Source organism: Tiliqua scincoides, chromosome 2 (genome assembly GCF_035046505.1).
Source record: "Tiliqua scincoides isolate rTilSci1 chromosome 2, rTilSci1.hap2, whole genome shotgun sequence".
Lineage (NCBI taxonomy): Eukaryota > Metazoa > Chordata > Lepidosauria > Squamata > Scincidae > Tiliqua > Tiliqua scincoides.
Genome location: NC_089822.1, coordinates 131,188,477 through 131,332,655, shown reverse-complemented (window position 1 = coordinate 131,332,655; position 144,179 = coordinate 131,188,477). Strand labels below are relative to the sequence as shown.

Genomic DNA, 144,179 nt, shown 5'->3' with positions numbered 1-144,179 from the left:
TCAGTGTGCCGTGAGTTGAAAAAGGTTGAAAATCACTGCCCTAGACCTCTCACCCCCAACTGTGAACCCGTGAGTTCCTTACTGATAGAACCCTCAATACTGCCGCGATGCCTGCAGGCCACAGTATACCACAATGTCTTCTGTGAGGAGGAGAGAGTCAGAGAGAGAAACCTGACACAACCATGTGCGCCACATAGAGGGGGAGAAGCAAGCACGAGTTCCTCCTCCCCCACAAGTGACCAACTGCTGGCCAGTCAACTGCAGGGGAGGCGGCTGCAGCCCTTTGTCTGCCAGGAGCTACCCAAAACAGGTACACAGCTTGTGAGCTGCAGGTTGCCTACCCCCACCCTAGATATACCACTGCAGCTCCCCCCCCCATGTGTGCTCCCCGATGGTGCTGGGTCCACAGGTTGTGGAAGGCCGCCTTGACAACCATCGGAGCCCTGATTCACCCAGACATTCACAGAAGGGATTGCCCCTCCTACAACATATCGTTTATGCCTTTTTGGTGCAGCTGCATCAGTGCTGATGGTGGGGGATAGGGTTGGGGCCTAAGTGAGGGTTATCACAATAGCACTAATTTTGGGGACCCCAAAATTTAGGAAGACTGTGCTCTTGAATGTCTTTTCTCTACTTTTCTGTAACCCTTTGAACATAGACAACATTAATGAAAGGCAAGTGAAATTTTTAATATATAGTTAAAGCACTGAACTGGATATTGAGTTAAAATTGGGCCAAAGACAGGTGAGCTCACATTCGCACTTGGACCTGATGTCTCCAGAGTCAATGTCCCTCTGTTTTTATCTCAAACTGCAGTGATCGCTTATGCCCCAACACTATCTAAGATCAAGACTTGGCTGTGCTGCTCAGTGGCTGGGCATTGGTAAAAGGATGCTAACCGCAGGCTTGCACCTGTTCACCCACGCCACCCTCTGCACCAGTGCAGGAGCTCAACTGGTTTTAAGTACAGCATACCTGTGCAACAACACAGGTGCCTCAGCTGTGCACAAAGCCTTGGAATTATCCTTGACCTAATAACTCCCTTTTCCAGGGGTGATGTCAAGGATCAGCCAGATTGGGCAGTAGTCAAGGGCCCACATCAGGTAACCAGGTAACGCCCTGCTTTCTGTGCAATCCTATGCATGTTAAACTCAGAACCATTGTGTTCAATGGGACACACTCCTAGGTGTGTGTAGGATGGCAGCGTAAGATTGATGGGCTTGGACTTACTTCATATATCTGGCCAGGGTGGACTATCTCATGAACGTGGGCTCTTGACCACTGCACAATCTGGCTGATCCTTGACATCACCCCTGGAAAGGAGAGTTAGCAAGTCCTGATGAAAAACACTTCTCCATTTCCCTCTCCTGCTTACTGGGGGGAAATAACAGTTTGGGAGGAATTTTCATTTAAAGGGTTAAATGTCTTCTTTCCCCGCCCCCTAGTAATTCCAATCTAGTCATCCAGATTGAGCCCCCAAATGGTAATTTTAAAGAAAAAGAGAAAAGTACAATGACACTCTCTGTAGCTAATGTACTTTGGCTCTCCGAGCAAACCTCTTCAATTCAATCCACAGCAAAACAGGAAAATGGATCTTCAACCAACTGAAAGTATATACTCTAGAGAGGATGTGCTCCAATAACAAGTACACATCACCATCTTGGACACAGACTGCAAAAACAGGTGCTGTGTACTTATTAAATGAGGACAATTGAAGGTTTGTTTGCAAAGGTATGAGTACAGATCAGGACAGGATGAAGCCAAACCACTAATTGGAAATACATATGATGCAGTTTGGTTGTCATGCGTTAAAGCCCCAAGTTTTTATCCAGCAGTGGAGAGCTGGGAATGGAGAAGCGAAAAGATGTGCTACCATCTGTTTGTTGATACTGTGAAGCAGAAACATATTTCTCAACCACTCCTCATTCTCAGAAAGATCCTTGAATGTGGCTAGGGTTAGGGTTTCATACAGTATGCAGTGAAACAAACTGCGCTGAAATATCTATATTCTATCAAAACCTATAGCCAAAAACTCGCAGGGCCTTGGTGATGATGGAGCACAATGCCCCAATGCCTGGGGCATTGCCCCGCTCATTGCATGAGAGGAGGTCCATCATGGGGGTAATGTGCTACCCTCCAGCACTGGGTGACACAAATCCTAATGATGCCACTGTGTATACACACACACCCACATGTTACAGCAAGACTATATAAATCAACATCAAAAGAAAAAGTTATGCCAGTATAAATTTATATCAATGTACATTATAAACCTAAACCCAAAGGCAGTAAATATACTGTGGATATATATCTAGAAATGGCTTCCACATCTGGGCTAAGAATGCTAAAATATTTTTCAAACCTGATAATAGGGACAGTGTAATAGCTAGTCTAATTAATTTACAAGAATGAAGTTAAGAGGGAGTAGAACTGGGGAACAAACAAGGTCTTCGTGCTTAGCTAATGAGCTTCTTGACTGCATCTTGATGAGCTTATTGTTGGCATCTTGCCTCGAAATCTTTAAGAGGAAATTGGACAAATTTCTGGAGGAAAAGTTCATCATGGTTTACAAGTCATGGTAGGTATGTACAAGCTCCTGGTTGTAGAGGTAGGCTGCCTCTGATCGCCAGATGCAAGGGAGGGCACCAGGATGCAAGTTGTGTCTGTTGTCTTGTGTCCTCCTGGGGCATTTGGTGGGCCACTGTGAAATACAGGAAGCTGGACTAGATGGGCCTTTGGCCTGATCCAGCGGGACTCTTCTTATGTTCTTCCCCAAAGCACCTAGCTGGCTTCTGCAGAAGACAGGTGGTGAACTAGCTGTATCTGTGGTGCACTATCACAGAACTCATTTCATGTCCTTATCGACAGCACAATCCACAAGTTAAACCAGAGCATCTGGGTTGAACCACATTGTTATGCTTATCCTCGTGAGATTCCTCATGCTTAATTCCACAAATTTCATCAGAACATTGTGCTTGATGCGGCTGTTTTGGTACATACTCAACTGTAAAATTCCGCAGTACAAACTCAAAACTATGGGCTATGTAATGTGTTAGAGGTGTGAAGCACAATGTTGTTCTGTGTTCGCTCCTGCTGCTCAGAGTACAGTTCACCATCACCCAATAGCCAAAGTCTGGGAGCGCCCATCCCCAGGAGCCCAGCCTGTGGCACTCTTAACCATGCAGCATGGAGAACCTGACAAGTGTGCACAATTAAATCCACAAACCCACACACAGCACACCTCTCTGTAGGGGCACAGCACACCTCTTCATTGTGTCAAGGAATCCATCCACATGCTGGGAGGTAGGTTAAGTGGTAAGCTACATCAAAAGATTTAAACCCAGGAAAGTGAGGAAGCAAAGAGCAGTCTGTGCATGTTGAGAGAAGGAAGAAAGTCCAGCAAGATCAGAACTGGTGCAGAAGTGTCCAGGTAGTTAGGAGCACATTTGTTCCCAGTTCAGACATGTCGCAGGATGAGGTGGATGAGTTGAGGTCACAAACGTGGCTTGTTGCATTCCAGGTGAACCTTAGCATGTTTTCATTCTCCTTCACATGATGAAGTCTCGGCAAAAAGACAACTCACCTTTCAACAGTGACAAAGGTTTCAGGCCATACTTCTCCATCTTATTTATTTATTTATTTATAAGCATGGATATACTGCCTTTCTCCTTACATTGAAGGCACCCTAGGCAGTTAACCACACAAAAGGGTAAAACAAGGAGACGTTGAGTGACATAACTAAGTGGCACAAGTTAGACGAAGTAAAAATGCTTTTCGCCCCCACTGGAAAGTTAATGGGGAGGGGGCAGCTCTTAGTGCAAGAGGGAGGGCGTTCCATAACTGTGGCACTGCCATAGAAAAGTCCCCCCCCCCTTCATTGTCACCAGCCTAGCTTCAGCTAAGGGTGGCACATCAGGAGGGCCCCTTCAGGCAATGGGTTCTCTTACATGGAAGGTGGTAGTCCCTCAAATATCCCAGTCCTAAGTCATCAAAGGCTTTAAAAGTCAACGTCAGCACCTTGAACTGTACCCAGTTACAAACCGGCAGACGGTGCAGGAGCAGTGATCTGAGTCAAATTGCCAAGCTCCCATGACCACTCAGGCTGCTGCATTCTGCACTAAATGCAATTTCTGGAGCACCTTCATTCACATGGTATGAATGAAGCAGCAGAGGTACTAATGCACTGCAGCAGAGTTACCAATGGCCCTCGGTGGCATCCCAGTTCACACTGAGGCAGAATATGATGGGTCAGGGTGAGGGCCAGGGCCAGGAGGGAAGTTAGCCGGCCAGGGGCAAAGCCAAAGCAGAACTTAATACATGAATAGATCCTGGCAGAATCCAGCTTTTTATCACATGGAAACTCCCAAGTTTCTGTCAGATTATCTAGCATAGAGGTTTGAATCTAACTTCATTGCTAGAGGTGCTTGAAAACAGTGTTGTTTATTTTACTCAGAAGTAAGCTCATTGTGTTCAGTAAGACTTGGGCTTACCTACTAGTCCTATCTTACTCACTGAAAGCAAACACCTTTATTCACTACATGTCAAGTAATGGATGCAGCGTTAGCCGCCAAGTGCCAGCATTTGGAAACCAACTAAAATTTCTCTTCTGATTTGAAAAGCCCACTTTGCTTGCCATGAAAACAAAGCCAAGAAGATCATATTAATATTGGCCTTCATTCATTATCCAAAGTGTGCGCTGAGAGCAAAATAATTAAAGTAACTTCCATCGCCACACCATGACTTGATGAATGTCATTTTAGAACTGAAAAACAACTGGGGCATCTCATCTTTTCCTTGTATGCAAAAGAGCTAAGGTCTTGAAAGATCTTCTTGCCAGTTCATAGATGAGGCAGTTCTGGTTTAGTAAGGCTTATTTGTAATTCAAATTTTGAATACACTTAAAGGCTCTGCAAAGAGCTCTGCCTTGATCTAGCAGTTCAAGTTTTGCAAGGCTTCTTTCAGTAGCAGAGTAGATCAGATTTGTAAGTAGGTTTCCCCTGATGCAATGCACTCACCTCTTGGAAAACTTATATTAATTCCCATAAGTAGGAATCCTCCATGAAGGTGAATCAGAAAAGAACAAAAGCAAAGTCTGAAGATCAACATTCAAGCAAGACAAAATATAAGCCTTAACATTAGGACCGGCTTTAAGCTTGGGAGCGAATTGGGAACAATTGGTCCACGTTCCTAAGGGGGCCTAGGACTAGAGTAATCCACTCTAGTCAGAAACACAGCAACACACTGCAACTGACACCTAACACCACATTGCAGGTTTGATAGAGAACAGCAATGGTTTTCGTTTTCTTCTCCAAGGACACCATAAGAAAATGTGCAGAGATCTGGAAGTGGCATTGATAAATGTTCTTTTTCCTGTGCCAGCTTGACAAGTCAAAACCACAAAACCGGCTGATAGAGATGGTTACATGTTTTGTGAGGTAACTGAGGCACTGGAGCTAGTTCTGCCACCAGCGATTCAAAACCCCTTGAAAATGCTTGAATTCCTTGCTGGCAACAACACGTCTCATGCATTTCCAAGTGTATTTATGGCTCTTTCGATTTCCTTGACAATCCCAGTGACAATGGCATCAAGACAAAGGAGATTTTTCTATGCCGAAACTGATCAAATTGTACATGAGATCAACAATTCAACAGGAACATTTGAACAGTTTGGCAGTTGTGTCCATTTAACCTGAAATTAGCAAGAGTTTAAACTTAGACAAAATCCTAAAAGACTTTGCAAAGGAAAAAGCAAGTCTATTGCTTTTTTCATAATAAAAGGCAATAATATGACTTATTTATTTTTTATCATGTGATTTTTAAAATCCAAAATAAGATTCCCATTTTAAATATTTTTTCTAAACAAAAAAAAAATTTTTAATGAATAATTTCACAGTCAGTAAAACAAGTGGTTTTGTAACTATTTACTTTTCAAAAATAATCTACACATTTTGCTTGTAGGCTGCCTAATATAGTGGGCCCTCAGTATTTGGGGGGGGGGCAGTGGCATACCTAATGATCGTGTAGCCTGGTGCCAAGCTCAAAATGTTGCCCCGGAAGTGATGTCACAACCAGAAATTACATCACTCCTGGGCTTTTAAAAAAGTGAAAATTGGGAGGAATCCACCTCCTCCCCCCAGCAGCTTGCTACCCACTTGCTCTGCTGCCTCCCCCTGTCAGTGGCATAGCTAAGGCATCTATCTATTTGACCTGGGGTCAAAGAGGATTTGTAACCCAACCCCCCCCCCTGCAGACAAAATCAAATTTAATTAAGTAAATAAATAAAATGTGTGCCCCTGATTGGTTCAAGGCAAGATGCTGGGGTGAAGAGGGATCCTTCTTCTCCCCCTGCTAAATATAAGAAAGGCACCACTTGAAAAAGTGCCTTTTTACCCAGTTAAGCAGGAGTAACTGTATTATGATAAATGGAAATGAAAGCTGACCCATATTAACACCTTATTGGTTTCATGCTATATCATGTCATTGCAACAGGTCAATAACATAATAAAATGTCATTGGCTCTCAGAACAATCAGTCTCATAGGTCAGCACTGAGTTAAGAAATTCACTTTTTGTTCTATAAGGTAGTTATGTTTTCATGTTCTAGTTAATTGGCCATAACTTTTGATAGAATACCGATATTCCAATGCAGTTTGCTTCATTGCATTCAGCATTAAACTACCTTTCCAATTATATATAACATGATGGAATTACACCAGGGATGATGGAATTACACCATGTCCCTGGTGTGAATTATATATAATATGATGGAATTATTCATACATATCAAGATTTTCACAATTTTGGTCACTAGTGTCAACTTCAGCTTGTTGCCCCCCTAAAGCTTGATGCCCGGTGCAACTGCTACCCCCTGCACCCCCTTAATTACGCCACTGCTTGGGGGATCTGTTCTAGGACCTCTCACTGATATTGATTTCTGCAGCTAATCAAACCCATGGTTAGCCCTTCCAAAAACTGGAAGTGCCTCTGGGAGGCCTTCTGAGATGTGTCATGGACTCCCTGCACCTCAGAACACCTCCTGGACATGACCAAAGACACTTCTGGTCACATTCAGGAGGTCCTTGAGGCTTGCCACCCATGATGTCAGCACCTGCATTGAGTCAAATCCATGGATGCTGAACCCATGCATAAGGAGGGCCCACTGCAGATGCTGCAAGTGTAAATATTGCCACTCCACCAACAATGGCAGCTATTAGCCTCAAAAATGAGAGGAACTCTTGATCTTGAATAATTAGTTGATCCAGAATAAAAATTGCCTGATCACTCTGGATCTTCCACAGTTCTAAAGATGACATCTTGCAGACCTCAAGGGACATCTACAGCCTGCCTGCCTGCAGTGACCAGCCTGAGCCCAGCTGCTGCCCAGGGATGCTGGCCTCCTCATACCTGCCAGGCTCCTATGGCTTTGCGAACTCCATGTCAGACATGAACCAGCCAGTGCAGCCAGACCTCATTGGCATCTGTTACTTGACTCTCTGTTGGATAACTTGAAATGACAGAATCACCCTGCTGGGAGCAGATGGGTGGCAACCCCATTAGTGTGCTTCTCTATCAAATGCTGCTTTATCATTGTTATAGACTTTGACTTGTTCACACTTGTTGCTGCTTTGTTGGCAGATATGGACCCCTTCTGCCCACCCTAGTTTCTTATCTCAACAGTCTTCAGGGTAAGATTATGTGGGGATGGGGACTCTCTGCTCCCAGGGTCTGCAGCATCCTCACTTGGGTTTCAATTGCATGGGGGGAGGGGGGGAACTTACCATCCAATATTGCTTCTCTTTATAGCTATACAGAGAGACAGAATTTCCTGGTGGAAGCTGAAGTCAACACTAGATAGGTTCCCCCTCTGATGACATCCCTCTTGCAATGTGCCACCAGGCACTTCAGGATCCTTCTTAGAGTTGTCAGATCATACTGGCATGGGATCGTACTGAGCATGGGATCAGGTAGACAAGGTGAAACACCTTGAGAAAACACTTGAGAGGAAAACATACGTGATAGATCAACTTGGCAGGCCTATTGAGTCCACCACAATTAAGGCACCATCTAGTTGCAAAAGGCCTCACCATAGAGGAATGCAGTGTGCACTAATGAGATTGGTTGAACTATCTAGTCACCCCAGCTGGTAAAAACATAGCCAAGCAGAGATACTCAAAATTGTTTAGCTCTTTCTGCAGACCTTTTTTTTGATGTCCTCATCTCATCCTCCTCTATTCTGCTGCTGAAACGATTTGCTCTTTTACAATAGTGCTTGAAATTTGGGTGACATGAAAAAGCTGAAAATGTGTCTGTTTTCCTAACACCAGAGAAAACTTTGCAGGAGAGAACAAATTAAAGCAAGGCCAGACCAATAGCATTGACACGGCTTCACTTTATTCATTTTTAAAGCCTTTCCAGTTTCTGGATTTACGTCAACTATCGATGGAGTCCGTTGTTTAAAGTGGTTGACCAACATCAGTGGTGTCTCATTCCAAAGTGGAGAGAAATCATGTTCTAGAATTAAATGGAAAAATGAACAAAGAACTTAGCTAGATACAAGTCAGGCTGAAGTGGATCATTTCTTTAGCCACTCCTTCCCCTTGGTAGGGAGGCCCTTGTCAAAATTTCAGAAAAGCAATTTGTAGCTACAGCCTTTCCCCTCATTTCACCTGAAGCCAGTGTTGCTGTTCACTCAAAGAACAAAATGTTGTGCCCTGGAAAATGCCACCCCTCGCTCAAGCAACACAGCTGTTGACACTGTCCTTGCAATGGGGAATGTGGCTGCGTGAGGCCTCTGTATGTGCATGTGCCCCCACCATACTGTTTCCTTGAGAGAAAGCCCTTTCAAATAGAACTCTTCACCAAATGGGTCTGTATCCAGAAGTGGGTTGTGACCCAAGCTCAGGTGGATCATGGGAGTACTGCTCCTGCCGTGTTGTTCTGTGGCTCCAACCTGCAAAGCTGGAACAGTATCTACGGCTTGGGTTCCTGGCCGAGGTAACCCCTACTGGAGACATTGGTGGGATTGGTTTTGCTGAGTCCTCCAGTCTTCAAAGGGCCCCCCTCAGGTTCCAAATGGTGGGGACGGGACTGTGCTGAACTTTACAGTATGAAGAACTAGGGGCCCTTGGCCCAGGACTGAACGTGGATGGGTTGAAGAAAAGCAGTGCCTTAGGGAAGGATGCTTTCCCCCTCAGGAATTGCCTCCACCCTCCTCTGAAATCCAGTTCCTTGAACTGGAATCCAGTTCCTTGGTTCCTCGCCCAGCTCAGTGCATGCTGCAGGGTCTTGGTGCCCCTCAGGCTAAGCCAGATTCTTGCTCGCCCAGCTCTTGTGCATGTCTTCTCTCCCACTCCCCATTCAAGGAGTCTTTGTCGGTGCCTCTCTATTCTTGGAGACGAAAAGGAGTGAGCTCAGAGGAGGACCTCTCTCCCTCAGTATTCCTGGAGTCTCGATGGAGAAATGTCCCAAGATCTCTCTTCTTCCTTTCCCTGACTGGGAAGGTCAGGTGGGTGGGTCGGCAGAATGAAGAGGAAGAATTGGGGGGAACCCTTTCCTCTGCACTCCTGTGGTGCTGAGGGCATGTGCTCAAGCAGCCTCCCCCAAATCCTCTGGCTGCCTCACTGCAGGGCCCTCTGAGGAAGCCCAACTGCAGGTGTGCAGGCTGGGGTAAGGCAGGGATGCTGCAAATTGCCCTGTTGAATGACTCCTACTGCTGTATGCACTGAGGGATTTCAGATGTTGGCAGGTTTGGCCACTGGGAGTCCATGCGCCCTCAGCCAGTGCCTGACCTGACACATCCCCTGCTGTCAGAACAATACATAGGTTTCTTCTTCAACAAATCCAGAGAATCTAGAGGACCATATTATTTCACATCCAATTTCTGGTCCCATGACTTTGGCTTTCTTTTGCTCCACTCTTTTTATTAGACACACCTCATTAGACACACAGGAAGATCACAAGAAAAGCTAGTCTTTTACCTGGGAGCTTGACCATTTTTCAGCTGATTAAGAAATCTTTCTATTGCCAACTGTTCCTGATTGTTAGCCACGTCACTGGTATATGACCCCTCACCATGTCGTTTAATCCTGTTGTGAACTTCCAAGTCATTTGTGTAGTCATCCAAATGCGATCTGTTGGGGAAGTTAGGGATGAACAGAGTTAAGACCTTCACCAGATGGGATTCATGATCCACCAAGACCCACGTAAATTCATATTATTATTAAAATTCATATCACTGTCATATTTCCGACACCGATTACTATTTTCCTCAGAGGAAGGAATACAAAATGTCATCAAGAAGACCCTGGCCACGAGTCACCAAAATGCAGCACCCGGTCCTGGAAAATGCAACAAGTTGTTTATTTCAGATAGTTTTAAGTCACTTTTCCAGTTCAAAAAAGCACAACATGGTGTACAAAACTGACCACATTCAGTCAAATACTATAGTTAAATGAAGAGATGCATCATAAGAATCCATATAACAAAAAGGTCTTTGAGTGGTATCTGAATGACAAGAGCACAGGTAGCAGGTGGGCACTCCTTAGGAGAGACAAGGCCCTCTCCTCAATCATTACCTACCTCACCTTTGCAGGCAAGTAGTGGCCACAGCTGGCCTACCAAACTCATCTGGCCAAAGGTGCTATGTGCCACAGAGGTATGTTGTATGTGCTAGGAAGGCGCTATGTGGCACTTGGATCTCCCTTGACAGGGTAGCAGTAGCCTTCCAACTGCCCACCTGATCTTCTAGGGAACCTGCAACCTTAGCTAGAACTGGCTGAGCACCCTCTCACTGAAAAAGACAAACCACCAACCTACAGCACTTTCTCTTGTGCATACTGAGCTTCAGCTTATTCACTTTGATCAGCAGCCCAATCCTATCTCAAACTCTCAGTGGATGCAGCTGTGCCTCTGAAGTGCATACTGACAGAACACAAGTCCAGCTGGTGCACCAGGCCCATTGGATCAGGCTCCAAGTCCATTACCAAATTGACAACAGTTCAGCACTCCCACTGCCACAACTGACTGATGTAAATGGCACACTGAACAGAGTATCATCAGTGTAATGATGACGCTGAATCCAAATCCCCCAATAACCTCTTCCAGGGGTTTCATGTAACTAGTGGAAAGTGTGGGTGTTAAACTGGAACATTACAGTCACCTGTAGAATAAGTGCCTTGGGGTAGAGTGGTAATCCCCCAACCAAACCTTCTGCAGATTACCTCCTGAGACAGAGGCAGAATCACTGTGAAACTGTGCCCCAGATTCCCAGTCCACTGAGCATTTCTTTCTTTTTTTTCTTTTCCAAAATAAAAACAAAACAAACACATAAACACAAACTCAATACACAACATACACACACTCAAAAAACACACTGTTGGATGGTGCAAGCAATCATACATCAATATATCTAATCAATCAATCCATAACTTCTAATCTTGTTCCTCTTCTAGTTTAGCCTATTAATATCATTTATCTATCATATCATATCCTGTATAATATATCATGTATACAATACATTCATCTAAATGCCTTTTCTTATACATCTACTTTTTCACCCAAGCATAGAATGGTCTCCATTGCTCTGTGTCGGTTTGTGCTATTGATCCAAAATTTCTGTAAGCCTATCCATTTCCGCCACATTCATTATTTTCTTTATTAATTCATCTTTCATTGGAATTTTAATATCTTTCCAGTATCTAATATATAAAATCCTTGCAGCAGTTAATATCATAACTAAATACACATCATTTTCTTTATCTATAATATCTAAGGTAATTTTAAGCAAAAGTAACTAGTTTCAGCGATATCGTAAATCCAACAATCTCTTATATTGGATTCCTTACCTTTTTCCAATATACTTGCATTTTTAATATGTCCACCACATATAATAAAATGTCCCTTCTACACATTTACACTTCCAAAATTTTTTTGATATGTTCTGATTCATTTTTACCAGTTTTACTGGTGTTATGTACCATCTATAAAACATTTTATATACATTTTCTTTAAAATTTGTTGCTCTAGTAAATTTTATATTTCCAAATCTATTCCCATTTTTCTAATGTAATATTATGATCTATCCATATTTAACTTTTACAATTGAAGGAAGACTTTCTTTTGTTTTTGAGGTGAATTTAAGCCATTTATGTTGACAGAGTAAATACTCCATCCTCCCTTAACCATCATGTTTCTTTTTACTATTCACCTTCTCTTTTTGTCTTCTTCTTGTTGCTATCAGGGAATGCCTCCTTGCCCCTCTAGTTTCTTAATAATAATTAATAATTAATAACTAGGTATTTATATACCGCCTTTCTGGTCATCAGATTACTCCTCTGACTTTATTCAAGGTGGTTTACATACGTAGGCGTTTCTAAATCCCTCAAGGGGATTTCTCTCTTTCAGGAACCAATAACATTTCAGATCTTCCTGGTTTGGTCTCACTTCTGGCCTCCAGTTCTCCCACGCAGGCTGACAAGCGGATCCATCTCTCACATGGAGAGCAGCCAAGACGCTTCTTGCTCACACCAAGAGCAGGCGGAATCACTCAGCTCGGCTTGTCAGCTGCTTCAAGGTCTTGCCATTCTCAGCTGTTCAGGGAGCTGCCGGTGTCCTCAAACTGGCGACCTTCTGATGTTATCTTCGGGCTAATGGAGGTTCTACCCTCTAGACCAGACCTCCTCCCCTGTTCCTTCCTTTTCTGATTCCTCAGTTATCTCTGAATCATCTGATTTCTTTTCTTCCAGCTCCATTTCTACACTTTCTAGTTCTTTTCTTCTCAGTTCCTCTTTCTCAGTTTCTTCATTTCTCGTCTCATCTTTCATCACTGTACTCAAAAAATTTTCTGCTTTCATTGTTGAATGTATATTATATCTCTGTGAATGGAATTGAAAAAACATATCTTCCGGGAAAAGCTATCTGTATGGTATTTGCTTTCCTCTTAAGAATTTTGCTAGCTCTTCATATTCTTTTCTCTTCTTTCTCACTCTCCATGGGACATGTCTCAGAATTTTCACTTTGCTACCCTCCACCATCCATTCCTTTTCCTGTGAGATCTTCAATATTTTATCTCTGTAAAAAGTTCTGATGAATTTCACATGGATTTCTCTTGGTAGTTCATGTTTTCTTAGATAAAAAGTGCTCACTCTTCTAGCTGAATCCAGATCCATGAGTATCTCCTCTGTTGGCGTGTCGATCCACTCTGATATTAAATCACCAATCAGACGTTGTGTATCTTCCCCCTTCTGTTCTGGTACATTTTGTATTTTCACCACTCGAGCTGCACTCTCCATCTGAATTTCCAATAAAGTTGCCTCTCCATCATATTGGTTCTGTTCTGTCTCCAGTATTCTAGATTGATCTTTTGTTGTCTTTTCTTCTAATTTTCTAATCTTTTGTATATTCTCGTCTGCTTGACCTTTAACAGCTTTCAGTTACGCACTGAGATCATTTAGTTGTGTAGTTAAAACATCCAGACTAGCTTGAACCTGCAGAAATTCATTTGTGTGCTGCTGTCCCATCGACACTAATTTTTCCATATTATCTTGTATTGTCTGCTTCCAATCTTTCCCTTTTGGTTCCTCTTGTGTTAGTTTCCCCAAGTTTCACTCCAGGGCAGGAGAGCCCCTAACTTTTGCTCCTTTTCCTGTCATCCTTTTTCTTCCTTCTTATGTCTTCTTTCCTGTAAATCTCAAATATCTGTTATCACATATATCACTATCAGTTACCCATATATCACATCACATCATCAAGAAATCAACTGCTCACCCATAAAAATTTGGAATTTTTATGGAATTCCAAACAATAAACCACTTTTGCAAAACAAAGAAATGCAGATCTCCAGCCCTCTCCACAGGCACTCCAAGATCTCTGCAGAAAAACGAAACTGAGCGTTCCAAAGCAGAGTTTATATTCCAAAATGATTAATTTGTAATCCAATGAGTTTTAGATTTCTAAAGTTCGAGTTATGCTCTCATATTTCCATAACAAGCTCAGCAAATCTCCTCCAAAGCTTCTTCTCACACAAGCAAACAAGAGAAAGCCTCCCCTCTCTTTCCTCTTCCCAGAGGGGGAAAATCTGCCCCTCCTTCTTCTTCCCTCCAGCAAAAGCTTAATCAGGCAGTCAATTAATCAATCAATGCCAGACACACACAGCAGAATAACACTCACTTCCTTCTTCCAACTTCTTTCCCTGCCTGGGGCCTTCAGCTTAGCTTCAAGATGAATCCTCACCAACACAACATTGATGGTTGGGTTCCCTTGGAGAAAAATAGCCCAGCTGGACCCTTCTCCAAAACCCTACACCATCTGTAGGATCGAATCTCTCCTGATCTCAGATCTCCTCAGACACACAGTTTTGGGGAGGAAATAGCATGCTTTCCCAAGAGCTTTCAAGAGCTCAGAAAAACACAGCCATTCAGTTGCCTCTGGTCCTCCCCCCCCCCCCCTACTGAGCATTTCTAGAAGGATGTGAGGGCCAAATCATACTGAAAGCTACTGAGTTCCAAGAAAAACGAAGAGGGTTGTATTTTTTCATCTCTCTTCCACCATAAGTTATCCATCAGGGCAACCAAAACAGTTTCCATGCTAGAGGTGAACAGTGGCGTCACTAGGGGTGGGAGGCCAGCATGTCACCCCATGCAGTGGGCAGGGCAACGCCCCAGGTGGTGAGCGTGGTGATCTACCAGCACCCCACCCCCACTGGTTTTTTGCCTGTACCTTTTGATAGAATAAAGATATTTCAATACTGTTTGTTTCATCGCATTCTGCATGAAATTACACATTGATTGATATGTAACATGATGGTATTATTTTTACAAACTGATTTTAGTAACTAGTAGTGCCACGTCCCCCCAGAGTGTCAACTTATTAACACTTTATTGGAGCAGTTCTCAAACTTTTAGCACTGGGACCACTTTTTAGAATGACAATCTGTCCAGGACCCATCATAAAGCAAATTAAAACAAACAATTATAAATAAAGTAAAATAAATAAGGGAAAGCCAGCCCTGTTCCACCAAGTGAATTTTCTCTGTAGCCTGCCTGCAATTACACCCCCCCCCTCCAAAAAAAAGAATCAGTAAGATTTTCACCCCTACACAGTTCAATTTATGTTCTTATATTTCAAGCATATCACTATCAGGACCCACCTGGCTTTACAAGTCTGAGAGCCCAATCCTATGCCTGTCTACTCAGAAGTAAGTCCCATTATAGTCAGTGGGACTTACTTCCAGGAAAGTGTGTATAGGATTGCAGCCCAAAACAGAAAAAAATTCACCTTACCCTGTCAAGCCTCTGTTTCATTCTTTTTAGGGGGGGGGGCTGCCATCTAGAGCATTTGTTGAGCTCCAGTTGCATCAAATCAGGACCATTCTGGTGGCCTCACATTTCCCTTTGCCTGACCTGCCCAGTAGCCAAGGCACGTTTGCTTACTCACGAGTAAATGCAACCATGTGGCTTAATTTAGCTTTCCATAGGGCTCAATACATTCGCAAGCTTGGAGGGAGGGACATCCTTCTCAGGTGTTTTTGGGGGGCTACATTCATTGGCTTAGGACCATTCTGGTGTCATTGGATTCCTCTCAGCCTGCCCTTTCAGATGGACTAAGGCCATTCACCTACTCACGAGTAAACACGCGATACAGCTTGGTATCACTTCCATTGGGCTCCATGCATTTTTTATTTTCCAGTTCTTTGGCCATAACTTTTGATAGAAAGGAGATATTTCACTCCCGTTTTTTTGCCTTGCATTCCATTGAAATTCCACATCCAATGGTATATAACATGATGGGGTTACTCCTAACCACCGTGATTTTAGCGTGTCACCCTCCCAGTGCGTATGACCCCCCTTGCGTGCCACCCAGTGCGGCCCGCACCCCCCAGCGACCCCACTGAAGGTGAAGCCAGACTGAAATGGGTCAAGACAATAACTTTCATCATGAGAACCCAGAGTGGACCAGCCACCTTTTGCCTAAGCAGAACTCTCTTTGGCTGAGAATTGCATCATTCTTGGGACCCAAGAAGAACAGTTCAAGGAGTGGTCTTTCCTTCAAGGCACCTGGGACCTTCCAATCTTGCAAAGAATCTTGAAGGACCTCCTGGACCCAGGTGGCCAATCCTCCTTTGCTGACTGTTGGAGAATTTGTATCTTCAGGCTGCAATGACTGGAATTCATTCTATAAAACATTACTGGGTATTGTGCAGGACACCTCACTTGGCTGCAGTGGTGGCATCCAGATCAAGATGGATGTGAGCAGTTTCAACCTCAAACAGCTCTGCAAGCCTACCAGTGCAGTCCAGATGGAGCTTCCCATAGAAGGCTGCTTGGAAAGCTGCCTTTGCCCCAGCTGCTCATGACCATTCCGGCAGAGTCTTTTCCTACAGCCCCTGATTCAGTTATAATGATGTGCCTGTCCTGTTCTTACTCACCTCCCTCAGCTCTGGTGTTATTCCTGAACAAGCTTCTGACACATAGATGGGTGCCTTTCCATAATGGATGGGTGTGCCAGTCTCTGACTGCCACAGGCCCCCGGGTAGGTGGATTTAATTTGGGGTGTTTGTCAGGCGCTTCACACCATGTGGCTACCTGTATTGCAGGACAGACTGCAGGTGGCAATTTCCAGCCACTAAGAGATGGGCGATGGCAAATGAGACATCAACAATGGAGGGACCGCAGACACAGCACTTCATACCTAACTCACTGGCTCTTATCATCAGATTGTCATAGCCCAGATTCAAATGCATACAACATAGGTAAAGTGGCAGGAACGATAGGAAGACGTTCTTTGGTTAGAGAGAGTGGTCCCAGTGGAGGAATGATCCAGCTGACATTCCAGAAGCTCTGGTTTAACCAGGTTGTGCGTTGTGTTGTGTGTTGTGCTGTCCATCTAACGAATGATCACACGCAAGGAGAGACCTGCTGAACCAGACCATCTTGTGCAAAATCTCGTTTCCAACAGCAATCAATTGGACACCCACAAAATGAGAAGCCCACAGCCGGGATACCTGAAGGCCATAGTTTGCTGCTGGTCTTGAGCCCCATTACCTGATAGGCTTCCTGTCCACTTCCTGTCCACTTTTGCCACCTGTCCACTTCCTGTCCATATCCTGTCCAGGATATGCTTCCTGTCCACTTTTGCCACTGAACTCGTCAGAGTGACTATTATAGCCTCTCTGTTTTCAGGTTAGAACAATATTTCAAACATTTCAGGGTTCAAACACACTGTCAGACAGAAAAATGACTAAGGCTGCAATTGATACACACTTTCCAAGGAGTAAGTCCCACTGAACACAACGGGACTTACTTCTGAGTACACACACACAGAATGGGGGGTCCAATTTCTATATGCCAGGATCACATCTATAGGTGCCTTCAGCGTTTTTTCAGCCCAGCTCTGTTCCATCTAGGAATGGGAACTTGGCACAGTGGCGAGACTCAAGTCCTGAGTCTCCACCCCATGCAACTCGACTCGTGCACAGGACCTAGCAGGCGTACTTTGCCCCCTGAAATCCCCGAGTCATTGCGACTAGAGTTAGAGTCTTTTGTTTCCTGCACGCCAGGGCACAGACCAAAGGGACTGTGAGGCATCCTAGCTAGGCAAGGTGGGAGGGAGCAGGGTGGACAGCAGGAGGGACAGAAGCGGCAAGCAAGGCTTATGTTAAGAGAACAACCCAATCCTTTGCAGCTCTACTCAGAAGTAGTCCCATTGCCTGTCATTCTGTGAGAAAGCATCTTCCTCCCAGGAAACAATAAGGAAAAGGTTGGAGCCATGAGGAACTGCTTCCTTCCCCCCCCCCCATCAATCCTAAGGCAAGAACCCCCTCTGCCCTCCCTCATCCAGAGGGGAAAAAAAGACCACCCATCCTTTGTCCAATGATCATTGGTTCTTTCAGAGAAGGACAAAAGAGCCCGCTCCCGCCTTCCCCAATAGGCAAAACATTAACCCTTCCCTGCCTCCAGGCTGGAACTTTCCTGCTGCTGCTCACCTGGTCTGAATTATGGCCCCTTAAGGTGTTTCAAGAACCAAAAAAGTAAGCAAGCACACCCAAACACAGGCAGACTCAAATCTGCACATGTGGGGACTCATTTCCAAGTCAGTGGCTTCAGACTCAAGTCAGTGGCATGCCTGACTTGAGTGTACACGAGTCAGCCAAAAAAAACACATGTTTTTTGCAACTCAGACTCAAGTCACCTGACTTGAGTTCCCAGCCCTGGTTTCAACATTATAATTATATCAAACAGTTATAAATCCTCCTTACCCAGATTCAACAGCCATTTGCCAACTACCAGGGAGTAAAGTTACAACAAGCAGTCCCATAACACAGAGCCACGTAAGGTTTCTCATCTTCTCTTCTGTATGTACACTCTCTTTGCAACTCAAAACCTCTGGAAAAGTAGTACACCCACTTGTGTAGAAAAGGAGCTTCTGTGGGTGCTCTTAAATAGAGCTCACAGCCCCACCCACACAGGAGCACAAGCCCCTCCCCTTTGCTTTGCCCCAGTTGTTGTCCTGCCCTTATGTCAAATCCTCATACTCTGGACAAGCGTTAGGGGGACCTCCATGTGCACCAGAAGAACTGATTTCTAACCTTTAGTAACAGACTGGAAAGTGCTACAGATCAGAGGTTTGGTCAGCTACGTTCTTCAGCCTTTCTTCCAACTGTTGGCATGAGATAGGCATTCTAATGTTGGTACAGATAACACAGAGAGAAAGAAGGTCGGTGTAAGGGAAGCTGGAATACTTGGGCCCTGACTAAGTTTGTGGCCCCACCTCTTCTCCCAGGTGTTTCAGCTGCTGGCGTGGGATGGAGCAAAGGCTGGAGTGAGGGAAGTTGGAACACCTGGGCTGTGACTAAGGTTGTGGCTCCACCTCCTCTTCTAAGTATTTCAGCTTCTGGCGTGGGAGAGGAAGAAGGTGGGCGTGGGGAAAGTTGGAACACCTGGGCCCTGACTAAGTTTGTGACTCCACCTCCTCATCCAGGTATTTCAGCTTCTCATGTGGGCGAACGGGAAGTCTGGAGTGAGGGAAGTTGGAACACCTGACTAAATACGTCAGGGTACTTCCCCAGGTTGGCCTGTGGTCTTTTGGAAGTGGCAGGAACAGTAGAACCTTGTGAAGAATCCCCATTCTGATTACTCATAACATTTGGCCACTTTGTTGACCATTTCTGGGGTTGGGAGTGTTTCAAGAACAGCCAATAGCAATTGGTTGCAATCAAAGGGACAACACCAAAGAGTTTTGGCCATTGAGTCACCAGTTCATGGTGTTATGAAGCTGAGGCACCTGATTTTGTGAAATGGAAACTGGGGAAACAAGGGGGGAGTTGGGTGTGTATAATTGGGCAGAATTATTTCGGGTAGAAGTATCAGGACCAATTAATCATATAGTGCTGGCAACATGCTATTTCCCTCTGACCAAAATACTGAACTTGGCTTGGAGAAAGAAATCAGGGATACATACAGAGGAAAAGTATTGTAGTAATGGATAACTTCTATTATCAGCATATAGACTGGTAAATCATGTTCTCTTTACCACGATTAGACCATGAGAAACACATTTCTAAATACACAACAGAGGGCGCAACCATAACCCCTTATGATTATGCACTTTCCAGCACTGACACAAGGGCAATGCAGCTCTGAGGTAAGGGAACAAACATTTCCTTACTTTGAGGAAGCCTCTGTGAGTAACACGCAACTGCAGGAGGCAGCACACGTTCCATTGGCACCGCTATGCCAGTGCTGGAAGGCACTGACATAAGGGGTTAGGATTGCACCCAGAGACTGTGACCTAGAACAATGAGAAGCAACCCTGGAATTAATCTAACATGATGCTTAGAACCCACAGCCCAATCATTAACTGCTGGAATGCTTCAGGGGACCAAAAGTGTAAGGCCTATTGTGGCTGTTGCAAAAGGCTACAAGCCTTTCGCACAGCTTAGCCGCTGCCACAAGCAGCAGGTTGCCTGATCTGGGTGCCAATTGACTAGGGATCTCACTAGTGCCCGTAAGTTAGCACAGAGGGTTGGAGGGAGGCAGAGAGGGGCTCGAATGGGGAGGGGGAGAAATGGGAAGGAGATGGGGCAAGGAGGAGGGTGAATCAGGGCTGGGAAGGCAGTGGTATCAGTGCCAACAGTGCATGCTGATATCCAGTCCCCCATGTTGGGTCCACATGAACTTGCGCCATTTAAAGAGCTGATGCAGGTCTGTGTAGAACTACTGGGTCAGCATGGATGTAACAGACATCATCTCTGGGAATCATTATCTCTGAAATTTAAACAATTCCTCCAGGAAGTCGAAGGGCAAAACTTCCCCCAAAGATCCATTATTTAGTAAAGTCCCAACTTCCTTCCATTGGCCAATCCCCCTTCACTCCTCCTAGGTTCCCTCCACTTCCTCTACTTTTCCTACTAAGTGCATTCACCTGCAAATTGATAGTATTGCCACCCGCCCTGTGAAAGCCTTTTACTTCCTCAGTCCCAGGATCTTAACTGAAGGGCTTATCTCATCCTGTCTTTAACTTTCAATGTAGCCAAATGGGTCTGAGACATTAGATTTGCTAGGCCTTATCAGTAGTGGACCTCCCATTTATGGAATGGGGTAAATCCCCCCCCCCCGGTGTGGAGCCTCACATGCCTTTCAGACCACGCGGGAAACCTTTTGAGGCTCCCAACACAGTTGGAAGCTGTGCTTCTGGTTTCCCGAACACACAGTTTAAGAGCCCATGGAAGCTTCAGTAGGCTTCCCTGGTGCGTCCTAGAGTTGTGCAAGGCTCCGTGCATTTCAGATAAGGTGGGGGGGGGAGAATTCGCACGGGGGTGGCAGCATTCCACAGGGAGCCATCATGAACCTTTACCCCAGGGTGCGGAGCTGGGGAGGTCCAGGAATTACACGAGACCAAATTGTTTAAAACTATGGTTTTTACACATTTAGCACTGGGACCCACTTATTAGAATGAGAATCTGTCAGGACCCAGTGGATGTGATGTCATGACTGGAAGCGACATCATCAAGCAGGAAAATTTTCAACAATCCTAGGCTGCAATCCTACACTTATCCAGGAGTAAGTCCCATTTACTAACATTGTTAAAATATATATAGTAGCTTGTTCAAAGTGTAGGTCTGTAACATTTCCCCAAATGCAGTTACACGCCATGGTAGCATCAAGTCTAATATATTAAAAATAAAATATTGAAATGAACGGGAACCCACCTGAAATTGGTTTGTGACCCACCTAATGGATCCTGACCCGCAGTTTGAGAAACACTGCTTTAAAAGGTTTTTTTGGCTATGGTAACAATAAGAAAAAACTGACATTTTTTTCTGTCAACTGTCAAAACTGTCAACATAAAACATACACAGAATAAAATTTCTAGCTAGGCTTCTCTCCCTATGTACTTATCTTCTATAGTTGAATCCAGAGAGTCCCTTATCTCAAGCCCAGAGAAGGTTCAGGCTCCTCTGCGCTTGAACTGCCAACCTACGGCAGCTCCCATAGAAGATAAAGAGCAGAGATAGTTTGCCAAAATGGTCCCCAACTCCCTTATTATACCTTTTCTAACACTAACCAAAAAAAAGGATATTACGTGAGGTAGCCATAGCCAGTGTGCAAGATCACGCATAAGCTTCAGATGTTCAACATTTAAAAAGATAGTCACCTCAAGACTATGGTCAGGCAGCCAGGTTTTATAATTCTGCCCTCACTGCTCCTGATAGACCACAGCTGCTTCCTTGTCTGCATAGAGTCCACTGGCACCAAAGGCAGCTTCTCCCAGATAGGAGCTGTCCTCCTACCTTACACCTCAGGCATGATTGATGTATAATAAGCCAAGTATGTAGTTCAAACCGTAAATTGCAACCCTACTCTGGTAAGGGAGATTCCATCCAGGATCCCTTTTGGCCCCTTCCAAGCAGAGTCAAGGCAGCTACATTGCTCCCATTCCTTTAACACTGGTCCTTTTGTCTGGATAACTTCCAGTTCTATATTTCCTATTCCACCAATCTTAAACTATCTCTAGCTCCTCATACCTTTACAATGGGCTTACCAGTGCTAGACAGCTATCTGTTTCAGAAAAGGGGCTGTATAGAAAGTGCTTCTAAACTCTCCAAAGCCAGAGACAGGTGCTTCTCGGTCCATCTATCTCCATATTTTCTACACCAGTGATTTTCATCCTTTTTCATCTCATGGCACACTGACAGGGTACTAAAATGGTCAAAGCACACCATCAGTTTTTGGACAACTGATAAGGCACACCTTGCTGTTGGTGGGGGGCTCAAATCCCCAGTGGTCCTATTAATAAATGACCCTCCACCAAACTCCCACAGTACACCTGGGGATCATTCATGGCACACCAGGGTGCCATGGCACAGTGGTTGAAAATGGCTGATCTACACCAGGGGTGCCCAAACCCCGGCCCGGGGGCCACTTGCGGCCCTTGAGACCTCTCAATGCGGCCCTCAGGGAGCCCCCAGTCTCCAATGAACCTCTGGCCCTCTGGAGATTTGTTGAAGTCCGCACTGGCCCGACGCAACTTCTCTCAACGTGAGGGCGACTGTTTGACCTCTCCCATGAGCTGTGGGATGAGAGCTCCCTCCACTGCTTGCTCTTTCACATCTGTGATGCAGCAGAGGCAGCAAAGGAAAGGCCAGCCTTGATTTGTGCAAGGCCTTTTATAGGCCTTGAGCTATTGCAAGACCTTCATTCATTCATATAAGTTCATCTTTAATATATTCATTTATGTAAACTCATGTAAATTTATTCAAATTATAAATGTAAATTAATTCTTCCCCCCCCGGCCCCCGACACAGTGTCAGAGAGCTGATGTGGCCCTCCTGCCAAAAACTTTGGACACCCCTGATCTACACTGACTGGCAGTGGCTCTCCAGGGCTCCAGGGGTGGAGGGTTTCTTAGCCTTCCAGGGAGTGGTGGGGCCTTCTGCATGTGAAGTAGGTTCACTAGCACTGGGCTATAGCCCCTCCATTGTCGATTATAAATCCTCATACTCGCTATTTCATAGGTCAGTTGTGGGCAGGCTGTGCCACAGCTGGTGATGTGTGCTTCATTTCCACTTCCTATTGGAACATTTTAAGGCCACTGGGTCAAAATTCAAATCATAGCAACAGGGATGGATAAGAACCCTGTTGAAGAAATGGCTAATTTTCCCAGGTAGGAGTAGGATTAGAGACCCCCTACAGGATCAGTAGCAAGCAGGAGCCTGGGTGGTGGGATGAGAACACCTTTGATACCATCTTTATATAAGAAAACTTGAACATAATCTCAGTTATTGCCAGTTCCCTGTTTCAAGGGAAAGAGATTAAACAGGAAAGCAGCTGTAGGTCAAGGCAGCTAAGGCTGTCATGACAGATCTGGGCTCTGAGGCAGGCTGCTGCTGGGTGGATCTAATGATGGAAGATGGATGAAGGTCAAAGAGCCCAAGACAGCCGTTGTGATCAAGACAGGCTGATGTAGAGCATGGAATCAGGTAGACAAGGTGCCGAAACTCCCAAAGCAGGAGTCACCGAAGGCAACAGACTTCCTGAGCGTGCCTGCATTTGACTACTCACTTTTACTGCTTCTGCTTCCCATTCAAGGATTTGGAGAATGAGCTGAATGGGAGATCAAGATCAAACAGGGGCTCTGGGCAAAGGAAAGGAAAACACTAGAGAGGAAAACATACGTGATAGATCAACTTGGCAGGCCTATTGAGTCCACCACAATTAAGGCACCATCTAGTTGCAAAAGGCCTCACCATAGAGGAATGCAATGTGCACTAATGAGATTGGTTGAACCATCTAGTCACCCCAGCTGGTAAAAACATAGCCAAGCAGAGATACTCAAAATTGTTTAGCTCTTTCTGCAGACCTTTTTTTTGATGTCCTCATCTCATCCTCCTCTATTCTGCTGCTGAAACGATTTGCTCTTTTACAATAGTGCTTGAAATTTGGGTGGCATGAAAAAGCTGAAAATGTGTCTGTTTTCCTAACACCAGAGAAAACTTTGCAGGAGACAACAAATTAAAGCAAGGCCAGACCAATAGCGTTGACACGGCTTCACTTTATTCATTTTTAAAGCCTTTCCAGTTTCAGGATTTACGTCAACTATCGATGGAGTCCGTTGTTTAAAGTGGTTGACCAACATCAGTGGTGTCTCATTCCAAAGTGGAGAGAAATCATGTTCTAGAATTAAATGGAAAAATGAACAAAGAACTTAGCTAGATACAGGTCAGGCTGAAGTGGATCATTTCTTAGGCACTCCTTCCCCTTGTTAGGGAGGCCCTTGTCAAAATTTCAGAAAAGCAATTTGTAGCTACAGCCTTTCCCCTCATTTCACCTGAAGCCAGTGTTGCTGTTCACTCAAAGAACAAAATGTTGTGCCCTGGAAAATGCCACCCCTCGCTCAAGCAACACAGCTGTTGACACTGTCCTTGCAATGGGGAATGCGGCTGCGTGAGGCCTCTGTATGTGCATGTGCCCCCACCATACTGTTTCCTTGAGAGAAAGCCCTTTCAAACAGAACTCTTCACCAAATGGGTCTGTATCCAGAAGTGGGTTGTGACCCAAGCTCAGGTGGATCATGGGAGTACTGCTTCTGCCATGTTGTTCTGTGGCTCCAACCTGCAAAGCTGGAACAGTATCTAGGGCTTGGGTTCCTGGCCGAGGTAACCCCTACTGGAGACATTGGTGGGATTGGTTTTGCTGAGTCCTCCAGTCCTCAAAGGGCCCCCTCAGGTTCCAAATGGTTAGGAAGGGAATGTGCTGAACTTTATACAAGTACCTATACTTGTAGGGGTATACAAGTAGAACTAGGGGCCCTTGGCCAAGCCCTGAACGTGGATGGGCTGAAGAAAAGCAGTGCCTTAGGGAAGGATGCTTTCCCCCTCAGGAATTGCCTCCACCCTCCTCTGAAATCCAGTTCCTTGAACTGGAATCCAGTTCCTTGGTTCCTCGCCCAGCTCAGTGCATGCTGCAGGGTCTTGGTGCCCCTCAGGCTAAGCCAGATTCTTGCTCGCCCAGCTCTTGTGCATGTCTTCTCTCCCACTCCCCATTCAAGGGGTCTTTGTCGGTGCCTCTCTATTCTTGGAGACGAAAAGGAGTGAGCTCAGAGGAGGACCTCTCTCCCTCAGTATTCCTGGAGTCTCGATGGAGAAATGTCCCAAGATCTCTCTTCTTCCTTTCCCTGACTGGGAAGGTCAGGTGGGTGGGTTGGCAGAATGAAGAGGAAGAATTGGGGGGAACCCTTTCCTCTGCACTCCTGTGGTGCTGAGGGCAAGTGCTCAAGCAGCCTCCCCCAAATCCTCTGGCTGCCTCACTGCAGGGCCCTCTGAGGAAGCCCAACTGCAGGTGTGCAGGCTGGGGTAAGGCAGGGATGCTGCAAATTGCCCTGTTGAATGACTCCTACTGCTGTATGCAATGAGGGATTTCAGATGTTGGCAGGTTTGGCCACTGGGAGTCCATGCGCCCTCAGCCAGTGCCTGACCTGACTTAGCCTGCTGTCAGAACAATACATAGGTTTCTTCAACAAAAGCCAGAGAGTCTAGAGGACCATATTATTTCACATCCAACTTCTGGTTCCATGACTTTGGCTTTCTTTTGCTCCACTCTTTTTATTAGACACACCTCATTAGACACACAGGAAGATCACAAGAGAAGCTACAGCCTTTTACCTGGGAGCTTTACCCAGCGGATGGACATATGCTTTCACTACCTCCGGTTCATCAATGGTATATGAGCCCTCACCATGTCGTTTATTCCTGTTGTGAACTTCCAAGTCATTTGTGTAGTCATCCAAATGCGATCTGTTGGGGAAGTTAGGGATGAACAGAGTTATGACAGGTACCTACCTCACCTTTGCAGGCAGAACCACGCCAAAAAGGGCCTCCAAAGATGACCCCTGGGCATGGGTAGGCACATGGGAGAGCAAGGCATCTTTCAGGCACCCTGGGCCATGGAGGGCTTTAAAAGTAAGCACCAGAAGTTTGAATTGTCCTTGGAAAGGGACCAATAGTCAGTGCTTCTGTCTATGCAATACCAGCAGGAGGGGTTCTGGAGATGGGCTCCATTTAGCAGCTTATTATCTGTCTTCTCAATGATCTTCCTTTTTCGAACCATTTTCAAAGATAGTCCCAAGCACAGTTCATGACAATCGTTGATTGTAAAGCTGACCAGAGTGTGGACAAGTAGTGGCCGCAGCTGGCCTACCAAACTCACCTGGCCGAAGGTGCTATGTGCCACAGAGGTATGTTGTATGTGCTACAAAGGTGCTATGTGGCACTTGGATCTCCCTTGACAGGGTAGCAGTAGCCTTCCAACTGCCCACCTGATCTTCTAGGGAACCTGCAACCTTAGCTAGAACTGGCTGAGCACCCTCTCACTGAAAAAGACAAACCACCAACCTACAGCACTTTCTCTTGTGCATACTGAGCTTCAGCTTATTCACTTTGATCAGCAGCCCAATCCTATCTCAAACTCTCAGTGGATGCAGCTGTGCCTCTGAAGTGCATACTGACAGAACACAAGTTCAGCTGGTGCACCAGGCCCATTGGATCAGGCTCCAAGTCCATTACCAAATTGACAACAGTTCAGCACTCCCACTGCCACAACTGACTGATGTAAATGGCACACTGAACAGAGTATCATCAGTGTAATGATGACGCTGAATCCAAATCCCCCAATAACCTCTCCCAGGGGTTTCATGAAACTAGTGGAAAGCGTGGGTGTTAAACTGGAACATTACAGTCACCTGTAGAATAAGTGCCATGGGGTAAAGTGGTAATCCCCCAACCAAACCTTCTGCAGATTACCTCCTGAGGCAGAGGCAGAATCACTGTGAAACTGTGCCCCAGATTCCCAGCCCACTGAGCATTTCTTTTTCTTTTTTTAAATTTTTTATTATTTTCCAAAATAAAAACAAAACAAAAAAAAATACAAACACACCCCGTTGGAGGGTGCAAGCAATCATACATCAATATATCTAATCAATTAATACATATCTTCTTATCTTGTTCCTCTTCTAGTTTAGCCTCTTAATATCATTTATCTATCATATCATATCCTGTATAATATATCATGTATACAATGATATACAATGCTTCTGCCTTTCCATTGTATATCATACATGATATATCATGTATATCATTGTATATTGCCTTTCCATAATATATCATGTATACAATGATATACAATGCTTCTGCCTTTCCATTGGACCATTTCAGCGACGTGGAGAGGGGGGATTTGCTGCATGGGTAACAGTCTATCCTCCATATCTACTTTACCCGGGCTTCGCGCACTGGAGAGCACACTGTTCCAGAACACTATTCAGAGCGCGATACCATAGTCTTCCGAGACTGAAGGATGCCAACAATACAGTCATCTAAATGCCCTTTCTTATACATCTACAACTTCATTTTCACCCAAGCATAGAATGGTCTCCATTGCTCTATCTGTGTCGGTTTCTGCTATTGATCCAAAATCTCTGTAAGCCTATCCATTTCCGCCACATTCATTATTTTCTCTATTAATTCATCTTTCATTGGAATTTTAATATCTTTCCAGTATCTAACATATAAAATCCTTGCAGCAGTTAATATCATAATAACTAAATACACATCATTTTCTTTATCTATAATATCTAAGGTAATATTAAGCAAAAGTAACTAGTTTCAGCGATATCGTAAATCCAACGATCTCTTGTATTGGATTCCTTACCTTTTTCCAATATACTTGCATTTTTAATATGTCCACCACATATAATAAAATGTCCCTTCTACACATTTACACTTCCAAAAAATTTTTGATATGTTCTGATTCATTTTTACCAGTTTTACTGGTGTTATGTACCATCTATAAAACATTTTATATACATTTTCTTTAAAATTTGTTGCTCTAGTAAATTTTATATTATATTTCCAAATCTATTCCCATTTTTCTAATGTAATATTATGACCTATCCATATTTAACTTTTACAATTGAAGGAAGACTTTCTTTCATTTTTGAAGTGAATTTAAGCCATTTATGTTGACAAATACTCCAACCTCCCTTAACCATCATGTTTCTTTTTACTATTCACCTTTCCTTTTTGTCTTTCTCTTGTTGCTATTGGTGAATGCCTCCTTGCCCCTCTAGTTTCTTAATAATAATAACTAATAACTAGGTATTTATATACCGCCTTTCTGGTCATCGGATTACTCCTCTGACTTTATTCAAGGTGGTTTACATAGGTAGGCGTTTCTAAATCCCTCAAGGGGATTTCTCTCTTTCAAGAACCAATATTTCATATGGATCTTCCTGGTTTGGTCTCACTTCTGGCCTCCAGTTGTGGCCAGCATACAGGCTGGCAAGCAGCTCCGTCTCTCACATGGAGGGCAGCCAAGACGCTTCTTGCTCACACCAAGAGCAGGTGGAATCACTCAGCTCGGCTTGTCAGTTGCTTCAAGGTCTCACCATTCTCAGTTTTTCAGGGAGCTGCCAGTGTCCTCAAACTGGCGACCTTCTGATGTTATCTTCGGGCCAATGGAGGTTCTACCCTCTAGACCAGACCTCCTCCCCTGTTCCTTCCTTTTCCGATTCCTCAGTTATCTCTGAATCATCTGATTTCTTTTCTTCCAGCTCCATTTCTACACTTTCTAGTTCTTTTCTTCTCAGTTCCTCTTCCTCAGTTTCTTCATTTCTCATCTCATCTTTCATCACTGTACTCAAAAAATTTTCTGCTTTCATTGTTGAATTTATATTACGTATATCTCTGTGACTGGAAATGAAAAAACATACCTTCTGGGAAAAGCCATCTATATGGTATTTGCTTTCCTCTTAAGAATTTTGCTAGCTCTTCATATTCTTTTCTCTTCTTTCTCACTCTCCATGGGACATGTCTCAGAATTTTCACTTTGCTACCCTCCACCATCCATTCCTTTTCCTGTGAGATCTTCAATATTTTATCTCTGTAAAAAGTTCCGATGAATTTCACATGGATTTCTCTTGGTAGTTCATGTTTTCTTAGATAAAAAGTGCTCACTCTTCTCGCTGAAGAAGAGCAGCAGAATAACAGAATAACACACAGCAGAATAACACTCACTTCCTTCTTCCAACTTCTTTCCCTGCCTGGGGCCTTCAGCTTAGCTTCAAGATGAATCCTCACCAACACCGACATTGATGGCTGGGTTCCCTTGGAGAAAAACAGCCCCTGGCTGGACCCTTCTTCTCCGGAACCACACACCATCTGTAGGATCGAATCTCTCCTGATCTCAGATCTCCTCAGACCCACATTTTTTGTGAGGAAATAGCATGCTTTCCCAAGAGCTTTCAAGAGCTCAGAAAAACACAGCCATTCAGTTGCCTCTGGCCCGCCCCCCTCCCCATTGAGCATTTCTAGAAGGATGCGAGGGCCAAATCATACTGAAAGCCACTGAGTTCCAAGAAAAACCAAGAGGGTTGTATTTCTTCATCTCTCTTCCACCATAGGTTATCCATCAGGGCAACCAAAACAGTTTCCATGCTAGAGGTGAACAGTGGCATCACTAGGGTTCGCGTCACCCGGGGTGGGAGGCCAGCAGGTCACCCCCATGCAGTGGGTGGGGCAACGCCCCAGGTGGTGAGCATGGTGATCTACCATCGCCCCACACCCACTGGTTTTTTGGCTGTACCTTTTGATAGAATAAAGATATTTCAACGCAGTTTGTTTCATCGCATTCTGCATGAAATTACACATTGATTGATATGTAACATGATGGTATTATTTTTGCAAATTGGGATTTTAGTGATTTTGGTCACTAGTAGTGTCACGTTCCCCCAGAGTGTCAACTTATTAACACTTTATTGGAGCAGTTCTCAAACTGATTCAATTATAATGATGTGCCTGTTCTGTTCTTACTCACCTCCCTCAGCTCTGGTGTTATTCCTGAACAAGCTTCTGACACATAGATGGGTGCCTTTCCATAATGGATGGGTGTGCCAGTCTCTGACTGCCACAGGCCCCCGGGTAGGTGGATTTAATTTGGGATGTTTGTCAGGCGCTTCACACCATGTGGCTACCTGTATTGCAGGACAGATTGCAGGTGGTAATTTCCAGCCACTAAGAGATGGGCAATGGCGAATGAGACATCAACAATGGAGGGACCACATACACAGCACTTCATACCTAACTCACTGGCTCTTATCGTCAGATTGTCATAGCCCAGATTCAAATGCATACAACATAGGTAAAGTGGCAGGCACGATAGGAAGACGTTCTTTGGTTAGAGAGAGTGGTCCCAGTGAAGTCAGGAGGAATGATCCAGCTGAAATTCCAGATGCTCTGGCTTAACCAGGTTGTGCATTGTGTTATACTGTCCATCTAATGAATGATCACACGCAAGGAGAGTCCTGCTGGACCAGCCCATCTTGTTCAAAATCTCGTTTCCAACAGTGATCAATTGGACGCCCACAAAATGAGAAGTCCACAACCGGGATACCTGAAGGCCATAAGAACATAAGAACATAAGAACAGCCCCACTGGATCAGGCCACAGGCCCATCTAGTCCAGCTTCCTGTATCTCACAGTGGCCCACCAAATGCCCCAGGGAGCACACCAGATAACAAGAGACCTCATCCTGGTGCCCTCCCCTTCATCTGGCATTCTGACATAACCCATTTCTAAAATCAGGAGGTTCCGCATACACATCATGGCTTGTACCCCATAATGGATTTTTCCTCCAGAAACTTGTCCAATCCCTTTTTAAAGGCGTCTAGGCTAGACGCCAGCACCACATCCTGCGGCAAGGAGTTCCACAGACCGACCACACGCTGAGTAAAGAAATATTTTCTTCTGTCTGTCCTAACCCGCCCAACACTCAATTTTAGTGGATGTCCCCTGGTTCTGGTATTATGTGAGAGTGTAAAGAGCACCTCCCTATCCACTCTGTCCATTCCCTGCATAATTTTGTATGTCTCAATCATGTCCCCCCTCAGCGTCTCTTTTCTAGGCTGAAGAGGCCCAAATGCCGTAGCCTTTCCTCATAAGGAAGGTGCCCCAGCCCCGAAATCATCTTAGTCGCTCTCTTTTGCACCTTTTCCATTTCCACTATGTCTTTTTTGAGATGCGGCGACCAGAACTGGACACAATACTCCAGGTGTGGCCTTACCATAGATTTGTACAACGGCATTATAATACTAGCTGTTTTGTTCTCAATACCCTTCCTAATGATCCCAAGCATAGAATTGGCCTTCTTCACTGCCGCCGCACATTGGGTCGACACTTTCATCGACCTGTCCACCACCACCCCAAGATCTCTCTCCTGATCTGTCACAGACAGCTCAGAACCCATCAGCCTATATCTAAAGTTTTGATTTTTTGCCCCAATGTGCATGACTTTACACTTACTGACATTGAAGCGCATCTGCCATTTTGCTGCCCATTCTGCCAGTCTGGAGAGATCCTTCTGGAGCTCCTCACAATCACTTCTGGTCTTTACCACTCGGAAAAGTTTGGTGTCGTCTGCAAACTTAGCCACTTCACTGCTCAACCCTGTCTCCAGGTCATTTATGAAGAGGTTGAAAAGCACCGGTCCCAGGACAGATCCTTGGGGCACACCGCTTTTCACCTCTCTCCATTGTGAAAATTGCCCATTGACACCCACTCTCTGCTTCCTGGCCTCCAACCAGTTCTCAATCCACGAGAGGACCTGTCCATAGTTTGTTGCCGGCCTTGAGCCCCATTACCTGATAGGCCGAGATATGCTTCCTGTCCACTTTTGCCACTGAACTCGTCAGAGTGACTATTATAGCCTCTCTGTTTTCAGGTTAGAACAATATTTCAAACATTTAAGGGTTCAAACAACACACTGTCAGACAGAAAAATGACTAAGGCTGCAATCGATACACACTTTCCAAGGAGTAAGTCCCACTGAACACAACGGGACTTACTTCTGAGTACACACAAACAGAATGGGGGTCCAATTTCTATATGCCAGGATCACATCTATAGGTGCCTTCAGCGTTTTTTCAGCCCAGCTCTGTTCCATCTAGGAATGGGAACTTGGCACAGTGACGAGACTCGAGTCCTGAGTCTCCACCCCATGCAACCCGACTCGAACCAAAAGAATAAACAAGCACACCCAAACACAGATAGACTCAAATCTGCACATGTGGGGACTTATTTCCAAGTCAGTGGCTTCAGACTCAAGTCAGTACCATGCCTGACTTGAGTGTACGCAAGTCAGCCAAAAAAACACGTTTTTTGCAACTCAGATTCAAGTCACCTGACTTGAGTTCCCAACCCTGGTTTCAACATTATAATTATATCAAACAGTTATAAATTCTCCTTACCCAGATTCAACAGCCATTTGCCAGCTATCAGGGAGTAAAGTTACAACAAGCAGTCCCATAACACAGAGCCATGTAAGGTTTCTCATCTCCTCTTCTGTACGTACACACTCTTTGCAACTCAAAACCTCTGGAAAAGTAGTACACCCACTTGTGTAGAAAAGGAGCTTCTGTGGGTGCTCTTAAATAGAGCTCACAGCCCCACCCACACAGGAGCACAAGCCCCTCCACTTTGCCCATAGTTATGTGGCTCTGAAGAAGGGAGATGGCTGGTCATAGTAAGAGCATATTAACAATATGGCAAGCTTAGAACAAAGTTAGAGAGGTTAGAGAGAAGTAGAGAAGTTGGAGAGGTAACAGTGACTATTGCTCATGCTTTTTTTCCAATTTTTTTTAGTGAAGGAGAACAAAAAAAATGCATTGAAATGAAGTAACACGAGTACAAACAAAGCAACAAGGGAAAATAATATATTTGCTATAGATAAAATACATAATAGTAAAGAAAGATTCCATAAAACTGTACTATTTGCCATATTTCATGCATATACATCTCAGACAGGCTTCCAAATATCCAAAAATATGTCAGTTCGTAACTGTCTTCTGTAAGCCATTCATTCAAATGTTGATAAAGTTAAAAGGTCATCAATCCATTAAGGACACAATCCTATCCTGCGCTGGAACAGGCAAGCCAAGAGGCCTGTGCTGTATTCAGTGCAGGAAACAGGCCCAAAGTGTCACAGCTAGAGGTAAGGGGAAACTGTTCCGCTTACCTCTGGGTAAGGCACCCTGGCCCCTATGGGTTCCTCCTGAGGTGGCACAAGTCCTAGGACAGCAGAGCAGCTTGAAGCTGCTCTGAGCTCCCTGGGAACGGGGGTTGGGAATCGGCATGGGATCCGAGGTTGAGATTCGGCCCCAGAACGCCTCCCTCCCGCCTACCGAAAAGTCTTGCATTGGCCAAGCTTGGCTGATGCAAAACTCAGAGCCTCCGTCAGCGCAGAGGCTTAAGCCAGCCTCCACAGGCCAGTGCTCCTTCGCATGCCAGTCTTGCCAACTCACAAGATGGCGCAAACTCACTAGGAGGCGCAAAGGAGGCGGGACAACATGCAGTCTGGATTGCGCTGCAAGTCAGTGTTTCTGAAACCATGGGTCGGGACACATTAGGTGGGTCATGAGCCCATTTCAGATGGGTCCCCATTCATTTCAATATTTTATTTTTAGTATATCAGACTTGAGGCAACCATGGTATGTGACTGCATTTGGGGAAATGTGACAGACCTGTACTTTTAACAAGCTACTATATATATTCTTTTAACTATGATAGCAAATGGGACTTACTCCTGCGTTTGTGTAGGTAGTATTGCCGCCGTGGATTGTTAAACCTTTTCCTGCTTGATGATGTCACTTCTGGTCATGACATCACTTCCGGTGGGTCCTGACAGATTCTCATTCTAAAAAGTGGGTCCCGGTGCTAAATGTGTGAGAACCACTGCATTAAGTAATGGGGGGGGGATTATCCTTCCAATGTTTTAATATGTCTTTTAGCTACAATGAGAGCACTGACAGTCTGTCCTTCTGTTACATGAAACAGGAAAATAATTCAAAAGGACATAAGCACCAGCAAATAATAATTACTGTTGTATTATAACATTCATGCAGTTCCTCAAAAACTTCTGCCTCAAAAATTGTATCATGGAACAAAACTACATCATATGTGTAAGTGTTGCATTCAATGAATTACAACACCAGCAGTCAGGATCTTTAATCATCCCCTTGCAATAAAGAATAACCTGAAGTTTTAATTGTTGTTGTTGAATTTATTGCAGCTTAAGACCACTTTAGTTAAACAAATAGGACAGTTCAGCTCTGCATTCTATTTAAGTGCTCATATTTAAGCATCATATTTAAGTGACATCAAATATTTATAAACAAATATTACAGGCTTCTCTTACTCCATTCACTCTAGAAGCACTCCTAAGAGTAAAAGGATTTCAAAAGCAGATAATCTTGCTGGACCAAATTAATAACCCATTGCACCTCCCAAAGTGTTCAGTTACACCAGAACAGGCTGTGCTGTATGCTATGAAGGGCTGATTGGGAGGCTTGGAAGAGATAAGGGAAAATATTTTCCAGGTGCATTTGGGCCATCACCACAAAAAGATCCTTGCCAATGCTGGTAAGTTGGCAGGGTTGGTAGAATAGGGTGGGGGGTGGAAGGATCAGGGCCATCTTGTTGCCATTAGCAGTGGAGCAGTGGGATTCTTCACAAGCTGAATTTTGCAACTAGTCTTCAAAGGTAGCTCCATGTAAGAATAATCCAAATGAGACATAAGGAATGCATGGACAACCAAGTTCAGGTCTGAATGGCTCAGAAAGAAACAACTGGTGCAACAGTCTAAGCTAGCCTACACTCAAGCTAGAACGTGCTTCTTCAAGGGCATGCGGTCAGAGCACATGGACAATCCATATCCCAGGTCACAGATCTCCTAACCAATTTCATCTTTGTCTTGTCTGGATTTAATTTCACCTTGTTGCCCCATTCAGTCCATTACCAAACCCAGACAGCAATTAAAAACCTCCACCACCTCCTTTGTATTAGATGGGATCAAAATATAGAGCTGAATGTCATCTGCATTTTGATGGGGCCCAACCTGATGCCCCAAATTATCTCTCCCAGCAGTTTCACATACGACAGACGCCTCATATATGACAGACAGACAGACAGACAGACAGACAGGATAGACAGATAGATAGATGATAACAACTTTATTTTTACCCCGCCTTTCTCCCCAAAAGGACTCAAGGCAGCTTACAACAGGTTAAAACAGTTTAAAAACATAATTTAAAAACAGATAAAAGCATATTAACACATATCATAAAAACAGTAGTCAGATAAAAAGTAATCAGGTAAAAAGAGCATAGAGCAGCAAATCATAAAAGATTCAGGCCTGTAAAAAATATTAAAAGATGTTGAAAAGATGTTAAAAAGGCCGAGAACTCAGAAGGCTTGTTTAAACAGAAGGGTCTTCAGGTCTCGCCAGAAAGTCTCAAGAGAGGGAGCCATTCTTAAGTCAAGGGGAAGGGAGTTCCACAGCGTTGGTGCCACTACTGAGAAGGCCCTATATCTTGCCGCCGCCCCACGTACCTCCCTAGGCGGCAGCACTTGTAAAAAGGCCTTCTCTGATGAACTAAGAGGACGAGCCGGATTGTGCGGGAGTAGGCGCTCTCTAAGATACCCTGGCCCAGAGCAGTATAGGGCTTTAAAGGTCAAAACCAGCACCTTGAATTGGGCATGGAAACGAATGGGCAGCCAATGCAGCCCCCGGAGAAGCGGACTGACAGGGTCGAACCGCCTACCTCCAGTAACCACACGGGCCGCCGCATTCTGCACTAGTTGCAGTTTCCAAACCGTCTTCAAGGGCAGCCCCGCACAGATTACAATAATCTAGCCTCTATGTCACCGTGGCATGGGTCACCGTGGCCAGGTCTGCACGATCCAAGTATGGCTGCAGCTGGTGCACCAGCCAAAGCTGAGCAAAGGCCCCCCTAGCCACAGCCGCCACCTGGGAATCCAGGAGCAGTTGCAAGTCCAGGTGGACCCCCAAGCTATGGACCTGCTCCTTCAGAGGGAGTGCAACCCCATTCAGGGCAAGCCGATAGTCCAGCACCTGCATCGAGGATTTCCAAACCAGGAGAGCCTCTGTCTTATCCGGATTTAATTTCAGCTTGTTAGCCCCCATCCAGATCCTCACTGCCTCCAGACAGCGCTCCAGGCCCTCAGCCGCCACCCTGGAGTCTGGAGGAAAGAAGAGATTGAGCTGGGTGTCATCAGCATATTGATGGCACCCTACTCCAAACCCCCAGATGACCTCTCCCAGTGGTTTCATATATATATGTAGGTAGGTAGGTAGATTAATTTAAATAAGTATTTCCCAACCTGGGAGTAGCAGCCCCCTCCCCTGGGCAGCAGGAAATCTTTTCCCCCTAAGGGGAGTAGTGACAGCAGTGATAGCAGCAATGGCACTTCCGGGTTCACACTGCCACAGTACACAACTAAGGGCGCAATCCTAACCCACTTTCCAGCACCTGTATAAGGGTAATGCAGCTCTGAGGTAAGGGAACAAATTTTCCCTGACTTTGAGGAGGGCTCCGTGAGTGCCCCCCAACTGCAGGATGAAGCACATGCCCCATTGGCACAGCTCTGCCAGTGCTAGAAAGTTGGTTAGGATTTGGGCCTAAGTAGAAAATGGGTTTGGGGATTCATTCATCTGCAGCGGCAGCTGAAGACACCATAAAACCTGAGTTCTCACCACTGCAACAAGCGGGAGGTCCTAAAACCCCTTTTTTCACTAAGTTGGCAGCAATGGTGAAAACCTGAAGTGCCATCAACACAAAGTTTCCACCTTCCCATAACTGCCCCGCAACTACTTAGTAGTTCCTTTACTTTCGGGTAAAGGTTGGGAACCATTGATTTAAGCAGATGCAAGTAGAGCATAGCTGAACATTAGCTTAGCCTTAGTGAAAGTTCCATTCTTTTTTGGGAACCAGATGTTTATGCTGGTCAAAGAAAGGTGTACAGGTATACATTTTTCAAGCATGGGCACGGAGGTGGACTGCTAAGTTGTCAAGGGCTGCATGCAATCATATGCACGTTTCCTTGGAGTATCTCCTGCTGAGGTCAGTGGTCCATTCTTCTGGATCGACATGGATAGGATTTGGTTGCATGTGAACACATTGTTCTTAGATAACAAGTTATTAGATCTACAAGGAACATTAAATAATACCATTATTTGGTTATTACAAACATAACATTAAATTTGGTTGCATGTGAACACATTGTTCTTAGATAACAAGTTATTAGATCTACAAGGAACATTAAATAATACCACAATGAGTCCCCAGGCATAGGCCTACTGCTCCCATCTGCACAGAATGGCAGTTGTGTGCTAGAACAATGGGTTCCATGTTCATTGTGCTTGAAGATATATTGACCGACTTGCTTTCCAAAAGGGAAAATGGACAAAGAACATTTGCCTGCTTTTCAGAATAACTCACATTGTAAGACCACAGTGCATATCATCCAACTGATATATGGGTGTCCATTCAGGAAAAAAGCTGGGTATAAATGGAAGACAGAAAATTTAAGTAAAAGTTTTGTATATTTTTGCTTAATTCCGTTAACAGCCACAATTGTTCTGAATAAACATGGATAAGATTTGGTTGCAGGTAAACCAAAACCGCACATTGTCCAGAAGGATGTAGCCAGAAATTTTTCTCACTCACCAGAATACACTCAGGGCTCTTATTTATTCTGCAAGATGGTGTGTGGTACCAGAGGCTCCAAGAAAAAAGTCCTAAATGAACCAACATTAATAGTAAGCAATAAAATCATGCATGAAATCATTTTGTACTATATTATCCATTGTTTGTCCAACTCAAAAGGTACATCCTGGAGATGCTAGTTTCGTGCTCCATGGAGTGGAATAATATGCCACAACCATTGATGCAGCACTGAGAGGCCATTCAAACAGAGAGAGAGAGAGAGAGAGAGAGAGAGAGAGAGAGAGAGAGAGACTTCCCCTGCCAGAGTTCCAATCATTTTGTATTAGATGGGATCAAGATATAGAGCTGGATGTCATCTGCATATTGATGGTGCCCACCCTCAGGCCCACTAAGGATCTCTCCCAGCAGTTTCATGTAGGTGTTAAATTCCATCCATAGCTAGAGCATTTTGATGGTCCTCTTCTGCAGCCCTTCATAATCACTGAGCTCTGCAAAACCATTCTTGAGGCACAATGACCAGAACCAGAACAATGACCAGAACAATGACCAGAACATTTGCAGAACACCGTGCTGCAAATGTGGGCGCTTCATAGGTTTGTATAGAGACATTATGCTTTTAGCAGTCTTTTTATCCATTCCTTTCCTGGGGACCCCAGCATGAAATCTGCCTTCTTCACAGCTGCTGCGCACTTGGCCCGCATTGTCACTGAGCTGCCGAGCACAGCCCCAAGATCTCTTTCCTGGTTTGCCACTCAGATCCCAACAATATGTATGTGAAACTGGACCATGTCTTGCAAGGCACTACCCAATTCCACACACCTAAACCCTTCCCCAACTTTCAATTCCAATGGACCCCAGAGGCCAACCTGGGAATGAACTCCTCCCCTGAGGAAAGGGTCACCACATGGTTACATGACCTCTTAACCTGCTTTCTCAGCTAGGTAGGTGATGTTGCAACTTCTCTCCCCCTCCCTCTCTCTTGTCTTCCTCTCTAGTAATTGAGGGCAGGTAGAAGAAGTCCTCAAGAATGGTACATGTGTTAGGGATGGGCAGTCTGCTGTTGGTTCTCAGCAGGTAAACTCCCTTCCTCTTTGAGAAAAGCTGTATTTCTAGGCCTTGAATGCGAGCCCTTTGCTCTCATCCTTTGTTTCGTGCTTCTGGAAAGCCAGAGGCTGAAACACCTGGGAGAAGAGGTGGGGCCACAAACTTAGTCAGGGCCCAGGTATTCCAGTGTCCCCCACTCCAGCTTTCTCCCTCTTGGTGTTCTCTGTACCAACATTAGAATGCCTATCTCATGCCAACAGTTGAAAGAATTGAATTAAGACAAGCAAAGAACATAGCTGACCAATCCTCTGATTTGTGGCACTGTCCAATCTGTTACTAAAGGATGGCAAACAGTTCTTTGGGTGCACAGGGAGGTCTCCCTCCCAGCATATTGTCAAGAGTATGAGGACGGGACATGAGGGTGGGAGCAGAACTGGGATAAAGCAAAGTGGAGGGGCTGTGAGCTCTATCTAAAGGCACCCACAGGAGCTCCTTTTCTTGACAATTGGGTGTGCTACTTTTCCAGAAGTTTTGAATTGCAAAGTGTGTGCACAAACAGAAAAGGAGATGAGAAACTTCGCGTGGTTCTGTGTTTTTGGTCTGCTTGTTGTAACTTTACTTCCTGGTAGTTGGAAAATGGCTATTGAATCTGGGTAGGGAAGATTTATAACTACTTAATATAACTGTAATGATGGAAGAGATCTGGGCTGAAAAAATAACCCTGAAGCTTCCTCGAGATGTCGTGTTAGCATATATACATGAGGAATATTTTTGTTTTTTGACAGTGTGTTGCTTTCACCCTTGCATGTTTGAAATATTGTTCTAGCCTGAATCCAAGGAGGCTATATAATAATCTGACGAGTTGACAGTGCAAAATTGGACCTCTCTCCGCTTTGGAACGAGCCACCTCTGATGTTGGTTGACTACTTTAAACAACAGACTCCATCAATAGTTGATGTAAACCCAAAAGCTTGAAAGGCTTAAAAAATGTATAAAGTAAAGTGGTGTCAAACTTGATCATCCAACATTCCGGCACTGATGCAACCATGCCAATGGGTCGTGCGCTGCATCATGCAGTGGGGTGCAGGCACAGAGGCCTCCTCAAGTTTCTGACAGGTGGATATTTGAGGGGTAGCATAAGGAACATAAGGCCATTTAGTTATTTGATATTTCTCTGTAAACCGCTTTGTGAACTTTTAGTTGAAAAGCAGTATATAAATACTGTTAATAATTAATAACATAGCAGGTGCTATTATAGCAAACACATCTTGAAACTTTAGCTACTGCTTGGTGCTGAAAAGGCATTTGATAATGCTGAATGGCCACTTTTTGTTTTATTTTGCATTCTGGATTCTTTTGGCTTTGCAGTTAGTATACAAGATTGGATTAAGGCAATATACTGTTGAAGACTCCACCAGCAAGCACACAAGTGAGTAGGAAGTCAGTAGACTCCTTCTTTCCTTTCAGAAAACAAAAGGCCATGATTGCCTGCCATCAGCTCTATGAGCTATACTAAGCTTATCTTTACTTGCTATTGGAATTAGAAATACTTTGCTATAAGAACGCCACAGAAAATGAACCCTGAAAATATGGACAAAATATGTAAGGCAAAACCAACTGATAGCTCGTCATATACAAAGTCCTGTGAAAAAATACAAGAAGCAAATATTGACCTATAAGTGGTCTGATAAAGAGGTACGCTGTCTAGAAATAGATATTACAAGGAACAAACACCGTCTAATAATTATTACAAGAAGTTATATCAAAAAACAAAAACCCAGGTGGAAAAATGGAATAAATTTTTGCCCCATCCTTCAACACTTGGACCAATGCAGGAATGCCATGGGGGCTCATTTTGCATCCTACAGTGGGGATCAGGAGGCTTCCTTGAAGCAAAGGAACTTTTGTTCCCTTACCTTCAGGTAAGCACCCTGTTGCCCTATTGGATTACTTGGATCTGTGCCAGGCCTTTGGCTGGCACAAGTCTGAGTGGACTGAAGGGAGCACGGCAAGAACGATGCACCCCACCCAGATATTGGTGGCCTCTTTGCCCTCAATAACTGCCCCTGCCCACACCAATATCTCCCTCCAATGTCCCCAATCCTCCCCTCTCTGCCCACTCCCACACCAACTTGCCATTGCTGGGGAGTCAGATTGCAGCAGCCGCCTAGTGGCACATGGCAGTTCATTACATTTTGCGACCCTGTAGCCCACATTGTGCTGCCAGAACAGATCCATCCAATATGAAGGACAGGATTGGGTAGTTAACCTTACATTATTAGGGAAACTATCATCAATTAACATCCCAGTCCTTTTTGGATGCTGTGCCAATGCAATGACCGCTATACCCTAAACCCACTCAAACAAAGCCATGCTGTGCACCCTCCCAGTCACTTTGACACCATCCATGGCAGCACTGACATAGCCCATCTTCCATGAAATGGTGTCCTGGTGTCAGCATGTCATTGGTGTGACATCCGTGTGATCTCCAAGGAGCCAATCACTGCATCCACCCAGCTCCAATAGCACCAGCCAGTGAAGCACAGCCAGGGTGAACCAAGCAGGGGGTAGGGGCAGATTCAGGGGTAATGAGTGGCCATCACTGAGGGAATGCCATGCCAGCCACTAAGAATGAGGAACATAGCCATAGACTTGCTGCCCACCACGGAGAGAGCTTCACCCTCCATAGGAGCTACTGTACATGCAGTGGTATCCTCCTGGCAGTGAGAGCATGTTGGCTTGAAACATTACCTTTCCTTCCATGGGGGTGGGGGGTTGCCGTGGAATTCTGTGGAGCATAACTGTTCTGTTCCATGTAGCAATGGTGCAGTCCTGAAAAACCAAAGGAATTTTGAAGAGTGCTTGGCTAGCAGTACCAATGGCTGAGAATCTGTGGCATTCACCAAGGGACAGCAGACACTCTCTGCGGTTAGGTGTTGCAAAAGGAAGGGATGGTTAGGCAACACTGTCTGTAACAAAAACGCATTTGACAATCCTGAAGGGTCAGCATCAGGCAGGGTGAGAGACAGAGACATGAGACAGATGATTCCGCCCCCCCATACTTGCCTGCATGGGGTGACTAATCCTGGTTTTCTTCTGATTGTCCAATCCCATTGCTTCACTCTCGTGCGTGAGTTCCTAGTTTCAAACTGGCTTCTCATTCAGGCCTCTCTGAGGGTGTCAGGGCAAGGGCTTGCATGATAGGTCTCTGGTACAACCATCTTCCGGAGGGCCCATTGACTTGTTCCACTTGTCAGCCCTTCTTCTGAAGAATTATAGGCATTTTTAGCCCATTGCTGCTTGAGCTGCCCACAGCTGTGAGGCAGTTTTCAACCAATCACATAAATCCAGTGACCCCTACTCAAGATATCTCTTGAACACAACTTTCATTTGGTTGACTTTGTCTAGTTTAAGCACCAGTTGCCATATTAGGAAGAAAAGGCATGATTCTAAAGAGCAGGCTCCCCCCCCCCCCTTTGCAACAGGCCTGGTTCATAGATGTAGTTGATATAGAAAGGGAGGCCTGGCCTAGTAGGCTTTTATGTTAAAATTTATGCTCTGTTCCCTCCCACCAAGGAATTATTTTCAAATTTGAGTCCCTTCCTTCCAAGGAGCTCTAAGTGCCAGGAATGTCATTCCCTCAACCTAAGCTGTGAGAAGTGACTGGCCTCTGTGATTTCGCTACATCTGTTCAAAGTTAATTTTTTCTTAATAAATAAAAACAAAAGCTATAAATGTGTGCAGTTGTGACCACCCTTCTAGGACTGGCCTGAATGTTTCCAGGAATAAGCATTAATCTCCAGGAACATATCCTACATGTCTGTATGCTCATATTTATCTTGTAGGAATGGCCATCTATAACACAGGCCAACACACATTTCGCTTCCTTAAACGTTACACCAATTCCTGGGTATATTTGGGGTGCCGATTCCAAAAATGGCATCTGTTTTGCCCTATCATGTCTAGTTTTGGAGACACGGCATAGCCTCTTTAATGAATGGTTCAAGCCTACACCATGGCTTCCTCATGAGGAAGCTGCTTGAACCATTCGCTAATGAGGCTATGCCGTGTCTCCAAAACTAGACATGATAGGGCAAAACAGATGCCATTTTTGGAATCGGCACCCCAAATATATACCATTTTTGGAATTGGCACCCCAAATTCATATCAAATCACCATAATGTTTGGGAAAAACTTTTCTGACCCTCAGTGTTGTAGGCCTGTGTAATTAGACTTACCATAATTTTTAGAATTGAAAGCAGGACCAATTCGAGTATCACCAGGGTTGGGAGGGGTTGGGACTTTAATGGCACCTTACACTATCACAACCTCTCAGGCACATGCATGACAGAAAGCCCCACTAAAAAAGGAAATTAGCCCTCTTTTGTTCATTCAGACTAGGCATGACTTGAGAGCAAAAACATAGGTTACGACCATGCACTGAGGGAAAAGGGGGGATTTAAACTATGATCTGGGGAGTGGAAGGCCAGCCTCACCTCAGAAACAAGGATCACTTTGGGGAGTGGAGCTTGCTCAATCAGTGCTGGGGGTGGAAGGGGACATGAACTGACTGTGTGTGTGCACGCTCTCTCTCTCCTTCCCCCCATTTATACTGTGCATGAAAACATGTCCACTGCCACAGCAATTCTCATTGCTGTGGTGGGAGGGGCTCCTATTCCCCAGAGCATTCTGCACTTCTTAGCACATTCTGGGGGAAAAGGCGGGATTTAAACTGTGCTCCAGGAAGCAGGAGGCCAACACATTCTTACTCCACATAGCAACAACATAGCTCCACATAGCAACTGGTTTAAAACCTATTCCCCCCCCCCTCACTTGCATCTCGATCCTCATTGTCCAATCAGTGCTGGAGATGGAGGGGGACTTAAACTGACGCTGTGCGTGCATGCATACCTTGCTCCCCCCCCCCACTATACTGTGCACAGCAAAGATGATCACTCTGGGGGGTGGAGCATCTGTTTAAACCCCCTTTTCTCCCCGCCGCTTCTTCCTTGGGAAAAAGGGGGTTTAAATGGCACTCCTGTGAGCAAGACAGGTAGAAACACACCAGCCTTGTCCCATATGCCCAATTAATAAAAGCAAACAAACCTTTCACTTTAGGAGCTGGTTAGATGCTGCAGGTCCCTTCTTCTGTATAATAAATATGCAACCAAGACATAAACTTTCCCTGCCCAATGGACATCGTTGCCTTCTGAAAATATGCCACAGAGAGCACACTTAGATAAATATGGCCTGCTTTTATTTTTTTCCTTATTATTTTTGATGAACAACATGTAAGTCAATGACAGGCACTATTCTGATTGTCAGAGTATCATAATCACTGACATTTTACATAGACATAAACTATGAGGCAGTACAGAGAACTCTTGTCACCGTATAGCATAACAAAATATGCATGTCTATGTATTCTGTTTCTGAGCTCAATTTAACAAACATATTTCAGTTTGTACACAACAAGTAGACAGAGTCCATCTTCCCATTTTTATATTTATTTACAACATGGAGTAGTGTGTTTTTTTTTAAAATTACATCTCTTACAACAAAATAAATATTTTTTTCTGTTATGTCTAAAAAGAAAATAATCTCTCTATTTTCTACATGTAGCAGTTATAGGAGGAAGAATATACACTAGAAAAATGTGCCAGCACCTTTTCTTTATTTGATTCCTCTCCTTTCTCAGTATTATGAAGCTCCTCATTTGGGTTTTTATTTCCACAAATGACAGAAGTGCCCTAACAATTTTTACAGGTTCTTTTATCTAAGGTATCTGAGACAGCAGGCCCCGAGAGAGATAGTGTGGACCACAGAGTCAAGGTTATGCCTCTGTCTCCCTTGACCACTACCAACCCCTACCAGTCATGGTCCACATGCTCTCTCCAGTGGAAGACTGGAATAAAGCACTTCTATGGAATAATGCCCCCAAGTGTCCAGCCAACTGTACTGTAGTTTCCTTGGGCTTACTGAGATTCCAAAACAATTGTGGTGTGTTCCATATTTCTCTCCTACCAAGTTGTCCCAGCTCCTGCAGACCACCAACCCACTCTCTTTAAATAGGGAGAATATACATTTAAATTTTTGTAAGCAAATGCTAGTTAAGCAAAATTTTCTTCACTATATTTCCCTGACAAACCTGGGTCAACGAGGCTACATGTAAGCACTTCTAGCAGAATTGAGAGTATCAACACCCTGCTTCAGGCCTTGCCTATGCTCTTCCAAACTCCTAGGAACAGGAGGCTTTGCTAAGCTTATTGCTGAGTGCTGGGCCTTTTTCAGCATTCTTGTGAATGTCTCTTGTCCAGAGGTTCACAAGTGCCCCAAACACCCTAAGCTGAGCTACATGTAGTGTTACACAGATTAATCAGGCAGCACCTTTCAACATTAAATAAGAAGGCTTGGCTTCTGTCACTTCCTATTTGCTACCCACCCAACACCCTCAGATTTGAGAGTGCCGGTATTTGAATTTAAATACAGTACCATGGTGTGATGTCTTCCCTCAAAGAACTTTTTGACTAATATGACTGGCCCTAGATGCTCTTGGGCAGCAATCCTAAATGCACTTACCCAGGAGTAAGTTCCATTGAACTCAATGGGACTTAGTTCTTAGTAGATAGGCATAGAATTGCACTGTTAAACCTTGCAACTACTCTCACTTTGGAGAGCTGGAGAAAAATAATGTTAAGGCTTATATGCTGTCGTGCTTGAATGTTGACTGTGCTTTTGTTCTTTTCGGATTCACCTTCATGGAGGATTCCTACACTATGTTCATGGGAATTAATGTAAGCTTTCCAAGAGGTGATTCAGTGTGTTACATCAGAGAAAACTACTTAGAAATCTCATCTACTCTGGTACTGAAATAAGCCTTGCAAAACCTGAACTGCTCAATCAAGGCAGAGCTCTTTGCAAAAGTTCAGAGCCTTTAAGTGCATTCAAAATTTGAATTTCAAATAAGCCTTTACTAAACCTGAACTACTGTGTCATCTCATCTGTGATCTGGCAGAGATCTTGCAAGACCTTAGCTCTTTTGCATACAAGGAAAGGATGAGATGTCTAGGTTGTTTTTAAATTCTAAAGTAACATTAATCAAGTCTGGCGATGGAAACTACTTTAATGACTTTGCTTTCAGCGCACAATTAGGATAAAGAATGAAGGCCAATATTAATATGATCTTCATGACTTTATTTTCATGGCAGGACAAATGGGCCTTTCAAATTGGAGGGGAAATTTTTAAGAACATGTTCCATAGTTGGTTTCCAAATGCTGGCACAGGTTTCCACAAACCTGTAAGTGCACAACTTCTGGTTTTATTCTAGGTGAGTTCTATCATGTTGTCCTTGCCGGGGAGGGGACAGAATTTTTAAAATCAAAAGTGGACAATCCTCTCCTTAATCCTGGGAAAACTGGAGAAGTAGGTTGGCACTCCCAAGGTCTGCCCTAGTCCTGATTTTGGACTATCTACTGTCTGATGATTGACAGAAGCCTAATTCAGGCATTTGCTCTCACAAGAAGAGCAAGTGCGTGAGAGCTTCACTGGAGAATGCCAGCTGAGCCATGCCCCCTGCTGAAGACGTGTGTACTTAGCCTCGCCCCTGCTCTCTGCTCATTCCAGTGTTGAACCACAGTAGTAAAGGGTGAATGCGAGGATGACTTCTCCATTGGAAAATTCCTCACCTTTTCCAAATTTTCATATTCTTTGGTGCAGAGCACTGCTAGGCTTGAGGAACCTGAGGTCTCACCTAAGGTGCCTAGACCCAGTGCTGTACTCAATCCTCCCTTTAAACTGCAAGCTGCTGGGGGAGCGCAGCTTTCTTCCTCATACAGTCTCATAATCCCACTTCTACTCCACAAACAAAGCCCCAGATTTTTGCCTATCATAGATGGACCAAGACAGAGCACCTGCCCTGTAACACCATTTGTGTTCTCAGTTGCTGGATGAGAGGGACCAATGGAGCAATTTCCTACTTTTTTACTTCTTCTTTTTTTAATGTATACTCATCTTTCTAGGTCATCATGCTAAGCAGATATTTAAAGAATAAGATCTTTGTTTAGTAGGCCAAGTTGCTTCAAATTCACTAATTTCAAGGACATAGTAGACTATGGATCAGGTATCCATTCACTGAGACTCCTGATGCAAAGTACTCCCTCAGGGTGAATCCCTACTGAGCCCATTCTTGCTCCCTGTCATTTCACAATCCTAGCCCTAAACATTCTCCCTGTATCAGCCCATGTTTATTCCTGCATACTATTTTGATTTCAGACACCTGTCTTAAGACTATGCCAACTATGCTGTCAACAGGCCAATTAACTTTCACTCTCCTACCAGCCTATTGATATAATTGAGATTAATGGCTTGCTTGGATTCACCTAGACTAGACTGGAGAAATGTTTGGTGCATTTTTATATTGCAACTAAAACATTTTAAACATTCTGTGGAAATAGGGTCATCACAAGAGTAGTTGCAGAAAAGGATGGCAGAACAAAATTTAAGCAACTAAAATTTTGCTTTAAGAAATGAAAATGAGGAATTCACAGGGACATTCACTTACCCTTCTTGAAAGCATTTGTCTTGATTATCTTTTGCTCTTGTGAAAATGATGTAAGACGATTCAAACATCCCAAATCCCTTACTAAACCCGTAGTCTGTTTGCAAAGTGTACAACCAAAAGAAGGAATCTAGAATAGTTGTGTTGCTGTTGAAGTACATTCAAGGTTTATCGTGTTAAGAAACCGATACTGTAAAAATAAAGTGTGTAGCAGCAGCAGTCTCTCTACAACTAAGAATTCAGCACAGCAAATGCACACACACGGATACATACACACTCACACACACGCACGCACACAGAGGCTGTAACACTTTCATTGACTGTGTGTGCACCTTGATTTGCTGGTTTGGAGACAATTAGAATGCCCACTGAAGCACAGATAGGTTAATCAAAAGACTTCTGGATGGCTTTAATATGAACCCAGCTACTTATATGAAGGAAGTACCGGGACAGTTTGTTTGCTTCCAAGCTTCTCCATTGTAAAAGTATCTTCACCTTTGCCTGCACATCTTGGCTCTTCCCTGAGTCATCTTCATGTGCTGCTGCTCCTCTTCAAAAATTAAGAGGCCGGAATGGCAAAGTTGTGGACCAAGAAATGCCAGTCGAGATGTACCAGATCAGGATCTTCTGAAGGCACAAATAAAAACTACATCCTCTTCCTTTTCCTCTTTCATCATCTTTCTCTCTTCCCCGGGAAAGTTGAGAAAATGTGGAATATATTTTCAGTGTTTGCAACTGTGTGCCGGTGACTGTCCTTTGGTACTCTGAAACAACACGGAAAATTGAAAAGTCTGGTTGTAATCAGACAGCTGCAGCAGAAAATTTCCCTCTGGAGAAAAACAGTTGTGGGGGTTTTATTATCAAAGTTTTATAGGGGTTTTTATAGGAGAGTAGCTCAGCCACCATTGAAAATACAGAGCTGAAAATACAGGGTACAGAGCCGCTTGGCAGGATGGGCTCCCAGTGGGAGAGAGGCAAGGTGCTTTGCCTTGAATAGGTGGGAAGATGGGACCCTGGAAAGGGGGGAGGGCTGTGTGGTTGGAGAAGGATCCAAATGTGTGTTCAGCTTTGATTTCCAAGCTGGAATGTTTGAATTCCAAACTATGTTAAATGACAGCAGGAGCGCACTGTGTTAATAGAACCTTTGGCTAATTGTGATAAGAATTATCACAAGAAATTACACACTTGGAGCACATCAGCTCTAAAGGCATGCTTAATGTAACATGTAATTTAGTTCTAAAAACAGGGCTTTTTTCTAATGGAACGCAGGGGGCCCCTCCCCTTCAGAGGCATTCCGGGGGGGAGCAAAACAAAGGCATTCGCTGGGTGGGTGCTGGGGGCTGCAGGGTGGGTGGGCACCTGGCCCCTGCCTGACCGCACAACAACCCCCTCCTACCCCCATCTCCAAGCTCTCACCTGAGCCCAGCCCGCCTCCCCTCCCCCCCGCACTCTGCTTCCCCGCGCAGCTTCCAAGCCGGTGGAGAGCGCGGGGGACATGCGCTGATGCCGAGGAGGAGGACGGACAGCCAGCCAGCCAGCCAGCCAGGGAGACAGGCTGCGGCACCCACAAAACACCCAGGTACTGGCTTGGCGGAGGAGGAGGGGAAAGAAGCTGGCTGGTGCAGCCCCCATGCCAATCTGCAGCACGAGCCTAGGCGTGTCTACTCAGAAGTAAGTCTCATAGTGTTCAATAGGGCTTACTCCTGGGAAAATGTCATAGCCTTGCAGCCTGAGTAGACCGGCAGAGGAGGGGCTCTGAGGCTGCAGTCCTCTCCACACCTTCCTGGGAGGAAGCCCCACTGCCTCTAGTGGGACTGACTTCTGAGGAGACAGGCAGAGAAAGGGCTCTGAGGCTTCATTCCTCTCCACACTTTCCTAGGAGGAAGCCCCTTTGACTCTAATGGGACTGACTTCTGAGTAGACAGGCCCAGGATTGGGCCCTGAGGCTGCCATCCTATCCACAGTAAGCCTCATTCACTAAAGTGGACTTCTGAGTAGACATGCATAGGATTAGGCTGCAATCCTAGGCACTTTCCTGGGAGTAAGCTCCATTGACTAGAACTAGACTTACTTCAGAGTAGACATACCTAGGATTGGGCTCTTAATCCTGGCAGAGATATATATCTGCACCCGTTTTCACATGCTAAGGGCAGGTGAAAAGGGATTCTACATGTGTACAATGTGTTGTCCAGCCTTGCCAGAGATCCTCCTCATCCTTCCCCCACAAGCATGCCCTCTGCCATCCAGCGTTTGCAGCTCCTCTCCAGCAATGCAAAGCAGCTGCTCAGGGCAGCAGAGAACATACAATTGCATGCCAAGCGCCTTCCCAAAGACACAGAGTATTCTGATACCTGAATTAAACCATACTTAATCGCTTGTTTGCAAATGTAGCTGTTTCTGTGTGCACCTAAGGACCCCTCTCGTGTAAGAATTCCTTTTTTGTCCTTACTCCCACAGTTGCTTAGAGTAATTTTACTACATGGAACTCATGCAAGCCTTTTTTGGAATCCATTCACTGCTTCCTCTCCTCAAAGTAGTGCCACACTACATACTACACGCTACAAGTGCACCTGTACAGTATTTTTCCCCCATGTATAGAAAAAGTAGCTAGGGGAAAGGGGATGTGGAGATTAACAGGCCAATCCTATGCATGTCTACTCAGAAGTAAGTTCATCTTTAGGGGGGAAGCACATAAAAATATTTTATTTCTCCAATAAAAAAATTGTTTATAAATAAATAAATAAATAAATAAATAAATAAATAAATAAATAAATAAAAGATTAACAAGTTGTGAGTTCCTGCACCTTTTGTTTTCTTTACAAAAAAAGCACTGTCTAAAACAACCAGTTCTCATGTGCTGATCTAAGGATTGCGTGTGGTGGGTTGGGGGCATGCAAGTCTAAAGTCACCCCACTAAGATTCTCCATACCTTTCCTCTTTGGATTTAGAGCTTTTCTGTATTCATGGTGAGGGTCTTCCACACAGTTGTTTTTGACATTTCTTCAGATATGTTAATGTCTGCAGGATCAGGTCTGCAATAAGCATTTTAGGTAGAGATGAAAATCCAATACAGTGAAATTGAAAGGATTGCAATGTGCTATAATTATGTTGATTCTCTGACAGTTATTAAGCATTAATTGACATCTAAATAGGGATGAATATGTTTCTGATAATTACCCATTTTTAAGTGTTTTCTGGAGCTATTAGTAAAATATAAATATGTTTGATTAACAGGGATGGGCAAGTTCAGTGTGACTTGACTCAAGTCGAGTCATAAGTCTCAGCCCCCCATGATTCGACCTGAGAATGAGAACCAAACAGGGGCACTTTCCGAATCGCCCAGGAAGTTTTTGCAACACGAAAAAACTCAAGTCTTGAGTTTTTCCTTTTAAAAAAAAAACCCAGCTGTGGAAAAAACCAGTACTGCTGCCAGAGTGTGTGTGTGTGTGTGTGTGTGTGTGTGTGTGTGTGTGTGTGTGTGTGTGTGTGTGTGTGTGTGTGTGTGTGTGAGAGAGAGAGAGAGAGAGAGAGAGAGAGAGAGAGAGAGAGAGAGAGAGATCACTTTAACCATTCCCCTGTTGTCCCTATTCCATCTTGGCAGATGTGCCCTGTCGTTGTCAGTGCAAAAACACTGCAGCTGTCCCACCTGCTTACATGCAAGGAGACTCTCCTTGCACCCAAGAAAGCTGGTGTAAGGAGAGCCTCCTCAGGTGTAAGGAGTGCTCCCTTGGATGTAAGCAGGTGGGACAGCTGTGGTGCTTTTCCACTGACAACAACACAGCAGTTCTGCCTCACCTGCCACTCTGACAGGGATGGGGCCTGCAGTGAGACTCTGTGCAACACATAGTGCTTTACAAGCAAAGGTGAGGCTCCCTGCAAAACATAGTGCTTTGCACCCCTCTAGCTATGCTACTGGAGCCATGCGGTTGGAAAGCGTGAACACTATGAACTGCCTCGTCCCCCTCCCTGGGTTTCTCCAGTCAATTGGAAGGCAACCCCATTGGGCTCCTGCCCTATCTCAACCAAAGAAAAAAAGCAAACTGCCCATCCTTCGTCCAATGATTATCAAAGGAGAAAAAAAGCCACTCCCCCTCCTTCTATATTTAAAAGCAAAACATTAATCCTTCCCTGCCCCCTGGCTGGAACTTCCCTGCTGCTCATCTGGTCTAAATGATGGCTCCACGAGGTCTTTCACGGCGAGTAAAAAGTAAGCAAGCAGAGTCAGACACAGACAGACTCCGGTGCACATGCGTGGGGAATTAGTGCTGAGTCAAGTGGCTTCAGACTTGTGTCAGTGCCCGAGTCATCGGTGCACGCGACTCAAGTCTCCACGACCCAGTGAAAACGTTGATTTTCACAACTCTGAATCAAGTCACCTGACTCAAGTTCCTATCCCTGCTGATTAAGTACTAATTATCTGTACGCTTGTTGAGCTGCAGAAATTGGGAAATTCCATACATGGATTCCCATGTGGACAGGTGGAATACAAATGTGAAAAACAGTATTTCCAGTCTCTCCAGTTCTTTTTACCAGTACCAAAGGTTTATTCTTAAAGACACAGTGCCAGAAGCAGACAAGTGAAATGGAAAAGTAGGCACATTTCCTGATCATGGCGGGGGGGGGGGGCAACAACCTCTAGTCAAGGCAGGAGCAGACAAGACACAATCTATTTATGGAAACACCGACATCGTCACTATGGTGTGAAAAAATATCATTCAAAAATTGACAGTGGCTTGAGAGAACTCAAACCATCCTCAAAATAAACCAGGGAATTTCAGAAGCATATCATTCAAATTGAACCAATTAATACCTGCACCAATATGCGCTTCCAGAGAAAAGCATGACCATGGTGAACATCTGTCATCCAACAGAAGTATAACAGGACTTGATCACCTGCCTCCCTGTTTTTGTGCTGAAGAAGTACTCCAATACTTTCCCAATAGCCGTTGGCACATTTATTTATTTTTTATTTTTGCTTAATTACGCTTTCTTTATTTCTTTTACCTGCGGTTATTTTTCGGTGAAAGATTCTGCTCTGGCATTGGAGCAATCCTTGGAACACTGAGATAACTTTTATTTGCCATAGGGATTTCAATCACAGTGTCTGACGCCACTTCCATCATTTTATCAGATTCCTATTTGCAAAAGAAAACATAGCATTCTTGTTCAAATGGGATGAAAATCTTACCACCCTCCACACATATTCTGATCGAGTTATAGCCCTATTATGATAGGCTGGCCCACAACATGCAGTAGTACCAGCACAGTCTGCACTGCATGCTGGGGGGTTAGCCAGGGAACATGATGCAGCAATAAAAGTAAGTAAAATTCATAATGGGCCTACTCAGATCTGTGCCTACCCTTTGGCTGGTGTAAGTCTATGTGGGCCTAAGGTGCATGTTGGGGCCACAAAAGGATCATATTGGTGGCAATATTCACCCACTTCCTGCCTTTGGAATGCTTCCAGCAGGCCCTGATCCCCATCTAATCCCAATCCACCCCCAGATCACCCCCTTTGTTTGGGGGGGGTGCAGGCTCTTTATGGAAGAGGTGTGGAGCTGCCTCCTTTTCGCTGCAGTGGCTCCAAATAGCATAGCAGTGGTGCAATGTTCATGCCATCATTAGGCCTTTTACAACAGTGTAAAGGAAGATATTCTATGGTAAAAGGCCCATAGGATTGGACCACTACAATTAAGGCTGTAGTCCTATACACACTTACTAGTACAAGTAGATACCCCTTATCTGGACATCTGATATCTGGACTATTCTGAAATCAGACATTTTTGTCCAAGACTTTTTTTTAAACTTCCTGTAATATGAACACTAGAACATCCTGTGCTCATTCCCACATACAGGGGGACAGCCAGGTACAGGCTGTAAGTTCTATTCTCTGCTCTGAGGAGTGTACCTATACAGACATTATTAAAAATCTCAAAGAGGCCAGCATGCACCCAGATGTGTCACAGGAAAAGAGCAAGAAGAAGCATTTCTCATTATACATATGCAATTATTCCAAAATCCACACACCTTCCTGTCCCAAGCAGTCCAGAAGGGATACTCAACCTGTATCCTAGTACTCACTGATTTCTATAAGACTTGCTTACCACCAATTCTTGCAAATATTTATGTATTTATTTACATAATGTATATCCTGTCTTTCCCTCCAAAAATACTGTGCCCATCATATTTACTTGTGCTTTACAGTTCCTCACCCGCTTTCTTGCGTTCAAGAAAACAAATAAATAAAAGCTGCCTGGTTTGTGTTAAGCATGAAAGTGCCATTTAGGTCTCCAGCGTTCTGTTATTGCTGCAATTATTTTAAGGGCGCAATCCAAACCCGCGCTGGAGCAGGCAACCCAGGAGGCTTGCACTGCATCCAACGCAGGTTTTTGGCCAGCAGTGGCTCAGCCAGAGGCAAGGGGAAGCTATTCCCCTTACCCCTGGGTAAGGGCTGCTGGCCCCAATGGGTTTCCTTAGACCTGCGCCACCTCTGAAGGTGGCGCAAGTCCGAGGAGAGTGGAGTGGCTTGAAACTACTCCGTTCTCCCCGGGGACAGGGGTTGGGATCTGGCATAACTGCCAGGTCCCAGCCCCACCCCTGGCTCCCCCGCCTGGCCCCTGGGGCTGCTCATCGACCGCCCTCCCCCGCCCAGAAACACCCCCTCCCGCTGCCTCCCCACACCTACCTTCGCTGCTTGTGTTGGCGCGGGTATACTGGAGGTGCACATCTAGATGTGCCAACGCAGTTTCCTCCCACAGAGGCGCAAACAAGCTTTACAGCACGTTTGCCACCCTCCCGGGGCTCCTGTGCCAGTATAAGTGCTGGTTAGGATTGCGCCCTAAGTTTCTTAGCATCAGTCTAGTCTTTCATTGGAGGGATCTTCAAAAAAAGATGGGCAAAACAGAGTAAAGGACAATCAGAGATTGGCTAATGAAAAATTAGTAGCAGGGGGAATCAGGAGGCAGCAGAAGTGCTGGGAACTGACAAGTGGCCTGCTAACCATGGACTTGAGTAAGTCTTGGGGAGAAACACGGTGGAAAAGGCAGCAAGTGGCCCTTGATAAACAAACACAAGAGGACCTTGGGCCTGGCACCTGACACTGCTGTTGCATATTCAAATTTCAAAAGACAGAGAGAGAGAGAAAGATGTGGAAATAGGTCTATTTACATCTTCATTTGTCTTCTTTGTTGCGTCATCCAGTTTCTTCTTCTTGCTCTCAGGCATGAGATCATCGAGCCAGCTGAGTTCACGTTTTGAAAAACATAAATCCATCAATTTTCTGACGAAGACCAGTGCCAAAACCTTGTTGGAGGAAGACACACATTGTGACTTGTGATGTTAATAACAGGCTGAATTCATTCCCAGGCTGCCCATCTGTCTGTGTGCATTCATTTTTCAAGTGGAACAACCTCTGCCCCCCTCATCAACCAAGACTGTTTTATAATTCAAAGCGTATCATAGGAAATGGGTAATAGATCTGATAATTGCATGGTGAGTGAAGCAGGACAGTGTGACACTTTACTATGTTCTCAAAGGAAAAGGAAGATGCCAGGATGAGACATCTGCTACCATATGTATTCTTTCTTATTGCTGTACAGGTCATCCAAGAGGGCATTTTGTGGGATGTTACAGGAATTGGGGGGGGGGGAGCAAATAGGATTGGATTTATGGCCCAATTCTAACAGGGCCTTTGGCAGTGTTAATTATGGCTGATGCAAAGTTCCACACGCCATACAATACAGCCAGGTCCACACACCAGCGCATGGTGAAAGAGCCCCAATGCTGATGTCAATGCAGGGGACAGGGGGAAGCAGGGGGTGGAGAAGAATAGGGAGGAAATTGGGGCAGGGATGAGGGCAGATCGAGGTCAGGAAGAAGGTGATATTGGTGGCAGCAGCACTGTTGATATCCTATCCCCCTTCCTGGCCTCAGTCTACCTTTCCAGGTCTTGCACAGCTCCAACCCAGCAGGCCAGCGAGGATTTACCTGGGGCAAGGGACAAATTTTCCCTTACCTCGAAGGAGGCATTCACAGCCCAAAATTCTTCTGCAGGATTCAGCGCACAACCCATTGGTGAAGATACACTGCCACACAGGGAATTAGGTAGGATTGGGCAGTCAATATATTTTTCAAATTTACTTTTGTAAAACACAGGCAGTCTGATCAAGCTGGGGGGGCAGGGGCATACCTACATGGAAGCAGGCTTCTGAATGTATGATCTAGTTGGATGAGGAATTGCAACAAAACATTTCCAGGACCAGAGGCAAAAGTGGGATGAGCACAGGCCTTTGAGATGCTAGGACAGTGAATGCATTGCCCTGCTCAGAAAACTGCTGATCTTGCTGATCCTACTGTTCAGGAGCAGAAGTTAGGGGGCTAGATTCAGACCTTCCCCCCGGTTCCATCTCCCTAAAGAGTTGATTGGTGCTACTGCTGACTGTCTCACCTAGGATACGCATGTACTTCCTAGTGTGTCCTGCTGCTCTATAAGGCTCACCTGCAGTAGTGTAGCTAAGGGGGTGCAGGGGGTAGCAACTGCACCAGGCAACAAGTTGTGGGGGGCAACAAGCTGAACTTGCCGCTAATGGCCTAAACTGTGAAAACCTTGGTATGTATAAATTATACCGTTATATCTCATTGGAAAGGTAATTTAATGCTGAATGCAATGAAACAAACCACGTTAGAATATCTGTATTCTATCAAATGTTGTGGCCAATTAACCAGAAATAAATGTATTTATTTACCTAATAAATTTGATTTTGTTGTGGGGGAGGGGCTACAACATTTTCTTTGACACTGGATAGCAGATGTCTTCACTATGCCACTGCTCACCTGGCAGTGACACAAGAAAGGGGCTTCTCAGTAGTGACCCCACAAATGTGGAACTCCCTGCCCTCTACTGCATAATTGCCTCTCTCCTGCCAGAGGCAGAAGAGCTGATTATTTAAACAAGTGTTTCCAGGACTGACTTGATTCTTCTTATGATTTTATTTATTCTGTATTTTGTGCTGCTTAATTTTGTTGTATTTTTATATTGTTTGTGTTTTCAACTGACTGTGTTTTTAATTGACATTGTAACTGATATTTTACTCAGCTACCCTGAGTTTCCTAAAGGGAGAAAAGATGGGGTAGATCAATGGTTCCCAATGTCCTACTTGGACTTTTGGAACCCTGTACATCTTTGCGGGGGGAGGGGGGAGAGCAGCAACACAATCACTACGATCATGCTGCTGACAGGCAGGAAGGGGTTTTTTCACTTACCTGGGGGTTGCTATGGCTCTCTGAATGGTCTGGGGAGCCTGTGAACCCCTCTGCAGCCCTCCTGGCAGCTTCAAAATCTTGAAAAAAAGGGGGGAAACCCACTTCCTGATTTCGTCCCTAAACTGGAAGTGCATTTTTCGTCCTTTTTCCCCCATAGCAACCCCCAGGTAAGTGAAAAAAAAACCCTCCCTGCCTGGCAGCAACACAATCATAGCGATATCTGGACCATTCCCCTTAAAGGGAATGGCCCTTTTTCAGTTCACCTGGTGGGCTGTTACCCACCAGTTTGGGAACCACTGGGTAGATCACCAATAATAATAATACCAAGACTGTGATCTGTATTTACTTTTGTGGTTGTCATGTTGCTGCCACTGAGGTAAGGGAACAAACATTTCCTTACTTTGAGGAGGCCTCTGTGAGTGACACCCAACTGCAGGATGCAGCACATGTCCCATTGGCACTGCGATGCTAGTACTGGAAAGCACTGATATAAGGGGTTAGGATTGCACCCCTAATAGTAAGAAAACTTTTACCATTTTGCATCTTAGGTTATAATATTGCTACAACTAAATAAATATTTAAATACAGAAAAGCCATTTGGAGGACAACATTCTACAAGTGAAACAAAAGGTCTTAACATGATACAGGTGCAATACACAGATCTTAAGCTAATGTTTTGCAAATATAATTCCTACCCACATAGAAGTATTTTTACCATCATAGGAAAGACAATAGCAGCAGGAGATGCTTTAATGACCCAGAGAAGGACAAGGCTGCTCAGCTGGATTACAGTGAAGAGGTGTACTTTCCGCAAAGGGACATGCCGCAGGTAGATGAAGTCTGGCTGATGTTTGGGTGGCATGGCAAACAGCTTCAAGCGATCAAAGAGCTGCAGAGTATATGACAGAAGAGTTCATGCATTTGACATTAGGCATTAATTAAAGAAGCCTATGCCATAAATAGCCCTTTACAAATCCTTCTAAGATGACTAAGGGCATTTGCAGACATGACACAGCTGCAATTATTTTTTGCATTTCCTGTTCTAATAGCTTGAAAGGAATATTTATGTCAACCAGAATGCATATTTCATTTTTAAAAACATGTCTTTTCCATTACTAATCCCACATTAACAACATAGTTGGGGTCATTGTAGCAATGAAAGCAAAACACACTGCCTTCACTAAGGGGGATCCTGCAGTTTAGGAAGGGGAGCAGGCAATATAAAAATAAGGAAGGAAAAGTAGGTTCTTCCATTAAACAGATACAGAAACTTCTCAGGGTGCCGCATTCCTCATCAAAATGCATACCTGAATTCCTCTCAAGGAAGAAACACCCATGTATAGGAACACTCCATAGAGAACAGGCATAGGTATAAACTGGAAAGAGAAAGAGCATATTAACCTTATACTTCAGATGCAGAAATACCTGTGATAAAAATATTGTCTGCCTTTTATGGCTTTGTTGCATGCTTTATTTGCACTGGCATAATTTTCCTAGCAGATCCCTGATGCATTATATTTTCTATCTGATTGCAAGAGAGACATGTGATTCCATTTCTATCTAGGAAAAAAAAATGCCTATCAAAAGGTTTTTTAAAAAAATGATTCCATAAAGAGAATAAAATCCACTGTGTTATGGCTATGAAGACCCTTCCTTAGCCATTCTTTTACGATGACACAAACTACTTTCTGCATATACAGTCCGATTTCATCATCCACAGGGGTTCCAGGAACCAAGTCGTCGTCCCCAAGTGTGTCCCTTCAAAATCGAGGTTTAAATACTGCTTTTTTTAACCTTCACAGAGCAGCAGTGATACGATAAGTGACAATAATGATAAGGCATTATCATTAAGCAGAATGGCATTAGTATGCGAAATTAGTTTTGGTAATAGGGTTTGCAACATGAGATTCTGTTGCAAAAGTGACTTTTGCTAATTGTGTAAGAGGCACTTTTTCAAGTGGGTGCTCCTTTTTTTAGCAGGGGGAGGGTAACTGGCCCACCTCACCCCAGCACTGTCTGTTCTAGTGGCTGTCTGCTGGTATTCCTTGGCATCTTTTTAGATTGTGAGCCCTTTTGGGACAGGGAGCCATTTAGTTATTTGATTTTTCTCTGTAAACCGCTTTGTGAACTTTTAGTTGAAAAGCGGTATATAAATACTGTTAATAATAATTAATAATAATAATAATTTATGGGTTGTACAGGTCTGCCCTTCTCATCTGCAGTTTCACCATCCATGGATTTGACTCAACATGGATGGCCACCCCACAAAGGATCCTGCCAATCCCCCCAAAAAGTATTTCTTTAAAATGGTTTAAAAACCTCTTTTTTTTTTTTTTACTTTTACAGAGCGACAAGCAGGCAGTCTTCAGCAATTAGAATGCCTATTTTCAGGCCATGCTGAGGTAACTGGTTAAGAGGCACTTTTTCAAGTGGGTACTCCTCTTTTATTTAGCAGGGGGAGAGTAACTGGCCCACCTCACCCCAGCAGTGTCTTTTCTAGTGGCTGTCTGCTGGTGTTGCATCTTTTTAGATTGTGAGCCCTTTGGGGACAGGGAGCCATTAGATATTTGATTTTCTCTGTAAACCGCTTTGTGAACATTTTGTTGAAAAGCCGTATATAAATACTGTTGTTGTTGTTGGAAGTGACCCCCCCCTCCTTTGGCCTTGGAGCATTTAAAGAATGCAACATGGAAGTGATTAAATGCTTTTGTGTTGCATTGGGGTGACCAAGGGCCAAAGAAATGGGTCATGACCTTGGTGCAACCTGGAAATAGCCATTCTAATTGCTGAAGACTGCTTGCCTGCCACTCTGTAAAGACGAAAAGAGCGGTTTTAAAACCATGATTTTAAAGGGATGCTTTTTCCCCCTGGGGATTGGCAGGGTCCTTCGCAGTGGCCATCCGCCTTGAGTCAAATTCATGGATGGTGAAACTGCAGATGAGAAGGGTGGACCTGTACAACCCATAAAGGCACTTTTTGCAACAGAATCTCATGTTGCAAACCCTATTGCCAAAACGAATTCCTCATACTAATGCCATTCTGCTTAATGATAGCCTTACCCAGGTAGGCAACAATGATCACCCTCGTAGACCCTTGAACGTTCTTCAGTGTTTTTACCTTTAATGCTCCGGTGATAAAAATAGAGCAACCCATCAGTACAAATATCATCAATCCTGTGGCCCTCTGCTCACGTATGCCCAGGAATTTAGGCTGTTCTCCAGGTGCTGCTGTGCTGGACTCCAATTTGAGACTGTTCACATGACTGATGGAAAGAACAGTGGCAGCAACAAACCAAGGCAACCCCATCACTGAGCACACACCAAGCATGATGCCCACCATGAGAAGGTCCAGGTGATATCCACACCCTTTCTGTGGAGATACAATTAACAAATAGAAAAGCTGGAAGTGTAATTGTTTTGAAATACTAACAAGTTCTAGAGAACAGATTATGGTATGCTCCAAATGCAGCACAGAGCAAGTGAGGGCTAAGATTAGATCCTAAGATTCATGCATTGATATTTTTATGCCAGTAGGGTTGAGAAGCGGAATATCCAGCATGTGTCAGATGCCAGATTCTTGTGAAAGCACTTTAAATTAGGCTCTGTCTGTTAGGAAGTGCTTTCTCTCATACTTGCCTCCCTAAGCACTGAGATCTTATTCCTTATCCTTCCTTTACTACAGTAGTAATTTTTGGGCTACAACCCAGTATTTTTTGTGTTACCAAACACTAGCCACAATTTCTTCTTCTAGAGCAGAACTCTTTTTTTGCTTTGAGTTTCATTTGGCTTTCATAGGGCCTCTTGCTCAAGCGCCCTTCATTTCATTTGGTGCTGATTTTAGCATGTGTCCAACACATGCTGGCCAAGAGTAGCAGAGAAGGTAAGGAGTAGTTATGGAGTAAGTTAAGTAAGTTGTTAAGGAGACTGAATTTGCATGAGCATCACCACCACTTTAAGCAGCACTCTGCTGTGCTTACTTACATGTAAATTCAATCAGTGACAGGGACTTCAGGTTGTCTTATGTTGAGTCAGGGTACAGTTTTGCTTACAGTTACCCAGTGGCAGATCTCCCCAGCCCCGCAACCCAGGGTAAAGGTCTACTATGGCGCCTCCCCCACAGACTGTCGCCGCCCCCGAGTGAAAATTCGCCCCCCCCACTCATCTGAGGCTCACGGAGCCTTGCATGACCTGAGCCTGCATAGGGGAAGCCTCTCTGAGGTTCCCCAAAGCTATAAACCTTGCTTCTGCGGGGTTCTAGAGGCTCACGCCAGGGGCATTTGCCCCATCGGACTTCATGGCAGGTCCGCAAATGCAGTGACCTGTAATGGTTTGCCAGTTTGAGGAAGGAAATTTTCCTAGACCTTCCTGAAGATGCTGGGAATTCAATGCCTGGGACCTTCTGTATACAAAACAGAGCTGTACCCTCTTCCCCTTAAACCACCTGAAACTGAAAGTGGCACATCTGTTTACAAATCCATTAGTTCATGGATAGGTGAGTCTAGTTTTGGCTTGAAATGGCAAGCAAAGGTACTGCCCAGCAAAGACTTCAGACTTCTAGTTCAAGCAGCAGGTTTGAAGAGATTGTGTTCCTCACTGTATCTACCCCCAAAATATGAGAAATGTGGCAACAAAATGACTCTTAATAAAATACTATCAAAATACAAAACTCAGAGCCCAATCTTATTTTTGCCTCCCCAAATTTTTCCCTTCCCAAATTCACCAAACCGGCGAATGCTGCATTCCATGGTGGGCAGGGGGAGTGGGCCAGAAGGCTTCAGCGGAGAAAGGGGATTTTTAATTCCCTTAGCCCCATGTAAGCCCCTAGACCTGCAATGGGTCTCCTTGGACCTGCACCAACAAGTTTGCCAGAGCTTGTCTGAGGAGACAAAGGGGACAGGGAGGCTTCAGCCGGAGGGGATAAATTCTGGTGCGGACCATCTGCGATGGATCCTCCGCCCCCATTATGCCCACCCCATTATGCCCATCCCTATCAGGTTTTGACTCCTCCCTGCATCTGCCTTGCCCCCACCCCCTCCTACCTCTCTCGATGCATTGTCTGCTCTGGCAAGAGGGGACCTTGGCAATGGCGTGGGTGGGAAGGCCCAGTGCGCTAACTCATGCGCTGCCAGAGCACCTTTTGTGACAGATGCTGAGAGCTTTACAGCAGTCAGCACCATAGTACAAGCCTTGCCACCACTGGGCTGTGAGGGAAAGATTGGGCTGACAGTAGTGTATGAACAGAAGAAAGGCCCTGCTGGATCAGATCCATTTAATCCTTACTCCCCCAATAGTTAACTAGATGCCTCTGAGAAGCCCACGGACAGGAAGTGAGAGGAACAGCCCCTTTTGTTGTTCTAACCCGCACAACTGCAGCCCAAGCACTGAGATACGTTTAAGGATGACCACGTGGCCTGTTTCTACACGTTCAGCTGCTGCTCAGACTCATCTCAGGAAAAATGATTGGTTCAGACAAACCCTTAATTATTCCTAATAGCAGCTTTTAAAAAGCTTTTAGTGGGTTTGCTGTTAATGCGTTTTCTGATGTCTGAGTTTTAAAATTGCTATTACTTTCCCAAGACCAGAGGCCTCATGGGCGCATTTAGAAATATATATATTTCTTTTTTCAATTCTTTTTCAGGGAGTAGCACAATTCACTTATATCTCTATTGTAAATAAAAGCATGGGAACCTTCTATGTGCACAGCACTCCCATTACCTTAAGTTTATGTTCCTTTCTGTTCACAATAATTGCTGTGATTTGCTGGTCCATAAATATCAATATGGTACAGAGCAAAGCGGGGACGATGGCTGCTACCACCGTCCACCAGGGATTGGATCCTATCGGGCTAATGATCCACCCACGGTCATCTCTTGTGGGCTGTGGAAAAACACACAGATGGAACATTATGAGTGCATATGTCTTGTTGAGTGTCCAGTGCATTTCCTGAGAAAATTCTAGGAATGCGGTTTCACGAAGTCTACAGCCTTGCCTTTAATTTGTTACTCTGAATGCAAATATAGCCATTTTGCCAAGCAGATCACATTTTTGGACATGACCTTAAGAAAATCATCAGATCTGCTATACATGCATTCCAGCACTCATGTGTAGGACTCCCCATTCATGACAGTGCAACGATTCAACCGCAATCCACTTTCCCCACACAACAAGACCCCTTGGTGTAAGAAGGAAGCATGGCAGGGAGAGGGCAGCAATGGTGCCCTTATGCTACATTCTGTGAGCCAATTGTCAGCCCCCATTGTGAGAAACCCTGGATTATTACTGTCTAGTAAAAAGGTACCTTCAGGGCAGTTTTTAAACTGTGTTCCTGGGTTTCCTCAAAAACATTCCAGGCTGGTGATAGAGAACAAGCTGCCTAAAGGCAGCATTGCTTGGCATTACTAACCTTTTCCCTCTAATGTGCAGCTGTGAGAGAGTATTGGCACCCCACAAGAAGTGAGAATCCTCTTCACCAACCATGGATTCCAGGGGTTACCCTGCAGCCAAATTGTTTTGGAAAGGGTTCCCTGAGTGAAGAAAGTTTTAAAGCCACTGCTTTCGGAAACAAGGAGCACAGAAGAAGGTTCATGACCCACTTGCCAAGTTCAGAAGAGGGCTTTAGCTTTCCCAAGGTAAGCACTGATAAACCTGGTTCTCTGAAACTACCCTAAGAAGCAAAGGCCTTATTGTGTGCAAACAGATTTCAAGCATTTTGGGTGTCAAGCAATAACTGCCCCTTTGGCAGTGGCTGACAGTACCTTTCAGTTATGACTAGAGTGTTCCTTTTGCCTTGCTTGTGCAACAAGATACGATCTATTGGGGCAGTTAAGTTTTCTCCTATTTCTGTGACTCTTGCTGCTGCTATGATTTTGTCTCCCAGTATCTCAAAGCTGCTCTTTCACACCTCCAGTCATGAATTCCTGCTGCTTTCCATAATCTACTTTGGTCCCGTTGATAATATAACCTATGCCCAATCCACTGCAGATAAGGAAACGGGACATTTATGTGATGCCCACAGATGTCCCCCTCACCCAGCTACACTTTGCCACAAAACATGACTCCCTCTCAGAAGAAAGGAAGAGGCAACAGCCCTTTCCTTCTCTGCTTCAATCATTCAGACACATAAAGAAAATGAGGTGCCTACCTTGAACTGACTGGGGACGTGTAGCTTTGGTGATGGGACACCAACTAAAAAGTCAATCAACATCATAGTGACAATGGTAATGAAAATAGCAAAATCACCTATCATGGAACGTACCTAGTACAAAAATAGAGGAGAGAGAGCTCAGCAAGGTACATGTTGGCTTTCAGAGCACTTAGCTTGTGCTATATCTCATAGTGGCAAGCAATACAGATGGACAGTTCAGGGTTTAAAATCACAGCAGGCTAGAAAACCATCAACCCATCCCATCGCTAGCCTCAGTGTGGGACTGTTTGCACATCAGCCCATTTGAAAATGAAACCCCATCATTCAGATGATAATGTGTTCCTAGAAAAGGAACAGAACAGGGACACTGCAACAAGTTGTGTTTGAAGCAGGTGATTTCCGCAAGCGGGCTAAGTAACATGCTATGAAAGGAAGACCCACATAAGCAGGAATCCCCCCCCCCCCCAGGAAATGAGTCAGGCCACCTGGCTGGTAGGGGTTCCTTCTTCACTCCTGGTGTGGTGATAATGCAGAATACCAAAACTATTCAGTCAATCACAGTTATGTATATTAAGTAATGTGCTCTAATTAGAGCTTAAATGTGCTAACGTCTACTTACTTTTGTTGGGAAATAGCTACTGGTTTTAAATGTTTTCAGCGTGGATGACAAGATAAAGGTGGAAAAGAACAAGATGCAGCTCCAGAAAAGAACATCGGGGGTAAAAGGGCCTTTGGGTCCACAAGTAAGTCCAACAAATTCTCCATGCATTTTCTGACATTCCTGAAAAAAAATCAAATCAAATCACTGAACAGTTGCAACAAGTGCTGGACTTCGGTGATGAGGGGGACGACTACATGATTGAACTGCTGCAAACATTTGAATAAGTTAGAGCTAATGCCACTATGGAAGAATGAATGACAACAACTTGAAACAAAGTTCCAATTCAGGCTAAATTGGCCACATTATTTCCTGACAGCAACAACCTGCATATGCTTGGGAAGAATTGTTCTAGCACAATTCACAAGCCACAACCACAAGGTTTGGAAACATATATATATAGGAAATGTATTTGGTTTTTGTTTTCTTGTTTGTTTATTTATTTATTTATTTAATTTATTTATTTATTATATCCCACCCTTACACCAAGAAATTTTTGTTGGATACCTTTCTGTTCCCATTCACATTTATCCTTACAACAATTCTGAGGTTGAGTAGGCTTAGAGATATGACTGGCCCACAGAAACCCAGTGTGCTTCATGGCAGAGATTTGAGTCTGGGCATCCCTGACCTAGTCCAACACTCTAATGTCTGCACTGGATTCAGTGCATGAAATTTAGTATCAGGACAAAGCAGTAGGAGAAGGGGAATTGAAATGAACGGTGATTTGGAGCATGGGTTCAGATTACTCCAAAGTAAAACTGGATGCTCTGAAATTGAGTAGTTTAGCCTACAGATATAGACTTTTAAGTCTTCCCAAATACAAGCCATTGAAAATATACAAAAAGACAAGAACCTAAGGAGAGCTCTGTTGGATTGGGCCAAAGGTCCACTTTTCCTTCACACAGAGGTTTCTTTTACCCATTGTGGCTATTAGCCACTACTAAATCGATCATCTATGAATTGTTTCATACTTGGCCTTAAAAAATATCATCTAAACTAGTGCCACTACCAGCGTAGCTGCTTATAACAGGATGTTCAGCAATATACTTCACCATCAGGCCCTGGACTCAAGAACTAGAACCATAAGAACTTAAGAACATAAGAACCAAGATCTATGGAGTCTACAGACCAAAAGTCTCAACAGGCTGGCCAGTCACTGTGCCAAAATTTATCTTATGGTCACAGGATTCTTAAGGCCCAATCCAGCTCCTGAACTGGTTTGCTGACTGACTGAAGTCCTTCCAGACCAGCCAAACCCAGGCTAAACAATTCCCATGGCAATTCAATAAATCAGGATTTCCCATCTGCAATCTAGCAGGCCTATCCTTGGCAGCCCCAGCTGTCCTCCTTTGTCCTGCACTTCAGTGATGAACTGCCTTTGCCCCTGTCTTCAACTTTCTTGGCTGACTGAATGTGCTTACTACAGCCTCTATCTGACTTCCCAGGTGCTACCTCTCAGCTCAGTTCCACATAGCCATGGTTTTTCAGAGACAAAAGAAATCCCTTATTTTTCCACTTGGACTTGCCCATCTGTTTTCCCCCCAGTCCTTCGAAGACTGCAGAACACATGCAAGTCCAGCTTTGTGCATCACTGAAAACCTCAGTCAGCACTGTAGTTGTCCGTTTTCTGTCACCCCACCCAACAACTGCTTCAATGTACGGAACACTAACGATGCAAGGGTGGGTGGGTGGGTAGTTGAATCACTGAGGTCTGCAACCTCAAGTAAAGGAGGAAAGGGAGTTGACCCTGCTGTACTTCTCCTTCATCCTGCTTAAATAATCAGGACCCTGTTCAAAATGGAGATGGGCGAGTTGACACTTCTAGGAACCCTTGAGAAGAACAACTGACCCATGCTGGCCATCAGTACATGGGGTGGTCCACAGGAGCTTAGGAAAGCTGGCTGAAGCAAACAACAAACCAACTGATGCTCTCCTCACAGGAAGGCACAGATGGGAAACCAAATCACTATGGGTCTTAAAAGCAGTTCTTGTAACGTTAAGAGAGAGCTCTGCAGTAGGGAGCTGAGGATCAGATGACTCCCTTTCTAGTGACCTCTGGGAGTGGTGGTTGTAAATCATTAAGTACAGTGCACCCACCCTTCATCTGTTCTGTGACCAGGGCCCTCCAATTCTCTACCTCCACCCTCCTCCAGCATCGAACTATGCTTCTTCTAAATTGGACAACCAGCAGGAGGTAAGAACAAATATTTTTTACTTACACCATGGGTCACCTCGGGTCATTTTGCTACTGTATGTCTGAGGAGAGGCAGGGCACATTCCGAGGTTGGGCTTTGGGGATAGGATCCTGGCTCAAGTTGCTGCCACCAGGATCCATCCCCTTCCTTCGTTGAAATGACCCTGTCCTCTCCCCACCTCAAAACCCCCTTTGCCCTCCCCCTCCCTGCACATAACACAGCCCTGCTGCAGAATTAGCAGGGCCAGTGCGGCCCAGGTTCCATGGCGGCAGGGGTCTAGAGCCGCTGCTGCTTTGCAGAAGCAGCTCCAAATGGCCAAGCAACGGCACAATCTTCACACCATCGCTGGGCTTTTTATGATAATGGAATGCTCATCTGCAGTTGTAAAAGGCCCACAGAATTGGGACAGCAATCTCATTTCCAACAGGTGAGGTGCAAATTAGATAGACTCACAGACACAGTGAGATTAGCCCACGCAACCGCCGATGAATTGATGCCATTGCTGTTCCAGTAATTCAGAGTGTCATTGTTGGGTTTCTTGGGGGCTGAACATCTGCAGCTGATGGGTATGGAAAAAGATTAACATGCATTATTACAGAGAGCATAGCTTTGTTTACTACCCAAAGCAAAATGGTTTATGCTTATATCAATTTTGGATGGTGTAAGAAAACACAAATCATACTATTCCATTTGGAGGAAGCATCCTGTTCCCAGCTACATTTATTTAGAAATTAATACACCCATTCAAATGTTTCAGATCAAAGTGAAAGAGGCCAGAAAACAATAATAGTCATTTCAAAGAGCTGAAGATATATTGCTGATTGTGCTACGTACATTCATTCCACTTTTGCCTCCAGTCAAACAAGTTTTGCAGCTTTTTGTATTGTTTCTAACTGCAAAACCTGATGTTTTGGACAAAAAGAAACACTTGTTTATACCATGGGAAGTAAAAGGTTTTTCAGAGTCCATTATCGCTAATAAAAATGATTGCCTGATTGCAAACTAAGTGTGCAACCTTTCAGACTTGTGCACAATTTCATGCTTTACCTGAACCATGTGACTGCAGTTCTCACTTGACCCATTTCTGCCCAACCCACAGGTGTACACATTTTATCCCTGTTGTGTATATGCAACATTATGCAGAAATGGCTTAATTTGAAATGTCAGGCCCTCTAGTAACTGCATTTTGGGGCCAAGACAATTAAAGTGAAGAGACAACTTCTTCAATCTCTTCTTGTCTTGTTTTTCAGTGTATTGTTGAAGGGAGGGCAATCCCTTTGTTTTCCAGCACAACCAGCATTCTCACAGTAATCAGTGAATTTGAATACATTGGAATAAATCAATAAAGTGTATTTTTTAAAAAACATATAATAACTCACTAATACAAGCTCAGACGGTCAAGATCAGAATGCATATAAACTGGGTAAGTCTTCCCCAGCTTAAGCAGTTTCTCGAAAGACTCATAAATGAAAATAATACAGATCAAGGAAGCAAAAGCTTCTTCCGTGAACCGAGTAATATAGCAAACAAGCGAACTGGCATCAGTTGCCACAAGGAAGATGCACATGAAAGCAGTCCAGAGACCAATGCAGGTTCGAAGGGAAAGATAAGAAAGGTCGTAGTCTCTGCAAAAATAGAAGAAAAAAAGAAGGTTATAAAGAAAGGAAAAAAGAGTAAGCAAATGCAGAGCTGAGTTCTTATCACTAAAGGTGAAAAAGGCCAAAGAGTCATCATGTTCCACCTGCTGGCCATCAACACCTTCCCCCAAAGATCTAGCAAAGCACAAGCAATCAAGAAATATCTTAACTACATTCCAATCACTTGGGATCAGAGTAGCCAATCAATGTGAATTACAGCCCAATCCTATCCTGCGCTGGAACAGGCTGGCTGGCCTGCTATATATCCAGTGCAGGGTTGGAAATGACTGCCATGCAACTTGGAGTAAGGGGATATTTACTCCTTTATCCCGCGTAATGATCCAGCCACCTCAACGGGGCTACTCAGATCTGTGTCACCTAAATCGCTAGAACAGATGCTAGCAGTCCAGTGTAATTCCAGCCTGCTTGGGAAGGGGGTTAGTATCTGGCCTAAGTGCCAGAGGCCGATCCCACCCCTCTCCCAGCTGAGGTGATGGAAGGCATAGTCAGTCAGAGTTAGAATCGAAGACTGCAGTCATGTCCATGCTTACCTGGGAGTAAACCCCATTGACTAAAATGGGACTTACTTTTCAGGAGATATGGATAGGATTGTGCTTAAGAGGAGGAACAAGGTAGATCCCCAGGAGCAGCATCTCAGTTTGCGAGACTGAGAGCACAATCCTATGTATGTCAACTGAGCAAACTCAGTCCCATTGTCTTCAATAAGTGTCACTCTCAGGTAAGCATGTACAGGATTGCAGCCTAAGTCAAAATCAGAGGCAGCAGGAGAGGAGACATTGTCTCTTCTCAGCTAGTACAATACAGCACATTACCTCAGGTGCATCAACAGCATGCCAGAATGCCAGTTCCCATATTCTGGACTGCTAACCCTGCAGGCTGCCTATGCATCAAGAGCAAGTGCAATATTCCAACCCAATGAAAGCAAACATTGCAGTAAAAAGAGGGAAGCGGTGATAATTTAGGTTAATTATTCTTGCTTTCTTCATTTTGCTGTGTGTCTGCATGTTCACACATGTGTTTTCACACATGTCTGAGTGTGTGTGTGTGTGTGTGTGTGTGTGTGTGTGTGTGTGTGTGTGTGTGTGTGTGTGTGTTAAAGCCGCTTACAGAGCACACAACCTTACTTGCAGAACTTGAACAAAATTTTCTCGAAGACCAATACTGGCCCAGTACTTCCAAGGATGGTGAGAGGCTGGCCAGCAAAGAGGGCATACACCACCCCAGTCAGTGAAGCTCCAAACAAGGATTCTAATGCACTCTGCAGGTTAAAATACAGACATAAGGACAGAAGAGCAGGCAAGGACAATGGTCCAGGCAACAGGAGCATGCTATCCTAACTTCGACAACAACTAATGGAGATATTCTTGCGTGGACTCAGGACTCTTAAAAGGGTCACTGGATGTGAAATAGCCCCTATTTTGAGGCCACTGTAAATTGCTCTTTGTAGCAGTCATTCATAAAACATGGACCAATGGATTTTTTTCCAAACCACTACAGACCTTTTCTTAATTGGAGGAAGAAAGGGTTTGAGATTCGCAAGGGTCTGTAAAAAATTACCTTTGATCTCCATGAAAGGCTTGCCATATGGAGATTACTGCTGCTGCTGCTACAACAGCTACAAATATTTATATATTGCTTTTCAACAAAAACCGTTCACAAAGCAATTTACCTACCAAAAATACATAAATATTTAGGAACAGAGAACAATTTCAAGTGGCCCCTATATAGCAACTATTTTCCCATGCAAAGGTAGATCTCAGTCTTCATATTTCTCAAATGCCCTTTGACTCTGGACAAATTAATCCCAAATAGCTACCACCTGCCATTCCACATTCACAATATGACCTTAAAAACTGCATTCTACTCATAAGCCCGACAGAGCAATTCTATGTCTTTTTCCAATCATTAAACACTCTGGTAGTGACTACGAAAGGGTGATTGAAGTGTGTTCAGGGATAATTAATGCAGTTATCTTGTGTATGCACCCTCATTCTCTGTTCTTAAAAAAGAATATGCAAAGGGAATCTCCAAAGAAATGATCAGTAAAAGGCCACATTCCCCAGGTGGTGTTAAATATAATAGCTCCAAAGATGGCACACTGATCACACCAGCTTAGCAACTTCTCTGGGACTGTTAAGTGAAGATATTGGATCCATTAATCCTGAATAGCACAATATATTCCTCAAATGGAGACCAGCAGAAGTGAAGTTAAATGGCCCTGCTCTTTGTATTGCCACTATTTCCCCCTGTGTCTGTATGAGAATTATTCAAAATACATGAAAAGAGGGGGAAAAAATTTCTTACTATTTGTCCCTCTGTTGCTTCTCCAAGCAACCCCCCAAAGGTGATCACAGGAGACATGCTGGCACAGTACAGGAAGAGGAAGGAAGCTAAACACTGCAAACTTATAGCATCTTTAAAGTCACTCCAGTACCAAGGGGCTTTCCGTTTCACATCCAAGATCAAGCCACCAAAGAGTCTGCAACAAAAAGACAGGGGGATGATCACTGATAAACAAGTTGCCTCTTCATTTGATTCCAAACTGGGAGTTAATAAGAGGGGGCTGCATAGAGACAACTGTTTGTGTAAAGTACTGGAAGTGGTACAATAGGGGCTCAGATGTGTACACACTCATCCCACGTTCATAACTTTTTTTTCCCACTGTCATAACTATTCATGTATTTTGTAGGTTTCACAGTCCTCAAAAAAAAACACCTGCAAAACTTGTTTGTTCAAAAATGGCAATGTGACAAAATAAATGTGTGTATATGTACACCATGAGGAATGATGCCACTTTCCACTCTCTTAAAAATGTTTGCCACCACCTAGTGGCATTCCGGGGGGAATGCAGTGCTAGGTTTTGCAGGGTGGCTCAACGAGCCATGCAAGCTGCCCTTTGCTGTTGGAGCCATTCCTGGAGGCAAGAGCAATGCAGAGGCTTCTAAGCAGGGAGGCCCAGCTTACATGGCACGCTGAGGCACCCTGCAAAACTAAGCGCTGTGCCTCCCCTCTGGGAACACCAATGCATCCAAGTCTAAACTGTTGCTATCACCAGACTGAGCCCACAACAGGAGATAAACCCCAGTGCCAGATGAAAACAAAAATCATTCTGCAATACTTACAAGAACATAAGAAGAACTATGCTGAATCCATCTAGTTCAGCGTTTCTCAACCAGTGGTATGGGTACCACCAGTGGTACTTTTGTCTGGTGGGACTTGTGGAACCCCTGCGCCCCTGCCACCTGGCAGCGAGACCAGGAATGTGACATAACAAATAGTGGTAGGAGGCTCAGCAGGCAGAGCTCCAAAGAATGCTTTTCTGTGCTTGAGAAAGCCCACCCTGAGCCTCTTACTGGTGTTTGTTGCATCACATCAAGATTTTGTAGGATCTGACCTCCTAGTCCAGAAGTAACTGGCAATGATGTCATCGCCAGTTACTTCTAGTGGTACTTTGAATAGATGGACCGTGTGAAGTGGTACGATGGAGGACAAGCATTGAGAAACACTGATCTAGTTCAATATCTTGTTTCCAACAGTGGCCGGTCCTTCCCTGTTTTCCTGTTCCCCATCACTACCAAAAACTGGTATTCAAACGACTATTGCCTTGCAAAAGAGGGAATTTATTTGACCATTAATTAATAGTCAATGGTAGATCTATCCACCTCCATGGATTTGTCTAATACCATTTATAGCCATCTGAGCCCTTGACCATTATTACGCGACGATAGCAAATTCTAAAAGTGAATTATGCATCGGTCTGAAGTACTTTCTTTTGTCTGCCATGTCGATCTCACTGGAGACTCCCAGTTCTACTGTTAGGAAAAAGGGAGAATTACCCTTAGCGGAAACCCTTTGAAACAAACAGAACTCACCTTCCCGTTCGCTTGAGCTCTGGCCCACTGTGATCTTCCGGTTCAACATGACAAGACTGTCCATTAGGGACTCCTGGTGTTCCTGGCATCTTTCTCTTATCCTGGTACAATGAAAACATCATTAATTGTGTTTGCTCCTATCCAGCAATCATTCATTAATCAGTGAATACAAATAGGTGGAGAAGGATACAAGTGCGGGACAAGAGCCACCCTGATCTGTAACGGAGCAAATAAAGCAAGAAGATAAAAGGGGGGGTGAGATATGGTGCTGATTCATAATGGATTTGCATGATGAGATCATGGACTGACCTGACCAATGTTACAGTTCACCTTTTGATGGCAGAGTATATTTAGGATTACTTGTCATCTGGCCATGCAGTGAAGCAATCACATTACTGCTTGGATCATTATTTATTACAATAGTAATAATAACAATAACAACTGCTACTATCAAAATGACAGTCATTAAAGTGGATGTGTAGAGGGAAGGCATGCATATAGCAAAGACAGATGGGAGTAAAATCCATCTCTGTGTGCTCTGTGCAGACACATTGCATCCCTCTGAAGAATCCCCCCAGGGTTTGCCCTTATCACAGTGATGTCCCCAAGTACAGCAGTTTACTTTTCTCCATAGGAATGTGTGGCAGTCATTCAGGACAAAGCATCAGCGCCAGGCTGGTGGAGTCTCTTGGACAAAGCCCTGCACAGGGGCCTCCACAGCACACCCGATGGCATTTTTGACACTACTGCCACCATCAACATTGAGGGTTCAGGGATTGGATCAGCCAGGTGGGCCCTCTGATATGTCTGAGTCTCCAGACAGCACCCAACCCAGTCAACTTGCAATGGCACCTTTGGAAGAAAGTAGAGAGTGCACTCAGGAACATCAGTGAGGTTGAGAGTCAGAAACCTGTAACATGCCTCTAGTGATTCCAGTTTTCAAAAAGCAAGCCTATCTGATTGCTCAAGTCTCTATTCTTGATATAAGTGTAGCACGATAGAAAGACGTAATCGTGCCACACAATGTTGGGAACAGGACATATAGCATAGTTGATGAATGTAACATTTTACAGAGTAACTTAAGCAAAAATACAAGTGTCCTTTGTCTGTGGACACTTCATATTCCTCCACAAGCCTGCACAACTTGTGACCCACCAAACCTAACTCAGTTTTCTGTTATGTGGTCCACATATTGACAACTAGGATGGAATTTGCCATTCTAGGAAAGCTGCAAAAAACAGGACATTTACTGAGTCTCTGGAAGAATCACCGTAACGTGACTGGAGAATATTCAACTTGGTGAATTACAACTTACAAAGCCGCAACCTGCCAAAACTGTTGAATAGGCTCTCTGTGGGACCCATTTATGAGCAGATGGGTGGGAAGTCTTGAATTGTACTGTGTCATTGCAGTGTCATGCTGCTGTGTACCTAATTTAGGGAAGAAGCTTTCTGGCACAAGGCTTGCTTTTCCAAAACGGCAGCCATTCTGTTCCAATGTACTGGAGGAGAAAACAATGATTTACCTGGGAAGGGAGATTTTTTGGTGGCTCAATTCTAATCGATGGATCCCATTCTCCAGGTGGCAGAACTGTCACCTGATCTAGAAATTCGTCGATCCCAGCTAAAAGGTCACTCCGGTCCTTGGCTTTGTAAGCAACATCATGAAAAATCTATGGATGGAAGAGCAAGAAAAAGAAAACATCAATTTGTTACATCAACTTTGAAACAACCAACACAATTTGGAATTTGCAGAATGTTCAGTCATATTGATTCATACCATAAGCAGTTATTAGCTTGCTTGTCCTGAAAATTATGAATTAATTAAGGTGACATTTTGCATTAGGTTGCCTTCTTATTGATAGAGAAATATAAAGACTTTGGAGTACATAGTATTCAAGAAGTGGAGTGGTTCTTCATATTTCAGAATAATGCAATCTGCTCATGCTCAAGGGCAGGGGTGCCCAAACCCCAGCCCAGGGGCCACTTGTGATCCTCGGGGACTCCCAATCTGGCCCACTGGGAGCCCCCAGTCTCCAATGAGCCTCTGGCCCTCTGGAGACTTGCTGGAGCCCATGCTGGCCCGACACAACTGCTCTCAGCATGAGGATGACTGTTCGACCTCTCACCTGAACTGTGGGACAAGGGCTCTCTCCACTACTTGCTGTTTCATGTCTGTGATGGAGCAGCAGCAGCAAAGGAAAGGCTGACCTTGCTTTGTGCAAGGCTTTTATAGGCCTTGAACTACTGCAAGTAGTTTCATTCATTCATTCATACAAGTTCCATCTCCATCTCATACAAGTTCCATCTCAGTTCCATTCCACTCATTTATGTAAATTTATTCAAATTTAAAATGTAAATTAATTCTTTTTTCCCCTGGCCCCCGACACAGTGTCAGAGAGATGATGTGGCCCTCCCGCCAAAATGTTTGGGCACCCCTGCTCAAAGGGATCACATGTTTTCAGTTTGTGTATTTCTGTACCAGATAATGGTTTCTTCTAACATATCCTGCTAGTTATTATTCTGTCTACTAGAATAAGCCCTTCCTGAAATTTGTGCTTACTTCTGGTTTTTTATTTTAATATCCAATACCTCACAAAACAGGAACTAACCTTAACACAACGTCTCTTATTCCCAGCAATAGTTTTTGCAAACCCTATCCTTTGCCACTGTGACATTCTCCCACCTCCTTTCTTATTGAGGGTTTTTTACTGGTACTCAGCACATGGTAAAATGCCACTGTAGCCACACATAAGCTCAGTCATCAGAATGTTTCATCACAAGAGAATGAGTGTCAGAACGTTACTACATGGTGACTGTTCTATTTAAAATGACCATATGCACTTCCCCTTAGGATGACTTGGAACTGAACTGGATTCACAGAAGCTGTCAAAAGTGTCAGGTCCATCAGAGGTTCTCTCTTCTTCTCCCCTGCTTTATAATGTCTAGATACATTTACATGTATTATGAGGACATCACATTGTACATTCCCCTGCCCTTTCCAACAACCAATGGATGTGGAGAGGGACTGAGAAAAGAAAACAAAATCGTCTGCTGCATATCAAGTGCAACACTTAGGGGTAGTTTGTGGAAGGGCTCAGTACTGGGGCACCTGCTTCTCATGCAAAAGGTTCCAGATTCAGTCCCTGGCACTTCCTGCCTGAAACTTTGCAGAGCTGCAGCCACTCAGCGTAGGTAATACTTAGCTAGACAGATGGACCAGAGCTTGAATCATATGCTCATTGTACCATCCTTTGAAGAAGATACTGCGGTACAGCTTCTTTGACCAAAATGAATTAGGGAACAGATTGTCCATTTTTTGGCTGCTGCATCTGGTAACTGATTACATTAAGGAAGAGTAATGCCACATCGCTTTTGTGGGTTCAAACCCACTGTTGCATGAACTTTGCTGACCACACATGGCTGCACAGTAAACCTAAGGGATGCTGCTAGAAAAATACCCTGCTACAACCTCAAGAATAAAGTTGAATGTAGGTGTCACCTGTAGAGCAAAGAAATACAAGCTTTTGAATGCTTTGTAGTGTATTTCACTTTACCTCATCTGTCATGAGCGTAGCCATGGATCTTCCAATCTCATGATACTGTGGCAATTTTCCTAATGGACCCAGCAAGATAAACAAGAATCTAGCAGTGAGAACGAAAGAGAGAATAAAACCTTTACTATATATCGTACAGACATTTTTAAGGAATTTGGATGAACATATGAAACTGCTTTATGAGTCATATCATTGGCCCATTAGCCCTATAGCATGCAATGGTACTGACACAGCCTTTGCTGCATTCTATGGGCCAGCCAGGGATCGTGACAGGACAGTGAGGTAAGTAAAAATAAAATTTTACGTACTCCGCTATATCATGGTGCCCTATGAGTCTACTCAGATCGGTGCCAATCTTTCGGCTGGAGAAAATCTGCATGGGTCAAAGGGGATGTTGTGGCATAGGATACTGGAGGCACTGCTGCTGATGATATCCACCCCCAGGCTTGCTCTCAGCACACCCCTGGCAGGCCCTGATCCCCACCCCTCGGCTGACTTACTTGGTCCAGTGGGTGGGGGGGTGAGCACTCCATTGGCACACAACTGGGGCCGCTAGCCATTCGTGTCGCCAGCCCCAACCTGAGCACTGTCTCTGTGGCTGCTGCACCAACAGCCCAGGCCTTTCGTTGATAGAACACGAGTTCCATCAGCAGAAGGCCCAGATAGGACTGGGCCATAAGGATACAATCCTATGCACATTTTCTTGGAAATAGGCACCACTTGACACAATGAGATTTTCTTCTGAGTAGACCTGCATAGAATTGGGCTTTTTGACTGAATTTGAACAGAATACTGAAAAACAAAGTTCGCTTTCTGCCTTTTCTATTTAAAGTAAACCTAAGTCTAACTTCCTGGATGGAAGAAAAGTCTGGAAAAGCCATTGCCAATATCTTCCTGAAGCTGAGAAAAATAAGATAGTTTGGGTGGTTGGGACAATTTCACACTACATAGATGTACAGCCTGCCCCCCTCCAACTAGGTCTCTCTGCCATTGCAAACGTTTTCCCCACAACCACACAATTCTTCTTTCCTAGCCATAGACAAAAAAATTATTGAAAACAATCATCCAAACTCTCCAAGAACCACCACAGCCCAAATGTCAAATTGCACAATAGGGCACACTACACTCATGCATACAAGCTCTCGCAGTTACAGGGAATTTTTATTTTTTGTGAACCCATGATGCATTATTGCCTTCAGACCAACTTGTACCTGGTAGGGATTGGAACTTCAGTCATGCCTGGGAGAAGAACAGCTGTTGATAAGCGCACAAAAGCGACAATGGGCCGTGTGAGAAAATCCACCTCCCCCACAAGAACGTTTGAGGCTTCTGCTCCAATGGGAATCTTCTTCATAAAATGAAGCTCTGCCTAATTCCAAAGAACAGGACATCATTTCTAGGTATATGCTGAAACGTTCAATATCACAAGTCTTCTCTCCCAGTTAAATGCATCCCTCTTTTCACAGATCTATCCAGTGACATTTTTTGCTAGTTCTTTTTTAAGGGGACACTGCACAGAGAAGGTGCACCATCCCCCACACACCTTTAGGTGACACCCACATATACACCCTATACCTGGCATCCAGACAGCAGCAGCTATGCTCCATTGTGAGCCTCTTGGCATCCTCAGTCAACTGCAGCATTCAAGTTATTCTTCATTTGTGGTAGTATTACAAATGTGGAACTCCCTTCCTCTATGAATCATAACTGGCCCCTTCCTTGCAGGTGTCCTGGCTATGCCTAAAAACATTTCTGTTCTACAATACTTTCTCTGATTTCCTGTGGTTTATTCTAAAGTTTATTACACTGCAGTTTATTTATTTTTCACATTTTTATCCCACCCTTCCTCCAAGGAACTCAGAGTTAGTGTACATAGTTCCTTCCCTCCTTTTGTCCTCACAACAACCCTGTGAGGTAGGTTAGGTTAAAGGTGCAATCCTATCCTGTGCTGGAACAGGCAAGCCAAGAGGCTTGCACTGTATGCAGCGCAGGATAGTGGCCATAAGTGGCTCAGCCAGAGGCAAGGGGAAACATTTACGCCTTACCTCCAGGTAAGGGCCACTGGCCCCTATGGGTCTCCTTGGACTTGAGCCGCCTCTTGAGGTGCTGAATCCCAACCCCCGTTCCCGGGGTGAATGGAGTGGCTTGAAGCCGCTCCATTCTCCCTGGGAACTGGGGTTAGGATCCGACATAAGTGCTGGATCCCAGTCCCGCCCCCCACTCCCCGCCCTCCTGCCCCCAGGGCCAGCCGCCCTCCCCCTGCCCAGGAATGCCTCCTTCTCGCCTCCTTCCTGGCTCCCCCGCCTACCCTTGCTGCTTGCGTCAGCCCAGCCTCTGCGAGGAAGCCGCCACAGAGGCTGGAATCAGCTTCCATGTGTTGGCGCATCTCTGTGCGCCAATGCGGCTTCCACCCGAGGAGATGCAAACTTGCCTTATGGCACATTTGCGCCCCTCCTGGGCCAGCGCAAGGGACTTGTGCCGGCTCAACTCATTTCCAGGATTGTGCCCTAAGAGATAGTAACTGGCCCAAGGTCATTAAGGAAGCTTCATGGCTGGAATTTGAATGCGGATCTTCCAGGTCTAACATCAGAACCACCAACACCATCCTGGCTCTCTTTACTGATGGAACTTTATTTCTATTCATGGTTGCTTTTAATCATTTGAACTTCTAATATTTCATTGATTGATGGCTGCCTTGGATACCTTTTATTTTGAATAAATTAATAAATCTTGCGAAATATCCCTTCTTCCTTCATCACATAGCCAATTAGATTTTGCAGTGTAATTTACATGACTGCCTGGCAGCAAAGAGGTAGGTGGGGGCATAGGGGAGGCAGGGAGGAGGAGTTCTGGGGTGGGGGAGGTAGAGAAAGGGCAGGGAGGAAGCGTGCCGGGGAAGGAATGAAGCTGGAGGGAGGCAGGACAGGTGGAGCTTTGCTCCACCGGATCCTGAGTCTCCATGTTGGGCCATCCACCCGACACAGAGGTTTTAAATTCTACGCTGACCCTCGGGTCATCATAGAATTTAGTAGCCCCTGTGAGGCCTCCCTGTGGGGGGAGGGGAGGGGCCACCCAGCCTTTCCGAGGGGGACCCCCTTGTGGAGGCCTCAGACTAGTTCACCAGAAGAAAGAGGGGTTGTGTCACCCAGCTCCCCCTCTTTGGGATGGCAGCATTTGCCAGAGTCAGGAGCAGGGGCTGCTGTCAGCAGATCCTCCTGCCTGCTCTTCTAACTCCCAACTGCCTTGTCATCCCTGGCCTCCAGGTTAATGTAGGGCAGACCCCTCCCCTTTGGCCCCTCCCCTTCCCTCACAGGGATGGTACAAAAAGGGCGTGTCTCTGGGACTGCCCTCCCCTGGGATTACCACAACTCCTCCCCTTCCTCTGTCTGTTTCCCTCCCACCTCCTCTCACCTGGAGCTGCCAGGGTTGTTCCTGAGATGGCTGGAAAGGCTACTGCCTCTGCTCTGGTCTCTGCCTTTGGGGGGTGGGCTGGCCCTGCCCACCTGGGTCCTGTAGCTCTGCAGACAATTTCGGGAGGTCCAGCTGTGGGCTCCCGATGTCATAGCCAGGTGCCCTGCCCGGCAAGGCAGGTCCTGGCTGGCTGGGGGAGTGCTCTCCTTCTCCCCTGAGGAGGGGGGGTGGCTGCCCAGCAGCCAAATGGCCTGCGTCCTGTCTCCCCCCTCCCTCCTCCAAAGCAGGAGGTTCGGCACAGTGTTCCCCTGCTGTGCTTTGCCGCCCACAGGAGTGCCCAGGCAGCGTATGGGGAGGTGTCCCCATGTTCCACTGGCTTCCTCCCTGATCCTCTGACCCAGAAGCCTTCTCCCTGGGCAAGCTGGGGACCTGTGGGAGGAGGGGAACCCCAACACGCCAGTGCGGGGATGAAAGTCCCCTTCTCCCAAGTGGCTGCTGCCTAGGGTGTGCAGGATGCAGAGGCAGCCATTTTCAGCACCGCTACGGCCCTGCACACTGGGTAGCTCAGGATTGGGTTGTTATTCACCCAAATTTTACATCAAAAAATACTCATAGGAAAACCATTTATCATGTTGTGCTCCCTGCAGGTCACAAGGCAGGTTAGGGAGAAGTGAGAGGGCAGGGGGCCTATTCCACCCTCCACTCTGCCACAGGGGCCCCAGATAACTTGTGCAGAAGGGGCTGTTTCAGCAATCCAAACCTCCTCCACAGGTTAAGCTCCACAGGTTTCACCAGGGTTGATGGCCTGCTCCATCTGCCAACTGGAGTGGGAGAGCACCTGCAACTAGCCTTCAGCCCTGGCCTCCAGTTGTTCTGCCTCCCCATCCCTGGCCAGCAGCAAAACCCTTATGCCCTGCCTCCCAATCTGTGCCATTTCCACTTCTGACTCCCCCCCCCCCATGTAGTCTCTGGATAGGGCAGCCCCCTTATTATAGCTTAGTCATCTTTCTTAGACTTGAATATGAGGGTGTTGGCTTTTTAGGGAACCTTTGACGATAGAGTACTAATGGTGACATAGGTGGGGAGAGAGAATGATGGGGGGGAAACCAGTTATACAAGGGGGGGGGGCTACAGTAAAAGGAACAACAAACTCCAGTGAGGAAATTAAAGGATTTCAGAAAAGCTTTACCTAACAGTTCTGAATTTAATCTTTGTGAAACTGAAGACAGATGATTCTAGGGTTATTTGGCTGGGCTGGGTGGATCACAGGCCTGATTTGAGGAAATAATGCAAGTGGTGGATAACAGGGTTTCAAGCTAGTTTATGACTTTACAGTTGTTTTAAAATTTGAATTTTATTTTATTGTACTTTTATATACTTTCTTAGATGCTTTCATGAACTGAAGAGCAAAAAAGTGGTCTGCAATTTGAATTAATTGATGATTGACTAATTGATTAACATGACTTCACCTTGCTCAAGTCTGTTGGGATAGTTTCATGGCTCAATCCATTTCTCCCCTCTGGAGTATGTGCTCCAGGAACCTGAAGATTAGGGGAGTTCACTCCTAAAAGAAAATGAATAAAGAATAATATATGAAAGGATAATTAATGCAGGGGTTTCCAAAGTGTGTGTCATGACACCTTAGAGCAGTGGTTTTCAGACTGGGGGTTTGCAATGTCACAGCCTGAAGGCCCTGGCCTCTTTCCCCTTAAGGGGCGGGGGCAGGGGGGAGGCAGGGAGAAGGCAGCGATGCGATCCCCAGGATTGCACCACTCAGGAGGGCTGCAGGGACTGGGTTGCACTCACCAGTCCCTTCGGCAGCCTGTTGAGGGCGTGGGGAGCCTTGTACGAACGTCTGCAGGGCTCCCCAGGTCATCAGAAGTGAAAGTGGAGCGATCGCACTCAGTGGAGCGGGATCGCTTCACTTTCACTTCTGACTCACTTCTGGTGAGTGCAACCCAGTCCCTGCAGCCCTCCTGAGTGGTGCAATCCTGGGGATCGCATCGCTGCCTTCCCCCCACCCCTGTTGCCTCCCCCTGCCCCTGCAAGGACTTACAGCGGTGCAAACTCTCCTAGAGAGTTTGAAAACCGCTTCCTTAGGGCATCATGGCACACTCACAGGGTGCCGTGGGATGTCCACGGTTGCCCTTCCTTACCTGTTCCCCAGACACCGCAATCTAGGATCTTGTGAAATCTCACAAGATCCAAGACAGCTGTGCCCAAATCTCACAAGAGTTGGCCACCATCGTGGGTTTCACAAAATCTCATAAGACTTGGACACCACCATTTTGGATCTTGCAAGATTTTGCAAGATGGTGGCACCTCGCTGAGCCAGGGAGAAGAGACTGTGGGGGGTGCATGACCCAGGTAAGTTTGGGAATGACTGCATTAATGAGTAGTTTCAACATAAACCAATCTATGGATCTTTTTGTAGTCATAAAATCATGCGCGCGCGCGCGCACACACACACACACGCGCGCGCACACACACACACACACACACACACACACACACACACACACTTCTTTCTTGGTGCTAAAAACATGAAATACCTTAATCCCACATGTCCAATTGTACATAGGCATGCACACGTTTATGCCGACAGCTATAAGAGAAAGGGGAGGTGAAAAGGCAGGAAGTATGGATGCTAACCTTTGGGACTATGGTCCCATGAACATCTGTTTAAATTAATGTGACTCAATTTCTGCACGGCTATCATGTGAGAACAAGGAAAGAGAAAAGCAGTTTTAAAAGAGCAGAAGCTACAATGTTTGTTCCCTTACCTTGGGGTTACATTGGCACTGGAAAGTTGGCTAGTGCTGGGCTGTGAATCTGTCTGCAGGTTGTGCTAATTTTTCTACAGTGCATTATCTTACTTGTAAAAGTGTGATAAAAGAAATGAACGTGTACTCTTAATTTTAATTGATGTTTCAATTGTAAGCTATCTTGGGATGCTCTTTTTGGAAGATCCAGGGGAAAAAATACTTCCTAGACAACAACAGTAACAGCTTCGACTTTCTTCTTTTCCAAGGAAACTAGCAGTCAGGACAGGGGTGATACAAATCAGAAAGATAATGGTTGGCAACCTTCAGTCTCGAAAGGCTATGGTATAAGCCTACAGCACCCAGTATTCCCAGGCGGTCTCCCATCCAAGTACTAACCAGGCCTGACCCTGCTTAGCTTTCAAGATCAGGCAAGATTGGGCATGTGAATGAGTCAGAGGGTTAAACCTTGCCTCTGTCCGTGCTGCAGTCCCAGTGTATGGGGTTCCCCAATCTGAGTTTTGTTTTCTAAACATTCAGTATGTACTTATTGTCTTGATACATTGTACTTTTATTATGGAGCTTTGTAAGCTGCCTTGGGCATTTCCTTTAGCATTGGAAAGGCAAGATATAATTTTTTTTCAAACAGATAAATAAACACAATGTGTAGTTTCATCCTTAAAAGAAGCCAGGTGCTGTGAGAGAGTAAGTGAGCCAGCAAGAGAGCTGCAATGGTGGAGCCGCAAAAGCTGGAAGGAGGCTCCCTGCGGGTGCCTGTTTGTTCTAATTCCAACAGCTGCTATTAGAGATACCCAGAGGCAACTGAACATATTACAGGTGCTTCACATGTGCCAAGGATTCTCACCTGTCTTATCCATGGCATGATCTGACTTTTTTTGGCCAACCTCACCAAAAGAGCGGACAATGGGGAGGAGGGTGCCTTTCTTCTTATCGTTCTGATGATGATGCTTTCTCTGGAGGACTTCTAATACTCTTCGTCGTGTAGTTTCATCAAGGTCACTGGAAGGTTCATGTCGATCCAGAACCATGTCTGAAAAAGAGAGCCCTTGAGTTACTCAAACACTGCACAGATCAAACATGAAGCTTGCTAGCAGTTTCTAGCAAGAACTGTATGGACAAGGAAAATGCCATCGGACCCCCACCACCACCACTGGTTGCATCCAGAGGCCTTCCGATGGCCAGGGAGAGGACATGCTGCCTCTCTGGCCCTCAGAAGGCCTTCTCAGGAGAGCCTTCAGTTTCTCAGAGAAAATCGGAAATGATATTTTCAGACCTTCCTTCTGAGGACCTGAAAACAGCACTTCTGGTTTCACTGAGAAACCAGAAATGACATTTTAAGGCCATCCAGAGGCCTTAGAAATGTGCAGCTTCTCCAGCCCTCAGAATGCCTCTGGATAGGGAGGCAGGCGGTGCAGGCAGCCCTCAGGGTGGCAAGGCTGGGGGCGCCCCCAGCCCTGCCACCCGGGGTCACTTTCACCCATGGCCCCTCCCCAGATACGCAACCTCTGAACAGCGACACAGCCAAAGAACTGCAATAAATCTTCCAGATGTTTCCAGATTCCTGGAGAAAGCATTCTTGTTCCTACTTGCAATTCTCTTAAAGCCCCTCCTAGTTGCTCACTTTACCTGCTATGCTTTCATCCAAGGCTGCACTATCAACCAAGAACTATACAAAAGTCACTAAAACTGCATATCAACATTGTGATAAATGTCCTAACTTCTAGCTCAATCAAGTTGAGGCTCTGCATGCTTCGCTCTTAAGTAGCTATCTAGCTCCCTCTGCCAGACATTGCTAGTTATCGCATCCAATTTGATCAAGATATCTCTTTATGTCCATCCAGCCAAGGCATGGCACTTTTTACCAACCTGCCTTTATCTTACTTTCTACCCCTTCTCCACTTTGTTAAATTCCTTTTCATTTTGGGTTTTTAATAAACTAGCTGTATGTTGACTCTTGCCTGCCTAGTTCATGTTCACTGGTAATTCAGTAGTTTACTAAATCTGATCTCTCACTGCAATTTGATTTTCAATAGGAACCACTGTTTCACTGTGGTCAAACCATGGCACATCTTACCCAAGCATCCTGTTACCAAGAACCACCACATGCAAGCTCCGAAGGAGGATATAATGGGAGCCATCATATCTTTTCTGTCTCCAGCATCTGTGTAAGCATCAACATTCTACTCCCATACACTTTGACCTCAGAATTTGAGGAAGGGCTCCCAGTTTCACCTGTTTCCTCCTCCCTCTGGCTCTGGTCGGTTACCTTCTCTCCCAAGGCCAAGTCCAACAACCAGCTTCAGCCTCCTCTTCCAGGTGCTTAAATAGCACCTTGCACTCTACAAAGAAATACAGGTCTGGTCCTCTCTCACAAAACATTCAGACATTCCCTGAGTCAACACTGCAGCACCATCACCTTGGCAATAATCTTACAGTTCACTACCTTAGCGAACCCACCGCTTTTTACTTCTGCTGTTGCTTGCCATACCTACAGCACATCACCCTAACAGTGCTCCCAACTCAGGGCCACCAGCCAATGGACAGAGAAGGTAAGCCAATGTCCAGGCAATCTGGAGGTTCTGGAGGAACATGTATTTTTCAATATATTGAGAAATATCTTGGCCCTATTCACAGAGCTTCCATTTAGCTGTTATAGCTGATAAATCTATCCTCCAGAAATCTATCTAAAATAAGATGGGAAAATAATTAATAGAAGCAGCATGAAAAGGGAGGTACAACCAGAGAGAGGATGGAGGACTACGGAAGTTTGTGTGCGAGTTGGGGGTGGGCAGGAGGTTTTATTTTAGCCTGCTTGGCAAAAAAAACAACATGGTCCATATCATAAAGGCATGGGTCCCCAAAATACACTTCAGTTTTTGTCATTCTTCAGAAGATATTTTAAGTGTAAAAAGAAAAAAATATGTAAGGAGCTGCCATTGCTCCATCAAGCCTATTGCCCTTCACTGGCAGTAGCTCTCCATGGTGCTAGCCAAAGACCCTTTCCTACTGGGCAGGAGGTCTGGTCTAGAGGGTAGAGCCTCCATTTGCCTGAAGATTAACATCCACAAGGTCACCTGTTCGAGGCCACCGGCACCGTGCGACCTTGAAGCAGCTGACAAGCTGCAGCTGAGCTGTTCCATCTGCTCGGAGCGTGGGAGGATGGAGGCCAGAATGTTAAACCAGATCGGAGTGTAACAGCTCGAATGTGGTGGTTCTTGAAAGAGAGAACCTTCTTTCAATTTGTAAAAATCCCTGCGTGGATTTAATAAGCCTGCCTGTGTAAACCGCCTTGAATAAAGTCTTGAATAAAGACCAAGAAAGGCGGTATATAAATACTGTATATATATTATTATTATATTACTGCTGATTCCTGAGATCTCCAACATGAGGATGACCAGAGAGCACAAATTGGATTTTAGACCTGCACAACAGTACTGTCTCCCACTAAGATAGAAGAATAATCTTGAAGTGGAGATTATAGGTGATCAAGAACTCACTGAGTGAGGGTTCCACACGCAGCAGTAATAATCTTTACTTATTTTACTTGGCAGATTTATTTTCAGCCCTTTCAACAACATTTAGGTTTTCAAGCAATTTACAGCATCTTTACCCAGCCATACAATAAGTTCAGTATTACTGCAACTTCCAGAAGGATGAGAATTGGTCTTAATGCATGGACTAATGTGAACTGCATCTCCAGTCAATAAGGGCGCAATCCTAACACATTTTCCAGTACCAATATAAGGGTAATGCAGTTCCTTGGTAAGGAAACAAACATTCCCTTACCCTGAGGAGGCCTCCGTGAGTGCCCCTCAGTTGCAGGATGCAGCACACGTCCCATTGGCACAGCTATGCCAGTACTGGAAAGTGGGTTAGGATTTGGGCCTAAGTCCCTGAGCAGTTGCTGCATGTGTAGAACCTCCTCCTACTTCCTACTTCTGTCTACGATTGTGGCAGGGGCTGGAAGTGGGCAGAAGAGATCAGCAGTGGATCAGAGAGGGAGGGGGTGACGGGGGTGACAGGGATCACAAAGGAATGTGGAAGGGTGATTTCCACTGATAAAGACAATGGAGAACAGCAGCGGACCATCAGAGGCAAGGGGGAGAGTATGGAGGAAAGGAGCATGACAAACCATGGAGCCTCATGGTGCTACTTGTGCCTTGCATTGTTGATGCTCGCTTCAGTCTTTTTCTAAGGTGCCTGGCAGTGACATCACTGACACGCCTCTCTGGTGTGGAGCTGACAGACAGCTTCCCAGCTACTAATATTTGTAGGGATGTTTGCCCTCCATGCCTCTGAAATATTACTGTAACTTGACTGCCTCCCTTGGTTTACATGTTCCCCATTGACCCAATGATAATTGTTTGTTTTTGCTCTGTTCTGATTACGTTCCACTACGTAATGTGAAAATTAATGTTTTTAATGCCTTATTTGATGTTTTTACCTGTTGTTATACTTGTACTTGATTATAAAGCTTTGTAAGCTGCCTTGGGCATTTGCTTTGGCATGGGAAAGGCAGGATATGAATTTATGAATGAATGAATGATCAACTGGGATTGATGTGAGCTGGGGGATGTGTCAGGCTTTAAAGGATGCTGCAGGAGGATAGGAGGGGGAGGAAAGAATGAAGAGAAAGAGAGGGAGAGGGGGAGAGAAGCAAGAAAGGAGGAAGAAAAGGGAGACAGCAGAGATAGAAAAAATGCAAGAGACAGAGCCAAGAAGAGAGAGATGAACATTAAGGGAAGACAGAGGAAGACAGGTGCAAAAAAAGCACTGGGAAGAGGCTGGGGCACGAAGGGGAGATAGCTCCAAAGGGGACAAGGAAGCCCTTGGTGAAGTCCAAAGGGTGGAGGGAAGTGCCAGAAGGGGTCATGCCCCTAGGACAATGGTTCCAAAACTATGAGTCATGACTCCCTGGGGAGCCATAGAAACCAGCTATTGGAGCTGTGGAATGCTCATGTAAAAGCCAACACCCTGTACAACATATAGGATTGTAGCCCTAATGGTGAGTCATAGCAAATGGCCCAATAGATTAAGGGAGCCCTCAGTCAAAAAAAAGTTTGAGAACCACTGCCCTAGGAGAATAGCGAAAAGACCCACTTTTGTGAAAGCACACCCACAATGGCTGGGACCCTTTAGAGCAGGAAACCCAGTGGACTGTATGGTCCAGGATATCAACAGAGGATTGCAATCTCCCAGGGGACTGGAGGGCCTCTAAGAACTGAGACAAGGGCTAGAGAGTACAGCCTGCCTGCACAGAGCTCAGAGTTTTACAGAACAATGAAATGACCTGTAAATTATGTTATCTCCTACCTTGGAGTATCTTTTATTGTGTATTAAAATTAGGAAGTCCTAAATGTTCTAACCCTAGTCAAGGGACATGGACCTGCCCCTATGGGACATAGGGGAGATGGAGCAGCCCCTACAGGGGAATAAAAAAGAGTAAAGAGCAGCTATAGGAGCATGGCTATGCAGGCATAGCATAGCTTTAAGGTGTAGTTATGAGGGCACCATGAACCACTCTTGCACTTCAAAATTTACCACTACAACACTTGTTATCCACTTCCACTCTCCAAGAATGGCAGGCAAGCAGCCCTTCCTCACCACCACCACTACCCTGACCCAGTAAGGTTAGGAAAGAAACCCACACCAGCAAAGAGCCCAATACCTGTGTACACAGAAGTAAGTAAAATTATGGTCAATAGAACGTATTTCCAGGGAAGTATGGATAGGATTGCAGCCTAAGAGTCCAATCCTGAGTTCCCAGGGCACGCGGCTACGACGGCACAGAAAATGGCTGCTGCCGCATCCTGCGCACCCAAGACACCACGGCAGCACCTCGAAGGCAGGGGACTTTTGTCCCCTTCCCCTGGGGGTAAAGGGAGTAGCCCTGCAATGGGTAAAAGCCTCCGTGTCAGGCGGCAAGTCTGATGCAGAGGCTCAGGATCCGGTGGAGCCTCCGCCTCCTTCCCACCCCACTCCCTCTCCCTGGCACACCTCCACCCTGTCCTCTCCCTGCCTCCTGCCTCCCTGTCCCGCCTCCTCCCCATCCTCTCCCCACACAATCCTGCTTCCCCCCTCCGTGGAATGCCTCCTCCCCACCTCCCCCCACGCCCCTGCTTTCCTCTCCACTGCTTGGCGGTGCATGCGACTGCCCAGCACTAGCCCAGCACCAGCCAGGCCTGGGCTAGCAGGGGCACTCACCTGGCATTAGGGCTTGCAAACGTGCCTTACGGCACGTTTTCAACAGTGCGCACCAGCGGTAAGCCAGCGCACCGAGCTCAGGATTGGGTTCTCAGTCAGAATAATCACCTGAACACAATTCCTTTTGCTTCTGTGTAAACACTTGCTTTTAATCCACCAGTTCTTTTAAAAAAAATATGACCAGATACAATGGTGACATGAGCAGGGAAACCAATGATGCATGGAAATGATGTCCATGTGGACAACATATCAGTTCCAGCAGGTCTTGCTAACAAGTCTTGCTGAAATGCTAAATCACTGCCTAAATAATGTACCTTGTAGATAATGCAGTTTGCTTCTGCAGTTTCAGTCAGTTTTATTTCCCTGCACATCTAAACAAATTACAAGCAAATGCCTCACTGAAATGTCTTGGGTAAATGGACTGTTACTGGCAACCGTCATGGGAAAGGGATGTGCCACGTAACTGACATCATCAGATATGAAAGGACATAAATGGAATCTTGGCAATGAAGAATCCATTTCTACAAAGTAGCTTTCCTGGAAGTGCTCTCTCTCTCTCTCTCTCTCTCTCTCTCTCTCTCTCACACACACACACACACACACACACACCCAAAAGAGCAAAAGTTCCATTATCTATCACTTTCACAGAAACACATTGCTTTGGTTATCAGGCAGAAGAAGAACTGCTTTTGAAAACTAATGGCACAAAGACATCCCATTGCAAATGACTTCCTGTTTGATCAATTAGTCATTCAATCTACACCTCTGATCAGTTCCTCCTTACCAAATGATGGAGATTTAGTAACTTTGCTTATCCCTCATGACCTGCTTACGAACCTCCCAAGCAGAGTCTGACAGGTCACTTACAAAAGGCAAAAGCAGTGAAGCCAAAATGGGGGGCTTGGGTCCACCTATATCTCAATATTGAATGTTGTGGGTCTTTCCAAATTGCCAGGGGTGAGACCCAGCTCTTGTAGCATTAAAAAAATCATGAAACCTTGCAAGACTTTTGCTTTAAAAAAATTACTTAGTAGTATATTTAGCATAAATATTTAGCTACCTACACATCTTCGCTGGAAAGGGCATTCCACTTGTAGTTTAAATGATAAAAGCATTGTCAGCCATGATCCCAGGGGAAATTCCCAGGCTACAACCTGTCTACTCTGTTTGGGATCACTTGATTATTCTGACTCACGATGGCTTTCCCGGTACAACTTCTTGGGGGAAATGATGAGTACTGAATTTAGAACCACCTGCCTTTGAAGCAAGACAGTGCCATCTTTTGCCTCAGACACCAAAACTTCTTAAATATCATCTTGTTCCATTTCCTTTCTTTTCACTTTTTAATTATCAAAAGCCAGTACCTGCAATTTCTTCAATGGTCTCTGCAGACATATCCAGAAGGACAGTCCCATTGATGATGCAGCTCCTCAGCTCAAAGAGACTGTGCAGTGAAAGAGTAGCCACATACGGTTTACTCCAGCGTTCTCCTCCATCTTCCACATCTTCCTCAAACTTCACCCACCTGCAAAATGTTTGATGCCAATATAACATGAAACATGAAACAGGAGAAGCAAAATCACCCTGATCCTGACCCTGAATTTGGCCTTTTCCAGAATGCTTGCAATGGTCTTACTGAGATCTCATACAGACAGCTGTACGGTCATATTTTAAAAAAAACAAAATTTTGCAAATTTGAAATGGGGCTCCTACAAGAAAAGCAAAAGTGACTGAGGTTAATCTGGAAAAAAATTATTTGTGGGTCCTACCCACAGAATTCTGCCAGTCTTTGATACAGAAATCTGTGAATCCTACCCTGTACTGCGGGGCAGGTGAGAGGGTAGCGGGCGGCAGGACTGGGATCTGGCAATTATGGGGAGATCCAGCGCAGGGTAGGATTGTGCCCTAAGTCTAGTGTTCTCAGTGTCTGCTTTTGTTTTCACAGCATTCTGTATCAAAGCAAAAAGCTGTGTTTTGCAAAGTCCTGGCAAACAGAGGTGGGTCATGAGCACAACAGAGGGGGGAATTTTTGAACCATGGATAAGTGAACCACTAATACTGGTTCCATGAATACAGGGTGATGCCTGTACCATTCTTTGTGTGTTTCATCTTCGTGTGCTTCGTGAGGTTATCTCCATCACGGAGCTGTCGGAGGCAACACTTCAGGTGCCTGTATCATGATGTGCTCTCATGCTATATTCTGACCACTTGTAATCATGATGTTGAGTGAACAAAACCCTTTCTTGATAACATAAAATGTGACACAAAGGTGACTAGTAGATGTATATGATGCTAAGTGCAACAGAAGAGCTACTCTGTGGTAGAAAATTGTGACAGGAAAACATTTCTGACCAACAGAAATTTACAGGTAGACAAACTGCCTGGTGGGTTTGTCGAGCTCTCTGTGGGGGGGGGGGGTGTGCAGCACTTGCCAATCAAGTGCTCAAATCAGCAAGAGGGCCCGTCCTCCGTCCCCCATGTGCATTTGCTTCCAAATTGGAGCCACTCCAGATGTAGGGGGAGGCAAAACAATGATGTGGGGGTGGCATAGTGACATGGAGCATAACGTGACAGCATCATCATGTCACCCCTGCCCTAGGAGCCGGCTGGCCAAGCTATGCTGCTGGGTATACCAACTTGAGAGATATGCTTCTAACACTACACCTCTATTTTGCATACAGCAGCTCTTCTGCCACTAGGTGGCACCATCAGTCAACAAGACAAGGGAAGAGCTGTAATAATAGCACCTCAGCAAAAGTAAAGTTGACAAGAATGAACCTGCTTTGGTTTGAGCTAGGTTAGATTGCCAAAAGATTCCCCCCCCCCCTTAGAGCAGAGGTTCCCAAACTGGGGTATTTCAATGCCCCAGCCACAGAAGCCCTATCTATGCCCCCTTAAGGGGTAGAGTGATGGCAGTGATGCAATTGCCCTGATTGTGCCACTGCTGGGGACAAAAGGGCTTTTTTTTTACTTACTTCTGGCAGATCTGGCCCTTCACACACACTTACAGCGTCCCAAACTCTCCCTGAATGTCTGGAAACTGCTGACTTAGTGTATGTTTACACAGATATTTTGAATGGGTTTCAAAGTACATTTAATGCACTTCTGATTTAGGAATGTCACTGAATTCTGCTCAAAGTGGAATTTAGTAATCCTTGTGAAGTAGAAACTAACCAATCTAGCAACTGGGTTTACCGAAACCCAGAGGTCCTGCTGCAGGTCTTGGAAATCTTCTCCAGTGTTGTAGACTGAGATAACAATGAGCAGAAGTTTCCTGATTTACATCTCAGCCTTCCTGATTTACAGGAAGCTTTTATAAATGCCCTAGTGGTCTACAAAGCTGGGAAAGTTTCTGCAATCACCAGTACCCATCAAATCCCACAAGGTTTGTCCCTAGAAATGAGGGATCTGGAATAGACTTTGAAACTAGGGTGGAAGGTACGTTAGTGCTACAGGAGGAATATCCTTGTCCACCCAACATTTTCCAGGGTGGACCTGGATGATTCCATCCAGCCCTCTTACAAATCCTGAAGTACACATGAATAGAGATGCTACTGTGCTGATTACCCTGCACATCACTGGCAGCTCACACCACAGAAGGGAACCCATCCAGTTGCAACATTCAACATGCAGTCTGCCCAACACCTTTATGCTCACACAACAGAAAAAAAACTGTCTCTTTGTGTGCTTATTATGCCTTCCACTTAGTACCACAAAACTCAATGTAGTACAAGAAACTGGCACACAGTCTCTGTTTTTACCTAGCTGCTTCCTTCCACTGTGCATCTTCACCATCTTTCATACATATTTCATCCATCTCTGTGAACAAGTCATGGGGAACATGTTCTTCATCTTCTTCCATACCAAGGATAAATTGAACTCGCTGAGATGGGGTATCTAACAACATGTAATGAAAAGGAAAAAAAATTAAGTGCGGGAACAAACAAGTACTGACAACACATTGCACCATCTTTGAAAATGTCCTGCAAAGGAGGAGAAGCCCTGCCATGCTTTTAGACACTGGAGTGACTTATAAGAGCAGCGCAGTGTGATAATACAACATGGGAAGGATAATATGTGATATCACAGATAATAAAGGTGTGCAAAGGCAGTCACTTCCTGCACTGCAGTTTATGCAATCTAGCATCAAACAGAAGTGCAATGTCCGAAACAACAGCACTATACCTTTTTGCCAGCAAAACTACTTTGCATAATGGTCCATGGTTTGGATTGTGTCACTTGTGCTGACCCCAATTTCCCCATCACAGTGATTGGCATGGCAAAACTCATGTTGTGTCAGTGTGCCTGAAGCAGATAGCTGCATAATCCTCCATCAACTTAAGGCACCTTATACCCTCTTTAGGGACATCAGAGTAATTTGCCCCAGATCAAACCATAGACAGAAGAGCCTATTGTGGACTTCAACCTTCATGGCTCCCCACAACTAGCTCAAAACCTTCTGAAGAGTAAAGACTTGTTTGTCATTTCTGGTTTAAGCGTCTCAGGGAAGCATGCTAGAAAACACTTTAACCTGAGTCCCCAAAGAACACGATCATTGGTGTGACAGCATGGGAGACTGCTTAGACCAGTGTTTCTCAAACTGTGGGTCGCAAGCCAATGTCAGGTGGGTCCCCATTCATTTCAATATTTTATTTTTATTAGACTTAATGCTACCAAGGTATGTGACTGCATTTGGAGAAATGTCACAGATCTGTACTTTTAACAGGCTACTATGAAGATGCTTTAAACAATGATAGTAAAGGGGACTTATTCCTGGGTAAGTGTGGGTAGGATCGCAGCCTGGGATTGTTAAAAATTTTCCTGCTTGATGATGTCACTTCCGGTCATGACATCACTTCCGGTGGGTCCTGACAGATTCTCATTCTAAAAAGTGGGTTTCGGTGCTAAAGGAGTGAGAACCACTGGCTTAGCCTATCACTATGCAGTTGTCCCCCCATCACAGAGCAATCTGGCACTGCGCGCATACCATGACTCGCGTCGGACTCCTCTGGAACGCTTTCCCTCACCCGCCCTCGTTTTCTGTGTTTCGGGCCATGAGCTCTATGATGCCTGTGGCCCTGTCGTACCAAAGGCATCCGAACCCCAACATACAGTGTTCTATGCCCTAGAGCAGAGAGAAAAAGAGAGATTTTGGTTTGCAAATGGACGGTACCACAGCAGTATGTTTATTTTTAAAAACCGTTAGCTTATTATACAGCTACAAACCAACAAATAAGTAAAAATAAATTCAAAGCATCCTGATTAAGGCAATACAGAAAACAGCCTGTATGAGTAAACAATAATCTCAAAACTCACTAGTTAAATCATTAATAAATAGGTTCTTTTTTTATGAAGTCATATCACCTTCTTTTGAGTTCTTATAATAAGGAAGCTGAACGTTAAAAATAAATTTTTTAAGCCTATTGTAACCAATAACAGATGGCTCTTTCAATTTGCTACAATCATTATTCCTGTCAGCAAATAAACTCTAAGTCGCCCACTTTCGCATATCCGCATAAAATAGCTTAAGAATAAAAAAAATCAATTCACATTCCATAATACAGTGAGTTACATCTGAAAGTTCATTCCAATAACAAACAATTTTAGGACAATCCTAGAAAATGTAGCTCTGTTGATGACACCTCACGCCTCCAACACCTCCAATACAAACCTGTTAAGGTACTGCAAATATGTCAAATGCCATCTGTATTATTAATTGTAAAAGCTCTTTCTCAGAGCTACGTTCACCAAGTAATAGGGGTTGTTGTCTCACAACCAACATGTTTATCCATCATGAAAAGTGGTTCTGACATTTTCTTCTCCCACTTGAATACAGAAGAAATGTAAGCATAAGTGGCAAAAGAAATGTAAGAAGGTGATACGGGAGGCCAAGAGAGACTATGAGGAATGCATGGCCAGCAACATTAAGGGGAATAATAAAAGCTTCTTCAAATATGTTAGAAGCAGGAAACCCGCCAGAGAAGCGGTTGGCCCTCTGGATGGTGAGGGAGGGAAAGGGGAGATATAAGGAGATTTAGAGATGGCAGAGAAATTAAATGTGTTCTTTGCATCTGACTTCACGGCAGAAGACCTCGGGCAGATACTGCTGCCTGAACGGCCCCCCCCAACTAAGGAATTAAGTTGGATAGAGGTTGAGAGAGAAGATGTTTCAGATCTACTTGACAAATTAAAGATCAATAAGTCACCAGGCCCTGATGGCATCCACCCAAGAGTTATTAAGGAACTGAAGAATGAAGTTGCTGATCTCTTGACTAAAATATGCAACTTGTCCCTTGAAACAGCCACGGTGCCAGAAGATTGGAGCAAATGTCACACTGATCATTAAAAGCGGAAGGAGACGGGACCCGGGTAATTATAGGCCAGTCAGACTAACGTCTGTTCCAGGTAAGATGGTGGAATGCCTCATCAAAGATAAAATCTTAAACACATAGGATCCAATCCTAACCCCTTATGTCAGTGCTTTCCAGCACTGACTTAAGGGCAATGCAGCTCTGAGGAATGGGAACAAACATTCCCTTACTTTGAGGAGGCCTCCGAAAGTGACACCCAACTGCAGGATGCAGCACACGTCCCATTGGCACCGCTATGCCAGTGCTGGAAAGTACTGACATAAGGGGTTAGGATTGTGCCCATAGACAAACAAGCCTTGCTGAGGGAGAATCAGCATAGCTTCTGTAAGGGTAAGACGTGCCTCGCGAACTTTTCAGAATTCTTTGAAAAGGTCAACAGGCATGCGGGATGCGGGAGAACCCATGGACATTATATCAAAAGGATGCGGGAGAACCCATGGACATTATATATCTGGACTTTCAGAAGGCGTTTGACACGGTCCCTCATCAAAGGCTGCTGAGAAAACTCCACGGTCAGGGCAGGTCCTCTCCTGGATTAGGAACTGGTTGAGGTCCAGGAAGCAGAGAGTGGGTGTAACGGGCAATGTTCACAATGGAGAGAGGTGGAATGTGGAGTGCCCCAAGGATCTGTCCTGGGACCTGTGCTTTTCAACCTGTTCATAAATGACCTGGAGGCAGGGCTAAGCAGCGAGGTGGCCACGTTTGCAGATGACACCAAACTTTTCTGAGTGGTGAAGACCAGAAGAGATTGTGAAGAGCTCCAGAATAATCCCTCCAAACTGGGAGACTGGGCAGCAAAATGGCAGATGTGTTTCATTGTAAGTAAGTGTAAAGTCATGCACATTGGGGTAAAGAATCTAAACTTTACATATAGGCTAATGGGTTCTGAACTGTCTAAGACAGATCAGGAGAGAGATCTTGGGGTCCTTGTGGACAGCTCCATGAAAGTGTCGACTCAAGGTGCAGCGGCAGTGAAGAGGTCTAATTCCATGCTTGGGATCATTAGGAAAGGCATTGAGAATAAGACAGCTAATATTGTAATGCCATTGTACAAATCAATGGTAAGGCCACACCTGGAGTATTGCGTCCAGTTCTGGTTGCCACATCTCAAAAAGGATATAGTGGAGATGGAAAAGGTGTAAAAGAGAGCAACCAAAATGATTACTGGACTGGGGCACCTTCCCTATGAGGAAAGGCTACAGCATCTGGGCCTCTTCAGTCTAGAAAAAGAGGTGCCTGAGGGGAGACATGATTGAGACATACAAAATCATGTAGGAGATGGACAGAGTGGATAGAGAGACACTCTTTTCCCTCTCACATAACATCAGAACCAGGGAACATCCACGAAAGTTGAGTGTTGGGAGAGTTAGGACAGACAGAAGAAAATATTTCTTTACACAGCGTGTAATTAGTTTGTGGAACTCTTTGCCACAGGAAGTAGTGATGGCATCTTGCCTGGATGCCTTTAAGAGGGGATTGGACAAATTTCTGGAGGAAAAGTTCATTACGGGTTACAAGTCATAGTAGGTATGTGCAAGTTCTTGGTTTTAGAGGCAGGCTGCCTCCCATTGCCAGAGGCAGGGGAGGGCACCAGGACACAGGTTGTGTCTGTTGTCTTGTGTGCTCCCTGGGGCATTTGGTGGGCCCCTGTGAGAGACAGGAAGCTGGACTAGATGGACCTTTGGCCTGAGCCAGTGGGGCTCTTCTTATATTCTTATGAATACAATGTTAGATCTTGTCTAGTTTAACCCATTTCTGCCCAGCCCACAGGTGTAGGCATTTGATCCCTGTTGCGTATATGCAATGTTGGGCAGAAATGGTTTAACTTTAACAAAAAGATTTTTGTTACCATTCAGATATCCTGGCCTTCTTTTCCCCTTTGGATAGATAACATTCTGCTTCAGCAACACATATAGGATCATATTTCTGAATCAGTCCTAACATAATGCTACAAACCAGTAGTTAACTAATCTTCATATTTTGCAGTGCAACATACCAGCCTCCAACCCTAGCCACAATCAGGGTACTCGATTCTACGACAACCTGAAGGTCACCACAGAATGAAGAGTCTCCATGTCAGGAGGCCAGCCCAACATGGAGGCTCTGGATCTGGTGGAGCTGTCTTGCCTCCTTCCCACCCCACTCCCTCCCACCCTGGCACACCTCCTCCCTGCCCTCTCTCTGCCCTTCTTCCACCTCCCCCTGCCCCAAAACCCCTCCTCTCTGCCTCCCCCCACGCCCCCAGCGACCTCTCCGCTGCTCAGCACTCCCCGCAACCACCAAGTTGCAGAGCTCCGGTGCTCCACCGGCACTAACCCAGCGCTGGGGTAGTACTGGAGGAGCACCAGTGCTAGAACCCGCAAACATGCCTTACGGCACATTTGAGATGGTGCGCACTGGTAGTGAGCTGGCACGCACTAAGTAGGATCGGGCCCTTAAGATCTTCCACCAACACTTCTTGAAAACATTGGGAATCAAACCAAATATGACAGCGGTGGACACATATTTCTTCTCACAGGCCTACCCTTTTACATATAAATGGGGCTGCCAATTCTGACTGAGGCTGTTCCTGGAAATTTTTATTCCCCAACATGATGTTACATCCTCAACAGAGAGGCCCTATTAAAATCTCCACTATTGCTTCTGTACTTTCCCAGGAAGTGATGCCAATTCCAAGACTCTAGACCGGGGTATCAAATGTAAATTCTGCAAATATGGCCTGTGGAAGTTCTTTATCCAGCCCACATGATAATTGGGCTCTCCCAGTATCACCATCAGCTGCTGCACGCTGGCAGGAGCAGCGCTGCTGAAAGAGCCAGTTATCATGTGGGCCACCCTTTCAGCAGCACTGCTTTTGCTGAGGCATCACTTTGCAGATTACCTCTCAGCCACTGAGTTCCGAAGGGACACCTCAGTAGAACTGGAACTGTTGAAAGGGCAGCCAGCTGGTGTGATAATTAGGTTGTCCCCTATCTTGAAAATATGAGCAAGGTTTGCATATTTGATCTTCTGTCATTTGCCACTAACGAGTTCCCAGGTGACTAAAATGTGCTTATTTCTGGTCAACACCTTCTTAATGACATCATTTCCTGCTTAATGACATCACTTTCAGGCCTCAGCAAGCAGTATTGATGCTATTCAGCCCACTGTATGAAACGAGTTTGATACCCCTGCTCTAGACTGTTCCTGAGGGTTGGCAACCCTACACATTAAGGGTGCAATCCTAACATTGACTTGGGCCGGCCCAGGAGGGTTGCAAACGTGCCGTAAAGCACGTTTGCGCCTCCTGACGATTAAGCCGTGTCGGCTGACATCAGCCTCCGCGCCGGCTTCCGAGCAGCTGCTTGTGTCGGCACACCTGAGCACCAGAGGCATGGGGGGTGGGAGGAGGAGGGAGAGAGGCGTTCCTGGGCAGGGGGAGGGCAGCGGGAGGGAGGGTGATGGGCAGCCCTGGGGCGAGCGCGTGGGGAGCCAGAGGCGGGGCTGGGATCCAGCAGTTATGCCAGATCCCAACCCCGTCCCTGTGGAGAACGGAACGGCTTCAAGTCGCTCCGCTCTCCTCAGACTTGCACTACCTCCAGAGGTGGCGCAGGTCCGAGGAGACCCGTTGATGCCAGCAGCCCTTACCCAGGGGTAAGGGGAAGAGTTTCCCCTTGCCTCTGGCTAAGGCGCTGCTGCCCACAAGCCAGCGTTGGATGCCCATCGCCCACCCTCCCCCGCCCAGAAACACCTCCCTCCCTCCTCCTCCCCGCCCCCCCACCTACCTTTGTTGCTTGTGCCGGCGCAAGCTGAGGCGGAGGTTTATGCTAGCCTCCGCAGGCCGGTGCTTCTCGGAGTGCCAGCCTGGCTTCCCCACAAGGAGGTGCAAACATGCTTTACGGCACGTTTGCAACCCTCTTATGCCAGCTCAAGGGACTTGGAAACGTGCAAACGTGGGCCCAAGGGACTTGGTCCAGCATAAGGCGCTGTTTGGATTGCGCCCTTAAGGTCCAAATCTTAACCAACTTTCCAGCACTGGTGCAGCTGTGCCAATTGGACGTGTGCTGCATCCTGCAGTTGGGTGGCACTCACAGAGGGAATAGATAAGGGAATATTTGTTCCCTTACCTAGGAGCAGCATTGCCCTTATGTTGGTGCTGGAAAGTGGATTAGGATTACACCCTACATGTCCTGACTGAACCCACAAAAAGTAATAACTGCTACAAAGTAAGTAGTTTAATCATCAAACACTCTATTTTCATAACAAATGTTTTATCTTTCTGGTTTTTTAAGAACTATATTTTATTCATGAAAATGCTTTTTAAAAAAACAACAAAGATGAACAGTTGAAAAAAATTTTCTCAAGTTCAACAGCTTTCATTGTATTCATTTTATAATTTGATGTTGGAAGAGTTAGGTGTTATTCTGCACAAGATGTAGTGTCTAAAGACCAAACTACATGCTGTGAGAAATATGGAATGTGGCCAGCTGATGTTTAACAATATCAACAGGTATTTATATACTGCCTTTCTGGTCATTGGATTACTCCTTTGGCTTTATTCGAGGCTGTTTACACAGGCAGGTTTTTTTCTAAACCCCGAGGGGTTTCTTACAATCACAAATAAGTTCTGTCTTTCAAGAATGTCATTTCAGGTGGATCTCAACATGGACTGGTAAATGTTCTGGTCGCATGCTGCCTCCCATGCTGATAGCTTCCTCTCGCAGAAAGAGCTAGAGCCAGCTTCTTTGGGCTCTCACCCAAAAGGGCTCAGCTCAACTTGTCAAGCAAAAGGGCATTTCGGTTGACCTTAGAGACTGACTGTGGAAACTCTTAGGGCAGAATCCTAACCAGGTCTACTCAGAAGTAAGTCCTATTTTGTTCAATGGGGCTTACTCTCAAGAAAGTGTGGTTAGGATTGCAGCCACAATGCAGCCATGAGTGCAGGACAATGTTAGGTGCATGAATGACTTGCAGGTGAGTAGGGAAAACCAAGAGAGAGGAAATAGCCACAAAGAAACTCCGCTGGAAGGGAAGGGTGGTGCTGGAGCAAGAATGAGAAATGTACAAGAGGGACAAGGAGGTGAAGGTGCTGGAGAAGCAAAATGGCCAAGCATACTCCTTTCTATGAAGGCCCTATAGCTTATGTCCAGCATCTGGATGAACCAGAGGGTTGTAGACAGGCTGGATCCTGAGAACACCAGTTTAATATACATTTCTGAAGGACCATTATTTTCAAGAGGTGATACTCCATGTTTTGCATTACTCACTTCTGAGCAATTTTTAAGTTCCAGTCAGACCATATAAATAAGTCTAGCTTCGAGGTTATGAAAACAGAGAATTCTGAACCTGAAGGAAACAGCTGCAGCTTTCCAAATCAGACTGGAACACACACAGATCTTTCATCTTCCACTACTACAAAAAAGTTTTAAACCACATAGGTAAGGTTACTATAAATGGGAACAGAATGCCTATACCTTTAACCATTGAAGAGAGAATTTTGGCAGGTGCGACACAACATGGAAGGATTTAAAAAACTGCACCTGCCAAATTCCTTCTTCTATACAACGGTTAAAGGTATAGGCACTCTGTCCCCCTTTGTACCTAGTAGACCTACGCACAGGAACTACTAGCAGTACTTGAATATTGACAACTGGTTGCTGCAGACCAATTTTCAGCTGCACTATGCACGTTACCTGTCCACTTGAGACTGAAGCTTGATGGCTGCACTGCAAAATTGCTCCTCGGCAGCCATGTTCATGCCATGGACCATTCTGTGCCAGCAGGGGAACAATGACAGAGCACTCTGCTAAATCTGTAGAAGGCATGAGCTTCAACTATAGCTGTGCCGTCAGAATCTCACATTAGAAACAAGGTCTGGTGGGAATCCCCTGGTAACCAGTGGTATAAACAACCACAGAGCAGGAAGTGTTATTATTGCTGATACAAGTGATTGGTAGGCTAAAGGTGGCCTTGAATTTGTAGGAACGCTGGGCAAGAGAAAGGGAGGCACCTGAATGCACCACTCTTCCAACCTGTCAGCCCTCTAATCTCAAATGGGCTCAGGCTGTTGTTATTTAGTGGGAAGGAAAATGCATCCTGCTCATTCTCCCTTCTTCTTCTTTACTACTTCACATCTTCCAGGACCTGGAGCCCTGGAACTGAAAACAACTAAGCTCACAGCTCACCAAGTTTGGGTCTAAGTCTTGGTAAATCGTAACCTATATTTAGATAAAATTAGGAAGGAGACAAGATTTGTGATATTTTGCTCTTGTGCTCTTTATTACTAATTCAAGCTTATCATGTCCAATGGGATCCAAAAAGAGAATAAAGAGAATGAAGTATAAGATGCAGGGGAAGAAGCTGCAAAGATTCTATTCTCACTTGTCTGCTGAAATGGGCTTCCCCTTGATGATGACTTCCCTTTGGTGTAAAAGGAACCATTTATAGGAACTGGCACTCTGCTTACTTTGTAAATTAAAAAGAGGATACATGCAGACATAGAGCACCATTGGCCCAAATCCTTACCAACTTTCCAGCTCTGACATAGCTGTGCCAATGGGGCATGTGCTGCATCCTGTAGTTGGGGGAGCAGTCACAGAGGCCTCCTCAGATTAAGGGAATGTTTGGAGCTGCATTGTCTTTACTTCAGTGCTGGAAAGTTGGTTAGGATTGTGCCGACTGATTTCTAAATCGTGTTCATGATTATTGTTATATGCTACCATGAAGGTTTGTTTTGTACTGAAAGCACAGGTTAGAATTTGCAAAATAATAAAGAGCCCTCTTCAGGGTTGGATGGGAGAAGATCACCACAGCTGAAATTTCAGATACCAACACTTAGGGTGGCTATGCTTTAAAAAAATATATATTTTAACTTTCAAACACCCAGTATTATTGTTGAACCCAATGTTATTTCATTCAAGGTTCAGTACAGATCCATATAGAAACACATTATCCTAAAATCTTTCAACCCCACATTTGCCAATTCAAATCTCAGAAAATGCAGATTTTGACTCTTGGGTTAAAATTAGAGAATTTGAAGCAGATTTTTGACCCAATACTATCCTGGCTGGCTGCCAGCAGAATGCAAATGTTGGCAGCGACTATTTTACAACATCATAAAGCAGCCACTGAAAGGCAAACTGCCTGACCGCTGGAGGAGAGGGACATTCAAAGATCCGCTGACCAAGGTAGGCTGGCAGGTGAGATGGGGCAGGGTGGGGGCAGAGAGCAGAGTGAAATGAGGAAGGCAGAATGGGGTTGTGATGGGGCAGGAAGGAGGGTAGATTGGGCCTGGGAAGGGCGTGCATTCAGCAGCAGCCTTGCTCACCAAATCCTAACTCCTTTCCTGTGCCCCATCTGCCTTCAATGGGTCAATGTGGTAAACGTGGACTTGTGCTATAGTGCTAGTACAAGTCTGAGTTGACTCATGTTGCTGCTGGGGCTTAGCCTGAGGCAAGAGAACAAATGAAAAATGCACCTTACCCCAAGGAAACCTTTAACATGCCAAAACTCTCCTGCAGAATACAGTGGAAGCTGCACTGAAGCCACAGCATCACCGTGTGGGGAGTGAGTTAGGATTGGGCTGTTTGTCTCTGCTCAAGACCAAGAAGTTAACTCTTGAGAGTTTAGCATGTTTTGCATCAGACAGAATTCTTAGCCTAGTCCATCCATTCCCCCCTCCCCCCCACATCTTCACTGCAAGGGTAAAGAAACAAACAGGACTGTACCTCATTCAATTGAATTTGGTATCTCCATGACCACCCAATCTGTCCCTGTAAAGAATGAGGTAAGCAAGTATTATGAGGATGCACTAGGTGCAATCCCCAAGGCCCTTAACAAAATATCTGGTGAATATAGGTATAGAAAAGGTATGCAATAAGCTGCACTACTAGGTCTATAAAACATTATACAACAATACCTCACTAGTTCTTGAATGCTTGGGTAGAGTTCAAACTCATGAGGATCCAAAAACTCTTGTCCAAACATCTAATGGGCTGTGATACCACTGATGATGATGATGATGATTTTCCAAAAAATAAAATCTTGCCTATGATCAGCAGAAGGCACAATCCTGAAACACCCTTGGGCCAACACAAGTCCCTTGCCCCAGCCCAGGAGTGTTGCAAAAGTGCCTTTAAGCACTTTTGCGCCACTCTGAGGCGAAATAGGCCAGCGCACAGACATGCGCTGCACTCCCCGTGCCAACATGAACCTCAAGTCCAGTAAATATGAATTGGCTAAGCTTGGCCAGTGCAGGAGTTGGGGGGGGGGGCGTGGGGAGGGCTGGGAGGAGGCAAGAGGGAAGTGTTTTTGGGCAGGGGAGGGTGGGTGGCAGGTGTTCCCAGGGGCGGGGGAGTGGAACCAGGATCTGGCACTTATGCCAGATCCTGACCCCATTCCTGGGCAGCCCAGGGCAGTCCCAGGCTGCTCAGATTTGCGCCACCTCATCAGATGGCACAGATCCACATAGACCCATTGGGGCTTCTGCAGCTCTCCCTGGGATACGGGGAAAAGTTTCTCCTTGCCTGGAGCCAAACCTCATATAGGCCCACCAGCCTGCCTGTTCCAGTGCAGGTTAGGATTGTACTGATAGAGCGTTGCAGACTTGCTTTGACTTTATACCACAATGAAGCTCTATTTGATCATAGCTCATCTGCATCCCCACTGCATTGGGAAACTTGCATGAAGCTTTGGAACATTTTGTGTCAAGCAACAATTTTATTCAGAGGGATATTTGCAAGCAGAAGAAGCAGCAGCCTGCCTTTGTTGGATAAATATTTGCTAGTTCCAGTGGGAAGTACTCACGCTGTCACATTTACACAAGCCGGTTGCCATCTTAGCAGGCAACATCTTATTTTATAACCAGGTTTTTGTGTCAGAGTGTCAACACAGCAGCAGCAGAGGACTAACCCATGACTTCCTGATGCCAAATGTGCCACCCATCATATCCAATGAAGGCAGCTACACCCATTGCCTTGGTCCCAGCACATGTCTGATCTTGGAAGCTAAGCAGGGTCAGGCCTGGTTAGTATTTGGATGGGAGACCGCACCGGAATACCAAGTGCTGTAAGCTTATACCATAGTCTTTCGAGACTGAAGGTTGCCAACCATATCCAGTGATATGCCAGTCTTTTTCCCTCCTGCTTTCCAATGTCTAGCTCAGCACTCTCCTCCCCTCCACATTTCCTCTTTCTCTCTTTTACTCCTTCCACTTCCGGGACTGAAGAAGGAAGGAGGGGCAGTGATGGCAGGCAGTGATGGGAACCTTGCATCAATCTCCTCTGAAACAACCAGTTCATGGATGGCCAGCTCTAGCCACAGCCGTGCAACTCAAAAGTTGCACAGCTTCAGCCACAAAGCACAAACATTCTCATTAGTGGGGACTTACAAATTTTTTTGTAACGTATTTAAATATTTTCAATATATTTTCCCAAAAGTTTAGTTACTTCAGACAAATGATTTTCAAATATGTATTATTTTACATATGTTTACATAGTTATTTTATTTTTTGGGAAAGGAGAAAATATGATCCATAGGAAGAAGGAGAGTGCTCCATAGTCTTTCAGCTCCAGATTATACAGCTTGTTATCCCATACACATGGAAATTCTGCACGGAATCTAATATCAATCCAAAGGTACAGATTTCTGAAGAACACCAGATTCTGAAGAACACCAGATTTCAATCCTGGCATAAAAGGCCTCTAGTACTCATGGTTTTGATGGTTTATTTGAAGAAAAAAAAAAACAGTAGTAGCTGTGGGGGGATCACTATATTCCAAGGGGCAGAGCCAATATGGGCAGCATGGCTGTCTGTCCTTCCTTCCTGCATTCCTGTCATATTCCACTTCCCATACACTCCTATGGCCCTCAGTTAGTCTATATACGGAAGGTAGAATCCTGCACTCTGACCTATGTGTTTGATATTTATACCAGCAATTCTAAGCCTCTTCTCCTGTGCACCATATGAACCTACTCCTGCTTCTTAAGTTCCTTTCCAGAGCTAGCAAGAAACAAACAAGAGACAGCACACTCTTAAGACGGCCATTGTGGAACTCCTAAATACAGCACAGATGAGTGGCACCATATTTTAGTCCCTGTACAGAGTATGAACATTTTCCCAGTATTTGCCACCCATAAAATTTGACTATCTGAAGAAAAGCACTGAACCTACCTCATGATTGGGTTAACTTTGTACAGAAATGTATAAGAAATACAAAGTAGATGTGTCCAAAAAAGAGCAGGATTTTTTCATGGACCGAAAACATGATACTTGCCATGTATACTGCAAGGTTCTTGCAAAAACCCCAACTGCAGTGTGGGAGGACAGAAATAGGCCAGGAGCTAGTACAGCATAGGCTGAAAATGCCAGAAAAACTACCAGGCAGGAGTGCCTTTAGTTATACTTCTTCCGCCACCACAACCATGCCTTTAAAAATGAAAAAAAAATTCCAAGTACATAATACATTTAATTCAAACATAATGATCTTCTGGGCACAAGACAAAATTGGGAGTCATAATGTAAAACGGGCACACTTCAAAACTCTGAGTGCAGGATTTGAATTTTCTTGGCAAAGAAATCGGATTTTTTTTCTGAATTCTTTGGCAGAGAATGAGACACCTTGGTTACCTGATGTCCAAAATACCATTCACCACATCTGGAACTGGACAGAAGGCATTTACTTCAATTCCTAAGCAGTTAATCATGACTAATGGTCTGTCAGGAAAATGAAGAGAGAGAGAGAAAAAAACAGCAAAACAGTTTCACCTTCCAGCTCTTCTGGCTCATAATGAATGTTGACGACATTGCTGGTTCCTCCCATATCCACAATAGCCTCATCTTCAGGTCTCTGTTGGAAAACATAAATAGGGTGCTAAACAGAAATATGTCTGCCCACAATTTATGTAGCCATCCACAGTGCCAAATTAAAAGGACCCTATGCAGAGTCATATTCAGGAACCCTGTGCTGACTTATGTTGCTGAGTCTCTGAAGAAATCTAGTCCTTGAAAACATGCTCCCTGACCACTCACTCAAAATGCAGACACCCATAGAAATGCAGCCAGATACGTATTTGCCTCTACGCAAAATCAGATTCAGCGTGTCTCACTTGAATTCAGTTCTGGCCTATCGCTGAAATCTTCCATAATATAAATAGCATTCTATTAATTCTACAATTGACCATGATGTCATTTGATAATCTTTGCCTTGGAAATATTTATTGTACTATATTATTTATTTTGTATTTGTTAGCTGACCTTCAACCTCAGCTCCTAGCCCAGTGTATAGTCAAAGATAAAAATAATACAGTAAAATAATACAATTAGAAAATCCAACACACTCAGGAAATCATCATAAAATTGCCAGGATATACCGATCCACTGCAAGATTAGAGTCAAATTCCAGTTCCCCACCCCCTCTGACTCAACTCGTGCATGAGTCTTAATGGGCGGCCTTCCCAATTGGCCAGAGCCTTTTTGGGACTTAGTTGGATTTGAGTCAGAGACTTTTTGATAAACAAGGCTGGCACGGGTCTGCTCTGCAGAAAATCCGAGCTTCTGGCACTGTGTTTGCGTCAGTGTGTTTGGAGTTCTCATTTAACATTCCCCTGATGTCCCCATCCCATCTATAAACAAAAGCTCTGCTGTTCTTCAAGTGAGTGCAGCAGTGCAGAAAGCACCGATCAGTTCCTTATGAAGCCCAGTGACAAACCTACCCAACCCCAAGACTCTACTTGTTCTCAAGAAAAACTCCCGGTTCAAAACACATGTGTCTCAAGTCCGGGAAACGAGTTCAGGAAACACGTGTTTGGTTTCTGAGTCTTACAAGTCGAGTCGGCCATCCTTGAAAATTGCCATCACCAAATAATATAAGCAACAGAACCATGAAAGAAACAACTATTACAGTTCATGACATACATGCTATGAACCTGAGAAAATACTAAAGTGGTGGTTCCCAAACTTTTTAGCACTGGGACCCACTTTTTAGACAACCAGAATGGACACCTGCAGCAACTTGTGCAGCCACAGCTGACACTTGCAGCATCTTGCCAAGTGAACGCTCCCCCATGGGCAGACTGCCAGCAGCCAGCACTGAAGTGTCAGCTGCAGCTGTGAGCAGGCCATTCTCTGCCCTCTCTGGTAGTCTGTGGGGAAATGTTTGCTTGGCAAGATGCTCCCCCACAGACCACCAGAGACGGCAGAGAATGGACCAGCCATAGCAAGCACTTCCAGGGTCTCACTGAGTGTTTCTCCATGGACTACCAAATTTAGGGCGCAATCCAGAGTTGTCCTTGGGCTGGCGCAACTCCCTTGCACCGGCCCAGGAGGGTCAGAAATATATGCCGTAAAGCATGTCTACGCCTCCTCTAGAGTCAGTTGGGCTGGCGCACAGATGTACGCCGGCCTGTGGTGGCTGAATCAAGCCTCCGTGCTGACTCAGGGATGGAGACTTGCATTGGCCAGAACTGACACAAGGCTCTGGGGTGGGCAGGGAGGAGGCAGGGAGGAGGTGGGAAGGAAGCATTCCGGGCCACGGGGTGGGCGAGCAGAGAGCAGTTCTGGGGCTGGGCTGGCAGGGAGCAGGAGGCGGGGCTGGGACCCAGCTCTTATGCCATATCCTAGCCCCTGTTCCCTGTACTGAGCAGTACGGAGTGGCTTCAAGCTGCTCCGCTCTCCTCAGACTTATGCCATCTCTGGAGGTGGCACAAATCTGAGGAGACCCATTGGGGCTGCAGTGGCTTACCTGGGGGTAAGGAGAAGAGTGTCCCCTTACCTCTAATTGAGCCACTTTGGGGCCCTAACTTGTGCTAGATACAGCACAGGCCTCCTGGCTTGCCTGTTCCAGTGCAAGATAGGATTGCGCTGTTAATTGCATTTTTCTGTGCAGGCTGTTGCATGTGGTCCACGACGATTCCACATTTTGACTCAATGGTCCACAGGCTCTTCCTCCTCCCCCAGGTCCTTAAACAATTATTTCATCCTATTTTCCCTCCTTGCCTCATATGAGGGAGATCAGGCAGTGCTGCTCTTCCATCAATTCCTTGCAGCATGGGTAATTGCTTGGGATTGGTGTAATGAGTGCTAATGTCACAAAAGCACCGGTGGCTACCGATGCGAAGGGGAAGAAGTATTTTTTTTCTTCCTAAATACCTTAGAGGGAAGGAGCTTTGCAGGAGCTCTCTTCCAGGTGAAAAGTCACAGACCACTCCTTCACAGTCTATTACAGCTATTTTCAATCTTTCTCATCTCACGGTACACCAACAAAGCACTAAAATTGTCAAGGTACACCATTAGGTTTTGGATAATTGACAAGGCACCCCGCACTGTCAGCCGGGAGCTCATAGATCCCAATGGCCCTACTAATAAATGACCCCCAAACTGCCACAGCATACCTGCAAACCATTCATGGCACACAAATGTGCCGCAGCACACTGGTTGAAAATTGCTGTTCTATTACTTTCCACAGTCCAGCAGCCTTCCAGCAGTCCCTTTCCCACCAACCTCAGCAAAGCGGTTTAGAAGGAGAAGGGAGATATGTGTAGAGAAATGTGGAACACTATTATAGAAGTGGCTCTTTGTGTCCACAATCCAAACTGAGATGTACAGGATAAAGTCACAATTCAAAAAATGCATACATCTTCATTTTCACATCCTAAAGATAATCATCAAAGCTTAGTGGTGAGAATTCAGAAGCTCATGCAACAACCTTGCTTAGCCCTTCTCAGTTCCCCATCATAGAAGCTGAGAGGGAAACGGATTATTTCTCACGGATCAAAGTGGAAACTGAATGCATTTCAAACGTGAAGCACTAACTATAGCCTGTTAAAGATCCTCCTGGAATAACTTCCCCCCTCCCTTCATGACTCATTTCATTTATTAAATTGTTAATAGTCCTTCAAACAGAAGAGAGAACAGTTTGCTAATAGCAACCACCACTTTGTTATTCCCTCAACCTAGAGAGATAAATTCTGCAAATTAATCTTGCATAGCTCTGCTGGAAGTTCTACAAGAGAAACCAAAACATTTTTCAGCAGAAATGAGCAACAAGGCACAATATATTGGATCACAGAGGATTAGTGTGAGCAGTAGAAGCAGTAGAGCAGTAAAATCAACCCAAACCCAAGTTCTGGTTGGGTACTTGACAACCCAATCATCACTAAACCAACCCCCCAACACTGATACAGCTGTGTTAACGGAGCGCATGCTGCACTCTGCAGGGGATTGGGAAGCAGTCCTGGAGGCCTCTTCGAGGTAAGTCTGAGGAGAGTAAGAGGAGACTAGAACACTAGGATCCACCCCCACCCTCCCTGTTCCACCTCCCACCCATCCAGAAACTCCCCCATTCCTCCTCTCCCTCTCCCCCCCCATTGACCACCCATCACACTGGCTCACCTGCTCTCCCACTGGTAGCCAGAAGTGGGCCTTCAACACAGCTGCTGTTTGCACTGTGCACACCACCATATGGCCATTTACAACAGCTGAAACACTGCTCTGCTGTCATAATTTATTTATTATTTATTTTTCACATTTTGTTATACCACCTCTTCCTCCAAAGAGCTCAGGGTGGTATACACAGCTGCTCCCCTCCTTTTGTCCTCACAACAACCCTGAGGTAGGTGAGGCTGAGAGAAAGTGACTGGCCCAAGATCACCCAGGAAGCTTCATGGCTGAAGGGGAATTTGAACCTGGATCTTCCAGGTCTAAGTCCACTTCCCAAACCACTACACCACCCTTGCTCCAGTTACGATTGGACTGTGAGTTCTGTCTTCAGCAGGATTTAGTGGAATCATTCAACAGGCTTCTAGAAGATCCCCTGGCCACCCTAGTCTTTGCTGGGCCTGTCCAAGGGGCACTTAGATGCAGCCCCTCCAATGCCCTCCATGGCTGTGTAAACAATGTTTATCTCTAATCAGCAGATACTTCTGGTTTTCCTGCGAAATTGGAAATAGCTGCTGATCGGAGATAAGGATTGTTTTCACAGCCACTAAGGACATCAGAGGGGGCTGTGAGCCTCCAGGAGCCTCCAAGAGGCCAGCTCTGCCCCTCAGGTACAAAACAAGCCCCTTGGTAGCAATGGAGCTGCAATCGCTGCAGTGTCATCACTGCCATCGGAGCAGGGCCACTCCCCTTAAGGGGGAATGTCCTGCTTCCGGTTCCTATGATGGGTCACAACCCACCACATGGGGAACAGCTGATATGGGTCTTTAGCAATTAGGAGCCCTAATCATAACAGCACTCCCCATGTACAGACCCAATATAGGTTGAGCACCTCTTACCTGGAATTCCAAAATATGGAGTACTCTGAAAAACATTTTTGAGCACCAACAAGACATCTTTTTTTTTACTTTTTTTCCTAAAGAAATAAAAGTGTTTCATGCACAAACCTTGTTTTATGCACAAAATTATTAAAAATATTGCATAAAATTACCTTCAGGTTATGTGTATAAGAAGTATATGAAACATAAATGAATATATATGTAGATGAAGCGTAAATGAATTTTGTGTTTCAACTTGGGCCTCATCCCCAAGATCTCTCATTATGTATTTGCAAGTATTTCAAAAATACAGAAAAATCCAATATTCAAAACCTTATCCAAGCACTTTGAATAAGGGATGCCCAACCTGCAGTTGATGTGCATACATCCTGTTCTCACCTTGGCTGAATACATGGAGTCAGAGCAATGACCAGTGGATGTGCAAAAACCGGGGTGGAACCAGGATAATCCCCCTTGCATTGCACACCATCAACTTGAGGAGCTGAAGATGAGAACATGATTTTGAAGGAAACTGAAAATAGGAAAAGTATTAGTAGGAGGCTTGGCTCAGCAGGCAGAGCTCCAGTGTGTGCTTATCACATGCCCAAAAAAGCCCTTCCATCCACCCTGAGCCTCTTACTGGTATTTGTTGTGTTGTGTCTGGCCTCCCAACCTGAAAGCAACTGGCAATGACATGGCAATTCCAATAGGTGGACCGCGCAAAGTAGTACAGTAGGGGACAAATGTTGAGAAATGCTGGACTAAGCCAATGGAAGGGGGGGGGGAAGTATCTTCTAAGGAGTTTTCTGAAAATGGAGTCAGATGAAACAGGGAATTCCATAAGTAACATGCCACAGTACAACCAAAGGGAAATAACAGAGAGAAGACAGGGTTGGTAGCCACAGAACAAAGGAAATGGGGAGGAATGCAGAAAGCCACTATCATTAAGAATTAGCAGGAATAACAACAATTTAAAAATAACAGTGAGACATTTATAGAGAATACAAAAAAAATAAGAAATGCAGTAAAGATAAAGAAACGGGAGAGATACAGTCTGAAGAGAGGTGGAAAGAACAAGTCAGAGTGAAGAAGAGATATGATTGTAAAGAGATTATAAACAGAGACGCAAAAAAGGAAACACAGCAACATTCGAGACACGACCGGGGTCAGAACAGCACTGACACAAAGAATGAACCATTTTAAAGTTACCCCAGAATTTAAGCATGGGGCAAATCATGTTGTTTTTTATTCCATAAAGAGCAGACAGACTGAGCTCCCACACACAAATTACAACCTTGGCAAGGGGAAGAGCTCACATCACTGTCCCAGTGCAGATCACACCCTCTACAGCAGCTACCTGCCCCGAAAGAAATGTCCCTGAAAGAAGCTCAGTCACATGCTTAAATCAACAGCTATTGTGACCCTTAGAGACAGTGTCTCTAAGCAGACTGAATCCAAAGAACAAAGAATCAACTGTAGTGTTACCTGTTTTTTTACTGGGCGACTTCCTTATTCTTTGTTTCCATACTGAATGGTATGGAAACTAGTATGGAAAACACTCAAACAGGTGAGCTACAGCAAACTCACCAATATTTACTGACAGATTTCCCATAAATAGGTGGTCACTACCATCTTAACAAAGTAACATCTTGTTACTTCTTAACAAGGAAAACAAAATACTGAAATCCACATACTGAATTCAAAAACCTTTAAGAACTCTCCACAAATCATTTATAATACAGACATTCAAGTACGCACAACTGTACTTTGTATAAAGCTGCCTCAGTTGGCATTGGAAAGAAATGGTGACCTGGATCCTCCCTTACTGGATTCAGAGATTCCTACTTGGAGAAAAAAATCTAACAAATTCCAAAGGAAGCTAAAAAGGTCTGAGTAATGCTGGTGAGGTTCCTCTGAGGGTTTCCTCACATCTGTAGGCTGCTGCCAAATGATAACTTGGCATATGTAAAACAATGATCACAGGTAAACTGCCCCAAACTGAATTTTCATTCCACCACAAACACAGTCAGGCTGAATCTACACATGTAGCATAATGAGGTGGAAAAGACCACAGTCCTTTAGCCTGCAGGTGATGTGCATCAGTAGAACAGACTTCCACTGCAAAAAGGGTCCACATGGATTGGACACACTACAGGCACTGGTTACAGCTCTCCCTCAGTTCCCTGATTGGGCATTAGCTGTTATCACAGAAAGGAGAAATCATTAGAGGACAAACACCCATGTTTTCTGGTCCCGAAAGTCCTAACAGCAGGACAAACATATTGCTAGCTTGTCACCAGAATGCAAATTGGACCTATCAGATGAGTTACTTAGCAGCAGGCTTATTATTAAAACCATTGACTTTCCATTTCCAAATGACTTCTACAGCACTCCAAATCATTGTCTTTCTTAGCAACAGCTACCCAGCAGGTTGCCTGTGGCAAGGTTCAAAACCAAACCTTAAAATGGTCTCAAACAGAAAGTGATTTCATTTCTAGGAGTGTCATATGCATGTACTAGCCAGAGTCTTACAGTAATGACTAAAGACAGAAAGCATTAGGAAAATGACAGCCCAATCCAACTGCCCCTCCCCTTGCTGACAGAATTAGCATTCCAGCAGCAGGGCACACTTTCCAGCCATCGCAAATGCCATGCCTTCCAAAAGCGTGCGGAACTGTGCGCTTCTGCCATCATGCACAGCAGCAACTCTGTGGAGGCCCACCAATGAAGCTGGACCAGAAATTTAAACTGCCTTAAGATCCAGGGGCAATGGGGTATTTGCCCTGGGTGCCACATAGGGGGCACTGGGTTCAGACTTACCAGGTAGCATGCAGCAACACACCCCTTTGTCCATGGCCCTTCAGGTGTTCCTTGGCCTGCAGTTCCTTGGCCCACCCGCCCTCCTGTGCATCCATTTGGTTCTGAAATGGAGCCATTCTGGGAGGAGGATGTACTGTGTAGGCACGGGGGTGACATGATGACATGGCTCACATTGCTGCGTCATCATGTCCAACTTCACGAATAATGAATAATCAGCAGCTGAAATTTCACATGGTAATAAACCTTATCATCTGCTAATGCCTGTAGAATAACCTACCATTAAATAGGAATAGGGTCCAGTAAGTTGGCAATCCTAGTTCACTGATGTTAGCCAACACCACATTCACTAGTTGGTCTCAAATCAATGATGTGCAGTGAGGTCCAAGCTGGGGAGACAATATACCCTCACTCCCCCTTCCAGCCCAGTCTCTGAAACACACTCTCCCCATAGCGACTGAGCTGATTAGCAGCTCTCCTTGTTCTGTGTATGTTGCTTTAAACCCACATCATGCGTGCCACTTGTGGCATGCAAACACTTTCAAAGTGGCACTCATAAAGTCACCTGTCACAGCCATGCCAGTTGATTCCAAGCTCCACAGCCATAAGCACACAGCTCTTTCAGACTTTTAGTAACCACTTCTACCATGGTGACATTAACTATTGCACTTAGCAATTGTAAAATAACGCGAAAACCGATTTGAGTTAATGCTCTAGGTAGCTATGGTTACCTAAATTCCCCATTTTTAAATCAATGCAAAATCCCAATACAAACAAGCCCCTAAGGACTTGTAACTACATTTGGGTTTCCAGGGTGACTCACACCTTCTAGCAAGGTACTAAATGCCACAAAACAGTCTCAAGTGATTCCCAAAGCATCAGGGCACTTAAGGAGTATTTGTTAACACACGATCATTTCTAACAGCAAAACTAGATAATATGCCTAACCAAAGAGAAACTACTTCTTTTAAAAACTATTTCTTTTAAAGCTGGGCTGATGTCCTGGCGATATACTGATCACAATAATTAAACAGAATTGAAGTGCAGTGACATATCTACAGTATAATAAAATATGCAAACACAAACTCAATTTCCAGTGTTATGAGCTAAATTGGTATTACAGGATCACCATCTGGAAGGATTTGACTTTATTTATTTATTTACTTACATAAATCTGCACTAAGGCTGACTAACATTAAGGCAAGAGTATTTTTAAAGGCAACTGCTAAAACAACAAAATAAAACAAAACCAGCAAAACGAACTACTTTTGACAGCATTAATGACATTTTCAAATTTTAGAGGTATCATGCGCTCCCAGGTGTAGTAACAAAGCCAGCAGTCAATGGATGCTGAATTCCACAGTCAATCAGTTGCTTCTTTGCTTCTTGCAAACCAATTTCTTCTTGACATATTGCAAGTCAACCAATTGGTCAGCTTGAAATATCCAGTCAGCCAATTGCTTCTTGCCACTTGAGTCTGGGTCTGCTGACCAGGCCATACCAGGCATCCTGCAGTTGAGTAGCACTCACGGAGGCCTCCTCAAGGTAAAGGAATGTTTGTTCCCTTACCTCAGAACTGTATTGCCCTTATGTTGGTGCTGGAAAGTGGGTTAGGATTGTACCCTAAATTAACTAAGCATGCTCACTTTTCCTTATGGCACATAGAGTACTTCCTCTCATCATGCTTAATTTTTTAAGCTCTTTAGGACTGCACTTTTCTTCATGTAGATTCTCCCCCCCCCCCCCCCACACACACACACACCCATGTTTATGCCCCTTTGTCTGAATATGCCCTTTCCCTGAACTGGCCCTGCGGAGCTGGTGGCACATTTGAGGTGCTTGAAGTGATAACACAGCCTTTACACTGTAGCATTACTGAGACAACCCAAAAGGCCGGCCTTTCCAGCAGTACTGGTGTGCCTGTTACCTTTATGTTCAAGTGCTGATATGACGCCATGGTTTTCTTCAGCAGGAGCACAAAGGCAGAAGAAAGAAGGAATTAACTTTCTCCCAATCTGATTGAGGCCTCCAATCCAGTTCCTGGGCTAAGTTCTCTTCTGGTGTAAGCCGGGATAACCAAAAGGCATCCTGAGTCCATTCCAGGCAGCCATCTAACTGAATGGATAATGACCACAACAGAAGCCAGCTTCAAACCTTATTAATTCTTAAGTATGACTTTTAGACAATTTAAAAAAAAAAAAAAACAGGTGAGGGTGAATGGCTGAACCATTTGAGATACTGGAATTTCTCACGAATGCCCTCCTAGAGCCACACGACCATAGTTACTATGACACCATGGAATACAGCAGCATGAAGGTTCCAAATGGATTGGAAAATATCTTTCCAGCCTATCCCATTCTTTTTAATTCTAAAAAGCAGAAAACCCTCAGAGGCTTTTGGTGCTCTGCCCACAACTTTCTTTATGATGACTTAGAATCAACAGATCATGTCTTCAAACAGGTTTCATCCATCTTCCCAAGCAAGTTCTCAGTCCTCTTGCCTGAGAGATCTATTGTGGAGTAGACTCCTCTCTCAAAGGTAGGCACAACTAACACTTGACATTCCATTTGGTTCTCTGAAAACATCAGAAGGTGAGCCCTTTTTCTCTAGAATAATTTATTAGGCATCTCAGCCTATTCAGATCTTGGAGTTCCCGCCTTTTTCTGAGATGTTTTGAGCCAGCTCTTGTTTCTTAGCATTAACCTTGGGTAATGTTTTGTCATGTGTCTTTCAAAGCTCCTGACCCAGCTAGCCAAGCTGCCTGGATTACTGAAATCAAATTTAACTAATAGAACTGTTTGTGTTCTAGACTCCATTACTGTTCAACAACCAGTGATTTCTTTTACTTGCAGTTCTCTCCAGGGCTCCTGCTTTCACTTTTTCTTTTTTCCACTTCTTTGAGAGTTGTATCCATTTTTCCTTTTTATTTTTGTTTTGATTTACTACACTGGCTGCATGGAGTACCCATGGAAATAGTAGAGGCAATCTACTTACCATGTAGAGTTCAGGAAGAAACACACACCACCACCATTTTAGGAAGACTGTGGTATAGTGGATCAAATACAGGACTTAGCTCAGATCTGCATTTAAATACCTGCTTGGCCAGGAACTAGCTCTGTTTCTTTCAGGGAAGGCACCTGGAGAAAAATAATCCACGCTTCTTTGTTTATTATTGTATAAGTCAGGGTGGAGGCATACAGGTACTTAGCATGGATGATGACACAAGGACACAGAGAAGCCCAGTACAGATGATGACAACAAAGAATTAATCCTATTAATGGCGATTGCTTTTGGAAAATAAATGTGAATAGCCCACAGGGTTGTGGCCAAGTGCTTTGTTTGGTAGCACTGCAAAAGTAAACACTTGTGTACCCTCCCCCTTTGATACTGCTTTTCCAATATCATTTGTAAATGCACTTATCGTAGTTGATGTCTCGAAGAACAACGGGTTCATTTATAAAATAACTGTCAAGACAGCATCTGGGGAAGGCTGTTTTTTCTTTGCTAGCATGCTGTTTTGTAGCTTAAAAATGCAGAACTGCTTCAAAAACATCTAGTTCAATAGACAAACTGCAGGGGTTAATTACTGAATGACTGATTTGCAGTTTCAGTTATCCATGGTTCATAAACACCCTTGTCATGCTCTGTCGCCCCCCCCTTTGCACTCATAACTCATCTGTCTTAAGGCCCAGTCCTATCCAACTTTCCAGCTCTGATGTACCTGCAGTGCAGTCCCAAGGTAAAGGAACAAATGTTCTCTTACTTTAAGAAGGATTATGTGACAACCTCCACCACCACCACAGAATGCAACACACACCCTGTTAGCATGGCTGCATCAGTGTTGGAAAGCACTGGGTCTTTAGTTCCTTTGTTCCCATTTGCAGCCCTCCTGTCACTATCTCCTGTGCTGCCTGGGGCCACTCCTTGTCCATCTTTGTTTGCAGCTATCCAGCCCACTTTCTGTTTGTCTTTGTTGGCAGCTCTCTAAACCACTTCCTGGTACGTAGCAAGCTGAAGGATTGCCAACAAAGATGGATAGGAAGCGAGCTGGAAGATGGACAGTAAGAGCACCCAGACACTACAACAGCAAAAATGCTACCAAAATGCCTTGTGGCTTCAGGTTGTGTCCCAAAATGCCTTGCATCGATATGGTAAACGGGGTCCACTGCTATTCGTGATTTCAGGTATCTGTAGTAGCAGGGGGAACATATCCCCCACTGATACAGGGGAACAACTGTATAATGTTTTGAATATTTTATTTTCATTTTAGTTTAGTGTTGACCATTAGCCGCCACCACCATTTGGAGAAGTGGCCTTTGCATCTTTAAAACATAATACATCTTGAGAGCCAGTAGTGGCTGAAGTGCTAGACAAGGATCAGGAGGCTGAGGGCCCAATCCTATCCAACTTTCTAGCTCCAGTGCAGCCACAATGCAGTCCCATGGTAAGGGAACACATTTTCCCATACGCTGAGAAGGCCCCAGTGACTGCCCCTCCACCACAGGATGCAGGGCACACCATACTAGCACAACTGCACCAGCACTGGAAAATTGGATAGCATTGGGCCTTAACTTACTTCACTCAGCCTTGGGTTAGTTGCTATCTTTTCACCTAGCCTACCGCACAGTGTTATTGTATGGATGGGGGAGGGGGGAAAAACCCCTGAGTTCCCTTTGAGGAATAAACATAGTAAATAAACAAGAATCAAACCAATAGAAACAGAAAAAGAGACATCAAAGTGCTTCAAAGACTTTAAAAAACTCACTGGAAACATGCATATATATGCATGTACTTTCCTTAGCAAAAGGGTAGGCAATATACGCAAAATACCTTTTAGCTATAAATAAAGAGGAGATTTTGCACTCAAAACTACCACACAGATCTATGTACCCAAGTGCTCATTTATGCTTTTACACAAAGCTCTCTGAAGTGTTGGGTTTCATCTGATTTCACCCAGTTTAGTAATACTCCACCAGGCTGTATATATCATTTCTACCACTTTTGCTTTTGGGAAGACAAATTGGTTATCTTCTACTCACCTTCTTTCAACCCGTTTTCTCCTGCAACAGGATTAAGAGGAAACGGATGGTTGTACAAACCAAACTTCTCCCAATAATCATCAGTTTAATTTTTTCAGTAGAAACAACTTTAACCAGTTAATTCTCCTGAAATCAAAGTGATAGTTTCCACTCTCAATCATGCCTACATTGCATGTGTGCTGTTATGCACACACAGAGGTTATAAATGCAGTGGTGGCAACATTATTGTATACTGGGTGGTTTATATGCTCTTTCCCTTATGTTCCCCAGGGTTTAGGTTATCTGAACATAATAACCTTGTTAGTTTAGGCTTCTTCCCCCCCCTCCCAAAAAAAGTGCATGAGTGAGTTCAATATTGAAAACTTATAGCAGGCAGCATTCACAGCAGCAACACCAGTTAAGTGCCACTCTTTACAGGAAATGTGATCCCTGGTGTGGATGACATGACAGCCAAGATGAAAATTACACCCATTGTCAATCAGTTTAAATTGGGTAGTGACCTTACTCTTCATCTCCATGTCCCTTTTGTTGTTTAACAGGATAACCTCCACATAAAAAATCTGGAGAAACAGTATACTCATCAAAAGAAAATGCAAAATTAGACAGCACACTTTTGAGCTTTCTCGGTTGGAGCTGATGTTACATGTTCAGAAAAAGCACATGACCCAACCTGCCTAGATTGTATCACTTTAGATTGCCAGGAGTTGAATGTATGTTCCCTCATGTTAAAAAATAAAAATCCAAGTACATAGTAAATTAAGATGGCAGCATTTTTCAAACTGTGGGGTGCAACCCACTGGTGGGTCGCAACCGGATGCTCGCTATCGAGCTACAAAGCATTACTGAGAGCCACCAGAGGCCACTTTAGGGTCACACCAGGCCAGTGGCCCACTCCATTGGCCTCTGCAGCCCCCAGAATGCCTTGCAAATTCCAGTTTGCGTCCTTGACTTCCGATTTGTGTCCCCGACTTCTAGTTTGTTTCCACAAGGCATTCTAGGGCTCGCGGAGACCAATGGAGTGGGCCGCAGGCTCTGCATGAAATGAAAGCTGCCTCCAGTGATGCTTTGCAGCACGACAGCAAACGTTAGGTCATAACCCAGCATGGAGGTCATGGAAGTAAAAAGTTTGAGAACCACTGTGTTAGGGAGAAAGCTAGGCTGGAATCCTTTCCTTGAATAGCAGAGCAGGTAATTTTTTTAATATGGGGAGCATTCAGTCATGTGAATCCCCGCCACAAGATTGCTGGTCACAGAAGCAGCCAAACATTATACTTACATAAAGTCTCAATTTAAAAAAAAAAATTTAAGTTTTAATGCCTAGAGCATTTCCATAGAACAGGAAAACTGGCATGTCTAGGGACAGTACTTTCATTAACCATAGGAATCAAGAATGAGGAATAAATAAGGCACATAGGCAAACAGCAGTGCATGTTGAATTATATTTGAATAGAAAGATTGCTGATTGAAGTCAGAGACAGCACAAACTAAAAACATGGGCTCCAACTCTACTCTTAAGAAACAGTCAAATTATGACAGGAGGCTTGCACTGTGTCCAGCGCAGGATTGTGGCCATAAGCAGCTCAGCCAGAGGCAAGGGGAAACATTTCCCCTACCTCCAGGTAAGGGCTGCTGGCCCCAATGGGTCTCTTCAGACTTGCGCCACCTCTGGAGGTAGCACAAGACCGAGGAGAGCAGAGTGGCTTGAAGCCGCTCAGTTCTCCCTGGGACCATAACTGCCAGGTCCCAGCCCCGCCTCCCACTCCCTGCCTGCCCACCCCCAGGGCCACCCCCGCCTGCCCTCCCCCCACCCAGAAACACATTCCTCCAACCTCCCCCCACCTAACTTTCTTCATTGCATCAGTCCAGCTGGGCTGACGCAACTTCCAAGGAGGAAGCTTCTTTGAGCGCTGGCCTGGCTTCCTCCTGAGGAGGCACAAACGTGCTTTATGGCACATTTGTGACCCTCCCAGGCCGGTGTAAGGGATTTGCGCCAGCTGAAGTGAATTCTAGGACTCAAACAATGTGACTACAATAAATTATTCTATAAAAGGAAGTCTGCAAATGAAATTATTTACTTCATCAATTATTTTGTAGCCAACTTAGAAATAAGGGTTTATAAAACACGGCGAGTCAGAAAAGACGAAATATATGTCACATTTCTATACCATCTTACCATGTGTTATGTATGCCAGTAAAGGTTACTGGACTGGACTATACCATCCTTCTTCCGAGGAGCTCAGGGTGGTATACAAGGTTCTTTTCTCTCCTTTATTCACACAACAACCCTGTACAGTTAGCTGGGTGAGACACCAATGGAGCTTCATAGCTGAGGACAGATTTGAATATGGGTCTTCCTAGTCAAACAGCCCAATTCCATCCTTCCCTCCCCCACTGCCACACCAAAAACAGCCACACCAAAAACAGGTGCGCTGTATCCAGTGGGGGGAGGGTTGGATCAGGAGGTTTCAAACAGGGATTTAAATTTAAAGGTGAATCGGATCTGGTGCACACCATCACCACCAGATCCACTCCCTCCTGCAGCCTCCCCATCCCTGTAATGCCCATCCCCCGTTCTTCCCTCCCCCCCACCTTCCTCACTGATTTACCTGCTTTGGTGGGCAGTGGGAGAAGTGATTATGCATGCAGGAAAGCTCTGACCTTCCCACAGGCATCCCACTGGCTAATCAGCATACTGCCAGAAATGGTTTATGTTGCTTTTTCAGCAACAGCCAACAATGGAATGTGTGTTCTGCTGACAGCTGGTCCTGAAAGGATTGGGTTGAAAGTCTAGTACACTACACTACACCACACTCATTCCAAGAGTTTATGAAGGCTATAGTGAGGGAGTGGGACCAATGCTGTGTGAAGTCTATTCTCTAACTGCTGGAAAGGTTGCCCAGAGCCCTTCTGGTGTTTGTTTCTAGTAACATTGCTTGTTTTTAATAGAAGTAACCCTGATGTGTTCAGGTCTGTACTACAATCCTGGGGTCTAGAAACTTGCTATTTTTAAGTGGCAATTAAAATTCTCAGTGTATGGATATTTCTAGATGCCATATTACATTAAAAGATACGTTTCACCTTCACCTAGAAAAGACATGTTTAATGTTGTAATTCATGTGGAATTATATACATATTATATACAGGAAATCTGTATTTTTTGCTTTGGGTTTTTTCTTAAATGAGGAACAATGTTCAAAGCTGCAATATCTACTACTATCATGTGCATGTGTCTGGAGTTACAGTCTTTATTGCATTTTACTCATAGTAATTAATGGCCTAGTAAAATAATAGTAGTAAAATAATGTACAAAATATTTGAACATTTTGCAGACTTCTATTTGCAAGACTGTTTCAAAGCCAGCTAAATGTGAGCATCGTAATTCATGACTGGGGAGATGAGAGAGAGTCCAACACTATAGAAATCCATTCAGTTTGGAAAATTACAGGCACCATGACTGGCAACAGTTCAAAGAATGCCTTAACCCATCTTTAAGAATCAAGGATTTTTCAGTTCCTGGCTCTCATAACGGGTTCGGTTTTCTCAGTTGCTGAGGACACATGCTGGAATTACACGGAGATACAATTAAGATTGGAGTTACCCAAGTGAGATCAAAGGAAGATGGCAAAAGAAAGTGTTTGTATGAGTCAGGAAGTGCAAGCGGAGTAGTACTGTGAATGAATAAGGCACTGTAGCTATGAGGTTGATTAGAATTAAGGCTAATATCCTTTGGCATTATTTATTCAAAGACCAAGGTGTATATATTTACAGCAACCTTAATCATAGCCCTGCATGCCTTGGATTGGGACAGCATATATTGTATAGATTATGCAAAGTAATATGAATATGTGATCAGTGTATTTTTTTTTAATCCTTGCACCTACTAAATCCCAGGGGCAGCAAGAAAAGGGGGCAATGGAAGGTCAGGCCATTTTCTATGTTTGGAGAGCAACTTTTTTCATACAAACCCTTCCTATCTAGACATGAGGGCAGTTTCCTTTTGCCCCAGTGCTGCTGCATCTCTATTTATTTCAATACAATATGAACAAGTACAGTGTTGTTTAAATACTACAAATTTATATTTCAAATGATGAAACATTTGACTAATCAATAAAATAAATCTAATAGCCCAACGTTCCAAAAGTGTGAGTGTGACTTGGTACCACGGTCTTATGATCGTGTTGCCCTTTTGTTCACTTAGCCCTTGGGTGGAACAGAAAAAGCCTGCCATGGTCCACGTCATGTCTCCCAGACCTATCATACACACTCCTGGTTCGCTGGTCCAACACTCCCAGTGAGTCAGAAATGCATGTTCCCAATTTGTTCTTCTGTAACCTATTATCACAAAGGTCTTAGCATTCCATGAAAAAGCAAGGGCATAGTTCCCAGGCACAAATGCCAACACTGAGTACAAGTTCTTACACACACCTGCCTGACTGGTCAAACATCCCAAACAGGTGAGTGTACAAATCCTCAGGGCAAACTGTCCTACAGCAGGTGCCACCACCCCTTCCAACAGCAATTCCTCCAGTCAAGGGGAAGCTGAAATTGTAACTCAAGTCCTTGCAAGCTCCCCCAAACTCCATGACACAATCTAAACTAACTTCTCCACCAGCACAAAGCAAAAAAAAAAAAAGCATCTTTTAATGTTTAGATTTCCAAATATACTGAAGAAAGAGTTGTGACTGACCTACTGATGATGCAGACTGAAAGTTCTGCATTGGTTGGTGGGCAGCAAACTGTTGAGGGCAGCAAACTGGTGAGGGTGCCCTGCATCACCATCCTGCCACTAACAGAGGTGCTCCCATTGGTGCTCCAATGTTCCAAAGAAGCAGCTAATTGCACCACCACCTCTCAACCCAATAATGAGAATCTTCCACAAACATGAAACAAAGCTTCCCTTTTACATTTGATGGATGCGAGAAGCTATGTCACTCGCTCCATTGCTGTTTCATGCATTAAAGTTTTATGGGTATGTCCCAGAATAAAAACTCTTGACTTACTACCGTTCACAACTCCAGCTGTTACTGCCAGCGGCATGGACGCCCAGCGTTGAGTGGCACGACCCACCCACCCCCAGTGCCTCACTCCTCCCCACTACCACAACATACCTTAGGACACGTTTGCAGTGGCCATTGACTAGGCAGCATGAGCGCAAGTGGCACTGCCCAGGTGGTGGATCAGGCTGCCCGACTGCCTACCTTCATTGATCCCTTTTCACATGGGCATCCCCACTCCTGAGCCTCAGATCCCAACCTGGGACTCCCTGGTTATGCATCAGCAGTTGAGCTGGCACAGATCCAAGTAGATCCATCAGGACTGTGGGGCACTACACAGAGTAAGGGAACTGATGTTCCCTCACCTCAAGGAGACCTCCGGCTGCTTCTCCTGCACCACAGGATACAGCGGTGGCCATTTCAGTGCCACTGTACCGCGGGGCAACATCTGTTTGGGCCCTGATTGTCTGCATATCTGCCATGTGCATTGTTGATAATTCTGGAGCATACATTTCACATTCCATTCTGGCCAGCTGCTTGAACCTCACCATCAAGAAGTTTAAAGCTGAAATGCAGTTCCATGGACTTAAAAGTTTGGTCACAGTTGTGCATTATACATAATTACAGAGTTTCCTCTTATGACATATTAATGTCATGTCTCCATGTTTTTGCAATTACAATGCAATGACTGTGCCTGCTAACAACAAATTAATCACTTTATGGCCCAATGAACATAAAGGACAGGTGACAGGAGTGGGACTGCCTGCAGCAGGGATGAAGCAAGACATATGGCTACATAGTGAGAGAACATATATTCCATAGTGAATCAGCTATTCTCCTCCAATTGCTCCCAGCCCCAGCTCCTCTTCACCACCTACTGGATCTGTGTCATTGTCGTTATTGAAGCCACACAAATAAGAATGATTAATTACTGGGAAGAAGGGTCGTTTTCCTGTCAGTGCAATCTTCAACCTTGAATTAGTTCCACTCAACAGCTGTGCTTCTCCAAGGGGGTGGAAAACTAGGTGCCAACTGATGGGGGGGGGGAGCCTGACATGCTGTAGTACAACTACAGCTTGATCTGCAGAAATCAGTGTATGATTTTCAGGCACCTATAAGCATTATCACCTACTAATGTAAAGTGATGTTAAAGGCACAGGAGCAATAAGTTGCCAACCCCTGGAAAGGAAGGAACCTGACTGAAAGGACCATGTAAATATATGATGGGGGTGGGGAAAGTGGATGCAGAATACAGTTGCACTGATGTTAACAGCAGGACTCCTGCCATAAAAAAAGGTCTGTGTCTGGCACCAAAAAGACATTGGAAGCCTCCTTGGAGAAGATGATCCATAAATGAGGTGCCATAATCCCCACCTGCTTCACCTCAGACAGCAACCTAGAAGAGGGCCTCTGAATATTACTTCAGTACACAAAGCAGGTTGGTATGAGAGCAGGCAATCCTTCAGATACCAGGGTCCCAAAGATTTCAGTAAGAAGCACCAGCACTTTCAGTTGTACTCCGAAACCAACCAGAAACATGGAGCTGTTTAAGCGTTGGCAAAATCTGTTCCCAACGAGCAGATTCCCAAGTGGCAAAATCTTTTCCCAAAGTTAGTAGCCTAGTGGTTGCCCTTTGAATAGCAGTTTCTGGATAGTCTGAAGGTAGTGCCGTGTACCACACATTAAAGTTGTCTAATCTAGAGATTACCAAAGCATGGCTAACAATTACCAACCGTGAACTATTGGCAAAGTAAATATAAACTTACCAGCAAAGATCTTGAGAAAACTTAGGAAAATGAAAAAGATTAGTATGAAAATCAAGCCAAAAAAAAGAAAAAAAAGAATCTGTGTACTTGAACTGAATAAAACCCTTAAATGGAGAACCAGGAGAGGCATCAGGCCAGCCAAGAGATGAACAGTGGGAAAGCTGCCTAGAACAGAGAGCTGTCCCAGAACTGGGGGAAGTCATTTTTATTGCACTCTGTTCCTAATCTATTCTAGTTATACTGCAAGACACCCTTCCCAAATCCCTAAGAGATTATTTAGGTCTCACACAAGTGATCTAGTTGTGCAAAAAATGTAATGTAGGCTAATAAGAGTACTTATAGAAGAAGAAGCAAGAACTATCGGCAGATCACACTGGGGGGGGGGTCAATCCATTTATAGTCTTTCCATAAAATGTTTAACATGTCTAATTAAAAAAATTCAAAGATTAATAGTATAGTATCAAAACTAAAAGCAAACTAAAAAAAGAGCAGCAATAAAATCAAAGAACTCCACAAACAGCAACTTAAAAATGCTTTTAAATTAAAAAGACAACTCTCCAAAAAAACCACAGCAGGAGAAGCAGACAAGCAGGTCTCTCACTGAATGGATAAAGAAATTGTTGCTCAAGGAACTTGCTATAGTGTCTTCTAGGAAAACTCTTCTCTCTCATTGTGAGAGCTTTACTCACATCATGGCCAAACAGGAATGCTAATTATGTGTTGCGTGGAGTCAAGTAAAGTGGGCAGGTGCATGGTAAATGCTGTCATGCATATGCTCAGCTCATGATGTGACTCATGTTCACTATGCCAATGTATAAGTCACTTCCAGAAGTTTATAACACCACAGTAAATGTGGGCAGAGTTGTACACTGCACCTGTAGCAAAGCAATCACTCAATCACTTTGATACATGACGAATTTCACAGATCCAATCAGACCCAAAATTTGAAAATATCAATAAACTCTATATAACATTTAATTCTAGCATAATGTCTAAAACCTCAAATCCCTGCAAGTGTCTTTGAACCAGAGCATCTGACAACAGGAGCAAAATGCCAGGAAGAATAATCTCTGTGAGCTGATCCTAAAATAGAAGGCACTGCCCAAAACACAACGCCCTGCAATGAGCCCTTTTCAACTTGCAGCCCAATCTATGTGTGTCTACTTAGAAGCAAGTCCTAATTATTTCAATGGGACTTATTCTAAGGTAAGTGTGCATAGGACTGCAGCCCAAGCAAAGGGCACATTAATCTGGGTTGATCCAAGCTACTGTTTTAGGTGAAAATGAATGTTGTGCCCCCAACTTCTCACCACTTTATGTGTGGGAGTTGTATGTGAAAATGGCAATTATCAATAGTTTTCTCAATCGTTTCCCCAATTGAAGAAAGTTCTGCTTCTTAACTGAGCCAATTAAACGTGAGACAGAACCTTCAGTTCAGAAAACAGTGGACAAGAAAACAACACACCATTCAGTGTTGTTTCAAGGGTCAGGTCAGAGGTATTTCCTCCACCTCCACTAGTTTTTCTGATTAACACTAGTGCTTTCCTGGTTGACCTTAATTCTGCTACCTCAGGCAGCCACTTGTACTACATATCAGGCAGACCAGTCCTGCAAGGTGTAACCCCTGGAATAGATTGCAAAGAAGTATGTATGAGTAATGGTTAGGATTGTGGAAAGGGGGGTTCAAATTCCCAATGTGTGGGAGTTGTATGTGAAAATGGCAATTATCAATAGTTTTCTCAATCGTTTCCCCAATTGAAGGAAGTTCTGCTTCTTAACTGAGCCAATTAAACGTGAGAGGTGCACGTGAGAGGTGCAGGTACACCTGCAAGGTGTAACCCCTGGAATATATTGCAAAGAAGTATGTATGAGTAATGGTTAGGATTGTGGAAAGGGGGGTTCAAATTCCCATCACAGCCATGAAGCCTGCTGGTTGACCGTAGGCCAGACCTACCTCACAGTATTGTAAGGATGACACATAAGGGATGGGGAAGAACCCTGTACACAACCCCAATGGGGCCACAAAGCCTCAGGTGTTCGGTCACGGCAAATTTATGGGAATGAAAAAGGTTGAAGACCACTGGACTAGAGCACCACCAGGTAAAGGGGGAGGCATCTGGTGTACCCAGGTGCCAGGAGATTGTATCCCAGTCCAGTTCTTAATAATGGTGCAAAATAGCTTTCACTAGTGCCAGACTTCAAGGTAACTTTATAAGAATATGTGGTTACAGTGAACAGTGCTGGGAGGACATTATGGTGGTGGGGAGTCGGTAGCGATGGGTTGGGGTAGGCAAATAGGGCCTGGGAGGGGGCAGAACTGACTGTGGGGTCCCTGTTTATTTATATATTGGAGATGTGGCACAAGAAAGGGTTGAAGACCACTGTTGTCTTCCATCCCAACCTCCCTGGAGAAAGGGTGGGTTAAAACATGTAAGAAAGAAAAGGCAGGGGAGTTATTCCTTTTACACCAGTGGAAGAGTTGCATAGTTGAAATTGGTCATTCCTACAGATTAACAATTCCTCTTTCTCATAGGGATTGATTTTCCAGAAGAGCCATCACATTACCCACCCTGTAATCTTGCATTGCCATCTTTTTTACTGGTCCTGCTTTTGTGACCTTAACAACAGTCTGACATAAACAGATCAGTCTGGGAAAGCAATTTCTGGCATGGAGACAAAGTAATACATACAGCTTCCCCAGCTTAATTTATTTCATGCCAGGCTGCTGTTAAATGTACCAGAGCAGAACCAGAATAAAGGGGGCAATTGTACCTGTGACTCATGGATACATATGGACAGCTTTAAAAACACTATGTGGGCTGCTTAATTTTTTATGTGTATCTGCAATGCTGTTCGAACGCAAGTAGGTACATTTCTTATGGCTGAACCTTGGCACTTAACAAATTAGCACTTAAGCTACCATCTCCTTTTCACTTGTTTTCCTACTTTACCTGTTCCAAAAGAATAAATGCAGGTCACTCTCAACCCTAAAAGCAAGTTTTCCAAGACAGTTCATGTCCCACAACATATTTTATTTTCATTCTTATCTTTCACTAAGGAGTCTGAGGTGTACTCAAAATCTGGCCAGACAGAATACAGCAGGAGCCCCCTAGTGACTTAGTGCTTTCGAAAACTCAGCTCTTACATTGGTGCCAAAACAGAGGAAGGAAAGAAGACGTCCAGCCTGGCTTTGAGCATCTTAAAAGCACAACTGGCTCAAAACTCTTCCAGAAAACTGGAATGTACATAGCTATTGCTGAAAGCAAGGGCTGGATTCCCGTCTCACTAAAAGCAGTGATGAAAGTGCATGGGTCACTCCAGCTCAAAATAAAATACCACTATAAATATTTAAGCTTGCAAAAGACTATTTGGATTGGATTGTCAGGCTGCTGTCAAGGGAAGTTGGAACAATACTTAATTTTTAAAAAGAAAAATTCTAGGATATTTTGGTAAGAAGTATTGCTCCTTAATTTTAAGCATGTGGTTGAAGATAGAAATTGCTCAGTGGTAAGGCAAAACAGCATTCTGAACGGCTTTATTCTTTATTTTAGGAATTTTTTTAAAAAAATAAAGAAATTAAAAACACAGCTAGCAAACTATTATGTGCGTATATCCATCTGAAAATTAATTTTTAAAACACACAATAGGAACACCTTGCAACAAGACAGCTTTAAAGTATTGATAAAATTTGTTGACATATTTTCATGAAGATTATCTCTATTCCAAAGTTTAAACAAATCAGATTTGTTATTGCTATTGCTTGTGCATGTTTTTAAAATGGCTCTTTGCACATGCCTAGAGGTACAGGTCCAGCCTCCTTATCTGCAGGTTCATTATCCTCAGTCATTGCACTCTGGCTCTCAAGTTGCTGACTTCCGTACAAGCATCACTTCTATCAATGATCTGAACACCTTGCCTGGCTTTAACCAGCACAAGAAAGATTAGACCAGTGGTTCTCAAACTTGGAGTGAGCTTTACTTCCTCAGTAAGTCTTTGCGGAGGAGAGGCTAGGGCAGCAACACGACCCCCAGGATCACGTCACTAAGGGGGTAAGGGGGGTGCTTTCACTTACATTTAAGTAGGTAGGGCTTCTGGAGGCTTCAGGAGGTTGGGGAGCCCTGCTCAGCCCTCCGCAGTGCTTCCCAAGGCTACTGCAAAATGGAAGTGCTTTGTGCCCACTTTTACGGAAGATTCCAAGCCTCGGGAAGCACTGCAGAGGGCTGTGCAGGGCTCCCCGCATCCCCCCATATGGATGTGATCCTGGGGATCGTTTCCCTGCTTCTCCCCTTCCCCTGCCCCTTAAAGGGATGGAGGAACCTTTACACAAAATGGTGGGTCACGACCCACCAGTTTGAGAACCACTGGATCAGACAGCAAAAGAAAGACATAAACTGGCAGCAATTTCTTTCTTCTTTCAGCTCCTATTACTAGGTTTGTTTTTGAGATTTGCAAAATAAAATGAAACGAAACCAATTTTAGTCAATAAAATGAAATAAAGCAACTTTTGATATATCACTAAATATCACCCATTTCACTCTGCACCGTGCCAACCAGTCATCCTTCCACATGCGTTGTTCAAACGCAACTCCACAGGCAGGCAGAGGCCACAGGGGTAGTTTCTGACCTCGGCCTGAACTAGAAGGGCTTCCTCAACCCACCACCACACCACACCAGCAGGAATAGGCCCAGAAGGTCACAGAAGGCGCAACTTTCAGTGCAGGCTGAAAACAAGCATAGGCATGAAAACTCTGCAGGCGCCATCAGGTCACTCCCCATCTCACTCCAATATCATTCCATCAGTGTATAAAATTGTATATATTCTTCTGTTTTCCATATTCGGAATTCAATTACCAACTCACTATTGGTTGTGGACGGCATCAGGTTAAAATAAATTATTTTTCCAGTAATTGCTATTTTTGTTTTAAAGAAGTTAAATTCAAATGTACATTTGAATAAGAACACAAAACACTACGTTTAGCATTTACATTCAACAAAGTTTCAAAAAAAAATCCATTTTCAAACACCCCTACCTATTACAACTATGTGCTGCCAAGGAGTCACTTCACATCAAAATTATCACAAGTCCAATTATTATGCTGGCTGGATAAGGAGCTTGCACAGGGCTGATCAGGTCCATGGACCTTATGGTAGGGATGATTGTGCAAGAAGTCTTATCAGATAAAGAAACAGGCTCATATTCTCCTTGAGTCACTCAAGTTGCTTCTTTCTTTGTCTAAAACATGTTGCAAAGTCAAAGAGAAGGCACCTAGGAGTCCACAAAGTGTCTTCTCCTTGGGAAAGGGAATGTCTGAGTTAGGCTGAGATTATCACCGGAAGAAATGTGGCAACATCTCCCAGTAGGCTGAAGACCCTTGAGTCTGCAGAGCCACTGCCAGTCAATTTAAATAATACTGGCCTAGACAGACGAATGGTCTGACTTAGATTGTGTCATTTTCCAGTGTATGCTTCTAATTTTACTGAAGCAAAGAAAGTCTGACTCAGGGAAGTGCTATATGGGAGACTGCGCACAAACCCCATGAGCTTCAGAAAGGCAGGCTATAAATGTAACAAACAACTTCAGTCACGGACTTACAAAGTGATTTTGAACAAGTACTGTAGTCATTTCTCAGCCTAAAATCCCTCCTCTGCAAAATGAAAATAATGATACTTTATATGGAAATATTGTTAACTAGCCTGTGAATGCAATTACTTCCCATAGTGAAACCAGACTCTTCAGGAATAGCATGGAGGAAATGAGGGGAGGAGGATTCAAACCTGTTCCAATGACCCAAGGTGATAGAATAGAATAGGGCTTTCCTGGAGTAGCGAGCAGGGGATAGGAAAAGACTGTCTCTGTGTGGTAGCAGCTCTCCATAGTTCTGGTAGAGTGAGATACATAAAAATACTTGCAAAGACAGGATGAATTCTGGGTTAGCTGAAAGCCTTGGCTAGCTGTTGCACTCTATCATTCTTTTTGAAATGGTTAATTTCGTCAATAAACATTTTTTTCCAGAGTCACAAATAAGATTGCAGTGCTTTTCTCTCCAGCAAAAAAATAGAATCTGAGGGTTGTCCTGTAATTTGCATTGTTACAGGAAAGTTCGGGGTCATGGGTCAGTGGTAGAGCATAGACTCATACATGCAGAAAGGCACAGGTTCAGTCCAGTTAGAAAGATCTCAGGTATCAGAACTGGAGAAAGTGTCCCGTCCCGTCCCCCGCAAATTATGGAGAAATTATACTGAGACAACATTGATCTGGCATTGTACAAAATTTGTATTGTGTGTTCACAAAGTTACTATTCCTCAAGATCAGCTTTCCTGATCTGTGGAATGGGAATCATGAAACATCTCAAGTTATAGTTGTGAAGCTGCCTGGGATTATGATAATAATATTTATTTTTCTTAAGCACCTAAAAGCAAGGTGCTATGTGGGTTAGAAATATAGACCATTAAAAATAACATTGGATAAAAAAACCACAAAACCCTACACACAGAGTTACAATATAAATAAAGAGGCATAAGTGGGGGGAAAAGGGGAAGTAGAAATGGGAAGACACCTACAGTACTGTACTAAATTATAGTGCTGCCTTAATTGGAAACAGACGTGAAAATATCAATTTGAAATGCTTCTTAAAGAATGAGGGGGACTGGATCCTATAACTATTTGGGGGCAATGACCTCCAAGGTAAGTTGTAATCTTTAGTAAAACTAAAAGATTGGTATCAGAGAAATGTAGAAGAATTCTAGAAAAATTATGACGAAGGATTAAAGAGCAAATATAAGCAGGAGCAATAAAATGCAAACATTTAAAAGTAAGAAAGATGTGTTGTTTTTAATGAACATGATATAAGAAAAGGTATACATATAAAGGGCAATATATAAGTAAAATAATGAAGGCTCGATTAGTATTGTTTATCAAGAGTAAACATAAGGGATGCATGGATGCTGTTGCTAATTGAAGGTTGGTTTCCCCTATGGGAGTCTAACATTGCATTCACAGTCACTAACGAGTTCCTGTCGTGTTGCAAAGATTTTCATGATGCTATTTACAGTCCCATACAGTTTTGGTATCTTGAAATACAAGTTGTGATCTGCAGGAGGAATGAAGCTGATGGTCTACTGATACAGCTTTTGGAAAATGGCTTTATAATATTGTTTCTACTCTGGGATTCAGTCTGTTTTCATGCCTTCTCTAACAGTAGTTGAAACAACTTAGCTTATTCAATTTTCTCTCATCATGCCTCCAATCCTTTGTGCTGAAACCCAGGAGCCACAAGTGGCACTTCTGGTTTAACTACCTATTCAAGGCAGTCCCTTGGTTAGGTCATTTTACCACTCAATACGCTTTATTCCCCCCCCCCCATCCAACTTTCTGGAGATAATGCTGGACATAATAATTCCACTTATGTGCTTTTGTTGTGAGTCACACAGCAAAGGCTTGGGGTTTTCCCATGGAGCCACTGCTAATAACTCTTGTGTCTTTATTACTGAAGTGACTGAACATTGCCTCCTCATCATTTTAAGAGAAAGCATCAGAAGTCAGATAAAACAAAAATGTACATACAAAGTAATATTCACTGATCGGACTGTAGCTTCAAAGAACAAAACCTCATTCATCTCTGAAATCTCTGAAAGGGGAACTATAGTGATCTACATTGGAAGTTGGTTGCAAAGATGAGTAAGGATTGTAAATTGCATGCTACATTTCAATAGATTTTTGTAATTTACAGTCCAATCCTGTCTAGCACTGGTGAGTGGGGCTGCACGGCCAATGCTGTATCCAGCACTGGAAATGAGCAGGTTGAAGGTCTCCTCGGGGTAAAGTAACATTTATTCCCTTAATCTGTGTTAAGCCACAGCCTACTCAATGGGGCTACTCAGATCAGCACCAGCAAAATTGCTAGTGCAAGTCCAAGAAGCCCTGTGTCAGGGAAAAGGCTCAGAAGGAGAGAACAGAATAGGGCATCCTTCATCAATCCCACCCTCTTCCCCGCCCTGATCCATCCCCATTTCACCCTCCTCTCATTGCACCCCTCCTCACCCTTCTCCTCCCTCCACCCACCCCCTCTGCTCAGCACAGAACTTACCTGCACCAGCAACTGTTAGTCAGGATTCAAGGTCAGTGGGACGGTGCAGGCCTTCCTCCCAGCATTCCTTACTCATGCAGTGCTGCAAACATGCTTTATGGCACACCTGCAACACCCTAAACCAGCGCAACAGCCGCTGCGCCAACATACCCAGTGAGTAGGAATGGACCAAGAGGAAATAAAATTCTTTACGTATATATATAATTATTTTTTTTAAACCCGTCATCACATCTGGGGAGCCATCAGTGACAAGCAGCATATGCTCCAGCCCTATAACTACTTTCAGATGTGACACTGCACAGTACACAAGTCATGCTACTTGTGTCACATATACATGTTGTTGATGTGGGAGAACATTCAGAAGAGAAGCTGACCACTTCATTGTAGACTACTTTTCAGTATAAACCAATTTACATCTCCTGTATAAACAATGCCTTTTGTCTGCAGATAGAGGTACAATGATGCAATAACAATTGTAATGGAAGAACTTTCACACAGGTGTAGCGTAAGTTGTGCTCTTCCAAGACTCAATGTCCCTGCAAACTCCTCTGGCTAGTGCTGGAACAGACACTCTACCACCTGCTTTAGATGCTGGCCCATCTTGCTCTGTGCCTAGACCAGGGGTATCAAACATAAGGCCCGGAGGCCAGATGTGGCCTGTGGAAGCTTTTTATCCAGCCCTTGGGCTCTCAGTTGAGGTGGCACTGCTGGAAGGGGAGCCCACATGAAAATTGGGTTCTCCCATTTCTTGAAATATGCTCAAGATTTGTGTGTTTTCTCTTTTGTCATTTGCAGCTAATGAATTCCTAAGTGAGAAAAAGCGCTTATTTTCGGTTATGAGCTGTTTAATGACATCACTTCCTGCCTAATGACATCACTTTTGGTCCTCTGCAGGCATCATGAATGCTATTCAGCCCTTGGTATGAAACGTTTGACATCCCTGGTCTAGACTTTGGTACCTTTTTAACTGCATCCCACTGCTATCTCCTTTACCATCCCCACACTGTTCTCCATTGAAACCAATAGAGGAAAGGTTGTCAGTTTCTTTTCTGAAATTGAAGTATTATGGTGCTCATGAACATTGTATATATACATGCCCTCTTGAAGGAACACCCCTTCAACTCCCCTTTTCCTGTTTCCCAGCACTCATGAAACTGACAAAACTTCCCCCAGCTTTGCCAGTTTCTTCTGAGAGTTGAAAGGGGGGACCATGAAAGAAATCTGTATGGGTGACACTGAAAAGGCTTCCCACTCACTTCTGCAGGGATGGGGAAATATTAAAAGGTGAAGATGCCCAAATGTATACAATTCTGTCAGGGAAAACCAAAATGTGTTTCAGATTAAGAGTTCTGGTCACAGGTGACACAATCATTGTGGCAAGATTGAAAGGTGATTGTAAACCCACCAAACTGTAAACTGCAGGAAAAAGAGGCACTTTAACAGTCCAATCCTAACTTGCGCTGGAACAGGCAGGCCAGTGGACCTGCAGTGTGTCCTGTGCAAGTTTGGGGTTATCTGAGGCTCATCCCAAGGCAAGGGTAAACTTTTCCCCTTACCTAGGGGAGAGCCACAGAAGCCCCAATGGGTCTACTCAGATCTGCACCATCTCAAGAGATGGTACAAATCCAAGCAACCCAGAGTTGCCTCTGGTCACCCAGGAACAGGGCTAGGATCCAGCATAACTACTGGATCCTGGCCCCACCTCCTGCTCCCTGCCCACCCACCCCATAAATGTCCGCTGCCCACCTTCCCCTGCCCCAAAACACCTCCTTCCCACCTCCTCCCTGCCCTCCCCACGCCCCCCCCCCACCCCTAAGCTGGCTGAGCTTGGTCGATGCAAACTCATCCAGCCCAGGGCTCATGTCAGCGTAGGGAGGCCAGTGCACATCTGTGTGCCGGCCTATCTCCCTGAAAAGTGGCACAGAAGTGCTTTACAGCACTTTTACAGCACTCTTGGCACTTGAACCAGCCAAAGGGGTGCTCAGGATTGCACCCTAAGTGGCACATGTGAAGTCATGAACTAGGAAGTTCAAAACTCACTGTGGCTAAAAATAGCACGTGGACGGGCTGTGATCAGGGTCAAATTCACAGCAGGGACAACATACTACAGCCCCTCTACCCCCACTGCAGTTACTCCACATTTAGAGGGCCCCCCCCAACATACTATATTTGTAAATAAAATTTACACACACACACACACACACACATGCACCTGGGCCACACTGTACATATAAGGGTGCGTCTAGTTTGACCCTAAACAAACTAGAGGTGGTACAAATCCAAGCAACCCAGAGTTGCCTCTGGTCACCCAGGAACAGGGCTAGGATCCAGCATAACTACTGGATCCTGGCCCCACCTCCTGCTCCCTGCCCACCCACCCCATAAATGTCCGCTGCCCACCTTCCCCTGCCCCAAAACACCTCCTTCCCACCTCCTCCCTGCCCTCCCCACGCCCCCCCCACCCCTAAGCTGGCTGAGCTTGGTCGATGCAAACTCATCCAGCCCAGGGCTCATGTCAGCGTAGGGAGGCCAGTGCACATCTGTGTGCCGGCCTATCTCCCTGAAAAGTGGCACAGAAGTGCTTTACAGCACTTTTACAGCACTCTTGGCACTTGAACCAGCCAAAGGGGTGCTCAGGATTGCACCCTAAGTGGCACATGTGAAGTCATGAACTAGGAAGTTCAAAACTCACTGTGGCTAAAAATAGCACGTGGACGGGCTGTGATCAGGGTCAAATTCACAGCAGGGACAACATACTACAGCCCCTCTACCCCCACTGCAGTTACTCCACATTTAGAGGGCCCCCCCCCAACATACTATATTTGTAAATAAAATTTACACACACACACACACACACACATGCACCTGGGCCACACTGTACATATAAGGGTGCGTCTAGTTTGACCCTAAACAAACTAGAGGTGGTACAAATCCAAGCAACCCAGAGTTGCCTCTGGTCACCCAGGAACAGGGCTAGGATCCAGCATAACTACTGGATCCTGGCCCCACCTCCTGCTCCCTGCCCACCCACCCCATAAATGTCCGCTGCCCACCTTCCCCTGCCCCAAAACACCTCCTTCCCACCTCCTCCCTGCCCTCCCCACGCCCCCCCCACCCCTAAGCTGGCTGAGCTTGGTCGATGCAAACTCATCCAGCCCAGGGCTCATGTCAGCGTAGGGAGGCCAGTGCACATCTGTGTGCCGGCCTATCTCCCTGAAAAGTGGCACAGAAGTGCTTTACAGCACTTTTACAGCACTCTTGGCACTTGAACCAGCCAAAGGGGTGCTCAGGATTGCACCCTAAGTGGCACATGTGAAGTCATGAACTAGGAAGTTCAAAACTCACTGTGGCTAAAAATAGCACGTGGACGGGCTGTGATCAGGGTCAAATTCACAGCAGGGACAACATACTACAGCCCCTCTACCCCCACTGCAGTTACTCCACATTTAGAGGGCCCCCCCCAACATACTATATTTGTAAATAAAATTTACACACACACACACACACATGCACCTGGGCCACACTGTACATATAAGGGTGCGTCTAGTTTGACCCTAAACAAACTGCTAGCCTCAACCCTCCTCTCTGAACTACAGAATTAATACTTGCCTTTCATACAGGGCTGTGTGAGGATGAACAATAATGTACGTGAAGTGCTTTAAAGATTTAGAATGTGGTACATAAATGCTATAATTATTGACAGATTTGGAGAGGTATAGGTTGAAAAGCAGGATTCAGGTGTGAATGCACCCACACACACATGCATACACGTTGCAGTACAGAATTGACCCACACAGAAGGTCAACATGCAAAAACAATTTCTCAGTACCATAGAACGACTCCACAACCCAGATACGCTGATCAGTCTCTTTTGACTTTTAATTCTGGCACTGAATACAAGCCCTTCATTTCCTCCAGATTGTTGCTGTTCTTTCCCCCACCCCACCCCCCAACATGCCAAACCCAAAGCCTGCAAACACTTACCCAGGAGGACTCTGCCTTTCAGGTATCAAAAACTCTGAAAAGACAGTCAGTCCAGCCACCTGTGCAGTCACACAGATCAATCCCAACAGGTGAGTGTGTGTGTGAGGGCTGCAGAATGGATGCAGCTAGTTGGATGTCCTGTTTTTTACTTGTGTTTTACAAAAGTGAAAGTCTGTTTTCAGATTGCAACTGATTTCTGCTCTCCAGTTCAGAATAGGTACCCCATACCTTAAGGGAGACAGATGAAGGGAGTAATTGGTTTTGGCTGACAGGTGCAGGCTTCCCTCTCCTTTCTAGAAACTGTCTCCATCCCTCCTAACACCAGAAGGCCTAGATACAGGAAGCCCATCTAATAAGACACACACACACATAGAAGCACACACTTCTTGCAAGGATGAAAAAAAGGACCAAGGCGAGATCAGAAGATGACACGAGTCACCCCTCTGGATTCCTTGACAGTACAAAGCTGCTGGAGTCCGGAACAGCCTGATCCTATGCACATCTACTCAGAAATAAGTTCCAATCAAGTCAATGGGGCTGATTCCAGGGAAGTGTGGATAGGATTGAAGCCTCTTAACCCAGCCCATCTCAAACAGGTTTCCATCCACCCTGCGCGGCTCTCTTCCGCACAAGCCAGGTGTAGCGCTTGTAGGTGCCTGTTTCCTGGTGCATCGAGTGGGAAGAAAGGGGCAGGGGAAGAAAGGGGCAGATCCCCCCTCCCCAAGCCCCCCCCAAGGGGTGTGCATCTATCCCCAGGCAGGGGAGGGGGAGGAGACACACACAGACACACAAAAACACACACACCCTTCACTGCACACACAATGCAGCCCCTTCCCCTCCCCTCCGCTCTCTGCAAGGCAAATGGCTCTGCCGCAGTGAGCTGCCTCCAAGCAGGCTGCACCAGTAACCAGCAGCATCCCCGAGCCTCGCCCTCGCCCGGGGCTCGGCTCAGCCCAGCCCACGTGAAGGTGACATTGCGGCAGCCCCGCCGCGCGCCCCTCCCTCCTTCCTTCCTTCCTTCCCCTGCGCGCGCCCTGCAGGCGACCCCTCTGGCAGCCCTGCCGCTTACCTGGTAGCTGAGGATGCAGTCGGGCTCGTTGCTCTCGGCGGGCATGGCTGGCGCTGGGGCTTCTCGGCTGGCTCCAAGCGACGGGCAGCACCAGCAGCAGCGTCTCCCGCAAGCCCCCGGAGCCCAGTCACAGGCGCCCGCAGCCCGCCGCGTGCCACTCCGTCTCCTCAGGCAGCCAATCCCAGCCCGGAGAGGTAGCCTCTGGGGAGGGGGGAGGGAGAGCAGGCGGGAAAATGAGTGAGGGGAGAGCAGAGGAGGAGGAGCTGCAGGGAATGGAAGGGCGCAAGGGGGGGAGGGGGGAGTGGCACCAGGCAGGTGATGGAGGAGGAGGAGGAGGAGGGGCTGCCAGGAGCATGGGGGGGTCTGAAGGGAAGCAGGGTGGGAAGGAAGGCAGGGGTCTTGGCTGACAAGGGGGGCAGGAGTCAGAGGGAAGCCTTTGGGGGAGGCAGCCGCCCCCCCTCCCCCCACCCATTGGAAAAGTTTAAACCTAGGCAGCCCCCTGACAGCAGGTGCCTGCTTGGCCCCTTCCTCTCATTCCTCCTCCTTCAAGACCTGCTGTCAAGGGCAGCCCAAGAACTCCTGGTCCTTGAAAAGGCCCACCAGATGCTGCCCTCCCACACCGGCCCTCTGCTCCCACTCCTGTACTGGAAAAGGGAGAGGGGGGATGGGGAGGAAGTGTGGAGGAGAGGAGAGTGGCAGGCCTCTCCTCCGCACTTCCTGTTCTGCTCTTTCTTCCCCTTCCTCTCTCAGCCTTGAGTTTCCAGGCACCAGCATGACTCTCCGCTGGGCAGTCTACTCAAGACATTTTAACTGGGCCTCCTTGGCTCACAGCACAATCCTATCTCCCCTTGGCACACACAATGTAGGGCCGCTGGTGCAGGCTGCACTTCATCCTGCTTGCCAACTGGGGACCAGGCTAGCCAGGAGAGATAAGAAAAGAAAAACCTAACTGACCTTCCCAGCCACCGCATGGTTCCCAATGAGACTTCTTAGATCATCACCAGCTCTTTTGCTGGCATGACTCTGAGGAGCCTGACCAGGGCATGTCCAGGCCAGGATGGGAGTTGGGGATACAGTGGCTACTGCTGCTGCTGCGATCTACCCTTGCCCCACCCTTGCCAAATGCAGGGGTGGGCACCAGAATGCAGGTTGTGTCTTGTTTTGTGGGCTCCCTGAAGCACTTGGTTGGTCACTGTGATATAAAGGAAGCTGGACTAGATGGGCCTTTGGCCTGATTCAGGGGGGCTCTTCTTATATTCTTATGTTCTCATGTTCACCCTGATCCTGGTCCGCCCATTACTTCACCAAGACCCCACTCCTCAGCTGGCAGAACCCAGCCAATGTCGGATCTTCACTACATGGCTGGGGGCATGCAGCTTTCCAGCTGCCACGCTGGCAGGAGTGCTGCTCAGACTGGCAGAGAGGCTGCCATGCCAGCAGACCTCACAGTAGGCTAGCAGACCTCATGGTACACTTGGTATACCATAAGGATAGTATTGGGCTGTTAATGACATTACATCATGTTGAAAGAAAAAAAAATTCAGTCAGAATTGGCAACCCTAGCTACAGATCCAAACACATGAATAAATAAAACAATTTGGACATAATGCACAGAAGGCTGGGGATTTTTTATTCCCTTCCAAAAGCAGGTTAGCTGGCCCTTCCTGCCATCTGCTTCTTCAGAACTTGGCCAAACAGCTCTTCCATTCCTACAATAGCTTATCATTATTCTTTTGCCTATCTGGGATCTGGATTTACCCTGAATCACTGCATAAAGAGAGCTTCAAAAATCCAACTATCATGTGATAAATACAGTATACATACCAGGAGTGGTTATCTGAATCCATCATAATGACAAAGTATTGTAAAATTGGTTCTCCCGTAAAATACTGGACTCCCTCTTTTTCAATTCGCAAGTAGATCAAATAGAAAGAACTCTGTATGTCTGTGGAGTCAGAAATTTGCTCTTTTGTCTATCTATCCCATTTGCTAAGTGGTTTATATACCTATATTAGTGTTCTTAACTGGCTCTTCTGCACATCCTCGAATATAATTTTCAGAGTGTAGTTTATCACAAAAGAGTAAGTTACAGGAAGCAGCACTGGAGATCATCAATGAAAGGGGGATTAGCAATAAATGTTTTGCTATGATTGGCAACCTTCAGTCTCGAAAGACTATGGTATAAGCATACAGCACCTGGTATTCCCAGGCGGCCTCCCATCCAAGTACTAACCAGGCCTGACCCTGCTTAGCTTCCGAGATCAGACAAGATCAGGAATGTGCAGGGTAACAGTTGCTATGAAGTTCTGCTATAGCAGACAGTGTGGTCCTATATGAAAAAGGTAGATGTTTTCTGCCTTGAGATGCTTTATTGTAAATCTAAGTGGGTGACCTTGAGCCAGTCAATATCTCTCAGCTTGGCCTGCCTCACATGGCTGTTGTGAGGATAAATAGAGAGAATGATGTATATTACTGATGATGACCTCTTTGAAGGAAGGGCATGATACAAATACGCTGTCTCCACATTAGCTCTTTAACAGGGAATTGCTGTTTTTTTCCACTCACTTTTTGCAGACTACAATGTTGCCTAGCCAAGCTTGTTTCAGTGTCTTCTCTGTTGGCCCTCTGTCTTACTACAGACTTGATCAGTGGCTGGAGGTTTTTTCCCCTTTAAAGTACAATTATGATGCCAGCCTGATTACTATGGGCTGGCAAAGCATTATTCAGGGTCTTCAGGGCAACTAACCTTTAAATCAGAAGTGTCCTCCTTTGGAAGAAATAGCTTTTTTGCTTCTAGTTTGCTTCCTGTACATTATAGCCTGGATGAATTGACCCATGATTCCTACTTCTGTTTCCTAGGAGAGAAGCTTTCATTAATTAATGCTTTGTCTAATTCTTGTCATTTATTTCTTTTGTAGCAAAATAGTGCTATTCTACACTAAAAGAAAGAAAATAGAAAAATAATTAGCAATTAAAACCCCACTCATACGCAAAACAGGAACTAATTATAGGTTAAAGAAGGGGCAATTCATCAGTAATTCATAATGCCAGGGCTGTACTGAACAGGAAAAAATTTGAGGTAGCTGCAAGGAAGAAACTTCTAATTAAAGTTGCAAGGGACCTTTGCTGAACAGGATTTCTTCTAATTAAACATTATAGAGGGAAGTAAACACCAGTAAATAGTGACTGGGTAAACAGGAGAGGAAACTGAACGCTTTCCACATGCGCTGCCTCCGATGCATCCTCAGCATCACCTGGCAGGACAAAGTTCCAAACAACACAGTCCTGGAACAAGCTGGAATCCCTAGCATGTATGCACTGCTGAAACAGAGACGCCTGCATTGGCTCGGTCATGTTGTGAGAATGGATGATGGCCGGATCCCAAAGGATCTCCTCTATGGAGAACTCGTGCAAGGAAAGCGCCCTACAGGCAGACCACAGCTGCGATACAAGGACATCTGCAAGAGGGATTTGAAGGCCTTAGGAGTGGACCTCAACAGGTGGGAAACCCTGGCCTCTGAGCGGCCCGCTTGGAGGCAGGCTGTGCAGCATGGCCTTTCCCAGTTTGAAGAGACACTTGGCCAACAGTCTGAGGCTAAGAGGCAAAGAAGGAAGGCCCATAGCCAGGGAGACAGACCAGGGACAGACTGCACTTGCTCCCGGTGTGGAAGGGATTGTCACTCCTGGATTGGCCTTTTCAGCCACACTAGACGCTGTTCCAGAACCACCTTTCAGAGCGCGATACCATAGTCTTTCGAGACTGAAGGTTGCCAACACACTAAAACATTATCGGCCATGAAGACAGACACTACCAGATAATGTAGTGCTACATTAGTGCCATGTGGAACTACCATTTTAATTCCACTTCTAGTTAGTTATAGAAAAGCAACACCTCTGCAATACTAAAAGGCCCTGCTATGGAAACAACTAACGATAGATCTTTTGAACACTAAATGTGTTTTGAAATGACTGATTTCTGATTTATTTGATATACGGTTAACTTTTCATAACCTTAGACAGGTGACTAAAATCCATACAGATGCAGAAGAGAAGAATAATTGTCGGCATTGTTTTGATTTCACCAAAAGTTTAAATAATTGCCCTGTATGATAGACCATTTCCTGTCAGCAGCTTTACACATTGCGGGAAGCCCAAACAAAGGACTGAACAACCAAGAGTCTTGAGGCATGATAAAGACCAACAAGATGCCACAAAATTATTTGTTGGTTTTGCTACAACAGACCAACACAGCTGCTTCTCTGGACCCTTCTGGCTTCTGCTTTTGAGTGCTTGTTTCTGCTTTTGCTTTAGGATAAACAGCTTCTGCTTTTGGGTGTTTGCTTTAATATGCAAATCATTCCCAAGTAATTTCAGAAACTCTTAAATAATAGATGTGGAAGAGATCATGGGTCATCCAGCCGGTCTCCTGCAAGCAACAGGAGTCCTATCAAAAAATATGTTTGTCAAAAGAAAAAAACAAACTGCCCACTCTTGCCTCCCTTGGTGGTAACTGCAGGGCAAAGAACAGTCTGAAGGCATGTGATGAATGGCAGCTGCAGAAGCTCAGCATGTCTGGGAAACTTCCTAAGATTGACATGTAAGTTGCTCTGAGGTCTGTGGAAAGAGAATATAAATGCAGTAAATCAGGGGTGTCAAATATGAGGCCCGCAGGCCAGGTGCAGCCCCCGGAAGCAACTTATCCGCCCCCCCCCCATTGTAATTGGGCTTTCCCAGCATGATAATCGGGCTCTCTCATATCTTGAAAATATGATGTGCATATTTTCTCTTCTGTCATTTGCAACTCATGAGTTTCCATGTGAGAACAAAGTGCTTATTTCTGGCCACCATCTGCTCAATGATGTCACTTTCTGCTTAATGATTTCACTTCCAGCCGTGAGCAGGCACTATGAATGCTAACTTTGGCCCTCTGTATGAAATGACTTTGACACTCCTGCAGTAAATGATACATGGTGGAAGTTACTATAAAGATCATTCCACCTCTATATTTACAGCTTCCTATTAGATATGAGCGTATGGCTGATTATTTATGTGTTTTTTTTAATGCCCTAATCAGCGCAGAGCCTTTGCTCTCACAAGAAGTAATGTTTTACCTTCAGAAGTACTATATGGTAGGTTTAGAAGAACTTAACTGGAGGCAAGAACATGTGGCTGCACAATGAGTGTAGTTTAATATTTACATCATATGATCCTGCATTGCCCCCCTAAAAAGATCTTTGCCAATAAACTTAAAGGAACTTCTCACAAAGGAGGAGGATTGGGTTGATCAAGAAAAAATTGGATTCTCCTTGCGGGTATAAATATTGAATTAACTGTGAAATTGGCAATCATTTTGAAATTAGACATTAAGAGAAGTACAGTACATTCTACTGTAACTGCTATCCAAGGTAGTTGAGGATTTTTAAATCTGTTTTTTTCTAAGTCATATTTTTGTATCGTTATGCCCATAACAGTATTGTCAATCTGTAATCTGTAAAGATCATTCTGTTTCATGGAATGAGTCCACCTCAATTAATGCAAGCAAATGCCAGCCCAGGTTAATGCCTGCTCTTTCCTCACCCAGAAATGTGGTCCAACTGAATATCTTCTGGAGAGTGGCGTGGAACGTCAAAGGCAGTCAAAGAGAGGTAAAAGGTTCCCCCCCCCCCATTATGAAGCAAGGTTTCCAGTAAGGAACATTCCTTCCAGGCAGGCTGGCTGGCACCTCTTTTAATTTATTTATTTTTAATGGGCCAACCCTAGGGGTCTGTTGTGCTGCATCCAGTGTGCCCTCACTGGATAGGATTGAGCTCCAAGGAAAGCCCCCCCAAGTGCTATTGGTGGATCTAGAAAACCTTAGTTTAACCTGTGCCATGGATTCACTGTGAAGCCTCTCATAATTGCAATGTCTAAGCTTCATCTCTAGTAAAACACTTTGGGCGCAATCCAAAGTGTGCCTTATGCTGGCCCAAGTCCCTCGGGCCGGCATAGGAGGGTCACAAACGTGCCATAAAGCACGTTTGCGCCTCCTCGCGGGGAAGCCAGGCCAGTGCTCTGAGAAGTGCCAGCCTGCGGAGGCTGGCATAAGCCTCCGCCGCAGCTTCCCCACAGCTGCTTGTGTCGGCGTGCTCGTGCCAGCACAAGCGGCAAAGGTAGGCATGGGGGGGTGGGGAGGAAGGGGAGGGAAGGAGTTGTTTCTGGGCGGGGGGAAGGCCTGCGATGGGTGGCCTTGGGGGCAGGCGCGCGGAGAGCCGGAGGCAGGACTGGGACCCAGCAGTTATGCTGGTTCCCAACTCCCATCTCCACAGAGAACGGAGTGGCTTCAAGCCGCTCCGCTCTCCTTGGACTTGTGCTACCTCTAGAGGTGGTGCAGGTCCAAGGAGACCCATTGGGGCCAGCAGCCCTTACCCAGGGGTAAGGGGAAGAGTTTCCCCTTGCCTCTGGCTGAGCTGCTGCTGTCCACAAATCGGCCTTGGATGCAGCACAAGTCTCCTGGCTTACCTGCACCAGTGCAGGTTTGGATTGCTCCCTATGTTGTATTTATTATTACTGATGTATCTGTGGTTGTTATGTTTAGTGTTCCAATGTTGTTTACTTGCCAATTATCTTTGTTTTCCAAATTGTATTTATAAAATTTTGAGGGGGAAAATTCAAAAATAAAAAAGTTGTTTAAAAAGTATCAATATACTGACTTATCCTATAGGAGTGTTGCAATAGCACATTCAATAAAGTTTGTGAAAGCATTTTCAGTGTACTAAGTGATGGCACACACACTCACAAGCTCGAGTTAAGAAATCTTAGAACCAGTCCTAAGGAATTCATACTCTCCTATGATCCTGACACCAACCCAGTCAGCAAGCCATAGTAACTGCCCACATCCAGAACAAATCATACCTGCATGTTTGGTGAGAAT

General features: G+C 44.9%; 2 protein-coding genes across 2 annotated transcripts; both read right to left on the bottom strand.

The window, feature by feature from the left end:
• Nucleotides 1-9,972: 9,972 nt before the first annotated feature.
• LOC136638790 (exendin-4-like) lies at nt 9,973-18,338 on the bottom strand. Its single transcript, XM_066612819.1, has 2 exons — nt 18,253-18,338; nt 9,973-10,129 (listed from the first exon to the last, which is right to left on the bottom strand). Exons 1-2 carry the CDS (start codon nt 18,336-18,338, stop codon nt 9,973-9,975), a joined length of 243 nt encoding a protein of 80 aa, XP_066468916.1.
• Nucleotides 18,339-50,111: 31,773 nt separating this feature from the next.
• On the bottom strand, nt 50,112-105,102 carry SLC4A8 (solute carrier family 4 member 8). The gene is made up of 23 exons (XM_066616021.1): nt 105,027-105,102; nt 92,899-93,036; nt 91,673-91,808; nt 89,276-89,436; nt 82,552-82,737; nt 80,394-80,488; nt 76,725-76,882; nt 75,514-75,601; nt 73,483-73,629; nt 71,958-72,058; nt 70,390-70,564; nt 69,210-69,343; nt 67,807-68,052; nt 66,881-66,986; nt 64,191-64,352; nt 63,569-63,682; nt 62,143-62,304; nt 59,546-59,797; nt 57,736-57,804; nt 57,144-57,317; nt 54,335-54,469; nt 52,172-52,302; nt 50,112-50,199 (listed from the first exon to the last, which is right to left on the bottom strand). The coding sequence occupies exons 1-23, from the start codon at nt 105,079-105,081 to the stop codon at nt 50,112-50,114; spliced, it is 3,213 nt and encodes a 1,070-aa protein (XP_066472118.1). The 5' UTR covers nt 105,082-105,102.
• Nucleotides 105,103-144,179: the final 39,077 nt, after the last annotated feature.

Bases quoted from the DNA above. Each gene is read 5' to 3' on its own strand.
- LOC136638790 (XM_066612819.1), bottom strand. From the start codon at position 18,338: ATGAGAAACCTTACGTGGCTCTGTGTTATGGGACTGCTTGTTGTAACT. The intron at 10,130-18,252 runs GTAAGGAGGATT...CTTCCCCAACAG, and splicing joins CAAATGGCTGTTGAATCTGG to ATCGCATTTGGATGACTACA.
- SLC4A8 (XM_066616021.1), bottom strand. From the start codon at position 105,081: ATGGGAGGAACCAGCAATGTCGTCAACATTCATTATGAGCCAGAAGAG. The intron at 68,053-69,209 runs GTAAGGTTGTGT...CTATTTTTGCAG, and splicing joins ATTTTGTTCAAGTTCTGCAA to AGACTACGACCTTTCTTATC. The intron at 66,987-67,806 runs GTGAGTTATTAT...CATACCCATCAG, and splicing joins GACCGTCTGAGCTTGTATTA to CTGCAGATGTTCAGCCCCCA.